Here is a 121,896-nt window from a genome sequence, read left to right on the forward strand (position 1 = left end):
GGTTTGAGAGACCAAGGGGGATAAGATATTGGTTGATGTATTAGGTTTTTTAGGTCAATTTGTAGGTTGTTCATATTTTTGATGAATTCTGGGATTGTACCTGAAGTATGGAGGAAATGCTGAGAGCTGTAGACATTGAGTGACCTTTGAAGAGGGTGAGATGGATTATTTGCAACAGTTGTTAAGAATTTGTTTGTCATGAGAATTTTCCTAAAATCAGGAGGAAGCTCTGCAGCTTCACAATAAATACTATCAATTGGAGACAAATAGAGAGCACCTATGCAGATGCGCAAAGAGGAATTTTGAACAGTTTTGAGAATGTTAGTAGTTTTATTTGACAGGTTTGTAAAGCATGGACTTCCATATTCAATTTTACTACGTATCAGAGCTTTGTACAAGTGAAGTAATAGTTGGCGTGATGGGTTATACTTTGGATTTTTAACAATTTTTAGTAAATTTAGACGTTTGTTAAGTTGAGCTTTTATGTTGAGAAAATGAGGCGTCCAAGTAAGTTTTTTATCAAAAGTAAGTCCAAGGAATTTAGTAGTTGGTTTAAAAACTAAAGGATGTCCTTTGAATTCGAGGATAGGTTCTGGGTAGGTTTTATTTCTCTTGGTAAAAAGTATACAGTGAGTTTTAGATTCAGAAAATGTTAGTCCATTTGTTTCAGCCCATTTTTCGATACAATTTAGAGTTTTTTGGATCATTTCTGAGGCTAATTTGATGTTATTTGAACGTATTGAAATGTTTATATCATCTGCAAAAATTTTTAAGGAAAGAGATTGAGGAATAATACTACAGATATCATCAATTAGGAGTATAAATAGTATGGTGCTAAGCACAGAGCCTCGAGGGACTCCATTTTCAATATCAAAAAGTTCAGAGTATGTATTTTCAATTCTGACTCTAAAGGTACGATTTGATAAAAAGTTTTGAATAAAGTAAGCTAAATACCCTCGAATCCCTATAGAATGTATTTTTTGAAGTATTTTGTATCTCCATGCTTTGCCAAAAGCTTTTTCAAGATCAAAGAAGACTGAGAGTACAAATTCTTTATTTTGAAAAGCAGTATTGATTTCCTGTGTAAGACTAAAAAGATGGTCCAGAGTAGATCTTTGTATTTCAATGTACAGTTCTCAAGCCATACATCTTTTAAGGAAACTTCATTGAAAAGAATGGGGACGTAAGGAGGGGTAGGGAGAGGCACATTTTAGGTCCTCCTGGCGCACAATTCCTTTCTACGACACACAGTTATTCCTAAAATTCCAAAGAAGTCCCAACTTCTCCTGACAAGGGAACCTCTTGAAGCGTCACACTCCGATTTGAACGGGACCGCGATTTTTGGAAAGAGCATAGTCTGAAACCCCAAAACCAAATTTTCAGCTGCCCAAGTTCATTTTTCGATTTTTGACGAATTTTTGAAAATTCAAAATTGACTGTTATTGGCGATTTATGCTTTTTTTTAAAAGTACATACTTGATCGATAAAAATGGTCAAAATAAGTCCCAAAACTAATATTAATTACCCAAATCCAAATTTCACCATTTCCAGCCATTCAGGAGCCTCCAGCCCGATTTTTCAATTTCTCCAGAATTTTGAATTTGCTCCAGAAGGCGTGAATATGAAGTTGGGCAGCTAAAAATCGAGTTGTGTATTACACTCGGCCTATATAACGAGTTTATCCACATTTGTGCCGATTTTGAGAGTGACGCCACAAAAGTGGTTTTTTGGTGTGTCACTCTCGCTGCAAAACTGCTGGAAATGGTAGGATTCGCGCTCCGGGGGTTAGTTCTTAAAGAAACACAGCGATTTTCGCAAATTTCAAAAATTTTCTCACAAACAGTTATCTTTTGGATTTTAATGTGAAAAGGGTGTTTATTATACCAAAAAAATCGTTTTTTTTTTTATTCTTATACGTTGTACTTGAAAGGCTCCCCCTCCAAAAACGAGCCGATTTGACCTGAAATGACCTCTCTACAATATTAGATTTCTTCTTGCTTTTTTTTAGAGAGCTTCCGGCTTCAGTTTTCCTAAAAAATAAAAATCTTTTTTCTGTCATGAAAAATTTGAAATTCAATGCACAATCTCGAGCCATACATCTTCTAAGGGAGCTTCATTGAAAAGAATGGGGATGTAAGGAGGGGTAGGGAGACGCACATTTCAGGTCCTCCTGGCGCACAATTCCTTTCTACATACGACACAGTTATTCCTAGAATTCCAAAGAAGTCCCAACTTTTCCTGAGATATCAAAAAAAATGTGCCTTTTTTCACCGAAACTTCGGATTGCCAAAATTGGTTGTTTTTGGAAAAAATCAAAGAACTGTGAATTTTTGAGAGCTTTGAGTCCCCATTTATATTTTAAAAAATATTATAATATCCTGAAAACTGAAAATGCTGAAGCCATGAAATCGAACTTTTTGCATACTTAATCGAATTGTTTTGCGTTTCGAAGTAAGTATCAATTTTTCACACCTTTCACGCTTGATTCGCTCAGGCTGGATCATTTTCCTACTCTTTTCTCTGACCAAATTTGGAGGGTTGAAAAATTGACCTCTCACATCAAAAATAATGTTGCTTTAAATTTTAAAAATTAGGTAATTTTCGAAAGCTTTTGCTTTCGCTTCGATTGGGTCTATTCCTAACTTATAATTTCTGGAAAACATTGTTCAAGTTTTCTAATGTTGAAGCTATGAAAATCAACTTTTTGAATCAGTTATTTACTTTTCGAATTATCAATTTTTTCAACGCCTTTTGCTCTCGCTTCACAATTTAAATTTTTTGTCAAGTTTAAAAGCATCGTTTTTGAGCATTTAAACTTATTTAAAATTTTTGTTTTCAATTACCTCTTCCAAAATTATTGTTAGAACCGCATCTGACTGAAAAACATGAAAAATACTGGAGGGAGGAGGGGTCTGAGGTAACAATTTGAGAATATTTGTCGGAAAATGTTCGAAAAATTTCATTCTCATCACTTCAGCACCCCTCTAAACCTTTTTTTACGCGGTGATATTAGAGATCATATAAAAACATTTTCAACTCATCAATTATTTTGAGTTAAAATCAACCATCTGTCTGCAAATATAATCAAAATTGAAAAAACCTTCATAGATGTTAGTACTGTAGACCACACAGAAAGAACCAGACAAGTCAATAATTTAAAAAAATGAGTTTAGGGTCGAATTAAATTCACACTGAGCAGTAAACAAATTATTAGTCCATTCAGATTTTGAAAAAATTTGATTTTTTGTATACTTTGTAAAAATGGCCTTTACTGTCAACAAAAGTCCTCTTTTTCTTCCGAAATTTCCAACAAAAGAGCTATTCTTTGCCATTTTTTTTTTTTTTTTTTGTTAAATTCGTCCATTTAAAAAGCGTCAATTTTCAGAGAAAAAATATCAAAAAACGTAAATTTTTGAGAAAATAGTCAAGAAGTGCCCATTTTTGGCACAGTTTGTTATCAAAAAGGGTCCATTTTTGGTAAAATTATCAAAAAGAAGCTAATTCCTGCAAAAATTGTCAAGCAGTCCTATTCTTGCCAAGATTTTCCAAAAAATGCTGTTTTTGGCAAAATTGTTGAAAATAATGACGAGTTGTTGAAATGTTGTAATGTTTAAATGTTTTTCGTCAAAATTCTCAAGAAGTAGTTTTTTGATGAAACATGTAGTCAATTACTTAATAGTAGTAATTTTTGCCATAATTGCTTAGAATGTTCTTTTTTTACCAAAACGTCCGAAAAGCATAAAATTAAACCTCACTGAAAAAATTACCATTTTAGGAAAATTGTCAGAGAGTATCAATTTTTAGAAAGATGACAAAAAGTTGTAATGTTTTTTCGCAAAAATTCTCAGGAAGAAGTTTTTTTAATAAAATAGTCAAATGATCTTAATTTTTGCCAAAATTGCTAAGAAAATTTGTGGATTTTTTGCCAGAACTTTCAAAAAGCATTTATTTTTACCTTGCTTGCCTAATACGAGTTCTCCTTTTCTTGCTAAGTTTGCCAAACAAAATAATTTTCCGGCCCATTATAACCTCCGCATAATTTTATATCATCGATACGGTATTTTTCGAAGGTCGATTAATATGGAACTACGATGTATTCTGTATTCTGTTTACCCTCCAGTGGAAACCTTAGCCCACTTGATATTATCATTGGGTAGGATTAACAGCTATAAGCGTTATTCAGCAGAAATAAGCCAATCATTACATATACGAGTACATATGAAAATTCCGTCACATAGCTCGAAGCTTACGCACGAAAAAATGCTATAGGTTAATACAAATAATCGCTCGGATATTGTATCGCTATTTATTTAATTCGTATAGTCGTAATTGATTAGGTGACTATGGAGAAAAAAAACTGAATAAGTAATGTCTTTTGCTCTTGCCTATGGTAAATTTTACAAATGAAAAGAACCTTCGAAATAATATTAACTTTACCTATCCTATATAACTTACGTGGGTATATTATGCCATTACATCTCATCTCGTTACTATAAATAACTAATTATTCATTATTGTTATTATTTTTTTTTTGCAGAACGGATCTCATCGAAATCAGAATCAATTCGAGTGCAGACTTTGGAACAACGTTGCCATTCTCCTGTAGAGTCCATAAACATCGTCTGATCAAATCGGTCTCCAGCAACACTCGAGAAAGAAACAATACGAGTAAGAATATGTTCACATATGTCCAGTCTTGTATGAAAAATTGATTCGTCGTCGTCGTAGTCGTCGTCGTTGCAAAAAAATAGAGAAGAAATTCGTTCACACGATTTTGGAAGTGAGGGAGACTGAGAGGTACATTACATGGTACATACAAATGTACCTACATATGATACATATAGCATCGGTAGGTAACGAGAAATTACTGTAGTGGAATTCGATCGCAGAGTCGCACTTGGCGGTGCAAAAACCGAAGACCGGGCGACGCGATCATTACTCCCTCATTTGAAAACAATGCTCGTCATAGCGGCGGTAATGTTCGTGAGAAGGCGATATTTTGGTACAGTTGATTTATCGTGAATTAAACGCGAGTCGTTCGACTTCGGTGGGATTTAGATGCCGCCCTTTAAGACCACCTTTAATCGCGAGCATTTCCCGGTGTGCAAACACCCTGTGAGACCTCCCCGGTTTTGTTAGTCAAGTGGATCGCGCCGATATACTACATATATATATGCGCGCCCAACCCTGCCTAGCCTGGCTCTCATTATACGAGTATACTGTACCAACGAACAGGTAAATTGAAAATATTTCTTCCAGCAAATAAGCATGTAATACGCAATCCAGAGACAATGGGAATTTCGAATTACGTCTTTCCAACGTGATTTTCAACTTTTTTCAAGTGCTTTGACTGTATACCTCTATACCTATGAGTGACTCTGAGACGACGATGACGACCACAACGACGACGACGACGACGGATAAGACTACATATATGTATAAGACGATATATGAGAAAGAAATTTTCCGTTTTATAACGATCGAATTTAGTACTTATTTGGGTGTGATGTAATTTCAAGTGCTGCTATTGACTGCGATGGTGGCTGTCTTTGCAGATTTGTAAAAATCCACGTTTGATAGGTTCCCTAGGAGGGCTTGACGCCCCAGCAAGGGTGGTTAGCTGGTTACTAGTTCTATACCTGATAATTAGTGAAAAAAAATGAACTCAAATCCAAATTTTTTATTGTTTATTGTTTATTGTTTATTGTTTATTCGTTCCATACATGAATCTTAATAAATATGTACCTTTAACGACCCACCAGTACCTTTCGGTGAGCGGGGGATCGGCTCTCTCCTCAACACTCGGATAATAACAAATGCAAAAACCAAAAAAGATTTGAAAAAAAAAACACAAAATAAAATAAATAAGAGTAAATATAAATATAAAAAAAAAAAAATAAAAAATAAAAATACAAAAATACACAGATAAACAAAACAGCCAAAAGAGGAAGGAAACGGAGAGCGAGTGGTTACACATAAATAACAAATTTTCCAAAACAATTTGACTAACAGCTCGGAATATCAGGCTAACACTCAATCATCAACAATAATTAACACGTACTAATACTCATTCATCCACAATGGTTAACACATACTCATCAATCATTCTCTTGAAACCATTCATACCTGCATTTTTATATTCAACTGGCAAACTGTTATACAGATGGGCAGCAAAATAACGAAAAACCGACCTTGACATTGACCTTCTCCAGCCGGGAAGTGGAATGATACCAGACTCAGCACGTCGAGTACGCCCCACCCCCACAGCATAGCCAAATGCGTCTCTATACCTGTGCATCAGAGATAACACAGTGATGTAGTAAATCTGCCTCACCTTAAAGATACCCAAAGAAAGGAAAACTGGCTTAGAGGGGGCATCCCAGCGCACACCAGCGACCAACCGAGCGGCTCGCTTTTGGAGCATCAGTATTGGCCGAATCCAGCATGTAGCTGCACCACCCCATACAGCAATCCCATATCTCAAAGTACCCTCAAACACAGCCACATAGAACCTCCGAAGATGAACGCCAGACACCAAACCAGTCAAATAACGAATCAGATACACAATTTTAGATAGTTTTTCTCTCAAAACCAAACAGTGTTCTCTCCATGACAAGCACTGATCTATCCATACACCTAGGTACCTCTGTTTCTCCACCTGTATCAGGGCTGGACAGGAGCAGACAGCACCACATTCACTCTCATGGAGGAAAACCTTGCCACTTAAGTCACGCACACACCGATTTTGAAAACCAAAAACAACAAGCTTAGACTTATCAGCATTAACCCTGAGCCCATGCTGAGAAAACCAAAGACTGATTTTATGTAGATCTCCATTCAACGCATTTGTCAGTTCATCTTCAGAGCCAGCAGACACAATGAGGACAGTATCATCCGCAAAAGCACTTACAGTACCCTTCAAGGGCAATTTAAGCAACTCGTTGATATAAATCAAGAAGAGGTATGGTCCCAAGATACTACCCTGCGGAATTCCACGAACAACAGGCACCACTTCACTCAGCGATTCCCCAACCCGCACACTTTGAGTTCTCCCAGACAGATACGATCGAAACCACTCCACAGCCAAGTTATCCAATCCACAGTTTTTCATAATTTCCAAAAGAATTTCATGGTCTACCGTATCAAAAGCCTTAGCAATATCAATATACACGGCTGCTACACACTTACCAGCCTCCATCTCACGCACAACCAAGTCCACGTGAAACAGCAGCGCCTTCTCTGTGCTTCTGCCTGGGAGAAAACCAAACTGTAGATCAGCAAAAAACTCCCTATCCATGAGATAATTTACCAGTTGTTGCTTGACCACAGTTTCAAAGACTTTACCAACTGAAGACAAAATTGAAATGGGTCGATATGAAGAAACCGCCAAGGAATCACCCCCTTTAAACAATGGAAGGACGACAGCCTGCATCTTAACAATATATTAGTATTTAGGTTTGGTTCCAAAAATGTTGAAAATTGACAAAGAACTTCATAAGTGACTTGAATTTTAATGTAATATGAGATGAAAGTGTGTATTTTACTTACCCATATTCATCGCTGAGCTCAGGAAGCCTTAATTCCAGCTCCTTGATTCATTTCCATCATTCATCTTGATGCATGATTTGGAATTCGACTAGAATGTAAATACAATCTGGTCTTTTTGTCACTTTCAAAGTAGGGGGGAGGGGGGGTACGTTAATTTTCGAAAGTTGTAACTTCATAATTTTTATGTCCTCCGCTCCTCGTTCCAAATATCCAAAAAAAAATGATAATTTTTGCCTCACATGTTCAAAAAAAGTACTCTTTTTGTTTCAAAATTGCCAAACAGCCAAATTTACCCTTAAGTCAATGTGTCAGTGTTTTGGAAAAGTTATCAAAAAGCGTCAAATTGCCAAAAAATTTCGTTTTTTTTTTAATTGAAAATTTTTAGGGAGTGTCAATTTTTTTTGTCGAAATTCTCAGGAAGAAAAGGCATTGATTTTTGCCTCGCTTGCATAAAAAAAGTCCTCTTTTTGTTTCAAAGTTTGCCAAACAAGTCCTGTTTTTTGCAATTGCTTGAAAGCTTTTTCTGTCAAATTTCATTCCCTCTTTCCCCCCCCCCCTCACCCAACAAATTCTTTCATATTTTTCAGTTTTTATGAAAATTTTTTGGTACTTTTGAAATTTTCCATAAAAAAAAACTGTTTACAATTTACAACTAACTAAGTATGAACTTTTCAAAATGGGGTTTGAAAAACCACGGAGGTGGAAGGGTACGGAGTCCTGAAATTTTGATCAAAAAATTTAAAAAAATGTTGAATATCATGTGACATATTGATTCGTCATTGTAGGAAGCACTGAGCACGAATACTTATCAGCTAATTTTGTTGATATCTTGATTCCTCATTTTTCTGATGCAAGTTGATCGTTCTCATTTGATTTAATGAAACATTGTAAAAATATGTTTAGAATGATATTGGAAATTGGAAAACACTAAAATCATTCAATTCCTAAAAACCAGAGCTTTTCTATTGGGGGGGGGGGAATGGGGTCTTAAGTTGTAAGTCCATAATTTGTTGTACCCCCTCCCCCAAACATTCAAGATCCTGTTTTTGTTACTAAGTTACCAAGAAAAGTCCCTTTTTTAGTCAAATTTGCCCTAGTCAAAAAGTGTAAACTTTTTTAAAAATTCTCCAAAAATGTCCAAAAATTATGAAAAAGTATCAATTTTTTAAAAAATGGTCAAAAAATGCCAATTTTTGGAAAAAGTATCAGAAAGCGTCAATTTTTGGAAAAATTGTCAAAAAGCGTGAGTTTTTGGTAAAAGTGTCAAAAAGTATCAATTTTTAAAAAAGTTGACAAAAAGTGTCAATTTTTTGAAAAATTTGTCAAAAAGAGTCAATTTTTGAAAACATTGTCAAAAACAGCCAATTTTTGAAAAAGATGTCAAAAAGTGTCAAAAAGAGTCAGTTTTTAAAAAAAAAAAGTGTCAAAAAGAGTCAATTTTTGGAAAAAGTGTCAGAAAGCGTTAATTTTTGAAAAAGTTGTCAAAAAGCGTCAGTTTTTGGTAAGAGTGTCAAAAAGTGTCAATTTTTAAAAAAGTTGACAAAAAGTGTCGATTCTTGAAAAAATTTGTCAAAAAGAGTCAATTTTTGGAAACATTGTCAAAAAGAGTCAATTTTTGGTAAAGTTGTCAAAAAGTGTCAGTTTTTTGTAAAATGGTCAAAAAAATATCAATTTTTGGAAAACTTGTCAAACAGCGTCAATTTTTGGTAAAAGTGTCAAAAAGTGTCAATTTTTACAAAAGTTGACAAGAAGCGTTGACTTTAGGAAAAGTTGTCAAAAAGTGTCAATGTTTAGAAAAATGGTCAAAAAGTGCTAATTTTTGGAAAAGTTCTCAAAAAGTGTCAATGTTTGAAAACATTGTCAAAAAGAGTCAATTTTTTGTAAAATGGTCAAAAAATATCAATTTTTGGAAAAGTTGACAAGAAGCGTTGACTTTTGGAAAAATTGTCAAACGGCATCAATTTTTGGTAAACGTGTCAAAAAGTAGATATCAATTTTTAGAAAAGTTGACAAGAAGTCTTGACTTTTGGAAAAATGGTCAAAAAGTGTTAGATTTTTGGAAAAGTTGTCAAGAAGTGTCAATTTTTGAAAACATTGTCAAAAAGAGTCAATTTTTTGTAAAATGGTCAAAAAGTGTCAATTTTTAGAAAATTTGACAAAAGTGTTGACTTTTGGAAAAATTGTCAAAAAGTGTCAGTTTTCAGGAAAATGGTCAAAAAGTGTTAAATTTTTGGGAAAGTTGTCAAAAAGAGTCAATTTTTGAAAATATTGTCAAAAAGAGTCAATTTTTGAAAATATCGTCAAAAAGAGTCAATTTTTTGTAAAATGGTCAAAAAGTGTCAATTTTTAGAAAAGTTGATAAAAGTGTTAACTGTTGGAAAAATTGTCAAAAAGTGTCAGTTTTTAGAAAAATGGTCAAAAAGTGTTAATTTTTGGAAAAATTCTCAAAAATTGCCAATTTTTGAAAAAAATGTTAGTGTCAATTTTTGGGGGGAGAATGTCAAAAAACACCAATTTTTGGCATTTTGGCACAACTGTCAAAAAATGTTCATTTTTAGTAAAATTGTCAAAAGTCCTATTTCCGCCAAAATATTAGCTGTTCATCTAAAAGTACTTACCCAAATCGCTCGTAAAAATTTGTTTGGGCCAATTCTAAGCCCCTTCCCCTTGCAACAGCTCTTCTTCATTGAACTAGGCAAATTTCGTTATTTCCGGTTGAATTCCATAATTTTTATGATTGAGAAAATCTCTTGAGGTGTCAGCTGAAATTCGCCAGAAAAGCTGCTGAGAGGCCTCTTTTTTGACCTAGGTAGTAGGTCTAGGTAGTACGTAGGTACCCATTATAAGGTGAAATCGAATTAAAAATGAAATGGTTGGGTCCTCAATTTTGTTCAATTATTTTATTACAAGTTCTCTTCAATAGTCTAGAAAAATATTTACTTCATGATATTTAAACTGTGCAAATACGATTTTCCAAACTTTTTTTCAGAATTTGGAGGCTAGAGACACACTAAAGAGTCTCATTTCAACTTTTTTAGAATTCTGATCATGTCTGACAGTAGTGGTGAATAACTTGGAGAAGTCAAATCGAAAAACTAAAATAGTATAAGTGCTTTTAAAACCAAAATATTCTTGTGTTGTAAGCACTTTAAAAATAAATGTCTTGTCTTAATCCTATTTTCGACCTGAGGCCACAATTTATTGATATGCTATGTACTTGAATATTTTCAATTTTTTAAAATGAATTTTGTTCTAAATAGGTGGTTTGGTGGGGGAAGGGAAAATTGATATTACCTACATTTTAAAAAGCATTTTACATCGTTTGTAAGTTAGATAACTCCTTCAAGGTTCATAATTTTCAAAAACCGTTAAAAAATATGCGGAAACCTATTTTTTTTGTTAGTAAGGGTGAGGGGTGGCTGAAAAGTCGAAATCGCTGAAAAGGCAAATCTAAGCCACTTTGAAAAATATGCAAAAAATCTTCAGATTCAGTTGTTTGTGATTTAAGCAAAATCAAACCTCATTCAAAAGGACAAAAATTATTCAGAATCAAAACAGAAAGCTCACCAATTTTCCAGAGATCCATCCCTTAATCCAAAAAAAATCCTCCAGAAATTTTTTTTTCAACTTGAGTTATCCATTGATGCCTGTAGAAAACTTAAACCCAAAAAAATGTTGATTCCACTCCTTCCTGTCCACCAATTTTGAATCAATTTTCGTCCCTTTCCCTCCCTTCGAAAACTAAGATATTTTTCAGGCATTTTCAGTTCAGTTTGATCTGAGCAGTTCATTTAAAAGTGGAATTTTCAAGTATTCTCTCTCTCACAATCAGATTCCACCAGCACAAGTTACTACATCAGTTTTGGCAAACCTGTCAGAAAATGTCACAATTTTCCCATTTTTGATCATTATTGTTTTGCAGAAGTATGTAGATTAGGTAAATTGATTTCAATTTTATATTAATCTGCGTTAATTTTTGCCACACAGCGTAATTTGAACACCGATAATGAATACACGAGTACCTCGTTGTAAAATGAAAAAACCATTTTCAAAAAGGAAAGTACATATAACCGCACGTATCTATCTATCTACATCGGATACGTTTCGGACAGAATAGTCATAACAAATTGACGTTGAAAATTGTCGACGACAAATTAATGATGTCAATTACAACAACGTACTGTATATACAAATTCGATAGAGCAAGAAGGAAAAATGACCCTCCGCGCCGAACAAATCGAACGACAACAATGGCCAGCAGCGTGGCGCTAATTTTATACTGAAAATAAAATAATAAAAAAAAGAGGGAGCTGCCCCGCGTCGTCGTCATCGCCATCCACCGTCACCGTCACCGTCACCGTCTCCACCACAGCACCGTCATCATCGTAAAAACCGGGGGCGAGCTCTCGGTCGAATTAATAAATGTTAATCGTATAGTATATGAGGCCGGTGATATGGGTCCGCTGGTATCTTTCGGCCTGTCAGGGACACTCCCCATCGAAAGTTTTATCCATACAGCCCCCCTCACACCCCCATTCACCTAGCGCATCTTATATCCCTTATATACAGTAAACTGTAAACGCGTTGAGACATTTACTAAAGCGAATAAATAACTCGATGTCCAGTCCAGATGCGAATCTCTCTGGCTATCCACCCTATACAGACCATATTATAGGTACTCCCCCATGTCTTCACCGCGTCCACAGCTCGGTACCCTACGCGTATAAACCGAGACCCTCTTATAATCACGCCCGCTTGACCATTAAACTTTTAAACTTTTTAAATAGTTTTTGCTGCATGCTGCCTGCTGCCTTCTGCCACCAAATATTTAAATGAGTTGTGTGGTCAACGGGTGGCTGCTGGATGGCGGACGTAAGGGTTGCTATTGCTACGTGGTTTTTTTTCGCATATTACTTTTCGCACACTCGTTATTCTTTGCTGGCCAATTCGATACGCGTTAATAAATCTAACCCTAGACCTTTTCGCCGCAAAATGGCCCAGGTTTTTTTATCTCGTTTGTCCGTGAATTAACCTTAATGGGGACTGTATTAAGATAATTGTACGATACCGAGTATACTTTATTGAGGTTTTGAGTTAATTTTTGATTTTTTTTACCACTCTGTTACAGAAATGAACTGCAAACCGCTGGGTTAGCTTTGTGTGTTTACCGTAATCTTTTACCAGCCTTTTTTTCCTATATTGGTGAGTAGAATTTTCATACATGGGTTGGTAGTTGGTGAAATCTCAAATAATATTTAAGGTCGTGAGTAGGTATTTGAAAGTACCTGCATACGTGATCCCAAAGTCCGAATTGTCAAAACTCAACGGTTATTGAAATAGACGCTGAAAATTGGTGTAAGGGGTGTTTTTGAGTAGCCAAATTCATTATTGGAGCCCATTTTACCCTAAATCCAAAATTACAGGCTGTGGGGAGGAAGTAAATTTTGAAATTTTGAAAAATATCGTATAGGGTATCAAAATGTATGTTTTGAAACCCACTGAATACTTTTTTCTTCTTTTTTGGGTGTTTGTAATTACTTGATTATTACACCCTTCGTGTGAGATTTAAATCGAGTTAAGGTCCAATTTTTTAATCAGGTCTAAGAATTCAAAATTGAAATTTCTAAAAAAAATATCATTTAATTTTTGAAAAAATATACTTCTCGCATAAAAAGTAAGATGTATATCAATTTTATGCCTCTCGAAGTACAAATTTTCACCTCTCACTTTGACCTGCTCTATTTTCTTCTTCACAATTAACATCCTGAAAAAATCGTCCCAGTTATAAATTTTAAAAGTCAAAAAATAAACTCCTCGCATAAAAAAATCATATTTTTTAATAATTTTCTCAAAATACAAATTTTCAAAAGTGCTTGCTCTCGCTTCGCTCGGGCGTGATCATTATTTTATTCAAAATCAAATTCTTAAAAAAAACAAACTTTTAAAAACTTTTGCTCGGGCCATATTTTTTTTTTTTTTTTATGTGTTTGTAATTACTTGATTATTACACCCGTCATGTGAGATTTAAATCTAGTTGTTAAGGTCAAGTTTATTAATTAGGTCTAATAATTTTTTAATTTTGGAAGGGTGGTCTGGTATGAATAGGGATCTTTCATCTATTTGTAGGGATAGTCTGTGCTGATGTAAGGAGGGACAGTGAAATAGTAAGTGTTGGACAGATATGAGTTCTGACATGCAGAACAGGCATGTGGGTTTTGGGGCCTTTTCATAGAGGTGATTGTGGGTGATTTTTGTGTGGCCAATTCTCAATCTGGTTATAATGATTTCTTCGAGTTTATTTAGTTGAGATAGGTTTTTCCAAGGCTGAGTAGTTTGGAGGGACCAAAAGTTTTGTCATTTCTCAAGTGTGTTTTGGGTATAAAGATAGATTTAAGGTCGTCAGCTGTGATAAATGTGAGAGGAGAAAGAGTAGTGGCAGATTTTGCATTTTTATCTACAATTTCATTTCCTGTGATTCCAACCTGGCTGAGTACAATATACATAAACTGGATGGAGAAGTTTGAATTTTGTAAATCAAATGGAGTTTTATGGATATTTTGAATTGGGGGGGGGGAGTCAGAAAATAGGTTTTAGATATCAGTTAGTGAGCTGAGGGGATTACTTTGAATTAAGAAAGACTTATTTTCTGATTCATAAGTGAATATATCATGGAGCCAGTGGAAAATAGCTGCGAGTTCGGCAGTGTAGATTGAAGGGCAGTTATGGATTTTAAAATTTGAAATTTTATCATTAATAGAGTAGGCATACCCTGAATGAAGTGTTGGTATTTTTGATCCATCTGTAAAGCAGAGATTGAATTTTTTGTATTCTGATGAGAGTTCAAGATAGTTTTGTTTTATTACTAGTGGAGAGTGGCTATTTTTTGAGTGGTTAATAAGTTGTGTATTGACTTGAGGAGGTTTGAGGAGCCAAGGGGGATATAATATTGGTTTTTGGATGAGTGTTTTAGGATTGATTTGAAGATCATTCAACATTGTGATGAAATTAGAAATGGGTCCTTCACGTTTCTGAAGTTATTTTTATACAGAATAGTCAATTAGTAACACAGGAAATGCGGTGGAGCGGGCGCGATACCTACCAAAATGGAACTTTTTCCAATAGTTAAGGGTTAAATCAGCTCGTAAAGTTTGAAAACGTAGTTTTATATCGTTCCGACTCCAAAAAAATTTCTGAAAAAAATAAATTATGGACAACTTTTCATGCTGAACAACATATTAAAAAATTAAAATGGCATTATTTCGTAAAGTCGGTTTAAAAAAATTGAAAGTTTGCGAAAAAATGCGATTTTTCGATTTAAAACATGAAAAAAAGTTTTGACTGGGAAGTTGGCCCATTTTGCCCCTATTTTTACGTATCCGTTGAAAAAGTTGTAAAAACCCCTTCACTCGGTGAAATGAACTCATCACACAAAAATCGAAATTCGAAAAAATTCAATTTTCATTTCTAAACATCAAAAAAAGTTTGAATTTATTCAGTTGTTTTATTTTCACCTCTTTCTGACGTATTTCATGAAAAAAAGTTGATAAAAATCACACTCATAGCAAAATAAAATTCATTTATTTTTTTATTTTTTTCGAATTTTGATTTTTTTGTGATGAATTTATTTCATTGAGTGAAGGGGGTTTTCTCCCTCCCCTTTTCCTATAGGACACGTAGTCTTGATTCAGAACCGCCCCATGGATTTGAGGTATGTGAGTATGTGGCTTTTTTTCAAAAAAGATGTATTATTTAGAGTTGTTGAGGATACGGGAGAGGGGGGGGGGGTAAAAATGTTGAAAATTTGTGCGAAAAAATAAGAAGGAGGCCCATCATGAAATAAAAAAAAAAATTGCTGTTGCTACTCCAATGAATGTACATATTATAGGTATGTAGGTAGCTAGGTACATAATTATATTTTTTGTAGAGCTCAAAAATCTGTGCAACAAGCTCAAAAAATTGATATCTTATAAAAAGCGCGTTTTTTGTAGTTTTTTGTTGTGTTTAAACTTTCAAGGTAACGTAGCTAATTTTTGCTTTTTTTCGTTCCTACCGCCCAAATGACCGACGTTTATTTTTTTTTAGAGGAGGAGTCGTGATAAAGCCATTTTTGGCACAAGACAGTTATCGACTCGACCACTCTTAAAATATTTCAATAAATGTCCCAAATACGAATCCGTGTTTAGTTGACCCAAAATGGCCATTTTTTGGGCTCATATCCAGGGGTTCCCAAAATTGTGAATAATAGAAGAATTTTTATAGGAACCACTGAGTATTATTTTCAAAAACTTTTTTAGCGTAGATAAAGTATCTGTTTGAACCTGTAATAAACGTTATGAGAGGTGATTTTCCCATTTTCGACCCTTGGGGCAGAAAGGGGAGGGGGAATTAATTTTTGGAAAATTTTAGAACCATCATTTTGAATCTAGCCCTTTGAACCCTGCTGAAAAGCTGTTTACAGTTTATTAGTATCTAAAAGACCTTCATCCTACCAAATTTTGAGCTCAATAAAACTTTCTGCTGGTACTCGAAAATCCAATTTTCCAATTTTTCAATTTTTCGTAATTTCGATAGGTATTTTGGGAACCCCTGGAAAACTAGAAACCTGCGATTTTCGCCAAACGTAACGTTTTGAAATATACATTATAGGTACCTATATATTTCATATGAAAAAGTTTAATTAAACTTCCTCTATATTTGAATCGGTCAGTATGGAAAGGGCATAAGTCCATTTTTGCGTTTTTCAGGAATAACAAAAAACTGATTCATTCAAAAATCAAAAAATTTCAGTAAACATGCTTAAGGTCATTGAAAGAGGACCCCAAGACACAACTTTTAGCGCAGTTTCCAAAAAAAAATATTCACGTGCGCCAGTGCTGTTGCTGCCTAAACAAATGGGACTTAGACCCTTTCTGCACCGAATTGACAAAATTTCTTTCGAAATTTCTCGGGCACGAATGGGGCTTGATTCTACATCTAAGTACATCATGCTATCTCGTTTAAATTGACCAAAAACCCCTTGAGTTCTAAGACTTTTTGCCGAAGTTGTTAATTTTTTCATCATTTTTCAGTTCAGAGATTAACTTAAATTTCAAAAAATGGTCTTCTCAAAAATGTTAGTTATGTTTCAAGGAATTTAAAAAGTTTTACAAAAAAGTCATAAATGCGGATCCGCCCTTTTTCTGCGCCCAAATACCACTTTCCCGGCAGTTTTGCGGAAATCTTACATCACCAGTCGACCCGCCATACTTTGAAACCCCCATTTCCGCAAAAAATTTTTTTTTCAAAAATGTGACTTGTTACCTTTCCATACTGACCGATTCATTTGTAATTTTGAACTTTTTTTTAGAGCACTCCACTTTAGGCACCCCTAAAAAAGGCGTTTATGCATATTTTTCAAATAAATTGAAGAATTTACATATTTTGAAACATACTAGAAAGTGCTCGACAATTTTTCTTTTGATTTTTCCTGTACTTTCATACATAATTGAGCTTTTTTGGGTCAAATTCTGAGATTTTACTTTGTTAAAATCGTGAAAACGGGATTTTAACGTTTATTCGAAGAGTAAAATAAAAATTGCATGGTTTTTACGTCCGGAAACGATGAAAATCACTCATCAGCTCTCCAACTTTCCTTGGGAATGGAGAGAGGCAAGGAGGGAGGAGCGGAGAGACGGAGGAGGGGGGGGGGGGTATTTTTTCAGCATTTGAAATTTTTCACCAAGATGACCACTTTGGAGTTCAATTTGGAGAGAATCTTTTCTAGACGGTTTAAAGGTAATTGACGATGGTAACATATACGCCAAAAATTTCAAAAGTACAAAGTTCAGATTTTTTGCAAGCTCAGTTTTCAAAAACTTACCAAATTTTGAAGGTATAATTTAAAATTTTTAAAAAATCAAGGAACTGTACATTTCCACGAAAAGAGTATTTACAACTAGGAAACTTTTCACGATGGGATTCGTAAAACCATGGGAAGAGATGGTGGAGGACAGAGGTAGAGGAGGGGGGGGGTCGAAGCCCAAAATTTTGGTCCAAGCATAAAATGTCCAATATCGTGTGACACGTCGTTTCCTATGTTTTCGATAGCACTGAACACATATATCAACTCATTTTTTTGATTTGGCTTCTCCAACCCCCCCTCCCCACACCATCGGACCCATTTTCCTGAAAATTTAAGAAATCGTGTGACATAGGTTTATTAGGATTTGATTAGGTAAGTACATATATGGAGCGCTGAATACGAATATCACCTTATTTTTCTCTATGAAAGTTACAAGAAAAATCAACTCGCTGAAAATTGGAAATCCACTTTCGGGGGGCTTTGTTGACCTGAAACGACTTGATTTCAAGTTGAGTGTTCATGCAGAGTGTAGTTCAAAAAATAATCGTATCTGCCTATTATTTTTTTAAATCATTATCGTTACGAAGTTACGCGTTGCTTAAAAATGCATTTTCGAACCTCGAATTAAATACTCTTGAGGGTTCATGGTTGAAATGAAGTAATTATTTCCACTCATTTCATAAAGAAATTGAGAATTTGTAAGCAATGTTAGATAATTTTTTTGAATTTTCAAAAATTCATCAAAAATCTAAAAATGAATTTATGCGTGCCTTAACTTTTGGTTACAGTGTTGTTAGAGCATAGTTATGTTGAAATAATGTGGTTTATGTTCAAGTGGTTCTTTTTAGTAAAATTTTCATACATCGCTACCCCGACGCTCAGGTTTTTCCTACGCAGTTGTCGTGGTAAAATTCGGACCCACGCGCTTGCACAAGGGACTTCTTTCACTTTCCCATTCAGCTAAATTTTTCATATTAAGTACATCTTTCAAAAATTGTTCAAATTATCATGAAAAATGAAGAATTTGAATTAGTCTTCAAAATATATAACGTGTAAAATTTAGTTGAAAATAAAATTAAACATGTTCCTTGGTCGAGCGCGTGGGTCAAAATTTTCCCACGACAACACCGTGGGAAAAACGTAAGCGTCGGGGTAAATATTTTTAAAATTCAAAATTTCACTGTGGGAACTCGCAACTCGAAACTGGCGGCTAAAATTTGAATGGTGTGGTACTTGGGCCAAGATCTACCGCTAAGACTACTTTCCATCCAAATCCCCAGGGGACACTTCATGAGGTTCCTAATCATTACCTTGGTACCTTATTATTCGTACCTACCGAATTTTAATTCAATCGGTTTGAATTTTTTTGGGGGGGAGGGGAGGGGGCTGAATTAGGATGAAAATGATCGTGATATGCGCGAGTGTTGAGATTGGATACGATTTTTTGTGATTTTTCCCTCAAGGGAAATCGTACAATATCGAAGTAGTCATAGAGCAGCTGAAAATGTAGTCTTAGGGATATAACTTAGTGTATACTTACCGAAAAAATTGTGCTTCAAGTTGTCATCTGAATATTATTGTGAGCAAATTTCTCTCTCTTTTTTTTGGTACGTTGGTGTGAATGATATTTATTTTTGGACAAAATGAAAAAATAGTCTAATTTTGAACTCGCCCTCTGTACTTTTCATCTCTCTGATCTCTTCAATGAAGTTATTTTTCATTTGAGAAAAAAAAATTGCAAGCTGTGTAAATTCTTATTGCCAAAAAATGTTACTAATCAGATTACTTAATACCTACTTACACTTCAAAATTCAATCCACTCGATTACGAGCTGACTTTTCAGCTCTGCAGCTCAAGCCAAATTCCAATTCCGAATTCATAGACTAACAGAGATAAGTCTAAAATTCTGTACCACTTCACCAACCTGTCTATACATACTCTTTGTACAGACAGATACTCGTACAGATGACACACAGTACACAGTTTTAGGGATCCTCTCACTTACCTAATAATTTCCAACACTTTGTAGCGTTTTACACGGCGATGTAACAACTGTGTAGCCTGTGTAAGTGTATAGTTTATCAATAACAAGCTCCGCCTTTTAAACAGTCGCCGCCATTGTATTCGTATACAATGGAGCAGAGCGCAAGTCTTTTATATTGCCGTTTTTGTAACAATGCTTTTATTCTATAAATTTTCTTATCTCTTTGTCATAGCTCCAGCTACCAGATAGGTATATACTATTAGGTAAAGGTGTATAGTATAGGTAGTAGGTACCAGAAGAGTGCCTGCGCTACCGCCTTTACACGTTTTATTGTTCGCTTCACCGATGTTTGCGTTATAAATGAACTAATTTTGTAGGCGGCTCTTGGCGACTTTATGCTGTTCAGATTTGTTCAAATCATCCCTCAAAGTCACCCCATACTGAGTCTTTTGTATCTTATAATGTGCCTATGGGTATAAATACGTATTAAAAAATGTTTTACGAGCAATACGAGCGAGCGTTTATGGAGATGAGAAGGTCTATAATCTGAAAATTAGAAACTTTATTAGAGATGATTTCTCAATCCTGGGGGCTCATTGTTTTGTCACTCTATGCTCGTGTGATTCACAATCGCATGAACTCCCCCTCCCCCAACAAAATGTTACCTACTTCACCCCCCTTTGCTCTCCTGTGTTCATGCCATATTATTCAAAATCAGCGAACTATTGAAAAAAAAAAACTACAAAGACAATATGGAAATTCAAGGATGTTTTATTTCTGTTTTGATTCTTTTTTTTTTCGCATATCGACGTTTTGTTCGATTTCATATTTATGAATATTTAAAACAAGAAATTATTTACAAAATATACTACTTATACATGATAACACAAAACTATCTACAAATTTATATACATTAACAAACGTTCTAATACTATTTGGGGGGGAGGGGGCAGAAAAATATCAAGGGGAGAATAGAGACTGGGAAGTAGAGAGAAAAAAGATTTTATTTTAAATAAGTTATACTTATACATTTGAACGTATAGTGAAACTGAAACAGAAACAATCCTGGTGTTATACCTATAACTACGAGCAAAAGATTATACCCATTTTTTGAACTAGGTACTCATTTTATAATAGGGACCTTGGACCTTATTTCATCTGCGTATGCCTATAAAAACGGTCGACTTGAATAATTCTTTTGGTTTCACGTAGGCCTATAAGTACCTATACCTACAGTGAAAAAAGAAGGTAACTCAACCTAGATCCAGCTTGTGTTTAGAATAATTTTGGAGACTAGATTAAAAGTTTAGAAAAAAATGAAAAATGTCAATTTTGTATATAAAATGGCCCTTTTTTTAATATACTTATTCTCGTATTTTTTCAAACATTTTTTTTGTTGGTTTATTTTTTTAAATAATTTGATAGGTAAATCGATATAGTCAAAAGTCAGTTAATTTAACTCGTGTTGACTGACTTTCTATACTTAGTAGGTTGCTATTAAAAAAAAAAGAAAAGAAAAAACTGCTGCTTATTTACTAAAAACGATTGTCTCTCGTAATCCATTGCACACGAAGTATAGAATACTCGTAAGTTCTCAAGTAAATTATATGTATGACTAGTTTATTGGCGAAGTTTTTCGGCTAGTGAGGATTTATATATGTAAATTTGAGTGTAGATCAATTTTTCATAGTTTTCTCTCCGTTTTTAATGTTAATTTTTACAGGCGTGACGAAAGTGATGTGTCGAAAGGGGGGGAGGGGGAAGTAGACTGAAATTGTATCGACTTTTTCCGCAAGATTTTCCTACCTTTATATCCCAGACCCCCCCCCCATCCACCACGTCACAAGATCACTCCAGTATTCTTCGTGCTAGTTCTTCAGATGTGATTCGAACAAATTCTGGAGGGGGGGTGTATTAGAAACAAAAATCTTGAATAATTTTAAATAATCAAAAAAAAATGATACTTTCATATTCAACAGCGTTGAAATCAAAAATCAAAACTTCGATTTTTTTTTTTTTTGAAAATCCAAAGTCGAAAAGAGAACAGAATATTTTTGATTTTGTACGAGCAAACCGAGGGCGAAATAGTCGGAAAATTTACAATCCATGCTTACTCAATTTCTTGCCAACTTTTTCCAACTCACCAAATTTTCCCAAAAATTTATACAACTTTTCGACTTAATTTTTCTGCTGTGAGGGGAGGGAGGGGGTTTGGCTCGCTTCTGTTAATTTTTGTTATATTTATTCTGATTCAAAGATGAAGAAGAGAAAGGGAGTTATAATTTCGCGTATTTTCCTTTCAAGAGGCAAGTCGATAAAAATAGATATCACAGATGATTATTCTTGCACTGGATTTTGATTCATTTGTATGAGTATTTGCTGTTTTCAAATTATGCTCTGTCTCGCCTGGCGAGTAATCGATGGACCGCCTATAAACTTCGCCTAATATTAATAAAGTATGCGCAAAATTTACACCTTACTATAATTTTTTTTATCAGAGTTTCACAAATACTAGATTTGTACATGTCACAAATGTACAGTGGTTTTTTTCTTAACGTTTTACAAATGCTTTTCCTTCTTTGTACAATGGTCGGTAGTCTGCTTTAAATTCGCCAAACTTCGATATGTAATTTTGAAATGAAAAATTTAACAATTGTACTCGTAATTTTTGGAAGGAGTGAGTCGAGTATGTGATACTTATTAAAATAATATTTTATCCTATAGTTTAACATTTTCAATCAAAATTAGTATCGAAAATTTTTTTTTAGATTTTTAATTTTTTAAATCAAGTTTTTTTGCTTCACAAATAGTTTTGTCAAATCGGGAAAAAAAGTTTTTAGTTTCAAAATAGCCATTGAAACAACCTTTTCGAAGCATTCTGGAGGCAGGATCGTCGAGATTTTGCCTCATTTCTAGAGACGAAACTATGTAGAGGTTTTTTGTGAGAGGGGGAGGAGAGAGTTGGACTGAAAATTTGCCGACTAATATAGGCAAAAAATACAAAAAATTTTCATTTTCTGTTTTTAGATTTTTGGAGGCCCAAATGTGAATTTTTCAATTTTAAAATAAGAAAAAAATTGGCTCGAGCGAAGCAAGGACAAAAGTTTCTGAAAATTAGATTTCGAAAGGGCTAAAAAATTTTTTTAGGAAGTTGATTTTGAAAAAAAAGAGCACACGCTCGAACTAAGCGAGGCCGAAAACTTTTGAAAATTTGTATTTTGAGAAAACCAAAATTGATGTTTTTTTATGCGAGGAGTTTATTTTTTGTTTTTTAAAATATTTTAGAATTTGAAAAAGTATAGATAACAGGCTCCAGAGAGAGCGAAAGCTCTTGAAAATTTGTATTTCTAGAGGCATAAAAACGGTACCTACTTGTGATACAATTTTTTTTTTTTTAATTTCAATTTTGAAAAAGAAAAGGCCAAAAGATTTCGAAAATGTGTGTTTTGAGAAGTAAAAAAACAGGTATTTCTTCCATCACAGGCCCTTCTTTGCAGAGCCTTCCAGAAAGCGTGGGTCTGAGGCAAACTGTCCCCTTTGCCCCTCTCTCGATAACCCTGGATGAGTTCGACGAGGTTGTGAATTTCTCAAAGTAGTCCAAAACTTTCTAAATTGGGTAATGAAAAATTACAATCGCATTTAGAGGTCTAATTTTTACAATAATGGGGATAATTAATTTGGTACATGTTTTCAGAGTGGGGAAAATTTCTACAAAAATCTCATGAAATCCATAAAATGTACCTTATTTGGACAGCTACAGATTTAAGAGTATACCTATTCTTTTCCATGCACGAATTCCAAATTAGAACCTTTGACTTTTGAGTGAGAAAATCAAAAAAAACCTCCACAAATTTTTGAAATACGTAATTGGGTTTTTTAACTCTGACAAGGGAACCTCTTGAGCTGTCCGCCTCCGATATGAACGGGACCGCGATTTTTGGAAAGAGCATGTTCTAAAACCCCCAAATCCAAATTTTCAGCTGCCCAAGTTCATTTTTCGATTTTTGGCGAATTTTTGAAAACCCAAAATTGACTACTTTGGTGATTTATGCTTTTTTTAAAAAAAAAGTACGTTCTTGATCAGTAAAAATGTTCAAAATAAGTCCTAAAACTGATATTAACCCCCCAAATCCAAATTTCGCCATTTCCAGCTATTCTGGAGCATCCAGCGCTATTTTTCAAGTTCACCAGAATTATTAATTTGCTCTAGAAGACGTGAATATGAAATTGGGCAGCTAAAAATCGAGTTGTATGTTATACTCGATCTGTTAAACAAGTTTATCCACATTTGAGTCGGTTTTGGGAGGGACACCTCAAGAGTGGTTTTTTGACTAGTTTTTTTCAATTAAAAAAAAAAAAATCAAAAATTTCTCGTTTGCGAGAAAATTATTGAAAAATGCGCGAATCGCTGTATTTCGTCATTAATCAAGCCCACGAGGGCGAATTTCCCCATTTCCAGTCTTTCTGGAGCCCCTGGAGAAATTGAAAAATCGCGCTGGAGGCTCCAGAATTGCTGGAAATGGCGACATTCGCCCTCGTGGGGTTAGTTCATGACAAAATACTGCGATTCGCGCAAATATCGAAAATTTTCTCGTATACGGGAAATTTTTGGTTTTTTTATATTTTTATTTTGAAAAAAAGCTGGTCAAAAAACCACTCTTGAGGTGTCTCCTCCAGAATCGGCTGAAATGTGAATAAATTCGTTAAGCAGGTCGAGTATGACACACAACTCGATTTTCAGCTGCCCAACTTCATATTCACGCCTTCTGGAGCCAATTTAAAATTCTGGAGAAATTGAAAAATAGCGCTGGAGCCTCCAGAATGGCTGGAAATGGTGAAATTTGGATTTGGGGGGTTATAATATTAGTTTTAGGACTTATTTTGAACATTTTTACTGATCAAGTATGTACTTTTTAAAAAAAAAGCATAAATCACCAAAATAGTCAATTTTGGGTTTTCAAAAATTCGCCAAAAATAGAAAAATGAACTTGGGCAGCTGAAAATTTGGATTTGGGCATTTTAGAACATGCTCTTTCCAAAAATCGCGGTCCCGTTCAAATCGGAGGTGGACAGCTCATGCGGTTCCCTTGTGAGCAGCTTCTTTCTTATGGACACATTTTAATCGCCAACGTGTTTTGGGGCGATTTTTTCGACTTGGGTTGAAAAAACATGTATGTTTTGGCCCCCAAATAGTTTCAAAATGCATCTTAAAATATTAAAATGTGCGATTGGGCTGTTACAACCCTGAGATGCTTCTTTCTTATGGTCGTATTTCAGCAGCTGCATCGAAGTTTTTTGAGGATTTTTTTCTATTTGAGTTGGGACTGAGGAAAAGTTTGTTTTTTGGGTCCAAATTTGTAAAGAAAAGAGGGAAAAATTGAAATGAGCGATTGATTACAACCTACTTAAACTCTAAAAAATATTTTTTCAATAGTCATATTCCAACCCCCCTCCCCCACTCCAACGTGTTTTGAAGCCTGAAAGTTATTTTTGACTCGAATTGAAAAAAGTTCTATCTTTTAAAATGCCAATTTTTTTCAAAAAAATATCTATCATAAAAATTTTAAACTTTGTGACTGGGAAGTTACAACTCTAAGAATTTTTTTTCGTACGATTACATATTTCAACCATTAATGCATTTTGAGGCCTGCATTCGATATATGAGTGAGGTAAAGTTTATTTTTTGAGCCCAATTTTTTTTCCAAAGAAAAAGTTGAAATATTGAAATATGTGATTGGGCAGCTGCAACTCTGGACATCTTCTTTCTGGCCTAAATCTTTGCATTATTGTATTTTGAAGACCTTTTTTTAAAATAGTAAAAGTGGCCCTAGATTTTTCAACTTTTTTTTTTTTTTTTGAAAAAGGATGCCTTTTGAATTATTTAAAACTCCTTAGAACGACCCTTAGTTCTTTGTTTGGGGTGATGATTTTTTCTTTTGAAGTAAGGAGCTGCTTCACGAATTCTCAGCATCGTGATGAACAAATTATCAAAATAGGTTTCTCAGTGATCGAGATGAGGTTCTCTCGTGAGTTTTTTCTATTTGAAAACCATTTTTGGAAAACCCTACGTTTCGTCAATAAAATTTAGCTTTCCCAAGTGAGCTTTCAAACTTCTTTGATTAATATTTCTCATTATGTTAGTGAAGAGAGGGAAGAGTGTACGTAAATTACCCAGTTACACTTTACCTATTTTATTGATTTATTTACAGCTTTAAATTATTCAATATTGATAGCAGAAAAAATATTTATCATAAATTTTCATACGTCTTCGAATACAAAAGACAAAAAAAAGGTCATAATTCTGTCCTTTTTTAAATACGACTCCAAATTTCAAAAAGGAAAAACAGATCAGCTCGAATTAAAAAGTAAAAAATTCACGACACCTACACAAACACACCCTGTTAATACGAAAAGAGAAATTATATACCTACAAACATCCTTTTTTTTTCAATTACAAATTGAAATTAATGACGACGAGTAAAGAAGAGGGATATGAAATAACGAAGGTTAATCGATTATCAGCCGGCGCATTTAATATTAATTTCGCGGTGTTGTTAGTATGTAGTACATCGTTATAAAGTGGAAAATAAAATAATTGATGTCCGAAAATAAATGGGGAAAAACAATTGGTGAATTTTTGGTATCCATTACTTCACTTCATAATGTATAAAACAATCGATCGATTATTACATAACGAAGTCGGCGTATTAGAAAAAATTATATCGACCGAGTTTTCTTTTTTATACAAATGACCACAAAAAAAAAAAAAAAGGAAAGGAAAAGAGAAAGGAAAAAAATAAGTCAAAAAAATCGAAGGAAAACATTTCTAATAAAACAGCCTAACTATGTATACAATAAATATAATCACAAGATAACAAATTATTACATAACAACGATGGTATCGAGCAAGATTATTGCTAAAAATTTTCGCACAAAAGGTCACCACTGGAGAAAAAAAATTATATTTTATAAAACGACCTGGCGCGCATTTTGCATGTTTTTGAAAGAAACAAAAAAAAAATAGATAAAAAGAAAGAGAGAGAGAGAGAAAGGAGGAAAAATCATAATTTATAAGAGTATACTTATTATCTATAATAAAGACAAAGAGGATAGTAAAAGTATACACTACCAGGCTCTGCCCTGCAGAGGTAAATAAGAGGAACACATATTGGTAGATTGCTGTTGATGGTGATGGTGATGCTGCAGATTCGGTCTCTGATAAGTCATATTTGATAACAAGGCGCTGGTACTATTGCACGTGGGTTGTTGGTGTTGTTGCAGTTGCTGATGCTGGCTTTGTTGCTGATGCGCGACGTTAATTTGGTTTAAATTCGGACTGTGCGCGTTGCAGTGGTTTGATAAGGATTGTTGACTTTGACTTCGGTTTTGAGAATCGGACGAATTTGAACATGGTTTACCGTCTTTGACCAGTACTGGTACAGCTACCCGGCGTGGTGAACTTTGCGACTGAAAAGAGCCAAAGGGGGTGGGGTTAGATTTTTTTTTCGAAGGTGTTTGGTTGAAATTGTAGGTATGTATTTTTGGAGTGGGTGTGGAATTGGTTTTTGGGTCATTTTATGTAGAATTAGTCCAAATTTGGGTTCGAGGTACGACGATTTTGCTCAATTTTTTTTTGGGAGGGAGGGGGGGTTTGTACGTATTAAAATATTATGAACCTTTGTACTCCCCTTTTTCTTTGGTCTTCATTCGTTTTCAAAGCTTAGATTGTAGCAAAAAAGTTATTTCTCCAAAATCCCTAAAATAAGGTTTCACTTTTTCAACAACAAAAAGAAGTTTAGAAATTTTGTATTTGGCAGGGTTGTCTTCTCAATGAGCAAAAAAAATTGAATGACGACAAAATTTCGAAGAAAAAAAATAATCCTAAAAATAGGCAGGTATAACTTTGAAGATTTTTTTGATGTGCTCTAAAAACAAAATTTTCAAAAGTTGAGTTGAAGAACTGAAATTTGATCAATGTCATATTTTTCATTTCCCAAATTGATTGGTGGCGGTTTTGAGGCCTTTCCAGTTTCGAAAAAATTCTCAAGGGCCAAAATTAAATTCAGTTCTTATACAATTAATTCTTTGAAGAATTTAATTTCGGTCATTTTCAACATCAGAAATAATTTTTTCTTTCATTTTTTGACCACCTAATGAATTTGTAAACGCTTTCATCCTCACTATGTCTATTTTCTAAATTAATGTATGTTTCAAAGTTTAAAAAAATGTCAACGCCTCCGGAGAAAAAAAATCAATTCTCGCTCTTATCAAAACATACCTAATGTTTTACATCGTGTTTCCTAAATTATGAATTTTGCACATTTTTCACCCACTCGCTTCGTTCGGGCCAATTTGCTTCCCTTTTCATAGATTAAGCTCATTGTTCGAAAAATGATGGGGCAGGAAAAATTAATTGCTCACATAAAGAAAAATTTAATTTTTTAATTTTTGACGTAAAAATTTATTAGAGCTTTTATCCAAACTTACCAAAATTTTCTAAAATTTTCAAGCATCAAAAAATCTACTTGAAAAAGTCCAAAAATGCAATAACTCATTAAATCCATTGAAAAATGTTGAATCACTTTTTACAAAACCAGTTTCAAAATCTTCAGAAACACTGGGTCGCCATTTTAAACGTTTATTAGGTATTTTTATTTCTGACTCTCTTGCATCTCCCCCCTCCCCCTCCAATCATTCGTTCGAATCCTCTCTGTCATAAACATCATCGTCGATCAATTTGGGAAGTCGAATAAAACAAGATGTAAATTTTCCAGATTTTTACATCAATGCATTTGTGATCAAAAAACATTACTTAATTACCCCCTTCCCCCCCCCACAAAAAATAAGTGAAACATTCGAAGAAAGACTTAAACCGACAGAAACAGATTTTGTAAATTTGTGCAAAGATCGATTGTCAAAGAGACCACAAAGACCATTAATTTGAGTTCATAATTTTTGCTTGAAAATGTTTCCAAAATTCCGAGTCTGAAAAATTCAGAAATCTACTGCTTGAAGCTCGAACGCAATTCAAGAGGTCATAAATAAGATTTATTATTTTCACAAGTAGTAGGTTGGATCGTGAAAAAGAAGTCGTTTCTTAAAACTAAATTCAGCAGAAACCTTCATTTCGAGGTGATAGTGGGTTTAAAAAATATTTAGCTCCGGAAGACATGACTCCTCAAAAAGGAGGAATGTTTTGAAAAAATCGTGTGTTTTTTTTTTTGCTCAATAGCCCTTGTAAAACTAGTTTTGGTCAAGTCGCATAAGACTACCTGGGCGATTGCAATTGGAATCTAAGACCACTTTTTGGGTTCTACTGAGTCATGGGCTCGTACTGGATTATTCTCCATACTTTTTGATTGCTAAACTTTTATTTGTGTGTGTGTGTTTTTTTTTTGGTTTTCCTTTTCCGTCAAAATTTCAAAAAAAGTAGGAAATTTTTTTCTCCAATAATATCGCAAAGAAGTATTGATTTTTGCTAAAATTCTCAAAGCTTCGCTTTATGTTTTTTGTCAAAAATTTACAAAAATTCTCCTTTTCTTAGCAAAGTTGGAAAGTCTTGATTTTTCAGCAGAAGTGACCATAAATCACTATAAATCATTTTTTTTTTTTACCATAAAGGTGCCAAACAACACTCGCTTTTCTGATAAAAATTGTGAAAAAATATCAATTTTTTTGCCACAAGGTAATTTCCAAAAAATTCTACTTTTTGCTAAAATTACTATCAAATTCTTTATTTATACTTAAGTATGATAAAAATTCCCGATTTTTAGACAAATTTCCAGAGATTTTGACTTTTTTCAAAAATTACCCAAAAGTATCGCTTTCCTGTCAGAAATACCCAAAAAGTGGGTACCTATTATCACTCTCTTGCAAGTGATTTTCAGCGTCATGTTTTTTGCCAAAATTTTCAAAGTCTCACAAATTCTCAATTTTTAGTTGAATTTCTAGAAATTGTCGTTTTTTTTTGTCAAAAATTTTGAAATGTCACTTTTTTCTAAAAATTGTTTAGAAGTTTTGCTTCTGTGTCAGAAATTGTCAAACAGCATTTTTTTTTTGCTAAAATTATCGAAGTTTTACTTTGTCCGAAAAAAATGGCTACTTTACCAGAAATTTCAAAAATTCTCTCTTCGTTGCCAAAAAGTCTCGCTTTTTAATTAAAAATTTGCAACATACTTCAAATTTTTCAGATTAAAAACCTGCAGAACATTTCAATTTTTAATATTCTTAGCCTATCATTGTAATGTTCTGCTCTCATTTTGCCACTTTTTTCGTTACTTTTTGGTTACCTACTTTTTTAAGCTTTTTTTGATTTCTGAAATTACTTTTTTTTTTGTTGGAAAAACCGATACGAACCCTTTGAAAGTCTGCAAATCATTCATTTTGAGGCATTTTTCATGTTATTCTAGAAGGGGAGGGGGGGTCTTCTCATTTTTAAATGTTGTTTATATTATATCCTTCTGAAGTGGAAATTGGGATGTATTTTTTTGGGTGATTTTTTTTTTACATCTTTTATTCGATCTTATGTTATACCTATATACGAGAATAATTTTACTGATGTATATTTACCTGATTTTGAGCATTTTGTTCAGCCATTGCTTTTTCTTTTGCTTGTCGTTTACATTTATATCGATGATTTTGAAACCATATTTTAACCTGAAAAAAATTGTACAGGTTGTTTAATCAAACTTGTATTACTTATATCTACCTAATTCCTGGTCTATAGTTTCTCATTTTGAAACATGTCTGGTCTGTTTAGGGATGCTAGGAGTAGGTAATACGATTTTACAGAATTTAACTACATAATGAAGGGATTTCTGAGGTTTTCTGATGTATTCGTGAAAATATGTACCTTAATACTTAGGTAGGTACATAGCTAGGTACTTAATACTTATGTATCTAATCTATGTACATGTATTTTAATATATAATTATAGAGATGCTGACGATAGTGCAAACTTTTTTGCACATCTTGTTGTAGAGATTTTTAAAATATTATGCGAGAGAAATAATTTGCTAAAAGGTGATAAAGGGTAGGTAGATGGTAGATTAGATACCTATGACTCATCGGCAACGGCACACATGATCACGAATACTCGTAGTTCCTTTACAAATAGTTTCTTATCTCCTTTTCATCGCATCGTTGACAGCTCATCGTGTCAATTGTCATGTAATTTTGATTGCTTACTCGTTTGTATGAATATTTCGTCGCATTTCGGTTGCTCGTGCACTTTTTGTACTGTATAGTGATATTTGCTACGCTATTTTCGAATAATTCGGATTTTTAATTGAATTAGAATATGTTCGCGATTTCTTATGAATTATTATGAATTTGGATATGTGTTGATTACGAGTATAGTACATTGTGATTACTTATTGTTAGGTTTGTACCGGAAGAGGGGATCGAAAACTGTTCGTGTACTAGAAGGATGCCAAATAAATTGAAGTTGACTGGGAATACGTTGCTGGAGCATTTTTAACCAAGGTAAAGAATTTTATTAATCTACTTACATATCTAATCTACATGGTACAAATTTTGATTTTGGTTCAAATTGCGACGTAATGCTTGTGGATTAGATTTTGTGTACTGGGTGTCCGAAACATTGTGCTCCTTCATGAACGTTTTGTTAAAATTTTGTGACAGGCGAAGTTGGAAATTTATGTAGTCAGTTTTTTTTTGCGTTCTTCTGAATACTTACAGCGATGCCACACTAATTACCTACTGATTTTCAAAATGGCACTTGAACTTCCTAAAGGGGGGAGGGGAGGCAAGGATCCACTATTTTGATCGAAATTTAAAACAAAATCAAAAATTGAGTGGTATATTGATCGCTAACTAGGTAATTCGAAACTGCCGAGTTCAAAGATTTACTCATTTTTTCAATCTGATTCTTCGACATCATCCATCAGTGCTCCAAGCGTGATCAAAACCCCCTTCCCCTTCCCCTTCCAAAAAAAATATATAAATGACGTGATTTCGACTATTCTCTTGGTTTTGTATGAAACCTTTTGGCTCTCATCATGCCTCACTACAATTTCGAAAGAAGGGCTTTGAAAATGATGTGCCACAAATGTGGTCTTTTTCATTTTTCACGACCCCTAGGTGGCCTTTCAGCTCCCAAATTTTGATGAAAAAACCTGCATTAGGAAGACGAGGATTAGCTGAAAATTAGGGCGATGCGTTGATAAATTTATTCAAATATTAAATCATAAAATTCTTACAATTTTCCCCCAATTTTTCGCTTTTTTTTCTCAAACTGAATTTTCAAAGTGAAAGATCTACTTTTCACGATAAAAAGGAAACTTAATGGCCATAGAACTTGAAAATTTTGGAAAAATGATCTCGAAGATATACTTTTGTATCCTCCTTTTTTTTTCAAAGTGATTTTTAAAATGAGATCTCAACATTCCTGGAAGACTTAAAGGTTGCCAATCATTTCTCTTCATTACTCGAACTCGAGACATGCATTTTTTTTTAGAAACAGAGCAGGGAGGAGTTCCATTTTTTTTTCATCCGGATGGAGAGAGAGTCAAAACTATTGAATAGATAGTGATTTTCTGATGAAAATGGACCAAATCCAAGGATTGGATTAGAATGTAAAAACTTTTATTTTTTGGATTTTTTTATGTTTTTTTGAGAGCCTGGCACTTGAAAGGCTTCTTAGCGCGACTTTATTTTAAGTGAGAAGGAAGCTATAAAATTTTCAGGGAATTTCTAAAAAATGAAATTTACAAACAGCGATCCGCCGTCCAAATTCACTGTTTTGGCTTCAATTTTTCCAACGCTTGCTACTCGTAGGTACTTATTAAAATTAATCAAAAAAATATGAATTTTGAAAATTTGATCGAAATGATCGTGAAAAATGTGGTTATCAGGGTATTTTGACACGCTGAACACGAATCCAGTGTTAGTTTTTCTCAAAAAAAAGGATTTTTAATGGTGGAAAAGTGCAAAAAGATTGATAAGAAATCGTTATTTTCGCGATCCGCCAACCTTCAAAGGCTTGGTAGAGTACTTTTTTTTTTTAACGGGGACATCCTAAGGAACATTTTAAAGCAAACTTGCCCAAAAAAAAGTTGGCCTTACTTACAAAATGGCGGCCATTTTGATTGACAGGTCAGCCGAAATCGCAGATTTTGCGTTTCAACATAGGACTTGCACGAAATTTTTCAAACCTTACAAAGGTATAACGAAAGATCAAGCAAAAATTTATCACCTGTCAAAATTTCAAGTGCTAAAGTGGGTTTTTCGATTTTTGGTGAATTTTTAAAAATCCAATTTAGGCCAAAAATGAGGGAAATAATCAAAATTTTACCAAATTGACCAAGAAAGCTGAAATTTGGGATATACCCTATTTTCGACATGCCAAATCGATTGGAAACGGTTTCAACCCGTTTTGAGCAGTTCTGGAGCCTCCAGCAGATTTTTGAAATTCGAAATTCCCACAAAATTCCATAAAATTGAAGTTGTAGCTGAAATTTATTCTAAAAACTAATTTCAATACGCTACGAAGTACTGCAGGTGAATTTCAAGTCGTTTTGGAGCCTCCAGCAACTTTTTGAAAATTCCTGAAGCCTTCAGCAGATGTATAAAACTTTAAATTTTCCAAAAATTTCATCAAATGGAGATGGAAAGCTGAAATTTACTCTACACACCAATTTTAACACCTTCTGAAGACAACTTCAGGTAGGTTCAAGTCATTTTGGAGCCTCCAGCGACTTTTTGAAAATTCCTGAAGCCTCCAGCAGATGTTTGAAACTTTAAATTTTCACAAAATTTCATCAAATGGAGATGGAATGTTGAAATTTACTCTACACTCCAATTTTGACACCCTCTAAAAACGACTTCAGGTAGGTTCAAGTCATTTTGGAGCCTCCAGCGACTTTTTTGAAAATAACTGGAGCCTCCAGCAGATTTTTGAAACTTGAAATTTCCCCAAAATTTCATCAAGGTGAGATAGAGAGTTGAAATTCATTCTGCAAACTAATTTCAATACGCTACGAAGTTGACTGCCGATGCATTTCAAGTCAGTTTGGAGCCTCCAGCGACATTTTGAAAGGTTGTATAACTTTTTTTGGAAAATTGAAATTTCCTTCAATTTCAGCTTGCCAACTCCATTTGATAAATTAATGTTGGGAAAATTCAAGTTTCAAAAATCTACTGGAGACTCCAGTAAATTTCAAAAAAGTCGATGGAGGCTCTAAAATGACTTGAACCTACCTGAAGTCGTTTTCAGAGGGTGTTAAAATTGGAGTGTAGAGTAAATTTCAGCTTTCCATCTCCATTTGATGAAATTTTGTGAAAATTTAAAGTTTCAAACATCTGCTGAAGGCTTCAGGAATTTTCAAAAAGTTGCTGGAGGCTCCAAAACGACTTGAAATTCACCTGCAGTACTTCGTAGCGTATTGAAATTAGTTTTTAGAATAAATTTCTGCTTAACAACTTCAATTTTATGGAATTTTGTGGTAATTTCGAATTTCAAAAATCTGCTGGAGGCTCCAGTACTGCTAAAAACGGGTTGAAACCGTTTCCAATCGATTTTGCATGTCGAAAATAGAGTATATCCCAAATTTCAGCTTTCTTGGTCAATTTGGTAAAATTTTGATTTTTTCCCTCATTTTTGGCCTAAATTGGATTTTTAAACATTTACCAAAAATCGAAAAACGCACTTTAGCACTTGAAATTTTGACAGGTGATAAATTGTTGGATGATCTTTCGATCTACCTTTGTAAGGTTTGAAAAATTTCGTGCAAGTCCTATGTTCAAAACGCAAAATCTACGATTTCGGCTGACCTGTCAATCAAAATGGCCGCCATTTTGTAAGTAAGGCCAACTTTTTTTTGGGCAAGTTTGCTTTAAAATGTTCCTTAGGATGTCCCCTTTAAGAAAAAAGTTGTCACGGAGGATCGGCAGGGGGGGGGGTTAGTTAAATCTAAAGGTACTAAAAATGGTCTTGAATTTTAAATTTAATGATTCAATGATATTCAGATACTCAAATCATAACTTTTTAGGGATAGTGGGGGGTGGGAAGGATGACCGAAGGGTTGCAAAGGTTGCACTCTGCCAAAAGTTGAAAATTTGATCGTTGTAGATTACTTCGAACGACTAATAGGGTATCCATTCAATTTTTTTCAGAAAAAACAAGAGACGATTTCGAATTATCAGCAAATACCTACGAATAACTCGTACCCACGAGGAACTTTTCGACTTTATTGTTTCCTATTTAGAATTTAGTCGTCTTGAAAATGTTTTTGAATTGTTTGGGAATTGTGTTATTGTGTTTTGTGGGGGGATGAAAATTCGTAAAAAGCGCAATCGTTTGGAAATTAGCGAAATCGTACCTACCTATACTAAAAGTCTTAGTTTGACGAAGAATGCCAAAAAAAAAAAAAATCGGCGTATAATAATCGTATTTTTCAAAGCTTCTGACGTAAGACGTAAAAGGTGTAGAAAAATATTCATCAAAACGCGTAGGTATTATTTTCTTGAAAAGGATTATTTCGCCAGCAGCGAGCCCGGAGAACAATCGCGCGATTGAATCGTGCGCCAGGATGAACCGAAAAAGAGGAAAAAAATTCCATCTCGCGGATTTTCGCGTTTTCGTATCCTCGTTGGAAAAATTTCTCGATTTTAGCATTTCGTTTAGAAAATGAAAGAACGAGAGGAGAGGAGAGGAGAGGAGAGAGCAGGGAAGGAAAAAAAAGAATGGCCAAATAGCGCACAATACAATTGACTAGTAAGCAATTAACGGATGACTGTTGTAAATAAGCGGTGAAAAAAAAAAAACGCTTGTAATTTAGAAGATAAGCTCGCTTCAACTATTGAGCCATTGTTAACCTTCTAAAAGTGCAATTTCCAAAGGCGAAGAGAGGAGCACTACAAGTTGGAGAGCGTTTGAGAACATTTAACAATAATCCATAGCAGTCTTACTTTTTAACTCTCGAACTGCTTCTTTTTTTTTCCTCATTCCTCGCTGCTGCGTCGAACGAATACCACTTTGTAAACCACTTTTCGATTCCTCTTTCTGGCGACGTCGACGTCGACTTATACTACGCCGCATATCAATTTTAGCGAGTCGCAGTTTTTCTGCCGAGTTTTTCCCCCGTTTAACGACTTTCACCTTTAATGCCGAGACGCTTCTTTTATCATTTTTATGAACTACGCAACGACGCTTTCTATTCAACGTTTTGAATTTCATTAATTTTTTTTCTTCTTTTTTTTCTCTCGTTTTACCCTCTTTCGCTTATTTTTTTTGTTCTGCGCTCGAATTTTTTTCCCTCGGTGCGTTCATCGTGTGTATACCTTAGCGTGCTATGCGCCACGTATAGCTCGTCTATACATAGCCTTTCATACGATGACGATGATGCGATGTAAGTTATTCCTCGACGACGACGACGACGACGACGTCGACGAACGAGAAACAAGTGCAGGCAGTTTCGCCTCTTTTCTTTTTCTCGAGTATTTAAAAAAAATAAGGGCAACCGAATGAATATGTAACGGTCGCCCTCCTCCTCCCCCCTCCCTCTCTAGCTGACTCTTCTGTGTCGAAAATGTGTATTTTTTTTTCATCTTGCTGCCTATATTTTGTATCACTCTCGTATATATGAAAGCGTTCGTCGCCAAGAAATTTCATCGCGAACTAGGCGCACGAAGCAACCTAATTAAAATTTAAGAAAATGAAAAAAAATGACGTAGGTAAAATCAGCTTTCGCGACTTTTCAAAGTGTTTGTACGCGTTATACTCGTACTTATGTATTTTAGAGAGATAGGTATATAGTAATTTTCAAAGTTTCATTTACTGTACGATTCGAAAGAGTGTATTATACGTTGAAAAAAAGCCTCGGTACGACGCGATGTACTTAATTAACCTCTCGAGATGAGCCTTTGTTCTGATAATTTGGCCATATTTTCGCGACGATGACGCAGTTGACAGTTTTTTTTGACGGTTTCTTTCTCCAGAATTTTGAAGTTGAAAGTTTTCGGTTGTGGTGAAAAGATTCGAGATTGGTGGTGTTTTTTTACTCTCAGGTGTATGTAGGTAAGATATCTGCTTATTGCATAATTTACAATAATTTGGTCTGATTCTGACTTCAAAGATCTTTGAAAAAATTCCCATATGAGTTCTTAATATTGTGGCAGAGCTTTAAAAACCTTTCCTTGGAAAAGAAATTTCACATCTTTTTTCAGAGCACTGAAATTGACTCTCAACTTGACTCTCTGTCTAGAACAATTCTTTGTGCTGCCTCCAAAGCTCAAAAAGCAATCTCTAAAATCAGCGTAACAAATTCTAATCTTCCTTTTCCTATTATTCGGCTCATCCTCGTAAAAAATTGCCTGAGAAGACAATGGCAAAGAACAAGCGACTATCCCGACCAACCACCTCGACACAATCTTGAAAAAAAAAATAGGGTCGAGTTGACTCAAATTTTAAGTCGAATTTAGATCAATAAATTTCCTTTTCATCATTTTTTTTGGCATAAAATCTACCTATTCTCGAACATTATTGGTATAAAACCAACCCAAATTTACCATCGAGCACTTTTCATATTGAGACATCGCCACATATTTTTTGTCGATAATTTGAAGATTTCTTGTGATTTGATGCAAAATCGACTCAATATCTGTGACGACGGTTTTGAGTACTTTCTATCGACACTTTTTTCTAATCAATTTTGTGTCAAGCTAATGAAAAACGACACTAAATCTTCAGAAAATCGCTCTTCGTATTCTGGTGCATATTTATGCAAATTATACAAAATATTATGTGAATTGATATTTGAAATGATTTGATGGTAAAATCCCCGCACCTCGACTCCACCTCGACTCTCCCATGACTCAAAAATTGGGTCGAGATGACCCCTTAGAAATGAAGTTACATATTATAACACTTCTTTTCTCCAACATTAATTTTTTTTGGAAAAACTACTTATACAGTTTGCTGCATAGGTATTTTATCTGCGAGTAGTAAATTGTATCAGCGATAAATAATTGACGTCTATTTTTTATCAATTTTTGGTCTACTTTTACTACTTTTGTGCTGTAAATCAACCATAAAATTTTGAAGCGATTTTCATACCATTTTCATCTCTCATCAAAAAATAGTCAAAATCAACTTCAACTTCAATGTGCAGAAAAAATTTTATATTTTTAAGAAAAAAATTGATGAATATTTTGAGTCAAGTTTTGACTATTTTCAATTCATCAAAAAATTTGGCGAAAAATTGATTCCAATTTTTAAACTTGAAAAAACCATTGGTTACAACAGCACAAATAATGCATTAATTTTGAATCAATTTTCACTCCATTTTCATTTCCAAGAGATCATCCACTTAAAATCAACTTCAGCTTTTATCTAAATTACTTAATGTCTATTTTCAAGGCAAAATCGATAAATATTTCATATCAAGTTTCTATCGTTTTCTCATTTTGACAAAAAATTGATGAGAAATAGATCCAACTTTTGATTTAAAAAGTTATCAATTAGATTACAATTTTGAAACAATTTTAAATTGATTTATGATATTATATTTTCATTTAAACAAAAAATCGATGAAAAATCGATCCAACTTTGGAATTTAAAAAAAGGTATCGAATATGATATCACAAATTCTGAATGATTTTGAATCGATTTCCACATCATTTTTATGACTTAGTAAAAATCGACCTAAAACTGACTTTAATTTCTGTATGCATAATTGATGTCTACAGAGAAAGAAAAATCGACGAACATTTGCAGTCAAGTTTAGGCCTTGAGTATGAAATCGACCTAAAATTGATTTGAATTTTCAATGTGAAATCGTCACAGATTATAGCACTACAATGTAGGAAGATTTAGGATCAAGTTTCCATCAATCTTACATTTTGTTGAAAATTGTTGAAAACTATCAGTCAATTATTTTGATATTTTTTATCGATTCTCAAAATCGTCAAAAAAATGATCAAAAGTATCAGCCGATTTCTACTCGATCAAAACTCGACCTCAAATTGAAAGTCGAGATGGTTTGTCGGGTATTCCTTGAAAAATTACTTGAATCATCTAACCCATAATGTATGGAAAAGATTGGAAGAATATCGACATGCCAACTACCAAAAATATCTTGAGAGCCTATCACCAAGTTTTTCTTTATGGAATCATACTAGAAGTCTTCTCAACAAACCAACGATATTACCTCCGTCAACTCATAATAACAAATCGGCGACTACGAACCACAAAAAATGTGAATTATTTGCTGATTTTTACAAAGATATTTTCTGCAATAGAAATACAGACACTCTTGATATTTCAACTGAACCCAGCAATCATTGTCTTCGCAAAATGCTTCGTTAAACCTCAGTTGAAGAAATTCGCTATACAATCAAAAAAATCAAAATCTGAAAATCACCAGGCTCGGATAACATCAGTAACATTATGCTTAAAAACCTTCCAACAAATATCCCAACAAGCTTTAAAACACTTTTCAACTCTTGCCTTCGAATTGGTTACTTTCCTAACGCCTGGAAAATTGCCAAAGTAATTGCGCTATCCAAAAAAGAATCTTCTTCGTTTCCTAATGATTATAGACCTATCAGTCTTTTCTCTTCTCTATCCAAAATCCTTGAAAAAAATCATTTGTAAATGTCTTTTGGACTTTCTGAAGAAGGAACAGATTTTGCCATCTTTTCAGTAAGGTGCACCGGGGCAAGTCAGAATGATTTTTCGCAATTTCAACTTTGACCAGCTGTTACTCCCCTTCTAATGAACCAATATGGATCAAATTTATTATGTAGGTTCCCATAAGGGTTCTTGACCTATGGTGAAAATTTGAGCGCGATTGACACAGTAGCTTTTGCTCAGTGGAATAAAATATAAACTGTTCTGACTTCCCCCAATTGGGGGAAGTATTCTCTTTGAGATCACTCTCGTCAGATTTTCACCAGGACGCACGGTTTGTCCGCTATACGCGAAAAACTAAAAAATAGAAAGTCTGTATTTTAGAACAAATTCAAAACAAGTTCAAAACAACAACAAAATACAATTGAACCTAAGACATCTAAAATGAAACTGAATCGCGAAAATTGTTATGCCGTGATGAAGTAGGGGTAGTACCCTCACCTACATTTTAAACCATGGTTGTTTCGTAGATTGAGCAATATGACAACTTGACATAAGAATGATGTCGAGTTTTCCGAGGTTTTTCCTCCTTTTTATTCTTATCGTATCTTACTATACTATAATATTGTACAGCAAAACTTCGAAGTCACCTTTAGTGGCACTTCGCCAGATATAAACCTCTAGCTGCTAGAGCAAGTTTTCTAACTTACCCCGAATTCCAACTTCCCCCAATGCACCTTAATTGGTTTTTGTAATGAAATGAGCACAGTTCATCAGTTTCATCGAATGGTACAACTTATTAACAATGGCTATGAAAAGAAGCAATTCACAACTGCAGCTTTTATAGACATCAAAAATGCCTTTGACTCTGTATGGCATTATGGTTTAATTCACAAATTAGTTACAATTGATGAATCGAAACACCCATCTTTCTACATAAAATCATTTCTTCCTTCCTTCAAAATAGGAAATTTTATGTTCAAATCGATGATGAAAGCTCTTCACTTTGAGGAATCAGCCAAGGTGTACCGCAAGGCGCTGTATTGAGTCTAACATTGTTCATCTTATACTACTATGATATTCCTAAACCAGCTGATAATGAAATAGCAATGTTTGCTGATAAAACGTCTTTACTCAGCCAAAATAATGATCTTCTAATTGCTCGTAATCAACTTCAAGCTGGTATCAATGAATTGGAACCATGGTTTGAATGCTGGAAACTTAAGCTAAATCCTCTTAAAAGTGAAACAAAAATCTTTACACTTCGCAAAATCTCACAGACTTCAGAAATCTTAATCGATAACACTGTGGTACCATGGAATACATCGACAGTTAAATATCTCGGCGTACACTTGGACCAGAAACTATGTATCTCTCAAAAACCATATCGTTCTCAAATCACGTGATGCCTACCTCAAACTACGTAAACTTTACCCCATTACTGAATCGTCGTTCCAGATTGTCTACATCTTGTAGTCTACATACTTACTTCTTTACAAAGAGTAAAAATCACTATTATTTTTGAATGGGATCCGGTTACTGTACTGAAATAGTAATTTTTATCAATTTTTTTTTTCGTGTAGGTACAAAAAAATCATTTTTAATGTCAGAAGTTTCAACACAAAAATTTTGAGCTTTTTGGCATTTTAAAATGAAATTTTGCACCTTTTTTTCGTTATTTTGTACTTTTTTGCACCGGTACCAACCCTTAGGTATTGATTTGGTTATGTTTCTTAAATTTCAGATATTAATTTTTCATTCTTGCAAATTTTTGAAAAATTGCACTGTAGAATTCAAATCTGCCTAAGCGAAACGAGAGCAAAAGCTATGAAAAAAGTGATACGTACTTACATGATTCGAAAAGTAAAATAACTGATTAAAAAAGTGGATTTTCAATTTTCGATGCGAGAAGTCAATTAATTTTTCAAATCTTCAACTTTGGTCAGAGAAAAGAAGAAGAAGAAAATGATCAGGTCTCAGAGCCGATGGAGGGGGGGGGGCAAAGAGGCGCAGTTAAAGAAGGACCTATGATGAGAGAAACCCCTGTTTTAACTTTGGTCAGAGAAAAGAAGAGGAAAATGATATGGTCCCAGGGCCGCCGAGAGGGGGGCAAAGTGGCGCAGTTAATCCCAGGCTCACGCTTTCTGAAAGGCTCAGCAAAAGAACTTTCTTCTTCATATGCCCTTTTTTAAGAGAAGGGCACATGAAGAAAGAAAAACCTGTTTTTTTACTTCTCCAAACCCAAGTTTCCGAAAAACGTTGCCTTCGCTTCGCGCTTGGGCTTGTTATTTTCTGTCCTTTTTCAAAATTGAAATTTCTATTAAAAAATATCATTCAATTTTTGAAAAAATCAACTTCTCGCATAAAAAGTAGGTATATTATTGGTGATCGAAATTTTGGAATAATACTAAAAACGTCATTTTTGCATTTCTCAGTGTGCTTTGTATTGTTGATGAATTTTCAGAAATCCAAAAAAGATGGAATTTCAGGAAAATTGGTCAAAATTCACCAAAAACTACAAAAAAATGTCATTAAACCATTTTAAAGCAAATTTGCTAAAATAAAAGTAAGCTTCACTAACAAATAAATGACAAGTAGTTAGCCAAAATCCTGAATTTTACTTTCCAAAATAGGACTCGCACGCAATTTTTTGAACTGCACAAGGCTGGATCGAAAGAGCATGCAATAATTTATCACCAGTCAACATTTCAAGTGCTAAACTGCATTTTTCGAATTTTGGTGAATTTTTGAAAATCAAATACGTATAGGTAAGTATGCCAAAAAAAATCAAAATTTTACCAAATGGACCTAGAAAGCTGAAATTTGGAACATATCCTGTTTTCGACCTGCCAAATCTATTGGAAACGGTTTGAAACCATTTTGAGCAGTTGATGGACCCTTGAGCAGATTTATGAAACTTGAAATCACCAAATATATAACTACATTTATCATCAAATGAAGTCGGGGATCCGAAATTCACGCCGCACTCTAACTTAAACAGGCATTTTGGAGCCTCCGGCGACTTTTTGAAAATTCTTGGAACCTCCACCAGATTTTTGAAACTGGAAATTTCATGATAATGCAGTTGGAAAGCCAAAATTTATTCTGTCAACTAATATTAATACACTATGAAGTCGATTGAAGGTAGATTTTGAGTCGTTTTGGCGCCTCCGGCGACTTTTTGAAAATTACTGGAGCCTCCAGTAAATTTTAAAAATTTTAAATTTCTACAAAATCTCATCAAATGAAGTTGAAAGTTCGAAATTCAAGCTGCACTCCAACTTGAACGCGCTGTTAAGTCGACTGCTGGTGGGTTTAAATCATTTTGGAGCCTCCAGCGACTTTTTAAAAAATTCTTGGAGCCTCCGGTAAATTTTCGAAACTTGAAATTTCCACAAAATCATTCCGTAAACTAATTTCAATACGCTATGAAGTCGACTGCAGGTAGATTTCCAGTCGTTTTGGAGCCTCCAGCGGTTTTTTTAAATTCTTGGAGCCTCCAGTAGATTTTTGAAACTTGAAATTTCAACAAAGTCATTCTACAAACTAATTTCAATACGCTGTAACGTCGACTGCAGGCAGCCTTTCAGTCATTTTGGAGCCTCCAGTAAAATTTTCAAACTAGAAATTTTTTTAAATTTTTATTATAAATGGAGTTGAAAATCCGAAATTCACTCTGCACAGTGGATACGAGCTAAATTTAGTTGGGACAGATTTTTTGAAAAACATAAGTTTTCAGCCACCATTTTGAAAGCAATTACAACTTTTTTTGGCAGATGCAGATTTGTTTTAAAATGTTCCTTAGAATGTCCTATTAGGAAAAAAGCTGTCCCGGGAGATCGGGGTGAGGGGGAGGGGGAGGGTTGCAATTACTACTATTGCCACATCCCGAGCTATTAATAATTCGAAGTTGTAATCAAAAATTCCATGGGTATATTTGTTCATTGCTGTCATCAACTCCCACGACGACGATGCACTTTTTATTACATACTTTTTTACGACGATTTTTTCGCCAACACTCAATTCGGCCAATTTGACAAATTGATACCCAAATAAATATGCAAATCGCGCCATTCTGCGCGTAAATCCGGTTAATTGAAATAGGAAAAAAAATGCGGGTTCCCGTCACAGCGCAGCCTCCATTAAAAAAAAAGAACATTTTCCGTAATCGTAATCGCCTGCTCGAGCTTGCGGTAAATTCCCCATATCCCGACGCGAGCTTATAGTACATCAGCAGCAATGAACAACCAACATCCGAAAGAAACACTTGGTAAAAAAAAAAGAGAAAAAGATGCAGCCCAATCTGAAATCTGGGGTGTGCGAGAAAAAGATCGCGAGAGCGAGAAAACCGCGACAACGCTCGGTTGATTTTATCCATCGCGCTTGTTTCGCTTATCTTTTTATGCGATCGTCGACGAATAACACGAGCACCGCCATCCAATCACCTCATTAAATCCGTATCCTATTCAGCTTATCCCTTATGTGTAGGCTTATATGGTGTGTAACTGTGTACACGGTCTCGGCCGGTGTTTTCTTTCGACTAGGCGAATTATTACGCTCGACAATTTGGGGGTGTTGGTTATCAAAACATGGAAAATTTACAAACCCCTGCACGCTGCGGAAATCATGGCAGAAGCCAGGTCGACGCGGAAAAAACGCCACGCCGGGAGGGGGTAGGGGGTACACCAAAAAGCGAACTTCACATCTGCCACCATTGCTGCTGTACGATGGTATATAGTTTTTGTAAAATGGGCAAACGCGAAGGGAAACGAAGAGGAGGGCAGTAACAATTTACAATTCTGTGCAAAGGCCATTGGGTAATTCATTGTGTTTGTTACATTGTTCGAACGCTGCTAGCATCGGAGTCGCTGGGTACTTGAAAAAATCTCTTACCACTTGAAATCAAACGTTCCTTTTGTCGTGTTCTTCGGAGCTGCACAACCCGTCCGGCCTTTAATAATTCTTGTTCCACCACTCTACCATCATCCCCATGCCTGCGCTCCTGCTATACCTTTTCTTTCGCTGCTTTTTTTTCCTATAGTCGCGAAGCCCTCTCTTTTTCACCTATACCATAATAAAGTATATTCGCGTGTATAGTTTATAGTGTATGGTGTATATAGCCACAGCCACCGAGAGAGTTTCCACGTTTTGTACCCTTTGCCATCCCCATCCCCCCACCCAATCTACTCGGCTGCACTATTCTTTATATAGGCTGGCGTGCAATATTTCCATCATCGCGCCAGCTTGCTTTCGATACCGATATCGCTCAAAGGTTTCCATTGAACTGATTTTTTTAAAACGGCTTTTTAAATATTATAGATTAAAATATCCAGATAACACAGCCCCCTTATGTTACCCGCGATTCTGCTTCCGTTCGCCATCATCGTGTTACTTTGCCATTGCCTTGCCTTGCCTTGCTACGTCATGTCACATCACATCACGTCGATCAAGCTACCGCGAGTGCGAAACTTCGTCGTATATTCATATTATTAATGGGCAATAAAGCTCGTCAGTTTTTTTTTTCCATTTTTGCTACGTACAGCTTTCCATCATAAATGTCTTAAGTAGGTTTATACGACTGCTGATTACAACAACGTGCCTTATGTCGTCGTACAATTATTTTTATGGCTCAGTTCTTGCCCCTATATGTATTTAATATTCTGTGCGCGTTGTTTTACTGCACATGAACTGCTACGTCGTCGTACCTACGTACATACGTAGATGTATAGTATGTATGTACATAGGACTGTGGACCTTCATCATGAATCGAGAGGTACTTTGATGGATGTGGAAAGCTGATTTGATGAACATACATGAAGAATGATGTATGTAGATATGTATTTTGTTGTTGAAAAAGTTACAACCCCGAACGTCAGAGGGGGGCCCGAATAGAGAGGGTGGGGGTGTCTCAGCTCTTAGGCAAAAAGTTGGAAATTTTTGGAAAAATTGGCCAAAAAATTAGAACAAATTGGTAGAATAACTTGATTATATAAGTATTTGTTTTTATCACGAAAAAATTTACGAAATCCACTACGTTTCGGCACACAGTGCCTTCATCAGGTGATATGAACAATCGCACCTCGGAAGTAATAAGGTTACATCTCAAAAAAGTGAAATTTTACAGGAGAGTGATTTTCTTTTTTGTAACTACTTGATTCATTATTTTTATCAACTTATAATTAATTATGAGGAATGAATAGCACCTCATTTTAAAGATCTGGTATCCTACCTTCATTTAGCATAAGAACACTTTGAAAAATAAAATCTTAAAGAGGAAATATTTCAATGTTTGGAAAACATTTTGAGTTACAACCTTTCGTTAAAGTTGATGTGGAGGCGAAAGGAAGCGTCCAAAAAAAATTTCAAGTCAACAAAGTTGTAGAGAATTAAATTTCCAATCGACATAATATCGTTAGTTTTTTTCTAGAGTGCTTAATTTTTGAGTTTTTCTCAAAAAACTAAAATTTCATTATATCTGCAAATTCATTTTTCTGAAAAGTGATCATTTTTTCCCCATTTGGTACAAACCAATAAAAAATGCACTCCTTGTGATTATTTATAACTGACAAACATTCAAAACAATCAAAACTGTTTGTTAACACTTTTTATGTACGAAATTTGCTCAAAAAAGGTGGAGTTTTTTGAGATGTACCCTTAACTCCAAACAACTTGCAATGTTGTTGGGATTTTGAATTAGGCCATTTACGTTTTTTACAAGATCTAGATAATGTATCCAACTCAAAGTGTTATTTTTGGTTGAGGGGGGTCATGCAAACCCCAAAAATGCAAAAACGTCAAAATCAATTTTTTTTTGAGATGTAGGTAACCTTATTACTCCCGAGGTGCAATATGTACCTATACAAAAAAAAACTAAAATTCAGTTTTCATCCTATTTTTTGCATTTCCAGTGGATTGGCGGTAGTTTTGGGCCGTTCTGGAGCCTCCAGTAGAATTTTTTTTCAATCATGAAATTTCTATACAAAAATTGATCCCGAATCAAAACTCACCGATTTTGGAAAAATGGTGTGTAATGACTCAAATGAGAATTAATGTTAATTAATTTAGACGGTTTTTTTTTAGAAAATTGGTCCAGAACGGTTTGAAATTACGTTGAGTCGACTCAGCATATCAAAATTACAGGTATTATGGAGTAAGTAAGTTTTGGTTTTCCAACTTAATTTTGAAAAAATGTTGTGGCAATTTGAAAAAAATCTGTTGGAGGCTCCATGCAGAATTTTTCAAACCGGTTCGAAACGGTTTCCAATCAATTTGATCGGTCCAAAAGTAGAATACATATCAAATTTCAGCTTTCCTTTTTGATTCATAAAAGATTAAAAAATTCACTTCAATTCCTGAAATTTTGGCTGGAGGTATTAGTCCGGCATATGACAATAGGAGTAATTGCACCCCACCCCCCGTCGATCCTCCGGGACAACTTTTTTCTTAAAGGGAACATCCTAAGGAACATTTTAAAGCAAACTTGCCCAAAAAAAAGTTGGCCTTACTCACAAAAATGGCGGCCATTTTGATTGACAGGTCAGACGAAATCGCAAATTTCGCGTTTCAACATAGGACTTGCACGAAATTTTTCAAACTTTACAAAGGTAGATCGAAAGATCGTGCAAAAATTCATCATCTGTCAAAATTTCAAGTGCTAAAGTGCGTTTTTCGATTTTTGGTGAATTTTTGAAAATCGAATTTAGGCCAAAAATGAGGGAAAAAATCAAAATGTTATCAAATTGACCAAGAAAGCTGAAATTTGGGATATACCCTATTTTCAACATGCCAAATCGATTGGAAACTGTTTCAACCCGTTCTGAGCAGTTCTAGAGCCTCCAGCAGATTTTTGAAACTCGAAATTCCCACAAAATTCCATCAAATTGGAGTTGTAAAGCTGAAATTTATTCTAAAAACTAATTTCAATACGCTACGAAGTACTGCAGGTGAATTTCAAGTCGTTTTGGAGCCTCCAGGGACTTTTTTGAAAAATTACTGGAGCCTCCAGTAGATATTTGAAACTTGAAATTTCCCCAAAATTTCATCAAAGGAGAGTAGAAATTCATTCTGCAAGCTAATTTCAATACGCTACGAAGTTGACTGCTGCAGCTGGTGGATTTCAAGTCGTTTTGGAGCCTCCAGCGACTTTTTGAAAGGTTGTATGGCGTTTTTTTGGAAAATTGAAATATCCTAAAAGTTGCTGGAAGCTTCAAAACCAATTTCAGCTTGCCAACTCCATTTGATAAATGAATGTTGCGGGAATTTCAAGTTTCAAAAATCTACTGGAGGCTCCAGTAATTTTCAAAAAAGTCGCTGGAGGCTCCAGAATGACTTGAACCCACCTGCAGGCGACTAGATTACGTGTTGAAATTGAAGTGCAGAGTGAATTTTCGATGTTCAACTCTTTTTGGTGAAACTTTATGAGAACTTCAAGCATTGAAAGATCTGCTGGAGGCTGCAGTAATTTCTAAAAGATCGCTGGAGGCTCCAAAACGACTTTTAATCTACCTGTAGTCGACTTCATGGAGTAATGAAATTAGTTTACAAAATAAATTTCGGCTTTCCAACTGCATTTGACAAAATTTTAAGTTTCAAAAATCTGCTGGAGGCCTTAGGAATTTTCAAAAAGTCGCTGAGGCTTCAAAATGGCTTGAACCCACCTGTAGTGGGCTAGATTATGTGTTGAAATTATTTTCGATGTTCAACTCTGTTTGGTAAAATTTACTGGGAATTTCGAGCATTGAAAAAAATCTGCTGGACGCTCCAGTAATTTCCAAAATGTCACTGGAGGCTCCAAAACGACTTGAAATCTACCTGCAGCCGACTTCATAGCACGTTGAAATCAGTTTACAGAATGCGTTACGGCTTTCCAACTGCATTTGACGAAATTTTAAGTTTCAAAAATTTACTGGAGGCTTCAAGAATTTTCAAAAAGTCGCTGGAGGCTCCACAATGACTTTAATTCTCCAACAGTCGACTTAACTGCCAGTTGCAGTTGGAGTTCAGCTCGAATTTCAGCTTTACAAATCCAATTTGATGGAATTTTGTGGGAATTCCGAGTTTCAAAAATCTGCTGGAGGCTCCAGAACTGCTCAAAACAGGTTGAAACCGTTTCCAATCGATTTGGCATGTCGAAAATAGGGTATATCCCAATGAAGCTTTCTTGGTCAATTTGGTAAAATTTTGATTTTTTCCCTCATTTTTGGCCTAAATTCGATTTTCAAAAATTCACCAAAAATCGAAAAACGCACTTTAGCACTTGAAATTTTGACAGGTGATAAATTGTTGGATGATCTTTCGATGTACCTTTGTAAAGTTTGAAAAATTTCGTGCAAGTCCTATGTTGAAACGCGAAATTTGTGATTTCGGCTGACCTGTCAATCAAAATGGCCGCCATTTTTGTGAGTAAGGCCAACTTTTTTTTGGACAAGTTTGCTTTAAAATGTTCCTTAGGATGTCCCCTTTAAGAAAAAAGTTGTCCCGGAGGATCGGCCGGGGGGGCCGGGGTGCAATTACTTCTACTGTCATATGCCGGACTATATATTTTTGGCATGATTCGTGACTTTTCGATCTAGCCTTCCTCTTGAGAGTTCGACCGAGCGAGGAACGTGTAATCTAATTTCATGTTACCTTCGCCTCCAATTTTCACACCAGGCAAGAAACCGAGTGAAGTGGTGAGGGAGGGGGTGTGATCGTAGATCGAACCATCGAGTCGAATTCGTCTTTTGAGAACTTGACGAAAATGAGAATCGATTGGGCATTCATAGTAGAACATAGACTTTTGCAAAACAAAAGTCACTCTTCAATTCTTACAGTATAAAGAAGAGATGAAGGAAATTGTTGATATTTTAAATTATAGGTAAGCCTCTGATCACAAAAATATTTAAAGGTTGATGAATAGGGAAATTTTTGTCCTTTAGAACCGAATAAAAGCTAAAACTGTTCAAGAAAGCAATCCGAATCGGTAAGATAAACAACCCAGCATATGAATAGGCTACTGCAAATTCGACGGAACTAAAGAATAAAGATATCCGGAAAACAGACTTGGAAATTGAAAAGGCTTCCCTTTCGAGAGGAACTGACTGACTGATCGAAATCCTGCCAGCGTTACAAACTACCTACAAAAAAAATAGCAAAAGAGAAGTTATAATTTTATGAAAGAATACGTAAAAATAATTGTTAGTTTAAGGATCTCGAAATGTCAGCCTATACCATTGTGAAAGGTTAACCATATTATAACTCTCTGCTCTCCACGGTATCCATGTACCGATTTGTAGCTATACGTGTAGATAGGAGCTACCTTTACGGTCTACGTGATAGAAGAAGACATCGCGAGCAAGAAGGTGGTTTGTCAACGATTCAGAAATAACTCTGTTCTAATGGGCAATGGCGCATTGTCCGGTAATTCTTTTCAACTCGCGGTATGTTGTGACAGCTGTGTGGTACAAAACCACACAAGACCATCGTGTAGACAAAAATAAAGATAACTTTACTCACTCCGCGTGTAGACGAGAGGATGGAAAATGGTAGCTTATTTCGTATCTAGAGACCACAGCAGCAGCGTGCGCGGTACTGGTACGAGTAATAGAGAGAAAAAAGGAGACGTAGCTTAGCCTTAGAGTGAGAAGGCGATGAAGGCGATAGAAAAACAAACCAGACGTGGGACAGAGAATGAAAAAAAGTGAGGATACTGACCTGCGTAGGTGTCAGGTGGATTAAACTAGCGAGATGTTCTCGTTCCGGTGCTGACAGGTATTTTTGCTGCTTGAATCTCCTCTCTAATTCGTATACCTGCGAAATTAACCCAAAACGTTTAAAATGCTGCTGATGCTGGGTGATTTTGAAATTTGCTCCGGCAGAGCGAGTAACGAGCTTAAGCTTACGTACCTGAGCTTGAGTAAATAGCACTCTTCGTTTTCGTCTTTGGGCTAAAGGAAACTGCATTGGTTTGGTGTCAGCGCCGCAAGACGTCAAAGCAGCAGACATCGTCATGTTGCTCATATTCATACCAGTCGACGCTGGCGATCCGCTCATCAGTCTTGAAACTGCAAATGTGGTAAAAAAATAAAAGTCATAAAGTCGAATTTGTCAAAGTCATATAATATGTAGTCTGTATAGTCGTCCTATAATACATATTTATTACGACAAAGATGGTATAAAATTAATTTCACGTCTATTGAGTATTTCCGCGCAAGGCGTACTTAACCGGAGCCCATATATACCATCATAATTAAATTAGCCACGACCGTACACGCTACCTCTTCATTTAAACTCGAGTGTACTTTAATAATAATGATGCTGATGATAGAAAAAACGTTCGATTAAAAAATCGCTCTACTCCATTTTTTTTCAACCGTTTGAGCAAATCTCAATTTCGAAAGGTTACATTGGATGGGGGGGGGGGCGAGAATTTGTAAAAAATACTTGGCAAAGGTGAACGATGGTTTGCTTTTTTCATTAGGTGAAGGTATTTAGGTCTATAGGTATCCGCGATTTATGTGCCAATGTCGGTGATCGACTTTTTATGAAATCAAAAGCTCGATTCTTCGTTATTCGAGTGGGGTTTCGCATAATTAAATATTTCATTCATTTTATGATACATTTTTTTTTTCGCGTTGAAATTCGTTTGCTAATTAAATTAATCGTGAGTTGTGTTTTAAAACGTCGAAGGTGGAAAATGGCGATCCGAAGCAATAACCAAAGGTTTAACACATCGAAGAGGGATGGAAATGAAAAAAACATAGGATTTTTTTAATGACCGAAAATTGTTTTACTTTATGGCTTTAGATTAACGTAAGTTTACTGTTAACGATTTTAAATTATTCAAGAGGTTGGGTGAAATCATGAAAGATGTGATTCGAATCAAGGATCACAAATTGTTGCTCAAAATAAGTGATTTGACTCGATTCTATGATTACGAATCACCAGAGACGTGAGGGGGAGGTGGCTGAAATTTTCCCAACTTTTTATCCCCGACTCCCCCCCTCTCTCCCTACTTTCTATAGCATTTTTCGTGCTAATTAGACAGATGTGGTTCAAACAAATTTTGGAAGGAAGAGTTGCGGAGGCAAAAATGTTGAATAATTTCAAATACCTACTCAAAAACGATGCTTTTATACTTGACAAAAATTAATTCAAACATTCTCTATTTTTTTCATGTTTTTTTTGTTTTTTTTTTGTTTAGATTTTTTGGCCTTTGAAAATCAAATTCAAAAACAGAACAGAACATTTTCGATTTTGTCCAAACGAAGTGAGGGTGAAAGCTACAGAAAATTTACAATTTGTAATTTGTGATGTACAATGCTAAAAAATATTTTTAAAACAATCAAAATTACCAAAAAATCTTACCTACTTTTTTTTTGATCAGAACTGTAAAAAATGCCCTCCTCATTGTCAAAAAAATCCATTTTTTAAAAAATCAAAATCGCTAGTCTTTTATTTTGCAAAAATTTTAGAGAATCCTTTTTTTGGTCAAAATTTTGAGAAGGTTTAGTAAGTATTTTCATCACAAAAAATCTGTTTTTTTTTTTTTCAATCAAAATAACAAAAACAAAAAAAAATCTTACTCTATTTTTGTCAAAACTGCCAACTGTAAAAATTCCCTCCTCATTGTCAAAATTGTCATTAAACCCATATACCCCCCCCCCTCCCAAATCATTTTCAATAAAATAATATTCAGCACCAAAATTTTGTACTTTTTGGTATTTTTAAAAAAATAAAAATCAATATTGCTAAAAAATATTTTTAAAGCAATCAAAAGTACCAAAAATCTTACCTACTTTTTTTTGGTCAGAACTGTAAAAAAAAGCCCTCCTCATTATCAAAATTTTCAAAAAAAATTAACCCATTTTTTTAAATCAAAATCGCCGGTCTTTTATTTTGCAAAAATTTTAGAGAATCCTTTTTTTTTGGTCAAAATTTTGAAAAGGTTTAGTAGATAATTATTTTCATCACAAAAAAATCTGTTTTTTTTTTCTTCAATCAAAATAACAATTTAAGAAAAAAACAAAAAAAAACTTACTCTATTTTTGTCAAAACTGCCAACTGTAAAAAAAGCCCTCCTCATGGTCAAAATTGTCAAAAATTAAACGCATTTTTTTAATCAAAATCGCCAATTTTGCAAACATTTTAGAGAACACTTTTTTTTGGTGAAAATGTCGAAAAAGTTTAGTGTTTTCATCACAAAAAATCAGTTTTTTTCGTCTTCAATCAAAATTGCAATTTAAAAAAAAATCAAAATTACCAAAAAATCTTACTTTTTTTTGTCAAAACTGTAAAAAATCTTACTAACTGTAAAAAAAGCCCCCCTCATTTTTTTAAATCAAAATTAATTACCAAAATTTTTCCTTTTTTCCCAAAAGTGTAAAAAACCCTTTTAAATGTAAAATTTTCTCACTTTTTGTCAAAAATAGTGTGTTTTTTTTTGGTGAATTGCCACAATCGCAAAAAAAAATGTACCTACCTTCCAAAAAGGCCCGAAAGACTCGTTTTTTTTTCAAAATTGTATGAAACATTTGTTTTGTTACTAAAATTTTTTTTTTTTTTTTTTTTTTGGGTGTTTGTAATTACTTGATTATTACACCCGTCGTATCCAAGAAAGTCTTACATTTAATTTAGTAATTACGTTTTTAGGATAAATTCATTTTCAAGAAATGATCATTCGGAGGAATATCAAATTCGGGAAATGGTTTGCCAAGAAAACAAACTTGGGATCTGGAAAAAAAAAAGTTTTTACGTGAACTTTTTTCCTCAGACCCCCCCCCCCTCTTTTCCAGAATTTTTCATGCTAATTAGCCAGACGAGGTTCGAACAAATTCTGGAAGTGGGAGTTGGAAACCAGTAAAAATCATTGGGTTTTTGGTAATTCTTAGATTTTCCCAGCTTACACAATTTATTCTAAACTTTCTCAAATTTCCCAACTTTTATCCAACTCATCCAATTTTTTCCAAAAATTCGCAATTTTTCGCCTAAATTTTTCTGTTTGGGGAGGTGATACAACCCTCCCCCCACACCCCCCTCCTCGGCACGCCTCTGCGGATTACTATTTTGGTGATTCTGAAAAATGATTCGAATCGTGCAATTTTCCAATCATTTTTGTATGTTTTTTTAATGGATCGCTAAAAAAGTTGTTGAAATGATATTATAAAAACGTGTGAAAAAGACCAACACTTCATAAAACGTCTCGAAATTTGGGTAAAATCTTTCAAAAGTCACCTAAGTAATTGAAAATGCATTAAATATTCTCAAAGTAGCATGGAAATTTATCAAAATTGCAGAAAATATATACCTAGTAAAAGTTCTCAAACGAACTTTTCAATTAAGCATAATAGGGCTTTAAAAAAATCGAGGGTGAGAGAATCAAAAAAAAATTTGAAGGATAAAATTTCATCGAAATGAGTAAATTGAATTTTTTTCACCAGAGATTTAAAAATTACGATTTTAACTTCCCCGTTTTGCATACCTAGCCTACATAATCCATACATCATTGCATGGTTAAAATATTGTATCCATTTACATTATACTTAGTCGGCAGAGTCGGTGAATCCAAATCCACCACCACAAACGAAATCGTGACGCGAAAATCATTGGCACAGGCACACGATTATGCATCGACGAACAAAGTAAACAAACCTCGCATCAATCTGTCAACTATTTGTTAAACACAAACCGAATTCCATTTCGGTTTTCTCGCCTGCGAAAGCAGAACGAGCGAAGAAAAAAAACACAACACCGCAGAGAGCAAGAGCAAAACGATAGAACGATAGAACGAGCAGAAGAAAAAGAATAAGGAATTTGAAAAAGTAAAAGTACTCAAATGCAAAGACGATGTCCGCAAGGATCAGCGTTAGAGTTATACAAACAAGGGTTAAACTTGAACACATTCGAATCTTAACACCGTCGCACAAAACTCTCCGTATACATTTCGATTCTCTTTCAAACGCACACTGCTGCTTCTTTAAGTCGTTAAACGTTATTCCTTTTAAAAGGACGATAATCTTTTTGCCATCTCTTACCGCGTATAGATAGTGTGAAATACTCGTATATTTATGTATGGATTCGATCCGGATCTACGTCTGGGATGGTGGTATTGCATTTGATGATGAAGATGTTTTCTGTCAGGATGTAGGTGAGTACGCGTGTGTGTGCCACCCAGGGGCCAATCGAGACCGTTTTTGACCTTTGGTTTGGATTGGAAATACTTACTTACAGGTTAAAGTTAATTCATGGGGAACGTTTTATACCTCAAATTTTATTCTTGATTACGATGTCGTGGGAGGGGGAGCGGAGGAGGAAATTGGGAAGCTACTAAGTTCTTTTGAATTTTGTATTTTTCAGTTAAAAGTGTACCGTACCTATAGGCCTATTTTTAGGGTTTAAAAAACATGAGAATTTGACTAATAAGTGGGTTTTGAAAAAAAATGAATTCTGAAAAATATCTTTTGTACCTCTCGTGTCAAAAATATGCCTCAAACTGCAAGAAAAAAATTCAGAAACATTCGAACTCCCCCACTTTCATCCCCCAACTGGAATATTTTGAATGAACCCGAACAAAAAACGACGCTGGATTTTTGATTTCGCTCATTTTTTTTTTACTTCTTTCTTTCAAAGGTCTGCAGAAAGAATCTCTTGGATTTCCATGCTCCCTCCTCCTCCTCCTCCTCCTCCTCATCCTCCCACCCCTTGAAGTTAAGGGACTTTTTTGACAAATACTTCTGCTCGGATGATTGGTCTTGGACAAGGTACAGCCATTCATACAAATTTCAGAACATTTTCTCTTGAACAGAAAAATTTTGATTTCTTCTTTTATATGGTCCGGAATTCGACAATAGAAATAATTATGCCTCCCTTCCCCTCGTGGATGCTCTGGGACAACTTTTTTCTTGAAGAGGACATCGTAAGGAGCATTTAAAGCAAACATGCCAAAAAAAAAGTTGGCCTTATCAACAAAATGGCAGCCATTTTGATGGACAGGTCAAACAAAATCGTAGATTTTGCTTTCTACGTAACACAGGACTTGCACGAAATTTTTTGAACTGGACACAGCTAGATCGAAAGAGCATGCGAAAATTTATCACCAGCCAAAATTTCAAGAGCTCAAGTGTATTTTTCGATTTTTTGGTGAATTTCTGAAAATCAAATTCAAGCCAAAAACGAGAAAAAAATCAAAATTTTACCAAATAGACCCAGAAACCTGAAATTTAGAATATATCCCATATTTGACCTGCCAAGCCGATTGGAAATGGTTTCAAACCATTCTGAGCCGTTCTGGAGCCTCCAGCAGATTTTTGAAACTTGAAAATTTCCACAAAATTTCATCAAAATGAAGTTGGAAATCCGAAATTCACCCTACACTTCAGCTTAAACACGTTATTAAGTTGACTGCTGGTGAGTTTAAGTCATTTTAGAGCCTCCAGCGACTTTTTGGAAATTTTTGGAGGCTCCAGCAGATTTTTGAAACTTGATCTTCAAAAAATTTCCTGAAATAGAGTTACAAAGTCGAAATTTTCTCTGCAAACTAAAAGTCCTGCTTTTGTCCTGCTTTTCAAGAATTTTATCAAAAAGTTCTAGGTACTTTTTTTTTAATCAGATTTTGAATTTTCAATAAATTTCCCTTTTTTGTGGGATTTTGAATAATTTCTTTCCTCTGCTGTAAGTTCATTTCTGAAAAACAGGAATGCATTTTTTTCAACGTTTAAGAACTTCAGGGTGTCTATGATGAGGTGTCCAAAAAGTCGTTAAAGTTGCGAAAAAGCCTAAATTTTTACCAGAAATCGCCAAAAATTTGCTGAAAATGGCGCGAAAACTAGTTAGCTTGATTTTACTATTAGGTACACCAAATAAAGTTGCAAAATTTCATTCATACAACCGTTCAAAAACACGAAAATTTTCGTTGAAATTTCTCAAGTTCAAAATTATTATTTTGGTACTCCTCAAATTGCAAATTTTCAAAAGCTTTTACGCTCGTTTTGCTCCGGGAAAATAGGAAAATTTTCCAAAACTTTTGCCCCTTCGTTTCACTGGCTGCAGTGAAATGTTTTCTTCTCTTCTTGAATTTAATTTTCAAACATCAAAAACTTTTAAAAAGCTCGAAAAAACAGGAGAAAACCAAAAAAAAATGCGAATTTTTGATTTTGGATTACCTAATACCTATACCTACCTACTTATGTACCAATTCTGAATTAAGAATGGTTTTTTCTTTCATTGAATTCAACTACCTACTTATCGATGTTTCTAATTTTTTTCATAGTTCTTCAGAGTAAGTAGGCACTTAAATTCATACATTTTTTAATGTCAGGTGAGAGCTGTTGGATGTTGGTCATTTCAAAACTTCCTTTTAAAAAATGTAAAAAAAAAGTGTAAACTTCATCGGCCAAAACCTGATTTTTTTTCATTTAAAAAGTTGGGGAGGGGGTGCTAAAAAAAAGTTTGCTCTGACACCCCCTCCGAAAAAATCTTAAAACATCTAAAAACATAAAAAAACGAATGATTGACGTGTAAATTATTGACACCTCCTCCCTCCCCCCAAGAATGCATCAAGTGCTTGAAAAATGGCTGCCTTTCATTTTGAAATTTCGTTAAACATCTTGCAATTTTTTCAATATTGGTGTATTCCAGTCTGAAACATATTTTAATCCATCGATTTCATAATTTCATTGAAAATTTGAAAAATTATCCTTTCGCTTCATCCGTATGTATGAGGTAGATTTTAGAAAGGTGGAATTCAGTTTACACCCCCATTTTTTACTTTATTTCGAAGTCGGGTTCAGGCAATTTTAATCCGTTTTGGAGCCTCCAGCGGAGTTGTAGATAGGTACTTCTGTTTTTAAAAAAATGACAAAAAATGTGTAGAGTGAATTTTGGCTTTTCTACCTCATTTGATGAATTTTGTAGAAATTTCAAGTTTCAAAAATATACTGGAGGCTCCAGTAGCTTTCAGAAAGTCGCTGGAGGCTCCAAAACTACTTGAAATCCACTTCCAGTAGACTTCATACCGTATTGAAATTAGTTTACAGAATGAATTTCGGCTTTTGAATTGCATTTTTTGATGAAATTTTGTGGAAATTTCGAGTTTCAAAAATCTGCTGGAGGCTCCAAGAATTTTCAGAAAGTCGCTGGAGGCTCCAAAATAACCCAAACCCACCAGAAATCGACTTAATAGCGTGTTAAAGTTGGATTGGAGCGTGAATTTCGGATTTCCAACTTCATCTGATCAAAATTTTGTGGAAATTTCAAGTTTCAAAAATCTACTGGAAGCTCCAGAATTGCTCAAAACGGTTTGAAATCGTTTCCAATCGGTTTGGCAGGTCGAAAATGAAGTTTATGCCAAATTTCAGCTTCCTAAGTCAATTTGGTGAAATTTTGATTTTTTCTCGTTTTTTGACGTACCTAAAGATTTTCAAAAATTCACCAAAAATCAAAAAATACACTTTAGGACTTGAAATTTTGACTGGTGATGAATTTTTGTACTCTCTTTCGGTCTAGCTTTGTCCAGTTTGAAAAATTTCGTACGAGTCCTATGTTGGAAAGCAAAATCATGCGATTTCGGCTTACCTGTGAATCAAAATGGCCGCCATTTTGTTAGTAAGGCTATCTTTTTTTTTTTGGCTAGTTGGCTTTAAAATGTTCCTTATGGGATGTCTCCTGTAAGAAAGAAGTTGTCTCAGAGGGTCGTGGGGGGGGGGGGTGAATTATCCCTATTCTCATATGCCGGACCATTAAATATGAAATAAGCGTCTTTGAAAAAAAAGGTCGGTCCAGAAATTTTTGAATTGTAGAAAAATCAAAAATGGTGTCGAAGGCTTGAGAATGACTGGAAATCTGGAAATTGTGAAATTCGGTCAGCTCAGTGGAGATGATTAGTTCCAGAATCGATTTTCATCATTTTTTAGGGAATAATATTAATTGAACCATAAACTACGCTAATTTAATCTTTGGACCAAATAAACATATTTTGTCGCCTTTCAACATACGAGACAAATGATGACATAGACATACTCAGCACAGTATTTCAATAATTTCAACAGTGCAGGTCAACAACGTAGTATGCTGAGAGGGTGCTACGCTACGATTCACGCAGCAATATGATTGAGAATATTCAAATTAAAAAATATAATATACAACAAGGTGTCGCGGCGGTCGCGCCTCGCGCTCGATTGTAAATATTAAAGAAGGGATGCTTTTGACAAATAACGGGGTAGTTTTAAATAAAGTGAAAGATGTTTTTTTTTCTTCTTCTTTTTGTACAATTGTATACGAGAATAGGAGTATAACCGTAGGGGTGACACGCTGGTTATCGTTGCATTACTGCGAACGTCGTTCCTCGTTCGTCTCGTCTCGTCTCGTCCAAAGGGTAGAACATATTATCGTAGTATATAAGATGTATCGCGGAGATTGTAGGCGTTTCGTATATACTACGTAGTAACGCGTCTATTATGTCATTATGGTAATAATAATAATTATCATAATATCGCGCAAAAATATGGAACGGCGGTGGCTCACAGTAATACATATACACACACGAGTCCTAATTAAACAATCCTGCATGTCTGCTTCCCCTCTCCCAGCATCATCATCATATCTGTGGTGTATGGTAGCCTATGTATGGTTGACTATGGATATGGCTATGGCTATGACTATGATATACACGACGACACATATTAGAAATTAGGCGCGGTGTCACCAACAGCTTCAAAACGCAATTGTGCCCGCTAAAACGTACCGTTTAGTGAAACAATGACAAACGCGTGGCCGAATCCCTTGTAAATGACACCCTTTTCTCACATGTGTCATAACAAAAGACACCCGAACGTAGTTCGCCACTCTCTCCTCTCTCTCTATATATACGTATATGTACACTTTTCTTTATTTCTTCACACTTTCGCACTATATCGTGTACATTATGACACCGTGTACTGTGTACTGTGTACTGTGCGTATACTTTGGCGAAGAGTGCAGATAATTCGTGTAACATCTCACCGACAGCCACATCGTACACGCTGCTGAATGATGCTGATTCAATAAACAGTCTATAATGCTCGATGTGGCCGAGTTTTTCAACTTGATTCACGCTTCTATATACGATATATTCACTGTTATTGTCCTCGAAGAAGGCAGAACTGCCCATATCGAAATGGAATATAAGCAGTAGATGGTCAGTCAGGGATCATTTTCGAACAGATATTAGTTTCGTTCATCTCGTACAAGGAGTAATGAATTTTCAAGGGGCTGCTGCAGATTACCCACAAGAACAGCCTAATACCTACTAAAATTTGTTCTTTCTCCTATAACAGATCAGTGAGAGTTGAACTACCTAAATAACTCATCTAGCTGGAAATTAACGAACTTCACTTCTCTGATGCAGCGATCAGCTTACGACTTTTGCACACATTTCAATCGTATAACTATTCCAAAACTGAAACCCCACAGGGAGGATCAACTTTTAAAACTTCAAAAATGATGTGGATTTCTGCAGGGTTTTCCGAAGTCGAGTCGCTGATTTCAATTCGTTCCCCTCTAAACCCTAATAATCATGCCCCAATTCAGGGCAGTTCGATGTTCAAAATTTCAAAAATTTTGACGTTGGTATATGAAAATCTGGCACTGATTTTGATTTTTCACGTGATTTTTACCCCAAAACCCCAAATTAAGCCCCATGAGGGTAGTTCGATTTTAAAAATTTCAACAATTCTGACATATAGAAATCAGGTTTTTGAAATTATTAATAAGTTGAATCGATTTTTCACTCGGGTTCACCCGTCGTCACCTCGAATTAATCGAATCAGGGACCTCAAAAATATTTTTTTGTCAGTTCAAAACCCAAATTTTCAACTTTTTTCAGAAAATAGTAGGTAGGTATCTAATCCTTGAGAAGAACTTTTGAACTCGTACCAGCACAAACAAATTTTCAAAATACATATACATTATACACCTTAATCGATCAAAATTGTTACAAAGATGTTAAATTCGAGTTTCAAATTCAAATTCAAATTCAACTCGTTCATTTATTCAAAGAAGGGGTCATTACGGGGTTACTTTGCAAGCGACTGAAGTCTAAATTACTAGACTAGAGTTTATAAAAGTAGCTTTTGGTACTTTTTCAATCATTTGTCATATACATAATAATATAATTATCTTGAAGAAAATAAAATGTTGATGATGATAACAACGAGTGAATAATTTTAGGTAAACACTTTTTTATTCTTATTTTTCAACTGGCTCCACTGTCTTTTCATCGTTACAGTGGAAAACCCTGCTTTTTGTTAAAATAATCAAAGTCTCGCTTTCTGGTAAAAATAGCAAAAAATCTTGGCTTTTGTCAAAATGGCCAATTATTCTAGAATTTTTGCTACTTACGTAAAAATTGTCGCTTTTTCGCAAAAAACTCTCTAAATTATCAATATTTTTTGAAAAATTAATATTCCCAAAGGTCTGGTTTTTTTTCCTAAAAATGCTAAAAATGTGGTTTTTTCACTAAACAATAAAAAAAAAGATTTTTTTGTCAATAGGTATCTAATTGTCAAGAAGTTCAGTTTTTTGGAAAAAATGGATAAAAATGACGCTTCTTAACAAAACTGTCAACGAACCTCACTTTTTTCCAAAATTCACCCAAAAGCTTCCCAAAAGTCTCACTTTTTGGCCAGAAATTTCCAAAACATAATTATTTTTTTCTTGCCAAAGTTAATTTTTTTTGTCAAATTTTCCAAAAATTCTCGCTTTTTCAAAAAATTATCAAGTTTGTCGTTTTTTTTGATGCGGGTAATTCCGAATTGAAAATGTCTTCCTTTTTGCCAAAAATTGACAAGAATGCTTATAAAAGTTGTGTGTTTTTTTTTAGCTATAAAAATTGGAAAAAAAAGGGAAAAAGATATCGCTTTTCGACCAAAAATTGCAGGTAGGTGACCTGTTCTGACAAAAGGGACCACAAGTCGGAAAAAGTTTTTTTACATTACTCATGATAAGAAAGTACACACTTTCGCCCCTTCTATGCGGGGCGAAAAGCCCTCTTTTCATCCCGGCACTTTCGACCCGCGTCAACTAAACACGTACAGAAGTTTTCCACCCGCGTTAACCAAACACAAGCCGAAACCTATCGAAAAGATAACAAACGCGAGTAGGCTTACATGAGTAACACATTGTTATGAGATTATTGAGATTTTTCTGGGTTTTGCGTTAATCAAGCATTGAATTATTTTGTTGTTTGTGAAGTCAAAAGTGTGTGGTTATGGTCAGTTCTTTCGTCATGTGCATGTGCTGTGTTTGTTCGAATTTTGTTTGAATAACGATTTATTTATCTTACATATTTCATTACCCATGTAATTAAAATTAATAACTTGCACAATATTATACTCTGCATTCTGCAGAGACTCAAGACTCAACTGAATACCATGGTCCCCACATACTAGCAGCGACGAATGCGTATACTTTCTTATAATTCGTAATGTAATAGTATATTATGCAACTAGGGAGATAAAGTGCGTGATTACAAACGAGTGCTAAATACAACACGAGGCGTAGCCGAGTGTTGTATCTCACTCGTTTATGATCGCGTACTCTATCTTCCTAATTGAATAATATATTTTACATATAACATACATATGATACTTATCAGTACAACGTTGTTGTGAGGTGCAAAAATGACTGCCGCCTGCCGCAGATTGTGGGAATACCTACTAATACATACGTTTTGTTTTGAATTCAACTAAATTTTAATGAACATGTGAAGATAATTTTCAAAAGAGGTTTCATTTACCTAAACATTTATCGTGAATGTACATACGATTTATTTACTATCAAAACTCAACAATTCTAAAGTGAAATGTATTTTGTGACCGTATCGTTCACCATTGTTAATCGAATATTCATTTTAAGTAATTCACGCACGTCAAAATTCACTAATTAAATCACAATTATTTACTACAATGGTCTGAAGTTCGATTCACCGATTCAGTTTGCAACCTCAAACCTGTAACATGTGGCTGTACCTAGTTGTTAAGCTGAACGGCCGACGCGACGTACGTACGGTCCGATAACGTGTTTACATTATACATGCTACGAAAGTAACGCGTTACCTACTCGCAGATAAATTATGTAGCCGAAATTATATAAGGAATACAAACGGAAGGGCGAGGTGGGAGGGGGAGGAGGATGGTTCTCCATTTTTGTTGAATTTTTTTTTGGGGTGTTGGGGCAACGCGTTCTTTCGTAGCAGTATAATGTAAACATAGCAGTGTTGCCAAATCGCAAAATTTTAGATTATCTCCCTAGGGAGTATCCAAAATTTAGATTACCTCCCGGATAGAGATTCATTCCTCTTCTTATTTACTCGCTCAGAATGTTCCAGTTTTTGCATCGAATAACAACGTTGTAATGATACGTATTATATGTATGTTATATGTAAAATATCTTACATTATAAGGTGTGAGAGTGAACTTTTTAACGACGAGTAAATTTTGCTTCACTCGCCTTCGGCTCGATCAGCAAACTTTTGCTACCTCACTCGCTTCGCTCGTTCGGTAGCAGTTACTTCCCTCACCTTCGGTTCGTTCAGTAAACTCGTCCACTTCACTCGCCTTCGGCTCGCTCAGTGAACAATACTCGTCGTTAAAACGTCCACTTTCGCCCCTTATGGTGTAATATACTATTACAGCAGAGGCAAAAATGTAAAGATAAGTCAAAATTTTAAAAAATTGTTTTTTCGCGGATTTCGGTGGTTTGACATGTGAACTGTCATGTGACACAGCCACAACACGTAATTTGGCCAAAAAATGTGTTGAAAGCGCATTTTGAAGTTAGTGTCAGTCGAAAATTTGAGCGCTCAAAACTTTCAAGCTCTCTGGAGGCGGAACAAAGCATTCTACGGAAAAATTATGTCGAGGAAAATTGTAGAGAATTAAATTTCCAATCGATTTAATGTCATTAGTTTTTTTTCTAGGAGGCTTAGTTTTCGATACATTTGCAAAAGAAAGTAAAAATCGAAAAAAATTTCAATTTTTTTAAAATTTTTTTTCTTATTTTTTTACGTTTTTATAATGTAAACGTGTTCTTATCGTAAATTCAACTTATTCCATGTTATTCTACGCACTTTCACGTACCAGAATCTATTTTTTGGAACATTATGTACCTTTTCTCGGAAAACATCACATTATCAGTTTTCATATATTTTTTTCTTCAAATGCGTTTTTCTCAAAATCTTGTTTTTCAATCCTTCAACTTCAAGTAATGAAAAAAGGTGAGAAAAAATGAGCTAGGAGGCTGGGATTGGTCTTATTCGACTCGGTATGATGTCTAGTTTTCAAAATGGCCAAAAAATTGAAAATGAAAAATCCGGCTTGTGGTCCCTTTTGTCAGAAAAGGTCACAGTTACTTAGGAATAATAATTGCCAAGAAAGTGCTGTTTTTTTTCCAAAATTGTGAAAGCACTTGCTTTTTGACAAAAATTAGGTTATCATATTTTCAGCAAAATTTCTGAAAACTCATGAAGACTCATTTTTTTTCATAAAATTACCCCAAAGTCTCACTTATTGATCAGAAATTTCTAAAATTGACAAAAGTTCTCGCCTTTTAACAGAGTTTAAATGTCTTGCTTTTTACTCAAATTTGTCAAAAATATTCACAAGGAAACCTCTTGAGGTGTCCACTGTCCACCTCTGATTTGAAGGGGACCGCGATTTTTGGAAAGAGCATGGTCTAAAACCCCCGAAACCAAATTTTCAGCTGCCCAACTTCATTATCTCAATATTTGGCGACTGTTTTTGGTGATTTATGCTTTTTTCAAAGAAGTACGTACTTGATCAGTAAAAATAGCCAAAATAAGTCCTAATACTGATATCAATTCACCAAATCCAAATTTCATCATTTCCAGCCATTCTGGAGCCTCCAGCGCGATTGTTTAATTTCTCCAGAATTTTTAATTTGCTCCAGAAGACGTGAATATGAAGTTGGACAGCTGAAAATCGAGTTGTGTGTTATGCTCGATGTGTTTAACGAATTTATCCACATTTGAGCCCATTCTAGAGGGGACACCTCAAGAGTGGTTTTTTGACCAGCTTTTTACCGACTTTGCCGGAAACGGAAAAGTAAGGTATTGTATTTGTCATGATGGTTGAGGAATTGGGTGGGGGTGGGTTTTCTTGAGGTTTTGGAGTGTGCTGATCACGATAAGACATATGGCGCAAAACGAGATAAGTTTATGAATACACGTACCTAGTACCTTGTGGTGCCCGGGTCTTTTATGGTAATTGTGGTGCCCGCGTACATAGAGGATCATATATATATGTATGATAAAGGTGTTTTGGAGCAGTTTATTTTTTTTAAGGTTTTTAGTCATAGTGGTGCCCGTTATATAAACTTGGTACTTGTGGTGCCTGCCTCAAAATTTTTTTTTTCACCTTAGAGTGCATTTCATCAAATTCTACATCGTTTTATATAAAAAGACCTTGTGGTGCCCGATTTGGGCGCCACAAGCCCAAAACCGGGCACCACAATGACTACGTATACTTAAAACGGGCACCACAATGACTAAGTTTAAATCTATATATATATTTATTTATAAATATTCTAGGGGGTAAACTCGTAACTTTTTTATAGATTAACCAGCAAACTCATAACGTTTTGACAAACTCGTAACCTTTTTAGGACGTGACTTTTCGATGAGGTGCCATATGAATCTACAAGGTGTGGGGAGTCTACTGGCAAAGTTTGAGCAGGGACGTGAGATTGCCGTTTATACACTTTCTCTTTTGACTCAATTTTCAAATGAGTGCATAGCCTAAGTATTATGTACAAGGACATGAGGAAAAGGTATTTATTGCCAAGAATCATTTTTTACGTTTTTTACGTTCTTTTTAGTGATTTTGGTGGTTGAAGATGTCCTCTTTCACATGGCGTGGTCAAAAATCGTCTAAAATAAATTTTTGACTGCTCAATTTTAATTTAGAGTTGATTATACAGGTCCGAATTTTCGTGTTTTTCAGTCTAAACAGTGATTTTATGGGAAAAGTATGCATCCTAGGAAAAAAATGCACTGAAGAAAATTGTAGAGAATAAAATTTTCTTTCTGCTCAGAGCTGGTTATTTTTCTGTGGGATGCTTTGTAAAAAAGCTATTTGCGAAAAACAGAGACGTAAGGGACTTTTAAAAAAAAGCTTTTCTGAAAAATTGATGTTTTGGCAATGAGATACCTCTCCACAGGTCACTCAAAAATCAAGTTAACGAATATAACGCGGCCTAACATCGAGTACTATCAGGCCTATGGGGTGACGCGTCGAGCGCATGCACAGCAACGAAGTTACAGGTGGGACGTGAGTTTGTATTTTATACAAAACGTTATGAGTTTACCTGTATGCGGCTATATATATATTTATATATAAGTTTATATATCAATTTATGTATAAATTTGTGTCACGCTGAACTCAAAAGCTCCGAACTTTAAGTGGAAACTGATGATGGCAAAATATTGCTTTGATACTGAACTAGAGAAATTTTTAATTTGGTCGAAATCGATTCAGCCGTTTACGAGATATGAACGTTTAAGTGTGTTTCAACGTTATGGATAAGCAGAAATTTGTGTAAACCCTTATATCTCGCAAACGGCTCACCCCCAACAAACAGATGGGGTGGTTAGGGTGTGTAGGTTGCAGATTGGTACGCCGAAGGTCGGGTGTTCGAATCCCGCGCGAGTCAAGAGGAGAAAATTTTTTGTTGATTTTTTTGTTAATTTTTTTGTTAATTTTATCCGTCCAAAATTTTTTTGCCATAAAAAATCAAAATTTTTCAAAAATTTCTAGTGTAATTTTTGTTTTAACAAAAAACATTAAGTTTTTGGTAAATAGCCAGTAAATTTTGATAATTTTTTTTTTTTTTTTGTTAATTAATAGTAATTTTTAGTAAATAAAATGATTAGTTATTTTTGGTGAATTACTCGTAATTAAAGTTGGTCGAAAATTTTGGTAAATTGCTTGGGTAATTTTTGGTAAATTGGTAAAAACCTTTGACAGTAAATTACTGGGGTAATTAAAATTCGGTAAAAAATTGGTAAATTAGTGAGGAAATGTCTCATAAATTACTGAGGTGAATGTTGGTAAATTGCTGGGGTAATTTTTGGTAAAATGGAAAATTGGTAAATTAGTGGGTAATGTCTGGTAAATTACTGAGGTAAATGTTAGTAAATTGCTGGGGTAATTTTTGGTAAATTCGTAAATTTTGGTAAAGTCGTAAATTTTGGTAAATTAATAAATTTGGGTAAATTCGTAAATTTTGGTAAATTCGTAAATTTTGGTAAATCGGTAAATTTGGGTAAATCGGTAAATTTGGGTAAATCGGCAAATTTGGGTAAATAGGTAAATTTAGGTAAATTTTGGTAAATTGGTAAATTTTAGTAAATTGGTAAATTTTGGTAAATTGGTAAATTTTGGTAAATTGGTAAATTTTGGTAAAATGGTAAATTTTGGTAAATTGATAAATTTTGATAAATTCGTAAATTTTAGTGAATTGGTAAATTTTGGTAAATTGGTAAATTTTGGTAAATCGGTAAATTTTGGTAAATTGGTAAATTTTGGTAAATTGGTAAATTTTGGTAAATTGGTAAATTTTGGTAAATTGGTAAATTTTGGTAAATTGGTAAATTTTGGTAAATAGGTAAATTTTGGTAAATTGGTAAATTTTGGTAAATTGGTAAATGTTGGTAAATTGGTAAATTTCAGTAAATAGCTAAATTTCAATTCTGGATAAAAATTAAGCCATTAAAAACCTCTAAATTTTGGTAAATCGGTAAATTTAGGTAAATTGGTAAATTTTGGTAAATAGGTAAATTTTGGTAAATTGGTAAATTTTGGTAAATTGGTAAATTTTGGTAAATTGGTAAATTTTGGTAAATTGATAAATTGGTAAATTTCGGTAAATAGGTAAATTTCGGCAAATAGGTAAATTTCAGTAAATACGTAAATTTCGGTAAATAGGTAAATTGGTAAATTTTGGTAAGTAGCTAAATTTCGGTAAATTGGTAAATTTCGGTAATAATTTTGTTTTTTGTCAACAATTTTCCTGATATATTATTCCACTTGTAATGTGACGGTTACGTCTTCATGAGTACGCTAATTATTATTTGAAAATCAATTTCATAAAAGTGTAATATGATGGCTACTTATGATTGACTATTTTATTTTGTCGATGTTTTCGACTTTTCGTATTCATTAAATCGGTAAATTTGGGTACTTCCGCGCATTTTGAAAAATTGGTAAATTTTTAAGTAATGTCTGGTAAATTACTGAGATAAATGTTGGTAAATTACTGGTGTATATTTAGAGCAAAGTCGGTTGATCTTGCGAACTGCGCAAGATGTTTTTTCATGATAAAAATATCCAAAAAATCAAAAGTTTCCCTTTTGGGAAGAAATTTTCGAAATTTGCTTACCCTGAAATAAGCAATTTGAAAATTTTTAACTGCTCAGTCTGTAGATCATTAAAAGTGATCTTGGATTTCGATGAAAACGGCCTAGGTTGACGCAAAATCTCAAATCCATTATGTATATGTTGGAAATGTGCCATTTTCCCAAAGCTGGTTGGGTAAGACTTGAAGCGAAAAAACCTCATTTTTTTCGAAAATATTCCCTCTTTGAGGACCTCTATTATCTCCCCTCCTGTTATTGAATGTTACCATAAATTGATTGGTAAAACCAGCATAATTCAGCTAAATTTTAAGCATTTTTTTTAATTCGTCAAAATATAAATTGGTATCGTCAAAGAGACGTTTATATAGCATTTGGAACATTTGTCTCTATCGACTCGTTAATACAGCGTAGAATGCAGAATGCAGGAAATTCTCATGAATAAAATGGCTGAAACTTGTTGTTATTGGGAAGAAAACTTAGGGGTTATAAGATTTATATACCATACTTATAGGTACCAACCTACAGTATAGGCTTAATGACGCGATGAGTAAACGGGTTTATATTCATCGGTTTTGCGTTCCGCAAATATGCCCGAAATGTAAAGATGGGGTTAGGACGACGAGACCCCGACCGAATTTAAATTCTACCTCGTATTTACATCTTATATACCCGAGAGCGAGACGGAGAGTTTCGAACCCCATGCATAGCATTAAGAATCCATTAAGATAAACTCTCGGCGTGTTTAAAGAAGTAAACCTCTCCTCCTCCTGTGCGCTGTGCGCTATGTCTTCTGCCATCTCTTCTCTACATAGCTCTCTTGTACCAGAATACAGATACTATATACTCGTCTCCCCAAAAACCAGATTTGTGTTGTGTAAATAAAAACCCGCACGCTGAATATTCTGTGTGTACGTCAATGGAATTGAATTTCTGACACTCGTTATTTATAAAAGTTTCATCGCGATGAGGCGTCCTCGTCCTACGTACAGTATATCTATATATTTTCATGTTTAACTTGTTAACGAAGAAATTTAGATATTCGAATGTTGATTTTATCGTGTCTAGTAACTTGTTGATTTTAGTTGATGAGCTACCGTGTCATGCGACATTAAAGCTCTTTATTCATTGTATAAGAATTATATACTATATTATTACCATCTCTCTACCAGTTCCTTTCCTATACTGACTGTGTATAGTGTGTAGAGATCTTTACTCATCGTATCTGCACAGTAGATGAATATTAATTATTGATTGCGTGGTGTACCCATATCGTCAAACCTTGCGTACTTGCCTATATTCTTCAATAAGGTAAGATAGGTACGAGTAGATGAGGTACATCTGTGTAAACTGCGTATTTACCTATGACGAAATTCGTGTTGTTGTGGCACCTTCGTCATCAGATACAGGCTACATCCATCACATCGTAGTATGTTGATATAAGCATAGGTAGATAAAACCACTCGTAATTATTATAAGAGAACTACTGAATTACGATCAATTTGGGTACAATTTCAAGAAAGTCGAATTTTTGCAATGAAATTGTTTCAAATCTGTAAATAATATAGACTTCCCAACACCAAATTTCATCTTTTTCAGACGACCTGAATCATCCAACAAAATTTTAATTTGCTCCATAGCTGCTCAAAACCATATCCAAGACATGGAATTTGACTTAGGCAGCTTAAAATCATTTTTTCTATCAAATTTTCGATGAGCCAAACTCAAAAATTCAAGATTCCCGCAAATTCCTCCAATGGTCGGGGAGGGGTGGTCTAAATTCTTGAAGAAAGTCAGAAAAAACAACAAAAGGGAATCCAGCAAAAATTTCAGCAGCTGAAATTCATTTTTCAATTTTTGGCAAATTTAAAAAAAAATCAAATTCATTTTATTTCTTATAAATGAATGAAGATTCGCGAGGAAAAAGTGAAAAATACTTCTACTTTTATTCGCACTGTACAAGTATTTTTCTCATCAGTCATCACAATGATTGTGTTAGTACAAAGTGGCCATGAAACGAGAGTATTGAAATAAAAGGTTGAAAAGTTGTTATCCTATTTTTGACCCCTCGACAAGTCAACAGCTGATGGTTTCAAACCGATCTGGAGCCTCTATACATCAGCACAGACTATCCCTACAAATAGATGAAAGATCCTTATTCATACCAGACGACCCTTTCAAAATTAAAAAATTCTTAGACCTAATTAAAAAACTTGACGTTACCAACTCGATTTAAATCTCACACGACGGGTGTAATAATCAAGTAAATTACAAACACCCCCCCAAAAAAAAATCAGAGAGTAAAAAATTAACTTCTCACATCGAAAATAATGTTGTTTTGGTTTAAATTTTCCAAAGAAAAAAATTTTTTGCCAAAATTGGTTGTTTTTGAAAATTTAAAAATTACCTAGGTATGTTTTGAAAAAAACTGATGATTTTGAATTTTCGAGAGCTTTTTCCTTTGTCTCGCTCATGCCTTTATTCCTTTTTTGTATACTTAACCATGATAATTTACTGGAAAACTATTGTTAAAATTTTTAAATGTCGAAGCTATGAAAATCAACTTTTTACAGAAATTATTTTACTTTTCGTGTTATCAATTTTTCAGAGCTTTTGCACTCGCTTCACACTCAGGCAGATTTGAATTCCACTGTGCAATTTTTAAAAAATTTTCTAGAATGAAAAATTAATATGAATTCAAGAAACATAACCAAAACTATACCCACAGGGATGGTACCGGAGCAAAAAAGTGCAAAATAACGAAAAAAGATCATTCAAAAATACCATTTGGCGTTGAAACTTCTTGTATTGAAGATTATATTTTTGTATCCCACAAATAGTGAATTTTCTGAAGGTTTCGCCCTCGCAGTCGCTTCGCTCGAGCAAAATCGAAAGTGTTTTATTCTCTTTTCGAATTTGATTTTCAAAGGACAAAAACGCCTAAAAAACAACACGAAATTATTGTTGGTTTTTCTCCCGAGTTGTTCTCCTACATCAAAAATTATTTCTATTACAGAAAATTACAGAAAATTAATCTGAAATCATCGCGAAAAATTCTCAACTAAGTACTTAAATAAAGAAATGAAATTCTACATTATTGTGGGGGGGGGGGGGAGTAAATGGAATTTATTCTAAAAATTACAAAAAAAAAAACATCAAAAATTGCTTTCGAAAAAATTCGATTGAAATATAATCACGAAAAAATTTGTTTGTGATCACTCAGAAAAAGTTTATTTGAATTCGATGCAAAACGAATTTGAAATCAGTTCGAAATCGGCAAAGTTGAATTAAAAAAATGAAATCCCAAATTACCAGGAGAAAAATTATTCTAAAAATCACCCAGAAAATTTATTAAAAATTACCACAAAAAAAATTGTTTGATATAATCTTGAAAGAATAAAACTTTATTCTAAATCATTACGAAAAATTCATTTTAGTTTGTAAATAACACGAAAAAAATGCATTGAAATTCAACACTTGAAACTCTCACACGACGCGACGGGTGTAAAAATCATGCAATTAAAAACACCCCCTCCCCCCCAAAAAAATGGTCGCGTGAAAGCATCTAAATTCTCATCCGATTGGGAGGCGAATCAAATGCGAAAATCGCATGGTAATTGACAAGTCTTGTAAAAAAATGTTGTAGTTGTAGGTAAATTCGCACAGAAAAAATTTTTAAAATCACTGCTGAATTCGCCGGCGAAACGCGCGCGAACTTAGCAGTGATTTTATTAATTTTTTTCACCGCGATTTTCACGCTCTATTCGCATTTGAATAAAACCCAAATTTAGAGGCGTTCGTTACAAGATTTTTTGAACATTTAAAATTATTCAACATTTTTGTTTTTAACTCCTCCTTCCAAAAATTTGTCTGAACCATTATCCGTCTGATTATCTTGAAAAATACTGGAGGGTTATGGGGTAAAGAATTGTGAAAACATGGCGGAAAAAGAATTGGGAAAATTTTAGCCCTCCCCCCCCCTCCTGACACAACACCTCGTCACGCCTCTGAATTAAAGAGCAATTGGTAATACTATTGTGAATTTCAAATTTTAAGGCCAATCATGTCAGTGTAGGCTAATCACACTCTATAGGTTTAGGTTTACCGCAGATCGAATTGAAATTCGATATGAATGAATGTGAAATTCCTTATTCCAGCTAGCTACCATTTAATGTAATGGTAATGGATATAGGTTGGGTTCTCCATTCCATTGGTATTATTTGAGTGTGAAGTTTCACGGTGTAGATACACGCCCCCGTTATTGTTTGTGTTCCTCTATGTAGTTCTAGTTATACCTATAGTGAAACTTGATATTTATGTATGGATACCTACGATTTTTGACTTAGGCATTCACGAAAACAGACCCCCTACATTTATTTAGGTATACATATTGCTTTCAAGTCGATTTGTTTTCTGATACAGTATACTTTTATAGGTGAAAAAATGTCGATACAGGTTTCTTGGTGCATTCTTGTCTGCTTTTTTGTTGACTTTATAGTGCACATTTTTAATAAAATTGTCTCATATATGTAGAAATTGGTCTTACATTAAATTTATACCCTACTTAAAAATCGTATGATACCTATCCTAGTTCTTGGTCTCAGATTAGCACAAAATTTACACGGCGCAAAGTTTCCAGGACAGAGGGGAGAGAGAGAGAAAAAATTCAATGAGGGTCAGAGACCGAAATAAAATCATTGAGATTAAGAAAGCGAAAAACTAGGTATATAAAATCTATGTTTCCTGATAAAAATGTACAAATTGTTTTCAATTTTCAAGAATTTGATATCTTTTGCAGCAGAAATTGATTATTAAAAGGGGAAATATTTTTTGCACGACGAAAAAGGGCGTCATCACGACAAGCATTTTTTCGTTCATAAAAGATGAATGAACGACGAAAAATAATGAAGTTCCACGCCAGATGACGCCCGACAATAAAGTATTTATGAACGACTACGATTTAATAACGAGATAAGCAGTATTCACGACAAAATATCGCACCTCGGGAGTTATAAGGTCACATCTCAAAAAAAATCAATTTTGATGTTTTTGCATTTTTGGGGTTTGCATGACCCCCTGCAACCAAAAATAACACTTTGAGTCGGGTATGCTGCTTAGATCATGTAAAAAATGCAAAGGGCCTAACTCAAAATTTCTACAACATTGCAAGTTGTTTGGAGTTATAAGGTCACATCTCAAAAAACTCCTCTTTCTTTGAGTAAAATTCGCACATACAAAGTGTCAGAAACCAGTTTCGATAGTGTTGAACGTTTTTAAGATGTAAAATAATCACAAGGAGTGTATTTTTTGTAGGTTTGTTCCAAAACAAAAAATTTTTAAAATAGAACATTTTTCAGAAAAATTAATTTGCACATATATTGAAATTTTAGTTTTTTGAGAAAAACTCAAAAACTAAGCACTCTAGAAAAAAACTAACGACATTATGTCGATTGGAAATTTAATTCTCTACAATTTTGTTATCATGAAAAATTTTTTGGACGCTTTTTTTCGCCTCCAGATCACTTTTTATGAAAGGTTATAACTCAAAATGTTTTCCAAACATTGAAATATTTCCTCTTTAAGATTTTATTTTTCAAAATATTCTTATGCTAAATGAAGGTAGGATACCCAATCTTCAAAATGACATGCTATTCATTCCTCACAATTGATTATAAGTTGATGAAAATAATGAATCAAGTTTTAAAAAAAAAAGAAAATCACTCTCCTGTAAAATTTCACTTTTTTGAGATGTGACCTTATAACTCCCGAGGTGCGATATTATCAGTTCAATTACAATATTTACAATTATATTTTGTACAAATTTTGACAAATAATCAACTGAGGGTTTCTTTCAAAAAAATTTGAGTGAAATTGTAACTCAGTAGAAGAGAACTAAATTGGCCAAAACGAAGCGAGGGCTAAAGCTTAGGGAAAAAATGAGAATTTTGAGGATAGATCGGAGATTTTGTCGGCAAATGAACAATAATTAAATGAAGCATAAGTACGTTTCCAAAACGCACTAAGTCCAAAAAAATATTGATAAGAAATGCATGGTACTTAGTACAATTTGGAAACGTAGAAATGGCCCAAATTTGCTGATTTTTTGATATGTTGTAGCCAAGACCCTTGGGCACAACATACCAAAAAATCAGCCACTTTGGGCCGCAATTTTATGCTAGATGGCCTTGCAATCTCAGAATATTTGAAAATGGACTTAGTGCGTTTTGGAAACGTATGCTTCAAATACAATGATTGTAAAAAATTTGAATTTTTGAAAACGGAAACTAAAAAATTGTTGGAATTTTTGTATTTTCCTAACTTTCTTGAATTTTTCATTATTTCACAAGTTTTTCCTGCTTTTGCGGAACCGAAGAGGGGTAAACTGTCTCCCCTTGGCCCCCTTTTGGTTCGCCTCTGAGGTCAAAAGAGGAAGAGGGGTCGCCCATCAAAGTCCACAAAACATTACTTCTATAAACAGCAATTTTTTACAGACCTACTTCGTTTTTTTGGTATCATTTTAATATTTTTTAAACGTTTATTCTGTCGGTGAAATGCCTGTTTTTGATGGAAAAATTTTGTCGTGCATTGCCTTATATAGGAGTTGAAAGTAATAAAGTGTCGTGAATTTTTTAATTCGTCGTTTGATACATTATTTTGTCGTTGGAGTACCTTTTATGTCGGGGTAAGCTCTTTATTGTCGGGAATTTCCAATTTAGTCGTGGTAATGATTTTTCTGGCGTGAAAGTGCCTATGCTTGTCGTGCTGACGCCCTTTTTTGTCGTGGTATTAAATCACACCCTTATTAAAATATTAAACATTCTTTTTAAAGATGAGAATATTGATTTATATGTTTTTTTTTTTTTTTTTTTTTTTTCAGATTAATGTAATACCTAGGTATACGAAGGCCTACAATTTTACTGATGTTGCAGTTTGAAACCTTTCAGAGGAGCACATTGGTCAGTGATTTTTTCCACTTCATTTCAAATATCAAAAGTGTGTAATAAGTAAACTGTGTCCCTAAATTGACAAGGATTTGTGGGCTTTGCAAATCTTAATCATTGCTATGACGAAAATCTTGTAAAAATAATTCAGTTTTAGGATAAAAAAAAAATAGGTACTTACATACCATTTGGTGAAATAATAAATTATATATCATAGGTAGGTATACTAAAAGATAAAATTTTCCAGCGATTCGTCTCTTTCAGCAGGAATCAGAATTTCCTTTTTGACTCCAGCCGACAGTTTATATGTAGTACTGTGAGAAATAATACTTGAATTTGTACTTGAAACCAGCAGACACATATTAGATATACGAATAGGAAAGGAACCTATACGAGAGTCTCACAAACGAAACATAATTAAAGCAAAGCAGCGATTTAACTCGTTGCTTTTTGAACATCATTACGATTTATAAACGTTCGCAGCAATTACTCTTAAATCATACAAAAACACACAAATGTTACGCCTATAAGTAAAATACAAAGTATGTGCATGCGTCCTGCGGTCGTCTATGATGTCTTTCGTCTTGACGGAAATGAGTGACATTGCACTTGAATTACAGCACCTACAACTACATTTTCGTGTTGGTAATGATTTAATGTAATAATGAGGCTATTTTTTGACAATTTTTTTTTACGTATTTCTTCTACGTTGAGGTGAAAATTCTCATGAAAGAGGTTAAAAATACTTAAGGTCTCGGGAAAATGTGCGGTGAATGTTTTGTACAAACTTTGGTGTTTGATCTCTGTGAAAAAATTATTGTTATTTTGTCTCTCTCTCGTCGAATCTCTAACCTATAGGCTAAAATATACCTATCTTCGTGAAATAACAAAATCGTAATTTTTGAGGTATTGTTTCCTCCTCCCTCCTTCCAAAAAAAAAGAGAGAAATGGATGAAAAATCTCTGCTGAAAATTTTCAAAATTTTTTATACCTAGTGTATAACTTAAATTAGCTGCAAACTTGCTTCGATCTTGACATTAAGTACCTAACTACCTACTCGTAAATATAGTAAAAATGTCTACAAAACGTTGAACTGTGTTATTGCGAATGATTCTAGACCATTTATTGGTGTTTAACTTTTTTCAAAAATTCTTGCTAAAAAAGCTTTAATTAAATTCAAAATTTTTTATTCCTTCTTATGATCCTCTCTGCTCGATTTACGCAAACGCTATATTCCAAAAATGCTTTTTGTATAGTTCAATCAACCAAAAAAAAAAAAAAAAAAAATGGCTGAAAGCCTTAAAACGGTTTCAAAATTGCCATATCCTTCTCGAAATTAAAAAATAGATGCAGCTTTATGTGCTAATTTTACACGATTTTGATATTAATTATGGACCGGAATTGAATAGGTAGGTAATGAAATTTGGCTGCCGAAATTATTTGGATAACTTTTTGATTTTTTTTGTGACGCAGAAAAAATAATTGAAGACGCTTTGCTCTATTTTACTTTCAAAGTACAAAAGTCCATTATCTACCCATTCGCGTCCTCGATTTTTTTTAAAAATTCAGTCTGAGTGTGAGTATAGGTACCTATAGTAAGGCCTACAACTACAAAAAGAACTGAAAAAAAAGTTTTGAAACTTTTTTCTGTGTAAAACGTGTTTTCTTTAATCCTACTTTTTTTTTTTTTTTTTTTTTTAGAAAAATTCATTTCTTTTCAACGCCTATAAAAAATTGTAAAATTTCCATCTTTAGGTACCTGGCTTCGAGAAAATCACAGATTTTTTCCGCTTTGAAGATTACCCGCAACTGTTTCATTTTCTTTCATAAAAAAATCAATTTTTTCCAAGACAAGAAACAAAAAAAAATTTTTTTAAAAATTAAAAAATGAAAAAAATTGCAAAACTTGGCGTTGAATTAAATACAAAGCTAATTCTGAGAAGAATTGAGGTTTTGATTTTGCGTGCAGGGGCTAAAATGGCGATTTTTTTGAAAATACATAATATACAGATCGAAAAGTTTTGCTCTTCCTTCTTCGCTTCAACAGTCACACCCCTCCCCCCTGATGAAATTGTCTTTGCCTATAAATTCAAAAGAGTACACCATGGTATGTTTATTTTTAGAAAAATTTCGAATTCAAATTTACAATAACCCCAAACGTAAGAAAAATTGAAAAAAAACTTTAAAATAATTCGGTGACATTTTCTGATTTTTGTTTTCAATTTCCTAAAAAAATTTCTTGTTTGTCGTTCTTCCATTCAAAAAAAAAAAAAAAAAAAATGAATATGTAAAAATGAACTTTGGTCAAAATTCTAAACATAGGTAGGTAGGTAGGTAGGTAGGTAGGTAACTAGGTAGGTATGCCTGAAATTGAGGTAACTTAAGTAAATCGTAAATATGGCGAAATAATATTATTCTCTCAAAACATCAAAAATATACCCATAAAATTACTCAAAATTGCAAAGTAAAATTGGGCTCATATTTGTTTTTTCTTGTCAGAAAGTTACGATATGCGATAAAGATCAATGCAATAAGCACAGTCATCTTTATCACATGTATAGCAAAATAAGTGCATTGCATTTTTCAAAAAAGGGATCAAAATAAGATTAAGTACACATATTTTCTATAGGCACGAGAAAGTCGAAATTGAGGTAGGTATTTTTCCGAAAACTGTTCAAGATTTACAATTATTTTTTGGTAGGTAAATGAAAGCAGGATTTCTGATCAAGCGAAGCGAAACCAAAATTTTTTGGAAAAAAAAATTCAAAAAGCAAAAAAATGTTGAATTTTAATGGTTGTAAAATCTTGAAATGATATAGCTTGGAGAAAATCTTGGAGCATTTGAAAAGAATTTTTGAAAATGGCTCCAAACCTCAAAAATTTTGGGTTGAGAAAGAAACACTATCGTATCTAATGTTGAATTTTAGGAGCTAAATTTATTTATTTTTTTTTAATTTGACAAATTTTTTTAATTTCTGTTTGGCGTTTGGCTCATGAATACTTGATATCAAAATCTAATCAAACCGAAATAGAATTCGATGTTTGAATCGAATAGGTCTCCTTTTTCCGAATTTCTGAGCCGATTGAACGCAACGCAGGTTTGAGCGACTGTAAAGCTTCTTAGTAACGATTTTTCGAAATCTTCTGATGAAAGAATAGCTACCTGTTTTTCCCCTCAAAATACAAATTTTTGAAAAATTTTACCTTCGTTTCGCGCGGCCTTCTTTTCTTTTCTTTTCAAAATTAACATTCTAAAAAAAAAATCTTTCAAATTATAAAATTTTGAAACTCAAAATAAAAACTCCTTGCATAAAAAATCATACTTATATTTTTTAATTTTCTCAGAATACAAATTTTTAAAAACATTCGTTCTTGCTTCGCTCGGGCCAATTTGTTTCTTGTTTTAAAATTTAAACAATCATCATTTGGCCCCCAAAAATCCAAAATTGGTATTTTCCCCTTTTATCAGTTGGCAAATTTTTATTCGAGCCCTCTGTCCCTAGAAATATGTGGCCAAATTATATTGCTTCGAGCCATAATTTTGGCTTTCAACAGCCCTGACTCCAACTCCAATCCCTAACTAACCTGTTTTGGGAAAAATTATTCAGTTCCAAATGATTGTATTTGAGATTCTACGTCGACCTAGGCCATTGTTCCAAAATTTCCAAACGAAGTTTTGTTTTTTGCCAAACTTACTTATAAGGATCTGTTTTTTTTTTTTTTTGCTAGGTATATAATTTCCAAATTTGGTCAAGTCAAAAAGTGTCAATTTTCGGGGGAAAAAGTGTCAAAAAGCGTCAATCTTTACTAAAGTAAGTACCTAGGTACTCGGAAGCGTCCATTTTTGGTACAATTGTCGAAAACTGTCCATTTTTAGAAAAGTAAGTAGTTGAAATAAGGGCCAGTTTTTATCAAAAATGTCAAAAAAATGCCCCTTTTTGGTCAAAATCATCAGACCGTTTCAATTTTTGTCTCGATTCGTTAATAATCTTATAACTTGACCTTTTTGGGGCCTCCGGCGATTTCTCCATCTCCAGAAATTTCAGATCTTTCTGAAATGATCAAGAATGAATTTTAGCCCCTGTAACATTCTTTGGTCAGAGCTTATTACGGACCATCTTGACCATCTTAGGTGGTTATTGCGAAATTTTATGAATGTCAATTCAAAAGTAAACTTTTCTAAACAATTTTGTGAATTCTAAAAAAAATTAGAAAATTAATTTTCAAATCGGAGAAGTTTTGCTCCAGGCTCTATCCAACCTATTCCAGAAGATAGTATTTGAGATTCTGTAAGGACCTAGGCCATTGTTCCAAAATTATCAAACGAAATCCTGTTTTTTTTTTTTTTTTTTTTTTTTTTGTTGCCAAACTTGCTTATGAGGATCTGATTTTTTTTTTGTTGCCAAATTTGTTCAAGTCAAAGTGTTAATTTTTGGGAAAAATTTGGTCATTTTTTGTAAAATTGTCAAAAAGGGCCAATTTTTGCCATCGTTGTCTAACACTCTTGCTCTTGCCAAGATTGCCAAAAAATCTTGTACATATTTGCTAAAATGTCAAAAAATTTAGGGGTTTTGTCAAAATTGTCAGAATGTCAATTTTGGGCGAGTTGATGAAAAGTTGTAGGTACCATAATTGAATGTTTTTTCGTTAAAATTCTCAGAATGTAGTTTTTTTTGATAAAATGGTCAAATGGTCGTATTTTCTGCCAAAATTGTTAATCAAATGTATGTTTTTTTGTGTGTGTGTGTTTTTTTTGTCAAAACGTCCAAAAAGCATTGATTTTTACCTTGCTTGCCTAAAAAGTAAAGTTTTCTGAATAAAAGTTCTGTTTTTTTATAATTTACAAAATTGCTTGAAAAAACCTATTTTATACTTAATTGCACTGTGCCCGCATTAGCTCTCGATGGCCTTTCTAACAGCTCCATTTGAACTCATTTTTTATCACCAATTTTTTATGTGTTCAAATTGCAGAGTTACGAGTATAGATCAGTTAGAGGTAGCCTAATTGTAAATTGAGGATGGTTGATTCTTCTGAAATCAGTGAAGATGTACTAATGCTTTGGTGTTAACTCAGCATAGCGGAGGTCTCAAACGTGATAAATTTGGAAGATTTAATTAAACCTAAGGTCAACGTACGATTAGGGATTGAGGAAACAGAGCTCATAGAACATTTCCACGACATCCTCAGCAAAAAAGATCACTAGACCTGGCAGAGCACGTGAGCATTCGAACTTGAGCCATAAAATGGGGCCTCATTGTACGTAGTATTGCTGGGTATAAGGACAGCAGTCCCTAATAATGGGGGATACCTCAGTTTAAGGTAGAAACACTGGATTTTCGATTCACCTATATGGGCATTGGGCACCATACACCCACGACGATGGACCAGAAATTGGTATCACTTCTTAAATATGCTACGAGTAGGTACAATGATACTAGGTAAATGAGAATTGGATGACTTACTGGCGAATCTAGGATCATTGGCCGGAGAGGCGCTATACCATCCGGCAGCGCTGTTGCCGTAAGACAAATCCGGCGGCCCGTTGCAATACTGCGGCGGGAATTGGGCGGCCACGTGCATATACGGATTGGCCATGGATGCTGGACTGACGGAAGTCGGCGCACCGTTTGTACTGCTACCACCTACACTACTACCACCGGTGCTACTTCTATAAGGCGAAGCGGGCCCGCAAAGTTCTAATTTCCTATATGATTCTTCGATAGGGCTTAGTATATCCGATACGGAGAACGGCGTAGTATGCGAATTCTGCTGTTTAGGACTCAAGGACATGGCCAAGTCGGCACCATTGAGCTCCGGCAGAATATCCGGAGAATCTTGATGCAAGCCGACCACAGGGCTGACCGATTGGTACGACGAAGACACCGGGTGCCCGGAAAGCGCCAGGGTGACATATACGTTCGTAGCGAAAAGCTGGACACGCGACACTTCACACAACAACGAGATTGCACTACTGTGTACACTGTCGATGCGCTCCACTCGCCGGTTATTTCGCCTTCTTCGCCTTCATCGTACCCCTACCTCATTGGTCCAACCACACACACAGTTGCTGCGCCATCTTACCCCCAAAACCAACAATACCGTAATAGACGATGGAGTGAGAAGGCGGAGACAATTGTGAACAGCCACTCGAAACTATCGAACGGAATCGCCTGGCACCGCCTCACATCATACCCTCGTCATCCCAAATCAACATCTATACACTGAAAGAGGTTACACCGAAAACAAGCTTAGGTAGGTACTTTTGAACTCGCCCATCGGCTGATGTGACGTCATCTGCTGGAAGAAGCTTAAAAAGTAGGTAAGCCAGTTCCGCAACGCTTTTTGTATGACAGAAATTACGTTTTTCAATTTTTTTTTTTTTTTGGCAAAACGAAGGGGTTTTTGGGTGAATTTTTATGAGAACATAATTTAAAGATGTTATAAAAGGCTATATAGGTGAATAAGTATGGCGAAATTGCCCCCGAAAGCTTCAGGGTTGATATTTGGATGGAAGATGGGTATCCTTGAGTACCTTCCGTCAGGAAAGTTTCAGACCCCAAGACCCCCCCCCCGTTTTTGAGAAACCCCCCTTTTCTGAAATTACAACAAAAAATTTTTTCTCAGCCCCATGCGAACCGATTTTTCTGATTTTTTAGTATGTTGTGAACATCCATAAGAGGCACCCCCACAAAAATTTTTAGCCCCCTGCCCCAATATTTTCCCCTCAAAATGGCGTTTTTTAGCTTCGTTTGCCTGTTTTAGCGATGACCATGGTCCATGATTCGGCACAAAAACGCGAATAGCATTTTTAAGTGTGTTTTTGACCCCTAAAAAACATGTATTTTTTTCAAAAAAAAATATGAGGTGGGCCGTGGTCAAAAATTGAAAAAAACTTACAGATGGGGTAAAAATGGATCGTGGATAGGGTCCAATCAAAAATCTAACGTCGTATTTGTGTTCAGCGTCACCAAAAACATACAATTCCATGTGTGACACGAACAAAACAATTTTTTGAACTTTTACCCCCTTTGGGGAGGTGCTGGGGGCCGTGGATGAGGTCTTATCAAAAATCTGACATCATACTCGTGTTCAGAGCCCCCAAAAACATAGAATTCGATATGTCACATGCCCCAGATTTTCTTTCAAAAGTTTCGCCCAAAATTTGGGGTGGGGGTGCTACCTCACCATCGAGAGACCCCATCTTGAAACTTGAATATTTCGAAAATGCATCAAAAGGTACATCTATGGAAATTTTTTCAAAATTTTAAATGGTAGCTCCCACTTACAGCGCCATTTTGAAATTTGAACTTTCAATTTGAAAGTTAAACTTACAACTTTTGAAAATTTCAAAATGCTTAAAATTCAATGCCCTTTTGAACTGTGAAATCAGTTTTGATCAAAGTATCATAGTTTTGGAGGAATGGGCTGCTGAAGTTGAGTACCTCGAGACAATGTGAAAATAATGGAGTCCCCCCACCGGCCCCCTGAGGGAGCTGGGACCAAACTAATTGCGGGGTTCTTACTTACTGGGTGGGTATATATTGTAAAAAAAATTTGAGTGAAATTGAAAGACATGACTCAAAAACGTTGGTTGAGTTTACATGAAATGACCCTACTATAGTGAAAACTGAAGGGGGCAGAGGCACTGGAGGGGTGTGAATGAGGGTAGCATAAAATTGGACATCATATTCGTCTTCGGGGTGTCTGAGTCATATGAAAATGACACCAACATTATGAAAATGACTCAACTTTTAAAATAGTAAAAATTGAGGTGGTTGCAGAGTCACTGGAGGGGTGTGGATGAGGGTAATATAAAATTGGACGTCATATTCGTGTTCGGGGGGTTTGATTCATATGGAAACGACACTTCGTTTACCAAAAACAATAATTTACACCAGAATCCATTTTTACCCCCTCTGTAAGTTTTTTCAATTTTTGACCACGGTCCGGCTCAATTTTTTTTTTTTTTAAATAATATGTTTTTAGGGGTCAAAAACACACTTGAAAATGCTATTGGCATTTTTGCGCCGAATCATAAAACGGGTAAACAAAGCTAAAAAACTCCATTTTGAAAGGAAAATAAGGGGGGGGGGTGAAAATTTTTTTGAAAATCTCTCCTATGGATCTTTACAACATACTAAAAAATCAAAAAAATCGGTTCACACGGGGCTGAGAAAATTTTTTTCATCGTAATTTCAGAAAAGGGGGAGGGGGGTGTTTCACAAACGGGGGGTGGGTCTGCGGGTCTGAAAATTTTCTGTCGGAAGGTGCTCACTGCTCAAGGGTACCCACCTTCCATGTAAATATCAACCCTGAAGCTCTCGGGGCCAAATTCGCCGTACTTATCCACCTATATATAGTCCGGCATATGACAATAGGAGTAATTGCACCCCCCCCCCCATCATGCAACAATTTATCACCTGTCAAAATTTCAAGTGCTAAAGTGCGTTTTTCGATTTTTGGTGAATTTTTGAAAATGCAATTTAGGGCAAAATGAGGGAAAAAATCAAAATGTTACCAAATTGACCAAGAAAGCTGAAATTTGGAATATACCCTATTTTCGACATGTCAAATTGATTGGAAACGGTTTCAACCCGTTTGGAGCAGTTCTGGAGCCTCCAGCAGATTTTTGAAACTCGAAATTCCCACAAAATTCCATCAAATTGGAGTTGTAAAGCTAAAATTTATTCTAAAAACTAATTTCAATACGCTACGAAGTACTGCAGGTGAATTTCAAGTCGTTTTGCATCCTTCAGCGACTTTTTGAAAATTCCTGAAACCTCCAGCAGATTTTTGAAACTTTAAATTTTCACAAAATTTCATCAAATGGAGATGGAAAGCTGAAATTTACTCTACACTCCAATTTTTAACAGCTTCTGAAGACGACTTCAGGTGGGTTCAAGTCATTTTAGGGCCTCCAGCGACTTTTTTGAAAATTACTGGATCCTCCAATAGATTTTTGAAACTTGAAATCTCCCCAACATTAATTTATCAAATGGAGTTGGTAAGCTGAAATTTACTTCGCAGCCTACATGGTGGTTTCAAATGGTTTTGAAGATTCCAGCTACTTTTAGGAAATTTCAGTTTTCCAAAAAAACGTCATACAACCTTTCAAAAAGTTGCTGGAGGCTCCAAAACGACTTGAAATTCACCAGCAGTACTTCGTAGCGCATTGAAATTAGTTTGCAGAATGAATTTCGACTCTCCATCTTAGTTTTATGAAATTTCGTGAAAATGTAAAGTTTCAAAAATCTACTGGAGGCTCCAGTAATTTTCAAAAAAGTCGTTGGAGGCTCTAAAATGACTTGAAATCCACCAGAAGTCGTCTTCAGAGGGTATTAAAATTGGAGTGTAGAGTAAATTTCAGCTTTCCATCTCTGATGTTTCAAAAATCTGCTGGAGGCTTCAGGAATTTTCAAAAAGTCGCTGGAGGATCCAAAAGGACTTGAAATTCATCTGCAGTACTTCGTAGCGTATTGAAATTAGTTTTTAGAATAAATTTTAGCTTTACAACTCCAATTTGATGGAATTTTGTGAGAATTTCGAGTTTCAAAAATCTGCTGGAGGCTCCAAAACTGCTCCAAACGGTTTGAAACCGTTTCCAATCGATTTGGCATGTCGAAAATAGGGTATATCCTGAATTTCAGCTTTCTTGGTCAATTTGGTAAAATTTTGATTTTTTTCCCTCATTTTTGGCCTAAATTGGATTTTCAAAAATTCACCAAAAATCGAAAAACGCACTTTAGCACTTGAAATTTTGACAGGTGATGAATTTTTGCATGATCTTTCGATCTACCTTTGTAATGTTTGAAAAAGTTTGTGCAAGTCCTATGTTAAAACGCAAAATCTGCGATTTCGGCTGACCTGTCAATCAAAATGGTCGCCATTTTGTAAGTAAGGCCAACTGTTTTTGGCAAGTTTGCTTTAAAATGTTCCTTAGAATGTACCCTTTAAGAAAAAAGTTGTCCCGGATGATCGGCGGGGGGGGGGTGCAATTACTCCTATTGTCATATGCCGGACTTGAGTAAATTTCAAATCAAAGAGGCAATATTATTTTATTTTGTATACTGCGCGCGACATGTTTTACAACTTTGAACTTTTAAAACATCTGCGTGCTTATTAAAAATTTCGAGTAAATTTAATTCAAATTTCAATGTTGAATTTTAAGCGCACGGCATATTTTTCAACTTTCATTACTTTTGAACGATGAGAGCTATAGTTTTGAATCCAGGGTCACGCTCGTGACCCCACCCCGCCCCCTCCCAAAAATAAAACGAAAACGACGATTATAAATGAAAACGAACAGAGGAAAACAACGAAAAAAAAAACGGAACGAGCTGACACTGATATTCTGAAAGGAACTCGTCTTTGTTGGCGTGTGCCGCAAACTCATTTTACTGAGACAGCGTTTGTCAAATTGAAAAATTGAAAGTACCATTCTTTCTAATTTTCTAAGCGCTTTCTTTTGAGACCATAGCGAAGTTTGTACGATAAAAATTGGCGGACTTTGAGTTAAGCAGTTTTTTGTAATTTTTGTAAAATTCTTCTTAATGGTCAAGAGGGCTACTGAAAAAACGGCAGAACCAATTTTGATGAAATTTTGGAATTGAGTTCTACTCGTTGAATGCTCTGACCTTTTGGAATCAAATTTTGAAAATTTCGAAATTTGATCCTTCACCCCCCCATTTGGGGCCTCAAAATTTTGAAAAAATTAAAACTGATATCAAAAACGGAATCTATGGGTTGAAATACATAAACTGTGAAAATTTCAATTCAATCCGATGATTTTGAAGGGTTTTAGAGCTTTTCAAAGTTTTGCTGTTTTATCAATTTCAGTCATGTTCAAAAAGCAAATATAAAATAATGGAATCGAGTTGAACTTTGGCATTAGTAAAAGCGACTATTCTCAAGTTTAAGGAATGTATATTCAAAATTTCAACTCATTTAGTTTCCGATTAAGCTCTGTAGCTTTGGCTAAATTTATACAAAAAGAAAGAACCGTTAAATTCGAAAGCATGCGTATTCCCATGCACGTTTTGCTGTTCAGCGCAGCAGTAATGTGTTGAAGTGGCCCTAACTTCAGAGCAGCCGCGAGGCTGCATGCGTTATGCGTCGGATCGCCATGCCGGAGGTCCCCAGTTCGAATCCCGCCCAACCCTGATATTTTTTTCAATTTTTTTTTAATGCTCAATATTTTCTTTTGAGTATTTTTTAATAGACAAATTTACGTTTTGGCCAAATAGACGTTTCCATATTTTCACCTTGCTGTTATTGATGAATAATTACTTAATGCTAGTACAGGAATTTTAGATGATATGGGAAGATTTATTCGGACTAAATCCTACAAAAGGTTTTTTTGCGGGATACTGTAGTGGAAGGGGTCCTATTTAACATACTGAAAGTCCCACCCCGTACCCCACGTGCGTCGCGTGCTAGAGCGTGAAAAGTGTCCCGCCGCGGCGTTTTTTGCGATTTTCTCGCGAGGGTTTGATTTTACGTCGAAAATGGCTTTATTTTTGTGTTCTACGTCAAATTTCCGATCTATTGATATATCAACTGCCCTTCTACCCCCAAGGGGGGTGGGACCAGAACCATTCAAATGAGAGGGGTTTTCTAAAAAAAACAAAAAAGCTATCGGCGCATATGGGGGATGAAATGGTCCCGGAGAGTGTTCGAGTTGATACCAGCATGGAAGGTGGGTACCATCGAGAAACTTCCGCGTGAAAAATTTCAGATCCACGCCCCCTCCCCTTTTTGGGGAGCCCCCCTTTTCTGTAATTTCAATAACACTTTTCTCAGCCCCATTTCGACCGATTTTGAAAATTTTTCAGTATGTTATGTATATCCTTAGTAAGTATCCCCACAAAAATTTTCAACCCCCTCCCCTCATATTTACCCCTCAAAATGGCGTTTTTTTATATTTTTTATGCCTATTAACAATCAATATTGCGAGGTAAAATTTTGGAAACACGTTTTTTGGATGTATTTTCGGCCCCCAAACATCATATACTGTTTTAGAAATTTTTGCTTTGGTGCGCCGGGGTGAAAAATTAGATGAATGTGTTTTAGGGGGGTAGGGGGTGAAATGGGAATTTTGAAAAAAATAACTATTAACGAGTAGGGTATCGTTTTCATATGATTCGATACCGCTGAGAACGAATATGACTTCAGATTTTCTGCTACGCTCACCTAGCCCCCTCCAGAGCCCCCCAGCCCCCCTCAATTTTCACTATTTTGGAAATAAAGTTATTTTGATGAAATTTGTGTCGTTTTCATATGATTCGATACCACCGAGCACGAATATGACTTCGAATTTTCTGCTACACTCACCTAGCTCTCTCCACAGCCCTCAGCAGTCAGCCCGACCTCAATTTTCACTATCTTTAAAATAGTTACATCAGAGTGAAGTTTTTCAAGGTCACACTCACTAGAAGGATGTTACAATTAAATGAAACCTGTAGAATAAGTGTATATAATAATGAAATCAAAAACGGCGTTAAGGCATGCTTCCCCTAAACAATTGGTACATAACTTTGAACATTTCAAACCTGTAAGCGTACAAGAACACATTACATACCTAGCAACCTAGCTATTTATCTACTAATAATTCTGTAATGGTTCAAAAGAAGTTGAGGAGAAGGTGAGCGCTGAGTAGGTACCTACTTGAAAGAAATTCTAATTTTACTAAAAATGAATAAGTACATATGAGCATTTACCATATTTTCGACATGTGCACGCCGACGTACAGCCTTTTTTACATTTGCACGAAATAATTTTTAGTAGTTGATCTGGTGCTGGAGCCATCAGCGTTTGATTCGGATTTAAGTGCCCATCCTCGATTTTCCATCCCCAATTTTCCGGGGGAAGTACATTGCCTTTCCACAGCTGTATCTGATGATAACATCTATACGAGTGCTGCCGTGCAGCTTCTTCGGTGGGTGGTAAAGAGGCCAGATTCACTCGATTTTTCTGTATGTTTTTTGAGAAACATCGAAGTCGGAAATTATTAAGTGATTGATCAGAATTTGTTGCTCCGTACAATTTGAGAAATAATGAACACCCAGCTTGAAATATTTCATCAGGTGAAGCATTCGATTTGTTGAAGATGGGTGCTAAATTTTGAATTTCATTCATAATTTTAACAAAGGTGCTTTTCCCTTTTCCAAATGGCGCAGAAGTTGTATCGCATCCGCTGAAGCTGTGTAATAACAGGATAAAATCTTTGAATTTCTTGTTTTCTTGTAACGAATAAATCTTAGCAGGAATTCTCCCTTTTTTAGGCTTGAAAAAATATAAAGAATCACGAGTAGAACCAATTCCACACATTAGCACCATGAGATCGACATCTTCGCCAACAATGACAGTTTTGTGGTTGCCATTGCCTGATAATTCACTACTTAAACGAACAATATCAGCGTCAGCATCACCTTCAGCTATCATAATGGTGAAGCCTGCATTACTCAAACTCCGTTTTAAAAATTGAATAAATTTGGTTTTATTTTTGGCGTTGGATAGAAAATTTTCTTGTGTCGTTGAGATCAGGATCATTTCATCCAAAATATCAATTTCGACAGTATTTCGATAACGACGTCTTCTTTCAGCATCTTTGGTACAAACTTCTTCGTACCCATCAAACACGACATACGCAGAGAACATTTTTTGAATAACAACTTTGTCGAAAAACGCGATATTTCGCGAGATAATCAAAATATGAAAATGACTTTATTTCCAAAATAATGAAAATTGAGGGGGCTGAGGGGCTCTGGAGTGGGCTAGGAGAGTGTAGCAGAAAATTCGAAGTCATATTCGTGCTCGGTGGTATCGAATCATATGAAAACGACACCAATTTCATCAAAATAACTTTATTTCCAAAATAGTGAAAATTGGGGGGGCTGGGGGGCTCTGGAGGGGGCTAGGTGAGCGTAGCAGAAAATCTGAAGTCATATTCGTTCTCAGCGGTATCGAATCATATGAAAACGATACCCTACTCGTTAATAGTTATTTTTTTCAAAATTCCCATTTCACCCCCTACCCCCCTAAAACACATTCATCTAATTTTTCACCCCGGCGCACCAAAGCAAAAATTTCTAAAACAGTATATGATGTTTGGGGGCCGAAAATACATCCAAAAAACGTGTTTCCAAAATTTTACCTCGCAATATTGATTGTTAATAGGCATAAAAAATATAAAAAAACGCCATTTTGAGGGGTAAATATGAGGGGAGGTGGTTGAAAATTTTTGTGGGGATACTTACTAAGGATATACATAACATACTGAAAAATTTTCAAAATCGGTCGAAATGGGGCTGAGAAAAGTGTTATTGAAATTACAGAAAAGGGGGGCTCCCCAAAAAGGGGAGGGGGCGTGGATCTGAAATTTTTCACGCGGAAGTTTCTCGATGGTACCCACCTTCCATGCTGGTATCAACTCGAACACTCTCCGGGACCATTTCATCCCCCATATGCGCCGATAGCTTTTTTGTTTTTTTTAGAAAACCCCTCTCATTTGAATGGTTCTGGTCCCACCCCCCTTGGGGGTAGAAGGGCAGTTGATATATCAATAGATCGGAAATTTGACGTAGAACACAAAAATAAAGCCATTTTCGACGTAAAATCAAACCCTCGCGAGAAAATCGCAAAAAACGCCGCGGCGGGACACTTTTCACGCTCTAGCACGCGACGCACGTGGGGTACGGGGTGGGACTTTTAGTATGTTAAATAGGACCCCTTCCACTACAGTATCCCGCAAAAAAACCTTTTGTAGGATTTAGTCCGAATAAAAAATTTAAAATGACTGTACTATGCATTTTTTTCCATTTTTTATGGAACTGAAGGAGATTGGGGAAATTTTTATCTAGTCATAAATTCAAGAGGATGGAATTTCCTTTCAATGGGTACAATCATTTCTCAATTTCATACAGTAATTGCGATTTTTTTTTGTATGCCAAATTTAAATTGAAATTACACAAAATTTTTAGCAAACATTGGTAATATAATAAGTACCTAGTTTAATAAACGAAAAATGTTCGAAATTTTATCCTTTTATTTATTTTTTTTTGCCGAAAGCACCAGCGTTTCTGTTCAAAACTTCAAACTCAAAGTTGTAAGAAATTGTTGTGCTCAGTAAAAATTCAACTTCAAACTAAATTTCTCAACATTTTCAGTGAATAAATGCGGATTTTATTGAACTAAAATTTAAAAATTTCATCCTCTTTCAGAGAATTCAGATGGGTTTTTACACAAAACAATAGCGTTTACTGTTCAAAAGTTACGACTCAGAGTGGTGAAAAGTAGCCATGTGTGGTAAAAATCACAACTCAATACTCATTGAAGTAGAATTACTATAGTGAAGTTAGTACCTAACAAAGCTTTAGTAAGTACATATTATTTGAATGGTAAACATAAACACTAGCAAAATGGATGAAAACCCATTTTGAAGAGGATACAGTTCTGAACATTTTGGTTTTATTAAAATACGACGCATTCACTGAAAATTTTGTGCAATTTTAGTTTGAAGTTGAATTTTTACTGCGCATGGCACTTTTTCACAACTTTGGGCTTCGATAAGATTTGAACAATAAATGCTAGCAGTGGTGCTTTCGAAAAAAAAAACAATCCGAAAGGAGATAAAACAATGGATAAAACTCTGAAAATTTTGGTTCATTAAAATACCTATTCGTTCACTCAAAATTTTGCGTAATCTTAATTCAAATTTAGCCTACAAGAAATCGAATTTATTCGTTTCATGATTTCATTAAATACAATTAATTTCCTGCAAAATTATTTGAGTAATATCCAGCAAATTTTTAAACATTCTTGGAGCTTCCAGCACATTTTTGAAACTTGAAAATGCAGTTGGAAAGTCGAAATTTATTCTGCAAGCCAATTTGAAATACCCTATGAAGTTGACTGCAGTTGGATTTCAAGTCGTTTTGGACCCTCCAGCAACTTTTTGAAAATTACTGAAGCCCCCAGCAGATTTTTGAAACTTGAAATTCCCTCTAAATTTCATCAAGTGGAGTTTGAAAGTCGAAATTAAATCTGCACTTCTCTATCAAGTCGGCTTTAGGTGGATTCAAATGATTTTGGAGCCTCTAGCGACTTTTTGAAAATACCTGGAGCCTCCAGGAGATTTTTGAAACATAAATTTTTATAACACTCTATTGAATGGAGTGAGAAAGGTGGAATTCTGTTGCAATTTCATGTTTTAAAAATCTGCTGGAGGCTCCAAGAATTTTCAAAAAGTCCCTGGAGGCTTCAAAATAACTTGAACCCACTATCAGCCAACTTAATGTTGTGCTAAAGTTGGAATTGAGCCTGAATTTCGAATTTCCTACTCTTAATTGATAAAATTTTATGAAAATTTCGAGCATTGAAAATGCGTGGACGGCTCCAGTAATTTTCAAAAAGTCGCTTGAGGCTCCAAAACGGCTTGAAATCCACTAGCAGTTGACTTAATAGTGTGCTCAAATTAGTTTGTAGAATCAAATTCGGCTTTCCAACTAGCTGCATTTGTTGAAATGTTGAAAGAATTTCAAGTTTCATTGTATTTTAAAGCTTAATGAATTTGAAATTTGAAATTTTTCAATACATATTGCCAATATTTTGTCCAACTTTTATGAATTAAGAAAATAATGTAACTAATTTCTAGCATGTCAAAATTTTGAAAAAATGACAACTTCTTGGTATTTCGAGATATTGAACTCGTCTGTCTTTTGGAAACAAAAAAAATCATAAATTGTCAAAATTCTGTCACTACGTAAGAAAAACAACTGATATCCCCCAAAAAATTCTCCGAAAAAGAATCGTACACCCCGCCCTTATCAGGGGAAAGAATGTAAATATTTTAGTAATAAAATGTTGTGATATCATTTTGAAAACCGCCCCCTAAAGTTCAACCAAATTTTTAAGGCTTTTCCTCCGAAGTCAAGATTATAAGTTAATTTTGAAACACCTTCTTTTTAACATAATTTTAAATCAAAATAAGCTTTCAATTATTATATCAATATAAAACTATTAAGTGTGTAGGTTCAACAACAAAAATTAAAAAAAAAAAAAAAAAAAAAAAAGTAGGACAGACACAGAGTTTGAAGAAGCTTGGTAATCTAATCTGAATGTTGAACTGTGTCTACCCCAATTTTTTTAGAAGTTTTTTTGTTGTTGAACCCACACATTTGATAATTTTGTACTAATAATTAGTCTAAAAAAAATTTGGGCGGACACAGAGTTCGAAGAAGCTGGTTAATCTAACCTGAACGTTGCACGGTGTCCGCCCAAATTTTTTTTAGACTAATTATTAGTACAAAATTATCAAATGTGTGGGTTCAACAACAAAAAAACTTCTAAAAAAATTGGGGTAGACACAGTTCAACATTCAGATTAGATTACCAAGCTTCTTCAAACTCTGTGTCTGTCCTACTTTTTTTTTTTTTTTTTTTTTTTAATTTTTGTTGTTGAACCTACACACTTAATAGTTTTATATTGATATAATAATTGAAAGCTTATTTTGATTTAAAATTATGTTAAAAAGAAGGTGTTTCAAAATTAACTTATAATCTTGACTTCGGAGGAAAAGCCTTAAAAATTTGGTTGAACTTTAGGGGGCGGTTTTCAAAATGATATCACAACATTTTATTACTAAAATATTTACATTCTTTCCCCTGATAAGGGCGGGGTGTACGATTCTTTTTCGGAGAATTTTTTGGGAGATAAACAATTCTATACTGATGATCACAAAATTCCTAACATTTTGGTATCTTAAAACACTTGTGTTCACCGAAAATTTTGTTTACTTTCAATAAAAACTTCTCATACAGTAAGAATTCGGAAATGAAAATATCTGTAAAATCATCATTATTGCACAAAATCAGATGAAATTTATACCAATCGATAGTAAATTTTAATATCTTCAAATTATGTTCTCATAAAAATTCACCCAAACCCCTTCGTTTTGCCAAAAAAATTGAAAACCCATTAAAAAATCACGCGACCATCATTTCGTAATAATGTAGAATCTTCTTCCAAGTGACGTCACACGCCTGGTGCGGAAAGAGGGAAGCAGTCTCCCTGTTTTTTTCGCGTAAACCGGGTTTTGGTGTAACCTCTTTCAGTGTATAGAGTTTGGTCCCAAATAACTTTCACGATACACGCCTTTAGAATTCTATGGGGGTCGCCGGGCGCGATGTTGCCGAGCTTTCATCGCTCCATCTCACTCTCCAAGCTGCCCCCCTGCACCAGCTCTCTTCGTCTCGCTTTTTCACTTTTACCAACGCTGTCGAGCGCCTTTCTTTTCTTATACATACTTCGCGATAAATAATTTTGGCTGTGTAAAAATTCCCTTCTGTTCTCTCTTATATGTATGCTGTACTATGTTCGAGCGAGAAGGTATCCTTTTTTAAAGTTATACTCTATATGTATACTTAGCTATGCGTTGCAGAGGTCTTTTTAGAATATGCTCTTTTATTTTAAACTCGAACCGAAACGCCCTCCGAGTTTCGCGTATTATACGTCGAATTAATTTATTCCATATTTCGCCCTCGCCCCTGCCCCTAGCCCCTCACACTGCATCGTCGTTACATAGTCTTTGTAATACGATATTTTTTGTCGCATGGGTCTCCTCTCCTTCCCTCCTCTGACAAACTTTCTCCATGTTGGCTGAGCTGCTACGTTGTGTTGTTGTCGAGCTAACTCGAAAATTATACGAAAACTAATAAAACATCTTTTCTTCTTTTTTTTGTAAGTTTCGCACTCACTTTGATAATAAAAAGCGTACGTACCTTTAGATTTTGCAAGCTTTTGAAATCAATACACCTACCAGCTCATTGTAAAAGTAGATAAAGCTGGATATAAATTAATCAGCCTAATACGTACAAAAATTACGTATATAAACGAGGCTCATAGCTGCCTACATCATACATATAAGCCTGATACGAGTAAGTATGTGTATTAAAAGAGAGAAAGTCAACACCTTTGGCAACGTTGCATTTTTTTTTTCGATACATACTTTCAACTCATCGTCGATTGCTCGCTGCCCTTGTCCTCCCTCACACCCCCCTCACCCCTCCCCCTCCGCTAACCCTGCACCATTCTTCACGCGCGTATAAACCATCAACGAACCGTTCAATTATATAATGAGCCCAATTGAAAGGTTTATATTTCTGATATAAACACGCGGGATGAAAAATGCCATAGAGAAGAATGATGATAAGAGTGTACTTGGACGATGATAGCTCTCGGATGGGTTAATTGCTCTTGACCAACGGTTTATGCTTCCGAAGAGTGCAGAACTTCTCAACGTGCGGTTACGAGTATATATACTCGTAGCTGTGTGTATGATATTTTGTTTTGTCTGCTCTGCTCGACGTCGCCTCTCATCGTGTCAAATCTGGCCAAGTTGTTAACTTGTATTATGCGGTTAATATAGTGGATTTGTGCGTGGGTGTGTTTGAATAGGATAAAAATATATCAGGGGGAGGGGGTGGGTTGCAATTGTGGCATGGATCAATTTCTTTTTTTGGGGGAGGGGGGGATTTGGCGAATAACACAAGGCAACTGCATATTTGTATTCGGGTTGAAAATCGGTTAATCGATACCTTAGACCCTAAAACAAAAAACAGAGTGGGGATTTCAATTTGAATTGTTTTTACGGTCAGGAGAGATGATCAAAGTTGCAAAAATGGCCGTTTAGCGACATCGGTATTGTTTTGCGAAAAAAACCAAGGTCATTTTCGGATTCTACGCACTTTTTTAAGTAAACTACTTTCCCCGATTTTTGATTTTTGAAGTTTCAAACGCATAAGGATGATTTTTATTTGTACAAATATTTCAAAACTCGGAGCGCGCGACGCTGGCGTTACTCCACCATGTAATGGTGGAGCAGAACTGTGTTCCCCCGGAAGTTCAAATTGAATTTTTCGTATTTAGAAAAATTAGCCTTATGCGCTTGAAACTACGAAAATCAAAAATCGGAGAAAGTAGTTTGCTTAAAAAAGTGCGTAGAGTTCGAAAATGACCTCGGTTTTTTTCGCAAAACAATACGGATGTCGCTACGAACTCTTGAAGTAGAGCAAAAACGGTCATTTTCGCAACTTTGACTGTCTCTCCTGATCACAAAAAGTACTCTTTGAAAAACTCGCTGTGTTTTTTGTTTTAGAGTCTAAACTATCGATTAAGCCCATTTTCAACCCAAATAGGTACAAAAAAAGTCAAAAAAGTTTCCTATTGTTAGGTATATTTGTCGAAAATTCCAAAAGTTCATGGATTAAGCCTTTTTTGAAAGCTGGATTTACAAAAGCTTGCCAAATTTTGAAACTATTAACTTGCAAATTTGAAAAAAAAATGCGAGAGGGTACATTTTTACGTTGTTTACAATCTGACACGTGGGGGGGGGGGGCACGCTAAGTTGCGAAAGTTGCGAGTCCATAATTTTTTGTGCCCCTTCCTTTTTCGCCCGAGGCGAAACGAAGTGATGTGCGGGGGGGGGGTGTAAGACTGAAATTGCAAGGGGAATTGGAAACAAAAATGTTGAAATTTCGAAAATGATTATTTTATATCTAAAAATCCATAGTTTCTGGTAATTTTTTGAATTGTTTTAAAACTTACTTAAATTTTTTCCAACTACTCTCAAGTTTCTCAACTTTTTCTACCCAATTTAACCCAAAAATTCTCAATTTTTTTCTAACGTTTTTCTGTCTGGGACGGACGGGGGGAGGTGGACGGGGAGGAGGAGGGGGTGAGACACCCTCTCTACCCTCCCCCCTCTTCCATTCAGCAAGTTTCTGATTTCTGATTTCCGCATTATCTGTTCACAAAGTCTTCTTTTTTTTCCAAACGAAAATCCTGTTTTTTGACAAACTTGCTCATAACGTTTTTTTTTTTTTTTTTTTTTTGTCAAAATCGCTCAAGTCAAAAATAATTAATTTTTGAGAGAAAAAATTCCAAAAAACGCCAATTTTTGGCAAAATAGAGCCAAGAAGTGTCGATTTAGGTACGATCCTGTTTTTGTCAAAAGGGTCATTCCATGTCAACTCAACCAAAAAAAGGTGATTTTGAAAGTCATGTGTTTCGATTTTGCTCAAATTTTTTTTACAATATCTACCCACCCAGTAAGTAAGAAAGCCGCAATCAGTTTGGTGCCAGCCCCCTCAGAGGGTGGGTGGGGGGTTTCCATTATTTTCACATTGTCTCGAGGTACTCAACTTCAGCAGCCCATTCCTCAAAAACTATGATACCTAGATCAAAACTAATTTCACAGTTCAAAAGGGCATTGAATTTTGAACTTTTCAAGTATTTTGAAATTTTCAAAAGTTGAAAGTTGAACTTTCAATTTGAAAGTTAAAATTTCAAAATGGCGCTGTAAGTGGGAGCTACGATTTAAAATTTTGAAAAAATTTCCAAAGATGTACATTTTGATACTTTTTTGAAATATTTAGGTTTCGAGATGAAACTCTTGACAGAGGGGGAGCACCCCCACCCCCAATTTTGGGTAAAACTTTCGAAAGAAAATCTGGGGCATGTGATATATCGAAATGTATGTTTTCGGCAACGCTGAACACGAATATGACGTTAGATTTTTGATAGGGCCCTATCCACGGCCCCAAGCACCTCCCCAAAGGGGGTAAAAGTTCAATAAAGTGTTTTGTTGGTGCGACACATGGAATAATATGTTTTTGGTGACGCTGAACACGAATATGACGTCAGATTTTTGATTGGACCTCATCCACGGCCCCCAACAATTTTATTGGACTTTGACCTATTGAGGGAGGTTCTGGGGGCCATGGGTGAGGTCGATTTGAAAAACTATGACTACATTCGTGTTTAGCGCTATCGAAAACATACTATTTCATGTGTTACACGAATGTTACTATTTTTTTTGGGTTACCCCCTTGGGGGAGGTGCTGGGGGCCGTGGACGGGTCCAATCAAAAACCTGACATCATATTCGTGTTCAGCGTCACCAAAAACATATTATTCAATGTGTCGCACGAACAAAACACTTTTTTGAACTTTTACTCCCTTTGGGGAGGTACTGGGGGCCGTGGATGAGGTCTTATCAAAAATCTGACGTCATACTCGTGTTCAGCGCCCCCAAAAACATAGAATTCGATATGTCACATGCCCCAGATTTTCATTCGAAAGTTTCGCCCAAAATTGGGGGTGGGGGTGCTCTCTCTCCATTAAGAGATCCCATCTTCAAACTTGAATATTTCAAAAAAACATCAAAAAGTACATCTATGGAAATTTTTTCAAAATTTTAAATGGTATCTCCCACTTACAGCGTCATTTTGAAATTTGAACTTTCAAATTGAAAGTTCAACTTTCAACTTTTGAAAATTTCAAAATACTTAAAAAGTTCAAAATCCAAGGCCCTTTGGAACTTTGAAATCAGTTTTGATCTAGGTATCATAGTTTTGGAGGAATGGGCTGCTGAAGTTGAGTACCTCGAGACAATGTGAAAATAATGGAAGCCCCCCCCCACTCACCCTCTGAGGGGGCTGGCACCAAACTGATTGCGGCTTTCTTACTTACTTACTGGGTGGGTAGATATTGTAAAAAAAATTTGAGCGAAATCGAAGGATATGACCCAAAAACGTTGGTTGAGTTGACATGGAATGACCCAAAACTGTCAGAAAGAGTCAATTTTTGGCGAGTTGACGAAGTTGCAATGTTTTTTCGTCAAAATTCTAGTCAAATGGTCGTTTTGCCAAAACGTCCAAAAAGCATTGACTTTTGCTTTTTCTGGCTAAAATTAAGCCCTCTTTTTGTTTCAAAGTTTGCCAAAAACAAGTCCTTTTTTTTGCAAATACTTACTCGTAAAAGCTTTTACTGTCAAATTTCATTTTCCCTCCGAAGTCTTTAGCCTTTTTCTGTTTTTATGAACGTTTTTCGATATTTTTGAATCGCTCCCCCCCCCAAAAAAAACGTTCACAAGTAAGTCTAAACTGTTCACGATGTGATATATCGCTTCATACGTACGTTTTCAAGAGCGTTGAACTCGAATATTGACTCATTTTTCTGATCCAAGTTACTCACCAAGAAAAGTTCATCAAGTCGTAAATATCACAAAAATGTACTTATGTCTTCTGTTTTTTTTTTGGTCAAATTTTAAAATTTCAATTTGGCATCTTTTAAAATGAAGCTTTCAACAAATCTCAACTTCAAACTTTTGACATTTTTGGCAAACTGTTTTGAAACTACTCTCAATTATCTGCGAAACGCTGCAAAAATATTTTCGAGGAGTAGAGGACCACTGAGGCGAAAAAATTTAAGAAAACAACTAACAAACTGGCCAAATTTAAGTGATGAATAATATCAAAGCCAAAGGATATTTTTGCTCTATGCATAAACTGATTATAAACAAATTGATCTGTGCACTTTCCAACTTTATTCTTTTGCTTGTACGTAGTTTTTATTGTTTCTACTGGAATTTTTTGTTTTCTTGGCAACTTCCCAAGCTCACAATAGAAAGAAATCAAAAAATTTGAAATTCTCATGTTTTTTTACTTCATCATCATTGTATGGGATTTGATTCATTTTCATTGGAAAAACACTATTTAATAGTTTCGATCTCCTCTCCCCCTCCCTCACAGTCATGAAAAATTGGAACTTGACCGCCTCCCCCCCCCCCCCGAAAAAAGAATAGAAAGAATAAAAAAACTAGAAATTCGTATGTTTTATAAAATATTATAATGCTTAGATTTGGGCTATTTTCATTAGACAAGCCCTAATTCAATAGTTTTGATCATTCCCACTCCCCTCTCTACCTCTCTTTTTCCGCCCCAGGATGTTGCCAAAGCGGAATTGGCATTCTAAAGTTTTTAAAATAGTTGAATATAAATATGGATGATGTTTTTTTCCACCCATCTTGAAGGCCTCTGCATAAGAGAGGAAAGGGGCCGACGAGGTTTTTTTTTCTTGAAAAAATGGCAAGTATCAAAAGTATTCTGGCCCAGCATGAAAAATTTCCAACATTTTTTTGCAGATTTTTACTTCTTTTGATTAAGATTTTTTGGTAATTATTTCTATTTTCTGAATTTCTCTGTTTTCCCCCCCAAAAATGCACTTTTCAAATTTATTTTGACCTTTTTCGTCCCAAGTTATCATTCTTGCAATGTAGCTCCCGTACCCCTATCCCCCTCGAAAAATCAATCTTATATTTTGATTTTATCAAAGTGGGCAAGATTTCAAAATTTTACAGGGAAATAAATCGGTAAGTACCTATAATTTTGAGAGGATTCTGGACAAATATTGTGAGGAAGAAGTATCTGGTCTTTTCCTTTTCAAAAATACATTGAAACACCATCCGGGATTATTCTAAGGTGTCGTCGTCGTCGTGGTTCCTTGTCCTTTACAGGACATTGTAGCTCTAAAAATTCATTTGGAAAATAATTTCAATATCGGGAAAAGTTGTTTGGAATGGCCAACAATTTTCCTATAGTTTTGGTAAAATTGTTCAAAGTTCTAAAAAAAAAATGATCCAAAATGTTGAAAATTGGTTCAATGTATTTCAAAAAAATGTTCAGAACATGGAGAAAAAAATGTTTAGGTATACGAGATTTTAAATGGTTCAAAATACTTCAAGAAAATAATCAAATCTTACAAAAAAAAATCGCTCCAAACTAAATGGGGGTCAGAAATCGCGAATTAATCGATTTTTGAGGTTCAACCAATCGATTTTTCATCATGATCGATTTTTGATGGGAAGGTCTATTTTTGAATTTTCATTATCTAGATGTTTTTAATTTTGATCGTGTTTGATCATATGAGATCGAAAATCGTAAACAAATCAAATTTGGAATTCGATAAATCGATTTTTGGAATTTGATAAATCGATTTTTTGGAATTCGATAAATCGATTTTTTATCCTGACATTTGTTTTGCGATCTAAAATTGATTTTTTCGTTTCGAATAAATGATCGATCATATTGGGTCAGAAATCGCAAAATAATCGATTTTCGGGGTTCGATCAATCGATTTTTCATAATAATCGATTTTTAATGAGAAAGTGAATTTTGATTTTTGGAATTCGATAAATCGATTTTTGATCCTGAAGTTTGTTTTGGGGGCTAAAATTGTTTTTTTCGTTTCGAATATGATTGATCATAAGGGACCAGAAATGGCGAAATAATCGATTTTCTGGGTTCAACCAATCGATTTTTCATCATAATCGATTTTTAGTGAGGAAGTCAATTTTTGAATTTCGAGACTGAAAATCATTCTTAATTTTGAATATTATGTTTGATCATATAATGAGATCGAAAATCGCAAACGAATCGATTTTTGGAATTCGATCAATCGATTTTTGATCCTGAAGTCTGTTTTAGGGACTAAAATTTATTTTTTTTTGTTTCGAATATGATTGATTACGAGCAATTGTTACGAGTTTTGGGGGATTTTTTTCCAACTTATATGAACTTTTTTCTGATGTATGATCGTTTTCTTTCAAAATTTGAACAATTTTTCAAAGTTTTGAAAGCTTTTTTTTGAAATTTCGAATAATATTTCAAAGTTTTATCTACTCAATTTTTTCACATTTCGAGAAAATTTTCGTTTTTCCCCTCAAATTTGGAATAATTGTTCAAAAATTTGAATCGTTTCAAATTTTAATTAAGTTTTTGATATTTTGGAAACTATTTTAAGCAGTTAACAAAATTTTTTCAAACTTTGAACATTTTCCTAAATTTTGAACTGGTAATCAAGAATGAGCTGTGCCCACGATTTTGGCATTTTAATCGTTTTGTTTCGATTTTCGCAATGGAATTCTTATAGTGTGAGTTTTTCATTTCTCATCTCTCAAATAAAGGGGTTGGGGGGAGGGGTTAAGAAAATTGGGCAGAGTTGGATAAATAAGGAGGTCTTGTAGCCCCAAAAAATCCTTATAGAATAATCTCTGAACACCATAAAGAAAAACTCTGAACTTTAATTTTTTCAGCCATCGAAAATTCAATGTAAATTGATACCGGCTGAACGTACAAAAAAAAATGGAAATCATCTATAATCACCGCAAAGGTATTAGATATCGTAGATACGAATGCGCATGTACCCGAGGTAAAATTTCAACACGAAAAATATGAGAAGCCCTGCAAATAAAAGTTTTAGCCGTCGAATAAATGCGAATGTATTAGCGCCCCGCTCGTGCTCTTAAATGTTTCTTATTTTACCAGAACAGTACTAGATTGAAGAACACTCTGTGTACGCTCTACATTGAAGAACACTCGGTTTACATCTTAAATACATACTCGAATTCGTTTCCCTCTTTATACCTACCTCTTGCTACCCTTAACCATAACCAGTCCGCGTATAGTACTAGTATATAGTCGTATTTAATAGTTTATAAATAATCGAAATTAAGTGCACGCATTATTACAGGATTACACCTTTACATTAATTCAAGTATACGTAACCTTTCAGTGTATCTTTTCATCGAGTGATACTATACAGCACGAGAGATACGAGTACGTTTCTCTCTTTTTCTCTCGCTCTAATCATTCTCTCTTTTATAGCTCCTCATATACGAGTACCATACCATAGTACAGTGATATGGTGTACTTCTTTTACTCGAGTTTGTTTTTTTTCTCCTCTCTTTACTGTACAACTATACATACAACTCCTCTAGAATATATGTGTGCTATTCATCTTCATCATCATCTCATCATTTATCGTTCAATGTGTTACACGAGTACTCGTATAGGTAGTTATCTGTTTCTCGGTGACTTTTTTTTTTCGATTATCGAGTGTGGTAATTTTTTCGCATCGATTTGGATCAGAATTCGTATAAGAAAACATTGGTATGCAATATTTTAATAGATACCTACCACGTTTATTCGCCCCACATAGGCTTATATATAGTACATAAAATAATGTTCCATAAGTTGCCTAATCTAACGCCTGTAATACCTCCATATTATATTATTTTTAACCCACAGCGAGATTATACAGAGGAAGAGAGGATTATGTAGGGTGACTGGTATTTAATAACGTATTAGGTCTATACTAGTACTACTACGATATTGTCGAAGGGTAATTCTCCAATTGTTTATATGATCGTCGACCTTTACAATGCGTACGTAGTCGAGCTTGATTATTCGAATCATCGAATGTAGCGATCTTTGTGTGCTGTGTAGTTAGTCTACGCATGAACGAAGGGTGAAGTATTTAGGTGGTCGTTTGCTTTTTGCTGATCGAGTTTTCAAGTATTGTGAGGGTTGTTATTAGCGCTAATGTTGCCCCTCTTATATATTGTATGTGCTTACTTAGGTCCAACTTTTCCAATATTTTCTCGAATATTTAATTTATTGCAAGGGTTGTGATTTGACTTGACAGATCTGAGGAATAAGATCTGAATTATTGGATTTGGGTTGATTTCTCATGCGTTTATTCTTGATAAAGAAAATATGTATTTTAGTGTTTTATAGAGTTTCTGGAGCAATGTCTGAAAATTCTTTTTTTTTTTTTTTTTGAAAGCTACACTTCGGACTCAAAAAAATATTTTTTTGTACAGTATAGCCTCAATTTATCGTATCAACTCCTCGAACCGAAATCCCAAAATATGTTGTCAGGTCGAAGGTCTTACGTTTCAGGCAGTAGACCTAAAGTAAATTTTAGCTTTCCAAATCCATTGGGCAAATTCTATAAAAATTTCAATTTTCAAAAAACATCTTGCGCAGTTCGCAAGATTCACCGACTTTGCTACAAAAATTTACCAATTTACCAAAAATAACCCCAGCAATTTGTAACATTTACCTCAGTAATTTACCAGACATTACCTCAAAATTGACCAATTTACCAAAATTGACCAATTTACCAAAATTTACCAATTTACTAAAATTTACCAACTTACCAAAATTTACCAATTTACCAATTTACTAAAATTCACCAATTTACCAATTTTCCAAAATTTTCCAAAATTTACCAATTTTCCAAAATTTACCAATTTACCAAAATTTGCCAAAATTTACCAATAAGTATACCAAAATTTACCAATTTACCAAAATTTACCAACTTACCAAAATTTACCAATTTACCAATTTACCAAAATTTACCAACTTACCAAAATTTACCAATTCACCAATTTACCAACATTTACTAATTTACAAAAATTTACCAATTTACCAAAAATAACTCCAGCAATTTACCAACATTTACCTCAGTAATTTACCAGACATTACCCACTAATTTACCAATTTTCCAATTTACCAAAAATTACCCCAGCAATTTACCAACATTTACTTCAGTAATTTACCAGACATTTTCTCACTAATTTACCAATTTTTTACCGACTTTTTTAATTACCCCAGTAATTTACTGCCAAAGGTTTTTACCAATTTACCAAAAATAACCCCAACAATTTACCAACATTTACCGCAGTAATTTACCAGACATTACCCCACTAATTTACCAATTTTTTATTACCCCAGTAAGTTACTTCCAAAGGTTGACACCAATTCAACAAAATAAATTACCACAGCAATTTACTAAAATTTATCAATTTACCAAAAATTACCCCAGTAATTTACCAACATTTTCAACCAACTTTATTGAAAAACTGAAAATTATCCCAGCAATTTACGAAAATTTACCAATTGGAATACCAATTTACCAAAAATTACGCCATTAATTCACCAAAACCAAAATTACCCAAGCAATTTACCAAAATTTTCGACCAACTTTAATTACGAGTAATTCACCAAAAATAACTGATCATTTTATTTACTAAAAATTACTATTAATTCGCCAAAAAAAAAATTATCAAAAGTTACTGGCTATTTACCAAAAACTTAATGTTTTTTGTTGAAACAAAAATTACACTAAAAATTTTTGAAAAATTTTGATTTTTTATGGCAAAAAAATTTTGGACGGATAAAATTAGCAAAAAAATTAACAAAAAAATCAACAAAAAATTTTCGCCTCTTGACTCGCGCGGGATTCTTACTAGTTTGACGTTTGCTCTGAGAATTTTGGAAAAAAACAAGACTTTCTTGGTAATTTTGGAAAACGTTGAAATTTTTTATCTATCATTTTGCCTAAAAATGGGACTTTTTTCACAATTTTTGCAAAAATTATACTTTTTAATAATTTTGGTATGGAGTTCATTTGTAGATAATAAATGGAACCTTTCGTCAATTAACCAAAAAAAAAAAAATGGATTTTTTTGACAATTTTGACAAAATGTCAATAGGAATAACTGCACCCCCTCCTCGCCGTCGATCCTCTGAGAAAACGTTTTTCTTAAAAGGGACTTCCTATCAGAAGGAAAAAATTCCAAAGACAACCCTTCTGAAATTAAAAAATTTCTTAGATCTAAAAAAAAAAAACTCAACTTTACAACTCTCACACGATGGATGAAATAATCATGCAATTACAAACACCCCCTCCCCCCTCCATAAGGAACATTTTAAAGCACAGGTCAACTGAAATTACAGATTTTGCATCCCAACATAGGACTCGCACAACATTGTTTGAACCGAACAGAGCTAGATCGATGAAACAGACAAAAATTCATCATCAGCCAAAATCGAAAGTGCCAAAGTGCATTTTTAAAACTTTATGGAAATTTCGAGCATTGGAAAATCCGCTGGAGGCTCCAGTAAATTCTAAAATGTCGCTGGAGGCTCCAAAACGGTTTGAAATTCACTTGCAGTCGACTTCATAGCGTGTTGAAATTAGTTTTCAGGATAAATTTTGACTATCCAGTGTGAAAATTTTAAAATTGAAAAATATGCTGGAGGCTCTAGAACTTCTCAAAACGGTTTGAAACCGTTTCCAATCGATTTGGCAGGTCGAAAATAGGATTGTATTTAAAATTTCAGGTCTTTAGGTCAATTTGGGAAAATTTTGATTTTTTCCTCTCATTTTTGGTCTTAGATTGTTTGAAAGTTTCTGACGTAAGATTGAAATGATAAAATTGCAGTTGCCAAAATACGAAATCAGTTCATAAAAAAAGAAAGGCAATTGACTGAACGTCAATTTTACGAATCTATGCTATTTACTCACTTACAAAATCATCAAAGCAACCCATAATAAGGAAAAATCACTCGAGCAAGAGATTTATTTTACTCGTATATTATTATAAAAGTGCCTATACCTTCGAAAATATACGATTGTGAATACGAATAATAAAGAAAAGTTGAGATGAGACGATTGCATGTTACAGGAACAGCAGGATAGGGCCAATGTAAACGTATAGTACAGTCGAAGAAACAGAAATGTAGGCTGTAGGCAAGTAAAAGTATCCCACACGCGCACCCACAAACCTCACCACTATACAGACACATCCGAAAGAAAATTCCTATAGTAAAAAAAAAACAGCTCGAAACCACCTACAGTCGTACTATGTATGTACCTCTACCTATATAATCGTTAAAAAACATTTTAAAAAGCGAAAGCCCAGTCTTTACTGCAGGAAAAAAAGTTTTCAGGTTATTTCTTTTTGAAAAAAACTAGCAGAAATCTCCAGGAAATTCCATCGAGCGCCTTTTAAATGCTCTTAAGAGATTACTACACCCTACAATTGTATAAAAATGGTTATTATATTCGATATAAAAAGCGTTTATAAGTGATATAGGCTTTTCCAGGGCTGTTGTTAAGGGCGGCACACCACTGAGTTTGTTGTATCCTGTGTATAGTAGGTCTGTACATTGTCGTAGTAGTATGTGCTCACTAAATATACAAGCCATGAGGAGTATATGTAAGCGAGTGAGTGTGAGTGAGTGAGAGAATTCTTTGGCGAGTCTTTTTTTTTTTTTTTTTTTCATCTTCTGCTTCTTTAGAAAACAAAATTCTCCGTGGTCTCGTATGGTATCCTATATATTGTTGAAATCTCCGTTAATTCTTCCAGCTGAATTAATCTGTACATTTCACAGGTGAGCAATTCACCAAAGGCGCACGGAGAGCGGTCGCTATACATATATATGTAATATTTTAGCCTACATATTACGTAGGTAGAGGTACATGTACGAGCTGAACTGAGCTGAAGCTGCTGTGCGCGCGATCTGCCCTCTGCCTTGTGAGTTCTGCAGTGTATGTGCTTTCTTAACTAACATTGTGTACATTACATATACCTACATACGATTCGTGTATACGTTTCTTCAATACAAAAACCAATCGGTCGAGCTCGAGACCCAAGACGTACAATAAATGGTACCTTACCTTCCTTATGTACACGAGAATGAGAATTGTGAAGCTAGACAAGTACCACTTAGCGAACTAATCGAGAATAATACCTATGGCTACTTATTGTTTTTATATTCAATCGTATACGATTCACGGTACCTAAGTATAGATTTTTACCATACTCGAACGTTTTTCCCCTCTGCACCCTTCTTTCCATCCTGACTGCCTCGGACATACCTTCTCATGCTGAATTGAATTGGAATTGTCGAAGCCCACATTATCGAATAATCTGTGCTGGAGCTGAAAGACGAAATAAAATAAGGGTCATTTCGAGTCAGATCAGCTCGCGGTTTAGAGTCTGGGTGCTCTGATTTTGGTCAGTTTTTTTTTTTTGTAAGTTCCTTTACTTTATAGTCCGGCATATGACAATAGGAATAATTGCACCCCCCCCCCCCGCCGATCCTCCGGGAAAACATTTTTCTTAAAGGGGATATCCAAAGGAACATTTTAAAGCAAACTTGCCAGAAAAAGTTGGCCTTACTTACAAAATGGCGGCCATTTTGATTGACAGGTTAGCCGAAATCGCAGATTTTGCGATTCAACATAGCACTTGCACGAACTTTTTCAAACTTTACAAAGATAGATCGAAAGATCATGCAAAAATTTATCACCTGTCAAAATTTCAAGCGCTAAAGTGGGTTTTTCGATTTTTGGTGAATTTTTGAAAATCGAATTTAGGACAAAAATGAGGGAAAAAATCAAAATTTTACCAAATTGACCAAGAAAGCTGAAATTTGGGATATACCCTATTTTTGACATGCCAAATCGATTGGAAACGGTTTCAACCCGTTTCGAGCAGTTCTGGAGCTTCCAGCAGATTTTTGAAACTCGAAATTCCCACAAAATTGCATCAAATTGGAGTTGTAAAGCTGAAATTTATTCTGAAAACTAAATTCAATACGCTACAAAGCACTGCAGGTGAATTTCAAGTCGTTTCGGATCCTCCAGCGACTTTTTGAAAATTCCTGAAGCCTCCAGCAGATTTTTGAAACTTTAAATTTTCACAAAATTTCATCAAATGAAGATGGAAATCTGAAATTTACTCTACACTCCAATTTTAACACCCTATGAAAACAACTTCTGGTGGATTTCAAGTCATTTTTGAGCATCCAACGACTTTTTTGAAAATTACTGAAGCCTCCAGTAGATTTCTGAAACTTGAAATTTCCCCAAAATATCATCAAACTGAGATGGAGAGTCGAAATTCATTCTGCAAACTAATTTCAATACGCTACGAAGTTGACTGCTGGTGAACTTCAAGTCGTTTTGGAGCCTCCAGCAACTTTTTGAAAGGTTGTATGACGTTTTTTTGGAAAATTGAAATTTCCTGAAAGTAGCTGGAAGCTTCAAAACCATTTGAAACCACCATGTCGTCTGCGACGTAAATTTCAGCTGGCCAATTCCATTCGATAAATTAATGTTTGGGAAATTTCAAGTTTCAAAAATCTAATGGAGGCTCCAGTTATTTTCGAAAAAGTCGCTGGAGGCCCTAAAATAACTTGAACCCACTTGAAGTCGTCTTCAGAGGGTGTTAAAATTAGAGTGTGGAGTAAATTTCAGATTTCCATCTTCATTTGATGAAATTTTGTGAAAATTCAAAGTTTCAAAAATCTGCTGGAGGCTTCAGGAATTTTCAAAAAGTCGCTGGAGGATCCAAAACGACTTGAAATTCACCTGCAGTACTTCGTAGCGTATTGAAATTGGTTTTTAGAATCAATTTTAGCTTTACAAACCCAATTTGATGGAATTTTGTGGGAATTTCGTGATTCAAAAAATCTGCTGGAGGCTCCAGAACTGCTCAAAACGGGTTGAAACCGTTTCCAATCGATTTCGCATGTCGAAAATAGGGTATATCCCAAATTTCAGCTTTCTTGGTCAATTTGGTAAAATTTTGATTTTTTCCCTCATTTTTGGCCTAAATTCGATTTTCAAAAATTCACCAAAAATCGAAAAACCCACTATAGCACTTGAAATTTTCACAGGTGATGAATTTTTGCATGATCTTTCGATCTACCTTTGTAAAGTTTGAAAAAGTTCGTGCAAGTGGTATGTTGAAACGCAAAATCTGCGATTTCGGCTGACCTGTCAATCAAAATGGCCGCCATTTTGTAAGTAAGGCCAACTTTTTTTTTGGCAAGTTTGCTTTAAAATGTTCATTTGGATGTCCCCTTTAAGAAAAATGTTGTCCCGGAGGATCGGCGGGGGGGGGGGTGCAATTACTCCTATTGTCATATGCCGGACTATAATAGGAATAATTGCACCGCTCCTCCACCCCCTCCGGCCTCCACCTCGTGCCAACATTGGACTCACACGAAATTTTTTGAACAGGACAAAGCTAGATCAAGAGAGTATGCAAAATTCACCGACAACTAGCCAAAATTTCAAGTGCTAAAATGCATTTTTCGAGACGATTTTTGGTGAATTTTTAAAATTCAAATCAGAATTGAGAAAAAAATCAAATTTGTACTAAATTGAGCTAGAAAGCTTAAATTTTAAATATATCCTATATTCGACATGCCAAATCTATTGGAAACAGTTTCAAACCGTTTTGAGCACTTCTGGAGCCTCCAGCAAATTTTTGAAACTTGCAATTTTTACACAATTTCATCAACTGCAGTAGTATAATGCCGAAATTTATTCTGCAAACCGATTTCAATACGCTACGAAGTCCACTGCAGGGGCATTTTAGGTCATTTTGAAGCCTCCAGTAACTTTTTGAAAATTCTTGAAGCCTCCGACAGATTTTTCAATGCTCGAAATTTCCGTAAAATTTTACCAAACAGAATTGGAAATTCGAAATTCACTCCGCACTCCAATTTAAACCCACTATTAAGTTAACTGCAGGTTGGTTCAAGTCATTTTGGAGCTTCGAGTGACTTTTTGAAAATTTTTGCGATCTCCAACGAATTTTTGACACTATAAATTTTCATTAAACATTATCAAATGGAGTTGGAAAGTCGAAATTTATTCTGCAGGCTCATTGCAATACGAAATTTTGTGGAAATTTTAAGTTGATTTTCTGCTGACTTGAGGTTGCTAGAAATCCCTCATTTTTCCCAATATTTTCAGGAAGTCGTAATCTTTTAGCTAAATTGCAAAAGAAAGTCCTAATATACCAATTAGCCCGCCGAGAGTGTGAAAAATCATGACATTTAATACGAAAAACAATATATCAAAGCGATTCATCGTTCACGAGTCAACAAACCCATTCGACCATTTACACCATATTATATTAGGTATACCTATAGCTCTCGGGTAGAATTTTTTAATCGGATTTGTAAGTTTAATTGCATATACTCGTACCTACGTATACTCGAATAGTCGTATATGATACAAGGATGAGAGAGAGGAGGGTTACCGGTGAACGCATTCCGGCGAGCAGTCGTGCTCTTTTGAAGGATCATCTCGAAATTAGTTTCGTAACTGATCTGATTATTCCGCTTAAAGGTCGTTTCAACTTATACAAAGTAAATCATAACAAATCGAGGAGGGTTGACGGTTGAAAGACCAAACGCTACCTGATAAAGGAAGACCCTATAAGCAGACTCTGGCGTATAATATAACTACCTGTAAAAGGGGCTATGGTAATTTTCGCATTATTACTTTCGCCGCCTTACCTGCCCATCTACGCCTACCCTCCACATACTTGAAGGCTCACGTGCGTAAACGATGGATGAGTCGTATTACTGCACGCTACTCGCTACTCTTACGATGGCAAAAAATATTTCACTCAGCATCTCCCGATTCCCCGAGCAACGCGAGTTGAACTGCGAGAAAGCTGGAATTTATACTACAGGTGCACTTTAAATTCTATGTATGTACTTTGAAGCTTTCTAGTTTCTTTATTTTACTTTGTGCTTTATTTTATTCCATATGTCACATTAGGAAAGTAGGAAAATCACTGTCGTTGCCTCCTCAAACTCACATATTGGGGCAGGCAGGTGGGGTTGGGGTTGTTTTCTTTCATCAGTTGAAATTTCTCGTCATAATTTCCAACTTTTCAAAATGAGATTTGCAAAAATTATTCAATTCAACGCCCCTCATTGGTCCCCCAAATTCTCTGTTATTCGCCAAAAATCGAGAAATGCACTTTAGCACTTGAAATTTTGGCTGGTGATTTTTTGCGTGCTCTTTCGACTTATATTTAAATGTTGAAAAGCAAAATCTGCGATTTCGCGTGACCTGCCAATCGAAATGGCCTCCATTTTGCTAGCAAGGTCAACGTTTTTTTTTTTTTTTTTGGAAAGTTTGCTTTAAAAACTGTTCTTCGGAGGGTACCCTCTTTAAGAAAAAAGTTGTCTCAGAGGATAGACGAGTGGAGGGGCGGGGGTGCAATTATCTCTATTGTCATAATGCTGGACTAAAATCTTAATTGAAAATGATTGCAATTTGAAGAAAAAAACTGGAGTCTATTACAAGTTTGAAATTTCGTTAAATATTCACAGTTTCTGAACATTTTTGCAAAAAAAGCGAACACACCAAAAAACGTAGCGCGTGTTTTTTTATTTGAGAATTTTCTATTTTTAATTACCGGATTCCTTTTTCTTTGCAAACATTGAAGAGAGGGGGGGCGGTCATTTTTATTTTTACCTGTTTCTATGCTGTTATTTTGGGAAAGATTCATCGCTAGAATTTTGGCAAAGTTTCAAAGTTTTAATTTCGGTTCATTTGCAATTTTTCAAAAAAAAGCAAAATTTCATCAAATGAACGTGAAAGACTAAAAATTTATTTAGATAGATACATACGTCTTATTTTTAATTTATTGAGTCGATTGGTTACATCCCGGAATCTCACAATAGGAATAGCCCAAATTTCAAGTGCTAAAGTACATTTTTCGATTTTTGGTGAATTTTTGAAAATCTATCAATTCAAGCTAAAAATGAGAAAAAAAATCAAAACTTTACCAAATTGTTCTAAAAAGCTGAAATTTGGGGCTTACCATATTTTCGACCTGCCAAATCGATTGAAAACGGTTTCGAGCCGTTTCGAGCAGTTCTGGAGCCTCCAGCAGATTTTTGAAACTTGAAATTTCCACAAAATTTCCTCAAATGAAGCTGGAAATCCAAAATTTACGCTGCACTCCACTTTAAACACGTTATTAAGTCGGATGAGTGCGGATTTATGTGATTTTGGAGGCTCCAGCTACTTTTTGAAAATTCTCTGTACCTCCAGCAGATTTTTGAAACTTTAAGTTTCCACACAATTTCATCAATGCAGTTGGAAAGCTGAAGTCGACTACAGGTAGATTTCAAGTTGTTTGGGAACTTGCAACAACATTTTGAAATTTACTGGAGCCTCCAGCAGATTTTTCAATGCTCGAAATTTTCATAGAATTTTATCAAGCAACCCTGGATGACCAAAATTTACTCGGTACTCCATTTTCAACACCCCAAAGGAATAGACTGCATGCAGGTTCAACGGATTTTGGAGTCTCCAGCGACTTTTTGAAAATTCCTGGAGTTTCCAGCTGATTTTTGAAATTTGATATTTCCACAAAATTTCATCAAATGTTGTTCGAAAGCTGAAGTCGACTGCAGGCAGATTTCAAGTTGTTTTGGAACCTGTAACAACATTTTGGAATTTACTGGAGCCTCCAGCAGATTTTTCAGTGCTCGAAATGTTCATAAAATTTTATCAAACAGGCATGAATGCCCAAAATTTACTCGGTACTCCATTTTCAACACCCCAATGGAATAGACTGCAGGCGGGTTCAACTGATTTTGGAGTCTCCAGCGACTTTTTGAAAATTCCTGGAGTTTCCAGCTGATTTTTGAAACTTTATATTTCCACAAAATTTCATCAAATGCAGTTGGAAAGCTGAAGTCGACTGCTAGCAGATTTCAAGTCGTTTTGGAACCTACAGCAACATTTTGGAACTCACTGGAGCCTCCAGCAGATTTTTCATTGCTCGAAATTTTCATAAAATTTTATCAAACAGTCTTGGATGCCCAAAATTTACGCTGCACTTTCTATTTCGACACCCTATCAAATCGACTGCAGGTGAGTTCAAGTGATTTTGGAGTCTCCAGCGACTTTTTGAAAATTCCTGGAGTTTCCAGCTGATTTTTGAAATTTGATATTTCCACAAAATTTCATCAAATGCTGCTGGAAAGCTGAAGTCGACTGCAGGCAGATGTCAAGTCGTTTTGGAACCTACAGCAACATTTTGGAACTCACTGGAGTCTCCAGAAGATTTTTCAATGCTCGAAATTTTCATAAAATTTTATCAAACAGACTTGGATGCCCAAAATTTACTCTGCAATCCATTTTAAACACCCTATTGATCAGACTGCAGGCGGGTTCAAGTGATTTTGGAGCCTCCAGTCTCTTTTTGAAAATTCCTGGAGTCTCCAGCAGATTTTTGAAACTTGAAATTTCCGCAAAATTTCATCAATGGAGTTATATTAAAGCCGAAATTCACTCTGTAAACTAATTTGAATACGATATTAAGTCGACTATAGGTTTCGAGTCGTTTTGAACCTTCCAGCTACTTTTTGAACTTAATTCTTGGCCGATAGATAGAGATACCCACTTTGAATATTTTTGTGAAATAAACCGTTCGCTTCCGTTAGAGGTAGAAAGATTAAATTCAGTTTACATACTTACTATTTTTCACAATTAATTCCGAGGTGGATTGTAGGCAGTTTCAATTCGTTTTGGAGTCTCCAGTGGCTTTTTTAAAACGTCTGTTTTTCAAAAAATGCTACAAAATATGTCCGAATTAACTTTAGCATGTACGGTACCGTGCAGAGCTAATTTTGGCTTTCCAACTCGGTTTAATTTCAATTTTCAAAAATTTACTGGAGACTTCAGCAGTTTCCAAAAATTTTGCTGGAGGCTCCATAATGACTTGAACTCACAAGCAATCGACTTAATAGCGTGTTGAAGTTGGAGTAGAGCGTGAATTTCGAATTTCCAACTCTATTTTGATGGCATTTTGACCAAATTTCAAGTTTCAAAAATCTGCTGGAGACTCCAGAACTACACAAAATAGTTTGAAACCAGTTCAAATCGATTTGACAGGTCGAAAATAGAGTACATCTCAAAATTGTAATGGGAGAAAATAATCATATCTCTGTCGCCTATACCGGGAGAAAACTAACCAATTTATCTCCCACGTATGGTGACAGAAAGCTGTCAGAAACCAGTCGCCTATACTGGGAGAAAACATTTTTACCAGAAATATGTCATCTTATACTGGGAGAAAAATATCATTTTTCTTATGTCTATACTGGGAGAAAAAATCGACCTAAACTATACGTAATTACCGCGATCTTATGCCACCTACGTGGGAGAAAATACTGCGATATATACGTCAGCTTATAGATGGGAGATTTCTTCTTCAATCGATGGGAGAATATTTTTCTGTCCACTAAAACGATGGAAAATCATGCGACTTTAATGACCACTCATCTATACATCAACCCTGCCTGCCTCCCCACAAACCTACCTAATCGATTTACCTATCTATTAATAGATAAATATGATACAATTCTCGGAAATGTTATATAAAACTTCCATGTATGATGCAATCGACATCGACAACAAATATTACGTCATATTCTCGACTTCCTATTCGTTCCTATTACTTCCGGGGGTAATGCTCTGGCCAATCACAATTCGTGGCACGCGCACAACTTACCCCACTTTTTCCTAAAAAATCATAATTTCTAGAGAAGCGATCCGAGAAACATCTAACTTGTCAGTGTGGTTCCTGAGTCAAGTACGAGTTAGTTCTAATTTGAAGTTCCATTTTATGGGCTTGGGACTTGCTCCCAACCCAGTGGCTGTTCTGTTCCAGTCCTATTCGATGCTAAAATATTTCTAAGTGTCAGTTTTCAGACTTGGAAATATTTCCGAATTCTGGACTTAGTTATATTTCCAGTTCAGGTCGACCTAGTGGATCACTCATCTTATAATTAATCATCTCATATGGACCAGTGAAATACCCACTTGGCATCGTAATTATGCAATTACGTATTCCTTATTTCGCGTCCCCTAGGGGACAGTTGGAGATTACTCATCGTTCTCAGATTGCCTGACAGTGGCGCCCAGAGGTTGCAAAAGTGCTATTGCAGAAATTTTATGAGGGCCCCAAAATTTTTTTCAGGAGGGCCCCATTTTTTTATAAGAAGCCTAATGATTGCCATGGGTATACTTACTTAATTGTGCATTTTTTTAATGGGAAATTTGGATGAGTTGAAGGGCTAATGGTGAAAGTCGCCTTAGTCAGCAGTGATTTTTGTACAAATCAATGAATACGTTGTTGTCCTGCTTCAATGATAATGTAAAAACTTCATGGTCAAGTATTAAAAAAACATCTTCAACTATCCCAGAATGCATTACAATACTCATTTTTCCCTTTAAAATTGATGAAATATGAAAAAAAAAAAAAAAATGTTTAAAGTTGTGTGAACAAAAAAATGACTAAGGCGACTTTCACCATTAGCCCTTCAGTTGTATCTTGTCTAAAACTATCCCCTAAATTCAAATTTCTCAATTTCCATTATTTTTAAGAGCCCTGTATTGATTTGGTTATGTTTATTAAATTTCTGAAGTTGATTTTCCATTCTTGAAAATTTTTGAAAAATTGTGTAAATAGCAGAACTTGAATTTGCGAGGGCGAAATGATGAAAAAATTGATTATTCAAAAAGTAAAATAACTGATGCAAAAAGTTGATTTTTGTGACTTCAACATTTAAAAATTTCAACAATTGTTTCCAGGAAATTACAATATGTTCAAAAATATAAATAGGTAAAGGCCCGAGCGAAGCGAGAGCAAAAGCTTTCGAAAATTGATAATTTTTAAAAGTAAAACAACATCATTTTCGACGTGAGAAGTTAGGTTTTTTACCCCCAACTTTGGTCGGAGAAAAGAACAGGAAAATGATGATTCTAAACGTGAATAACATCATTCTTGAATATTCTTGATAATGCAAAAAAACTGGTTTTTATGACTTAGGCACAATTTTTTTCTGATGACATAATTTTTACATTTTTATAAAGAATAAATTTTTAATTTTCGACGAAAAATAGGACATATTTTGACATTTTATCGAAATTTGGGACTTTCTGGAAGTTCTGATTGAAATATGTACATTGGATTTTTTTTGTGGAAAATTCCAAGTAAAACAACATTACTTTTGATGTGAGAAGTGAATATTTCTTCTCTCAAACTTCGGTCAACGAAAGGGAAAAAATGATCTGGCCCGAGCGAAGCGAGGCAAAAGCCTTCGAAAATTAATAATTCAAGAAGTAAAAACCTATGGTTTTTGGTAATTCTTAGACCTTTTCAGCATACACGACTTATTTCCAACTCTCCCAACTTTGCCCAAAAATTTCTAAGCTTTTATCAACAGTTTTCTGTCTTTTGGGACGCGCAGAGAAAATCTGTGTTTCGAAATGAGGGTATAGGACAAGTCATGCTGTTTGGGAGGGTGAGGGTGCATCGTTCTTTTGCCGACAAAAATTGTAATTTTGACGCAACCCTATTGACAATTTCAAGTGGCAGAATGCTAGCAACAGTGCTAGCATAGTCATGCTAGCATATTTCCAGCATATGCTGGCATACAACTGGCATAATTCTAGCAGGGGGACTAGCATTATACTAGCGTCAGTTTGCTAGCAGATACGCTAGTGCAGGTGTTCAAAATGGTGCTACTGGTGCTAGCATGATCTTGCTAGCTTTTTGCTAGCATATGCTAGCATGTGTATAATATGTATAATGCTAGAAGTTCATTAATTTCCTTATAAAAGAATAGGGTATATTTTTAATTATGGTACGTTTCCCAAGAATATCCAAAAATGGGCAATTGCCCTACAATGCTAGTTTAGAACTAGCATTGCACTAGCATCTTGTGCTAGTATAAGCTGAGTGATTAGTTTGCCAACTTCACTCTTCTTAATTTAAACAGGAAACTGTATTGAGCTTATATTCGACTTGACTACATACTTCATCTACGAGAAGTTAAATGTATCATAATAAAGAACAACGCTAGCAATTTGTTAGCATTATGCTAGCACTTGACTGCTAGCACCTGGATAAGAAGTCTTTAAACAAAAATCCAGCACCATGCTAGTACTTTGACTGCTAGCTTTACCAAGGTTAGAATAGCGCTAGCAGTAGACTAGTGCAAGTTTACCTGTAATTGTATTTCTAGCATGTAACTAGCAGATTGCTAGCATGCCTTTTGCTAGTTCACCTCATGCTAGCACCATTACAGGGTGCTAGCAATGCACTAGCAATATGCTAGTAGTGACTTCTACCTTTACTCGGTGGTTATGCTGCTAGCATGTAACCAGCAAATTGCTGGCCTGTCTTTTCCTAGTTCACCGCATGCTAGCATCATACCAGTTCAATGCTAGGATGAATTTTCCAATAAAATGTCTGCTGGCAAAGTGCTAAGTGCTAACACCATTCTAACTGGTAATCTGCTAGTTGATTCCATGCTAGCACCGTGCTAGTATTCTGCTACTAATGCTAGCATTCTGCTAGTAAAATTGTTAATAAGATAATTATTCTCCTAGGATTAACCAGTTTATGGCTAGTGTACTTTTTACTAGCTCATATCATGCTAGCAACATGGTAGCTTTATGCTGGGAGAAACTGCCAGCATCGCTCGGTAATTATGATGCTAGGATATAACTAGCATGTTGCTAGCATACATTGTGCTAGCTCATCTCAGGCTAGTATTATGCTAGAATTTTGCTAACAGGAACTGCTGGGATCACTCGATAATTATGGTGCTGGGTTTTAACTAGCATATCCCTAGCATACATTTTGCTAGATAATCTCGCATTAGCAATATGATAGCATCATGCTAGCACGGACAACTGGCATTACTAAGTAATTATGAGGCAAGGGGTTGACTAGCACATTGCTCGCATACATTTTGCTGGCTCACCCCATGCTAGCGATATGATAGCATCATGCTAGTATGAACTGCTAGCATCACTTGGTAATTAAGGGGCAAGGTTTTAACTAGCATATTGCTAGCATGCATTGTGCTAGCTCATCTCACACTAGATATATGATAGCATTTTGCTAGCGGGAAATGCTAGCTTCATTCGGTAGTTATGTTGCTAGCATGTAACTAGCTCATTGCTAACATACTTCTTGCTAGTTTGTATCATGCTAGTCATAAGCTGGCATTTTGCTAGCATGTTATGCTAGTTCATTTCATGCTAGCATAACGCTAGTATCATGCTAGTTTCCTGCTACTCATGCTAGGTGGGTGCTACTAATGCTAGCATTCTGCTAGTAAAATTGTCAATAGGGAATATTCAAAATTTTAAAGTGCTGAGCACTGTGATATCAAACATTTTTGAAAATTTGGTGGTTCTGTTCAGAAAAAATGAAAAATTTGCATTTTTCATATGCTTTGAGTACCTATTATGAGTACTTCTGGAGTTTTTCTGCTTAATTTTCATATTCCTACTATCATTGAAAGCAGTATCTTAAGTGACCCAAGCGAAGCCAGGACAAAATTTTGAAAAATTTGTGATTTGAAAAGTAGAACATCATCAATTTTAATGAAAAAATTCGGTTTTTCTGATTTCAACATTTTTCGAATTCATTCATATAGGTTTCTTGAAATTGTAATTCTGCAGAAAAGAACCAAATTCGCCCGAGCGAAGCGAGAGCAAGTGCTTTGGAGAATTTGTACTTAGTTCGAAAAGTAGAACAACATCAATTTTGATGCAAGCATTCAGTTTTTTTGATCTCTTCTTTTTCTAAATTTTATCAATGGTTTCTTGAAATTTTAAACGTAAAAAGGAGAATTAAATTGACCCGAGTGAAACGATGGCAAAAGCTTTTCAAAATTTACACTTTCAAGAAGCAAAACAGCAGTAATTTTGAAGTGAAAAGTCAGTTTTTCTATCACTGGAATTTTTGAAAGCTTGAACAAAAATACATTCCAAGTACAATAATGAACAAGGAATTTCAAAAATAGAAAAAACAAATAAGCCCGAGCAAAGCGAGGGCAAAAGCTTTCGAAAAAAATAAGAATTTTGAGGATAGATTGCCTAGTGATTTAGTCGGTAAATCAACGATTTTGCCGACAAATTCCAAATTTCTACAGATCATCAAAAGTGGTCAATTTTAAATTTTCAAAGATCACAAAATCGGTATCAAACGCGTTACCGACGACATGCCTACTTGGTTCACAAAAATTTACAGAGAAATCGCAAAAATTAGGGCTTGAAGGATCCATTTTCCTAATCTTGATTTACTATGCATTAAAAATTCATAGCTCAAAAGGGGCCTCTTTTCACTATAGGGTGCATTATCCACCCAGAGAACTTATTTCTTTTGGGGCTCACTTGAGCATATAGCATTAGCAAACTCTGTTGAACACATAGGCAAATACTCAACGAATAAAATATGTAGGTACCTATGTAGATGTGCATATGAATAATGTTGTATTATTGTTATATTAATTATGGTACTGTACACACTCATTGTGTTGTGGTTATTTCTTTTTTTTTTTACTCTAAATAGATTTTTAGTCTACCAAACTTTAACTTGAGGGGCCTCAAATTCTACTGGGGGCCCCAACATTGCAAGGGCCCCTATTGCAGCCGCAATAGCGCAATACCTACGTGGGCGCCACTGGATTGCCTTCTGTAAGTTTTTCGTGGAGTTTGACTTATTATTTCCTTATTCCTTATCATTTCCTTATTGACCTAAGCATCCTCGAGTTTATTGACCTAAGTTTTATTCTGATAAGTACGCCGTGTTCCTTTATTGACCTAAGTATGCCGTGTCCAATCCAGTCCTAGGTTTATTCTGATAAGTACGCCGTGTTATTGACCTAAGCTTTCCAAAATCTATTTTTTCCTCAAAAGAATAGTCAAATAACCTTCGATTTCATCCCTTAAATGGTGATCAAGTATTGGTATTGTGATGCGTTTCAATCCAATAAAAACGTGTACTATGAAGTTATTTGTGTGTTCTCGATTTATTCCGATCGATACTAGTTCCAGTGTATAAGCCCAGTAAATAAAATGTTCAAAAATGGTGTTTTTGACCACCGAATCGTCAAAGTATTTTCATCTTATAATATGCCGACTCGTGAGTATTCCAGTCGAAAATCCATATTTTCGACCTTATTTCAACCAATCATTGTGATTGTCGACATTATTTTCATCTTATAGCCGTTCCAACTGATAAATTATCCTCACCTTATATGTTTTCTCGCCCGCCCAACTGTATATTGGATCAAGGTTCGATTATTTGAGTCCCTAAATTCTAAACGAATAATCGATATTCATCTAATAAAAACATCTTAATACAGTACAAGGATCCCCTGTTTTCGTCCGCGATCTATTACGACCCTGGAAAGTCTATGAGCTAGCATCCAGATCGCGAGAGATATCACCTCCTAATTATTCACATCTTTAAATTGACAACCCAGTGCTTAAAAAAGATATCCAGACAACGAAGTTGGTATAGATTAGTCTATTCTACGTTTCTATACTTTCGTAAATCCAAATTCGAAAACCATAAATTCTTATTTTTGGTAATTTTCGAATTTATATTCGTAATTTACGATGGATTTTCCCTGTACATACCACTACAAACTTGAGATTTCTGGGTTGATTTGGTAAAATTTTGATTTTTTTCTCATTTTTGGCCTGAATATGATTTTCAAAAATTCTTCAAAAAATCGAAAAATACATTTTAGCTCTTGAAATTTTGTCTGGTGGTAAATTTTTGCACTCTCTTTCAATCTAGCGTTGTCCAGTTCAATGAATTTCGTGGAAGTCTTACGTTGAAAAGCAAAATCATCGATTTTATTGACTGACCTGTCGATCAAAATGGCCCTTTTTTCGCTAGTAAAGTCAACTTTTTTTTTTTGCAAGTATCAAGTTTGCTTTAAAATACTTCTTGTCTTTTTCAAGAAAAAAACGTCCCAGTGGTTCGGTAGGGGGGGGGGGAAAGGTGCAATTATTCCTATAGTCATATGCTGGACTATTATATTATGCTTTCATTCGAGCTATTGAGGATCCGAAACCCTAACTAAACACATTCTTATAGAAACGTAATCAGGTATATATCCTAAAAATGGTAACATTACGAAAAATACATTCCGACAAATTTGACGAGTCAATTCAACGCTATTGACCATACACCGCGGTCAGTTTCCTTTGATATGGGTATCGTTTTCCTGTATATGGTGTGTACAACCTGTCGAAATATGCCTACTACAATGCGCGATGCTTCAAAAGCCATCGTATATAAATGTACCTTTACCTGTACAGAAATACTCTTACGTGTATTGTATGCATGCATCCATCCTATTCGACACTAATTACTTAAAAGGGCGCAAAATTGTACATGAATCGGGTAAAGTATAAATAGATTGTGTGCATGAGAGAGGCGGAAGACAGCCTGGTTACATAAAGTTAGGATAGTAGGTCTAGAGGTATCTCTAATGTATAAGGTTTGTGCAGGTACCTAGTTCATAGAATGAACTTCATTACGATCTAAGGAAATTGAAATTGACGTATCAAACGAACCGAAGCCGAATCAATGATAACAAACAGTTATTCTGGGGGTACAAAGCAGCGATCGAATTATAATCGCTGCGATGGTCACGCCGACGACGATTATATCGAGTACAGTATGTATTATTATGTATACAGTGAACATCGATAAAGAGAGGGATTGTTACAATGAGATTATACACTTGTTAAAGGCTAAAGGCTGATACGAGACCGAGGGAAAAAGCACAGAGAAGCCAGAGAGAGAGAGAGATCCTTTTCTTCGCGATGCGATGCTGTGATGCTTTCCACGCTGCACCGATAGACCTCTATAATACATATGAAATGACGCGATTCATTATTGTGTGCTATATACGCGGTGATTATTCCTTTTTATAAACATTATACGCGTGATTTGTTCGATAAATAGCCGCTTGTCAAAATACTCTCTGTTTGAGATGGTTTTCCCATCGAGAGCATATAAATACCACTAAATAAATTCGCCAAAACGTTTGAATAGATTCACGCATTGTGTATGTATAAGAGCGATTGTACGCGACAATTTTTTTCCTCGTAATCCTCCTTAATGCTGACGCCCTCGAAAAAATAAATCTAATCCTGGTAAAAAAAAAAAGGAACGAAAAAACCTAACCGAGACTGTAGGTTTGCGAATACAGGTCGAATGGCACCTGAAATAATATTCATAAGCTCGCATACCTAACAGATTATGTTATTCACCCCAATATATTTCATCTTATATATGCGTTATATGGAACCAATAATACGCCATCTATGTCAATGTACTCTCTTCTCAAACCACTCGACGAATCCTGCACAGCTATCCTGTGTTTTATTTATTTTACACCGATGTGCGCGACCTCCACCTACGCACTCTTTACTGTTACACCTTTGACCCGAAAATTTTTCTTTCTTCTTTTATTTTTCGATGCTTTTATAGCTTATAGGTGGGTACGAGTATGTGATTCTGTATGATTTTATTTAGATGTACTCGTAGGGTATGTCTATTGCCTATACTTGAGGCAAATAGAAATACTGAAAGAAATTCCTTATACTTAGATATATTCGATCCGTTCAAATAAAATATGTCAACGTGTGGCCACTAAAAAAACAATCTATTCCTTATGAAAATCACGCCCAAAAGCCGGAAACACCGTCAATGATGTCTTTGTACGTACGTGTCCGCGTATTATTTTTTGAACAGAATGTGTGCTGGTGGTCGATTGACGACGATGTAGCGCAGGTGTGATTCCAAGTGCTGCTATACATAGGTATAGGGTTCGATGTTTGTATAATTTTACTTTCTTTTTCGAATTCGAAATATGTATTTGTACCGACGAAATCTTGTGTAAGAATTTGTTCTCAAGGGTTATATCGAACGTTTGTTGCAGATTTCATTGGATTTCGTATGCGGATGCTGTGTCTGATTTATTGGTACTTGTGCTTGGAGAAGGAAGGAGGAGTTGGTCTGAGTCGTTGATTTTGATGGTGGTTTTGAAAAGTATTCGAATCAGTAATCCGGAATGGAAGATTCAAAGCTCGTGTGGTAGGTAAGTCGTTGTCTTTCACTACCATAAATACCGCCTAATAACTATACCTATCAAATATGCAGGTGACGGAAATTTTTCAATTTACGCTCCTCATTAACCTAAGGAAATAGATAGAGTGAGAAGTAGATACACATATTCAAATTGATGGGTCTGAAAAATTCAAATTTTGCTACTGATTCAATTGATTCAGTTTGATGCTCTCAAGTCTCAAATGATTTACCGGTTCTGAGCAAATAGTTCGCGAACGAATTGAATGCGGTTTTCGATGATAGGATTGAGTTTCGTCATCACTTCGTCAGATATCTAATTCGATTTTTTTAGTGATCCATTCGTTCGCGAACGATTCCTCTCCTCTGAGCAAATCGTTCGCGAACCAATCAATCGC

At 35.0% G+C, this 121,896-nt stretch overlaps 1 protein-coding gene and 1 long non-coding RNA gene across 2 annotated transcripts; one reads left to right on the forward strand and one right to left on the reverse strand.

Annotated features, from left to right (window-relative positions):
* Positions 1–20,126: 20,126 nt before the first annotated feature.
* Positions 20,127–80,197, reverse strand: LOC135839797 (homeobox protein Nkx-2.1). The gene is made up of 5 exons (XM_065356009.1): positions 79,750–80,197; positions 49,849–50,006; positions 49,657–49,752; positions 29,943–30,029; positions 20,127–26,840 (listed from the first exon to the last, which is right to left on the reverse strand). The coding sequence occupies exons 1-5, from the start codon at positions 80,075–80,077 to the stop codon at positions 26,499–26,501; spliced, it is 1,011 nt and encodes a 336-aa protein (XP_065212081.1). The 5' UTR covers positions 80,078–80,197; the 3' UTR covers positions 20,127–26,498.
* LOC135839807 (uncharacterized) lies at positions 30,263–121,505 on the forward strand. Its single transcript, XR_010557647.1, has 3 exons — positions 30,263–30,857; positions 74,223–74,301; positions 121,353–121,505. It is a non-coding gene; the product is annotated as an uncharacterized LOC135839807 (long non-coding RNA).
* Positions 121,506–121,896: the final 391 nt, after the last annotated feature.

The sequence above is a fragment of the Planococcus citri genome, chromosome 1 (assembly GCF_950023065.1).
Source record: "Planococcus citri chromosome 1, ihPlaCitr1.1, whole genome shotgun sequence".
Taxonomy (NCBI): domain Eukaryota; kingdom Metazoa; phylum Arthropoda; class Insecta; order Hemiptera; family Pseudococcidae; genus Planococcus; species Planococcus citri.

Bases quoted from the DNA above. Each gene is read 5' to 3' on its own strand.
- LOC135839797 (XM_065356009.1), bottom strand. From the start codon at position 80,077: ATGTCCTTGAGTCCTAAACAGCAGAATTCGCATACTACGCCGTTCTCC. The intron at 50,007-79,749 runs GTAAGTCATCCA...CCACATTTGCAG, and splicing joins CAATGATCCTAGATTCGCCA to TTTCAAGACTGATGAGCGGA. The intron at 49,753-49,848 runs GTACGTAAGCTT...TTAATTTCGCAG, and splicing joins TGCTATTTACTCAAGCTCAG to GTATACGAATTAGAGAGGAG.